Genomic DNA, 122,665 nt, shown 5'->3' on the forward strand with positions numbered 1-122,665 from the left:
GTTAGAGTTAGGAACAAGACAAGACATGGCCCGTGCTTTCATAGAGACTTAAACCCTTGAGATGGAGAGAGACAGTAAACAACTAAGAAAACGAACACGGTAATTTCAAATAGTGACTAGTGCTCTTAAGAAAGCAAATCAGGGTATTGTCATAAAGAGGGTGAAGGAAGAGGTGCTCCTTTAGAGTGGGTGGTGAGAGACGTAAGCCTTGTCCTCCCTGCCCAGTGAGGAAGAGAGGCATTTTTTCAACTGTTTCAATTGTTTGTGTAGGGTGCCAGAGACGGCCTCTTTGAAGAGACGACACAGGACCCAAGACCTGAAGTGTAGGAAGATGCCAACTCATCGGAAGAGTTTAGAGAACATCAACCTTGGCAGAGGGACTGGCTTGTGCAAAGTGTCCCTAGGCAGTAAGATCTTGGCATTTCCCAGAAACTGAAGGAGAAGCAGTGTGACTGAGGGAGGGCAAATGTGGGTTGAGAGGAGGTTGAAAAGTTGACCATGGAAGTGAGTTAGACTTGATTCTAAACATTCAAAGGTGTTTTATTTTATGGTAGTTTAATTGATTAAAAATAGGATATTAAAAATACACCAAAGAGCATAGAATTAAGTCCTCTTCCCACACCTGCTTTCCAATCCCTAGTTCCCCTCACAGAGGTCATCACTCTTAAGCCCTTTCCTCTGTAGTCTTTCAGAGACGGTCACTGTATTCACAAGCAAATTTATATGTATAAATATTTTTACACAACCAGTCGCTTGCTATAGACACTTCTACATCTTGCTTTTTTTTTGCTGAGCTCTATGTTTATAGTCGGCCTTCATTTTTTAAATTAACACACAACTTTATAAAGATATGCCATAATTTACTTGCCCAATCCCCTATTTGGGAACACTTAGGTAGTTTCCAGTCCTATCTTATTATAAATAAAGCTATAACTTATCCATTTGTTATTTTGCATATGTGGGAGTTTATCTGTTAAGTAAATTCCTGAAAGTGGAATTACCAGTAACTGAGTATATGAATTTGTTTTTTGTTTCGTTTTAATGCATATTGGCAATGTGCTCTACATAGCAGCTGTACCAGTTTGTCCTCCCATCAGTAAAGTATGAGACTGCCTATTTCCTCACATCCTGAGCTACACAGTGTGTTATCAAACCTTTTTATCCTCACCAATCAGATAAAAACTGAGAGACACTCTTATTTTGATTTCTTTTTATTAAGAGTGAAGTTGAGCAATTTTTCATATTTATGAGTCTTTTTGGGGGAGAATGTCTTGTTCTGATGAATTCTCTATGCATTTCATTTGCCCTTTTTTCAGTTGGTCTTTCTGTTGAACTTTTTTCTCATTGATTTGTAGAATGTTTATCTTTTTTTTCCCTACATATAAGTCATAAATAGTTTTCCAGCTTATTATTTATTATTATGGAAAAACTTTTATTTTCTATGGTTTTTTTTTTTTTTTTTTTTGCGGTACGTGGGCTTCTCACTGCCGTGGCCTCTCCCGTTGCGGAGCACAGGCTCCGGACGTGCAGGCTCAGCGGCCATGGCTCACGGGCCCAGCCGCTCTGCGGCATGTGGGATCTTCCCGGACCGGGGCACGAACCCGTGTCTCCTGCATCGGCAGGCAGACTCCCAACCACTGCGCCACCAGGGAAGCCCTTCTATGTATTTTAATGTATGTCTTTTTCCTTTGTGGTTTCCAGGTTCTATGTCATTCTTATGAAGACCTCTGTTTGATATCATAAAAATAATTCTGTTTTCTTCTACTTGGTTTCATATTTTACATTTCAATCTATGTTCCATCATAAATTCCCTTCAGTGTAAGATGTGAGGCAGGAATCCATAAATTTTTTCTAAATAACTACCCAATTATCCCAATATCATCATCTTTTCCAGCTCACTTGAAATGTCTCCATTACCATAATCTATATTCCCAAGTGTATTTGTGTCAATTTCTGAATTTTTTATGTTCCATGGAAAGGTGTTTTTTTTTAATTTATTCTATTTAATTATTTTTATTTTTGGCTGTGTTGGGTCTTCATTGCTGCAGGCAGGCTTTCTCTAGTTGCGGCGAGCAGGAGCTATACTCTTCATTGCCGTGCGTGGGCTTCTCATTGCGGTGGCTTCTCTTGTTGCAGAGCACGGGCTCCAGGTGTGTGGGCTTCAGTAGTTGTGGCACGTGGCCTCAATAGTTGTGGCTCGCGGGCTCTAGAGCTCAGTCTCAGTAGTTGTGGCACACGGGCTTAGTTGCTCCGCAGCATGTGGGATCTTCCCGGGCCAGGGTTCGAACCTGTGTCCCTTGCATTGGCAGGCAGATTCTTAACCACTGCGCCACCAGGGAAGCCCTGGAAATTTTTATTATGGAAGTCTCTGATGTGCTTTGGGAGGCCAGGAGAGAGCAGAGGTGTGAGGGGTATTTAAGGTGGAAGGTGCTGCCTCAGCAAAGGCATGGAGAGTTAACAGGAGAGTCCAGATGGGATGGCTAAGAGGGAATGGTAGCAAAGGAGACTGAATGTAAACATGTATCTGCATGTGCAGGACACTAAATAGGCACTGGAGGAGCCAACCAGGCTTTTTGAACAGAAAGGACATGAAGAGATTTATATTGGGGGAAGATAGAGCCTTTGGGGAAGGGAACTTTGCAATATTTATCAAGAGCCTTAAAAATGGCTCTGGAAAGATCATTGAAAAATAATCTTTGATTGGAATTGAATTTAAGAAAAGAAGTGAAATGCAACCAAATTTTATCCACAGAGATGTTTATACTAGGTTATTTATAACACAGGAAAGAAAAATTAAAACTGAGAATTCAGTAAATAGGGTGATACTTTAAATGGGTTAAATTCACACATATTTAATGATGGGGAAAAATACTCAAAACATAACACTTTGTAAAAAAAAAAGGGTTACAAAGCTATACTGAGAATTATTCTAATTTACTAAAAAATGTACATTACATGCAACATATAGTAGAAAGAATTATGCCAGGATGCAAAAAGGTGGTTATTGCTACATAATCAAATTATGGATGATTTTATTTTCCTTTTTATAATTTCTATATTATCTAAACATGACTATTTTTTTTAATTGGAAAGCATTGTTTAAAAACACATTTGCTGAGATTTAGATGACGAGGAGATGCTTATGGTGTAATATGAAGTGAAAATAAAAGTATACAAAATTAGATGTGTGACATGATCTCAACTCTAAATACCATGTATAGGAAAAAAGGCTGGGAAATCAATATGATAAAGACAAAAGAAAAATGGAGAAAGCCCTTGTGCAGATGCTAAAGAGGAATGGAAATAGAGTGGTCAATAAACCAGAGATTGAGGTAGATGCTCAACCTCACCAGTTATCAGGAAAAATGCAGATTAAAACCTCAGTGAGATATCATTTCACACCCACAAGATTGGCAAAAATGAGAAAATCTGCCTTTTTTTGGTAGATGGTTATTCAGCAGTCAGTTGTGATTTTGGTGTTTTCATGAGAGGAGGTGAGCTCAAGTCCTTCTACTCTGCTGACGGCACTACTGCCTCGCCAGCAACTCCCTCACCTCGGCCAAGAAAATCTGATAAAATCAAGTGTGATTCAAGAATATGGAATAACTTTGGAAAAAATTGTATTGTTACCAAGTAGAATTGAAGATGCCTACAACCTATGACCCAGCAATTCTATTTTTTGATATATGCTCTAAAATAACTCTTAACACGTGTGAGATGCAGGTATAAGGATGTTTATAGCAATACTACTTCTTTTAGCAAAAATATGGAAACTACCCAACTGTTAATTATAGCAAATGATTAACCAAATAGTAGTATGTTTTTACATAGTAATATGACACAGTGAAAAAATAAGCAGATTTAGCTATACACAGCTTGAAAGAATCTTAGAAACACATTGCATGAAAAACATTGCAAAAGAATAATGCAGTATGATTCCATTTATATATAGTTTGAAAACAGGCAAAATTAATTGACACACTGTGTAGGGTTTGTGGTAGCCAGCCACCTCCAAGAAGGCCCCCAAAGATCCCTGCCTCCTGGCATTCACACTTTTGTGTAGTCCCCTCTCACAATGTTCTGTGTGATTGATAACAAATGGCAGAGATGATGGCATGCCTCTCTTTCTCTCTCTCTCTTCTATCTCTCTGTCTCATCACTCACTCTGGAAGTAGCCAGCTGCCATGTTGTGAACAGCCATGGAGAGTAACAGTATGGAGAGGCCCATGTGTAATGAGAAACTAGATCCTCCCGCCCCACCGAGCCTTCAGATGACTCAGCCAACGGTTGACTACAAACCTTATTTGAGACCCTGAGCCAGAACCACTCTCTTAAACTGAATTCCTGACCCTCAGAAACTGTATGAGATAATAACGCTTGTCATGGTAAGCTGCTAAGTTTGGAGGTAATCTGTTCTGCAGCAATAAGTAGATAATTCATACAGGGAAATATACCTATGTGGTAAAATTATAAAGAAGTATAAGGGAATAATCAACACAACATTCAAGACAGCCATTGCACCTTCACAGGGGAGGGTACAGGATGAACCAGGGAACAGGATAAAGTTGGGAGCTTGAAAGAGAATAGAAATGTTCTTCTTGTTAAATTAAATCGTACGTATGTGTACAGAATGTGTTGCCTTACTATTCTTTATGCCTTTCATTCATTTTACATATACATACATTTATATTTGTATCTACTCAATATCTAATAAAATCAGTTTATGAGATTTAAAAAACTAGAAGGAAATACACTTAAATGCGAAGAGTGGAGAGGTTGCTTCTAAAGGCTAGGTTATAGTTATTTTTTTGGTTCTTTATTATTTTCTATATTTGCCAAATATTACAAACAAGTAGGCAATACTTTTGAAATGAAAAATTTTTAAATATATAAACACACACATATGTAAAATACAAAAATGCATGCGTTTATAGATATAGATATATGAGGGTTTGTATTTGCATTAAAAGCCTTTGAAAGATTCACACTCATCTTTTAACACTAATTTTTAAACTGAGGAGTGGGATTGACAATGGGGTAGGGGGGGAGGCTTAGGGCATTTTCACTTTTTACTTCATAAATATTTATAAACTCGTATGGATCTGACTGCAAATCTTAACTCTGCTGTGTGACCTTGAGTAAGTTATGTCACCTCTTTTTTTTTTTTCTTGCAGTACGCGGGCCTCTCACTGTTGTGGCCTCTCCCATTGTGGAGCACAGGCTGCGGACGCGCAGGCTCAGCGGCCATGGCTCACGGGCCCAGCCGCTCCGCGGCATGTGGGATCCTCCCTGACCAGGGCACAAACCCATGTGCCCTGCATCGGCAGGCGCCACCAGGGAAGCCCTATGTCACCTCTTTTGAGCCTCGGCTTTTTTCATCTGGAAATTGAAAATAATAGCACCTACCTGGTAAGGGTGTTGCAATGATTAAATAAAGTAATAAATATACAGCACCTAACATATATTCTCACTCTGTCATAATCGTGTATAATATTTGTAATTTAAAAAAATTTTAACATAGAAAAGTCTCCCATATTAAATCCCACATTAAAGTAGTTTGACCTAGGCCAGGGCCCACTGCAAATGGAGAGGATGGAATTTCAAGTGATTCCCCTCTTCCAACTCCCAGAAGAAGACAAAGGCACCTCTTGAGTCTGGCTACCACTTACCTTACGTGAGCTTATTGAAAAAAACCCCTGCATCAGTAGTTCCTCTCTATCCCCCCAGCCCCCAGCCCCTGGCAACCACTAATCTAATTTCTGTCTCTATGGATTTGCCTATTCTGGAAATTTCATATGAATGGAATCATACAATATTTGTCCTTTTGAGTCTGGCTTCTTTCACTTAGTATAATGTTTCAGGTTCACCTACGTTGTATGTATCGGTATTTTATTCCTTTTATTAAAGAATACTATTCCATTGTATGGATTTACCACATTTTATCTACTCATCAGTTGGTGGATACTTGGGTTGTTTTCTATAATTCATCGCTTTTAATCACTGTGTGCTAAGGTGTCTGTAATCCTTCCTCCAAAATGGATTACACATCAGCTAGGAAGGAAGAGACCAGGACACCCACAGAGATCCCTGTGTTTGGTTGGAGGGGAACTGCAGAAGACAGATCTTTTTGATGACTGTCACCAATGGCTCACACTTGCAACCTTCTCCAGGGGGTGTCCTTAGGTGATCACAGCCACCTTGCCTGGAGGTGTCTGAGGGTTACGTCGCTACCCAGAGCCAGTGACCAGCTGTTGTCTGTTCTCCATGAAGCAGGAGGTCTCCAGTGAGCTGGAAGGCAGGTCCAGATTTCTGGCCTGGTGACCACAGGTTGGATGGTGGAGGGAGTGACAGACACGGAGTGAAGAAGATTTGGAAAGGGCAGGAGTAGATGTTGGGTCTTTCCCTCTCACTTTTTAAATATAGAGCTTGTCTCCCCCTCCTCTCTCCTTTGCAGACTCCTCTCCCCTTCTATAATAAGAAATAATAAATTCAAAGCACACAAGTAACACGTGGATATATTCTTTTAAAAAAATTAAAAATAAAGATCCAATTATCTATCCTTTCTGTCCACGAGTCCTGTTTAGCTCCTTCCCTCTGAAATTCCCACTCTTGTCAGGTTGTTGTGAATTCTTCCATACCTTTCTCTCTATATACACATCCATGTTTAGGAGAGGTAATATAGGGCAGTGGTTAAGGGTTTGGCCTCTAGAGCTGGCCTATTTGGGTTCAAATCTTGGCTCTGTTGCATACAAACTATGTGACCTTGGAGAAGTTTTCTAACCACTCTGAGTCTCAACTTCCTCAATCTATAAAATGGATATATAACATTACCTACCTCACAGGGTTATTGTCAGGATGAAATGAGTTAACTATGTGCACAGTACTCCAAACAGAGCCTGGCCTATGGTAAGTGCCCGGTAAGTGCTAGCTGTTAATACTTAATCACACCCATGGGAAACGTGGTACACTGTTTTGCATATTTTTAGAAAACATTATGATCAACTATACTTCAGTAAGAAAATATAGTTCTTAAAGTTCAGAAAAAAAACCCCATAATGGTTTCATAATGAAAAAAAAACACCCCTAATCAATCAGCACTTTGTGTTTTAACTCCAGAATGTGTCTCAAAGATTATCTCCATATCGGTCCAGATCTATCAAACTCGTTTTTTAAAAAAAATTTATTTATTTATCTTTGGCTGCATTGGGTCTTCGTTGCTGCGTGCAGGCTTTTCTCTAGTTGCGGTGAATGGGGGCTACTCTTCGTTGCGGTGTGCGGGCTTCTCATTGTGGTGGCTTCTCTTGTTGTGGATCATGGGCTCTAGGCGTGCAGGCTTTGGTAGTTGTGGTGCACAGGCTTAGTTGCTCATGGCATGTGGGATCTTCCCGGACCAGGGCTCGAACACGTGTCCCCTGTATTGGCAGGCGGATTCTTAACCACCGCGCCACCAGGGAAGCCCCCAAACTCTTTTTGAACTGATGCTTAGTATTCCATCCTATAGACAGTTTATTGAACAACCCCCCTCTACTAATGGACCATTAGGTGGTTTCCAATTTTTCACAACTACAATGCAGCAGCCTACTAATTGATTTCCCTATTTCCACTCTTGTTCCCCTTCCCTCTGTTTTCAGCACAGCAGCCAGAGTTATCCCATTATAAGTAGAGAGTAAATCAATGCTCAAAACCCTCCCAGGACTCCCACCTTATTCAGAGTAAAAATCAGCTTCCTTACTAAGGCCCAGTTGGTCTGCATCCTGCCCCAGAATATCTCTGGCCTCATCTTCTGATACTCTCCTCCTTGTCCATTTGATCCAGTCACCCTGACTTCCTAGCTATTTCTAAAACATGCCTCTCTGCTCCTGCCTTTGCACTTGCTGTTCCCTCTGCCTGGAACATTCTTCCTTCAGATATCTGCATGGCTTACTCCTTCACCTCCTTCAGGTCTTTGTTCAAACGTCCCTGAGCTACCCTATTTATAATTGCAAACCCCTTTCACATGGATAAGGCCAAAAGAGTAATGACTGAGGGACTTCCTTCGTGGTCCAGTGGTAAAGAATCCACCTTCCAATGCAGGGGACGTGGGTTCGATCCCTGATCCGGAAACTAGGATCCCACATGCCACGGGGCAACTAAGCCCATCCGCCACAAGTACCGAGCTCGCGCTCCTCAACGAGAGGGCCTGCATGCCACAAACTACAGAGCCCACGCGCTCTGGAGCTGGCTCGCCACAACTAAAGAGAGAAAGGCCCGCACGCCACAACTAGAGAGAAGTCCGCACGCAGCAACGAAAGATCCTGCATGCTGCAATTGAGACCCGACACAGCCAAAAAAACAATAAAGAAAATAAATAAATAAATATATAAAATAAATCAACAAAAGAGTAATGACTGAAATTGTGGATAGGGTCTACCAGATATGTCTGCGCTTCCTTCAGGTCTAAAATTCTGCTTTGGTGATTTCAGACCTTGAAGTCTCCCATTTGTAAATAATGGGAACTTGAGACCCAGCCTACACTACAATGGATGCAGAAGGAATGACAAGAGAGGAATCTTTTGGGCCAGGCTTATTACCTCTTGTTAATCTGGAAGGACTTGGGAAGTTCTTGCACACATCCTGGCCTCCTGGCATTGCCTCATACACTCATTCACTCACTGAGCACTTTCTGCCTAGCAGGCCCAGGACACAGCACAGCTTTGATACCCCTTCCCTCCTAATATAAAGCAAGTACCTTTACCTCCACCCCTACCAGTGGCCCTGCACGTACCTTGAGGTCGGTGGGCAGCCACAGCCTAGGCAGACCCTGCCCTCCCTTTGTCCCTGTCCAGCCCTCCCTTCCTCCGCTTCTTGTCATGGCTTTGCATTTATCATCTCTTATTATGAGATATTATTTACTTATTTATTTATTCACCTTGTTTAGTGTCTGTCTTCTCCACTAGAATGTCAGCTCCCTGAAGACAGAGATTTTGTCTGTCTTTTCACTGCTATATCCCCACATTTAGCACAGCCACTGGCACATTGTAGGTGCTCAGTAAATGCTGCAGTGACTGTGCCTCTGTTTCTCTGTGTGAAAGTTGATGTGTGTCTCTTGGAACTAAACCTAGAAATAGAAGTGCTAGGTTACAGGGCACACATGTTTGACATTTTAAATACGTGTTGCCAAGTTGCCCTTTAAAGCAGCTGAACCCATCCTTTTCCCCAACCTTCTGAGTTACCTTGTAAATCTTTGATACCATCAAACTTTTAATTTTGGTCAGTTTGATAGGTGAAAAATGGTACTTCTTTGTTTAAATTAAGTTTAAAATTTAATTTCAGTATTACTACTGAGGCCAAGCACCTTTTCATGTCTTTAATGGCCAGTTTTGTTTCTTCTTCTAAGAATTGCCTATTTTCCCCATTTTTTTCCCCCTATTGAGCTTTTGTCCTTTTCTCACTGATTCTTAGGAGTTTTTGTTTTTGTTGTTGTTGTTTACATTTTAGGTTCTAATACTTTGTTACATGTGTTGGAAATATTTTATCCTTCAGTTTTGTTTGTTTTTCTTTTGTCAAACAGAATTTTAAAATTTTGGTTTGGTCAGTCTTTTTCTTTATGTCTTAGTTTTCCCCTTATGTCTTACTTAAAAATTTCCTACACGATGTCATAAACATATATTTTAACTTAAAATTTTTAATTTAAAAAAGTCTATTTACTTTGGCTGCACCGGGTCTTAGTTGCGGCACGCGGGAACTTCATTGTGGCATGCAGAATCCTCAATTGTGGCATGTGGGATCTCCCGGTTGCGGCATGTGGGCTCATAGTTGTGGCATGCAGGTTCCTTAGTCGCAGCATGCATTTGGGATCTAGTTCCCTGACCAGGGATGAAACCCTGGCCCCCTGCATTGGGAGCGTGGAGTCCTACCCACTGGACCACCAGGGAAGTCCCTAAAATTTTTAATTTTTAAATATCTTTAGGGTTTTAATTCATCGGAAATTTGTTTTTGTAAACAGTGTTGGATAAAAATCTAACATAATATTTTCCCCAAATGAAAAGCAAATGTCCTAACTCCATTATTTGTTGCCATCTGATTTGAAATTCTACTCAGCATTTACTAAATTCTGATATACATGCGCCTGTGTCTGAACCCTTAAATTCTTCTACTGATCTTTTGTTGTTAAAAAAATTTTCTATGCCAATACCCTGCTTAAAAAAATTGTGGAAAATTTCAAATGCATATATGTATGTGTATGTATATATGTATATTGAACCTGTCACTCAGTTTTAGCAATTATCAATTTGTGGTGAATCTTGTTTCATCTATACTCCCATCTCCTTCCCTTCCTGGCATATTCCAGATTATTTTGAAGCAAATTCTAGAGTCATTTCATCCTCATCATTTCCATGTGTATCTCTAAAAATAAGGAATATTGAAAAACAAAGACAAAAAGACCCAACTCTTGTTGTTTTTTTTTGTTTGTTTGTTTTTGTTTTTTCTATTTATTTTTTGAAGATACTAGATCTTTTGTCCTGTAGAGTTTTCTCGTCTGGATTTTGCTGATTGTATCCCCATAGACTCAACTGACGATACTTTTTAAATTACTATAATTTCGTAGTATGTTAATATTTGTGAGATCTGTTATGGCGATTGCCCCCTATTATTTTTCAAAATTCAGATGCCACTTCTTGTGCTTTTTTCCTTCCATGTGAATTTTAAAATCAACTTGGCAAATTCCATGACAAAACCTATTGCGATTTTCATCGGAATTGCCTTGAACTTTTAATATGGAGAATTTACAATATTAGATCTCCCCATCCATTAATAAGGTCTATAGCTTATTTAATTATTTTTATAGTTATTCAACGAAGTTTTAAAATTTCCCGTAAAGGTCTTAGGCTTATTTTTAAAAACTTTGTTGCCTTTTTCGTTATTATGAACGTTGATCTTTTTGTTCTTGTTGTTGCTATTATCTTCTAATTGACTATTGATGATATATAGGATCAGACGTTCTTAACTCAAATCCCATCTCCTCTACTTAAAAAATGTGATCTTAGATAAGTTTACTCAACTTCTGTGAGCATTTGTTTTCTCTTCTACAATACGAGGGTAATAGAGCCAAGGATGCAGACGGCATTAAAAGTGAAAGACCAAACCTCCAAAAAGCCGCCGGCTTTAGCCAGTAATATTGGGGCGTGGACTGGATAAAGAGTTTGAGAGACTCCTTCACGATTGGCAGAGAATCTGAGGGCGAGACTATGTTGCTTGCAGGGGACTCGATGTTAAAACGAAGTGAATTCCTAAGAAAAATCAAAGGCACGATGCACAACTACAGGGAGAATTATAAACTAATGAAGAATTTCCTTCCGTGAAAGTTTTGGGGAAGTTCAGGACGCGCGCCTGTTACCTAAATAGACTCCCTCTCTCTCCGGTGGGTAGTACCACCTTTCCCAAACAGTGTGTAGCCGACCGTTCTGGGCCTTGTGGTAATTTCCTCTTTCGAGTTGTTGCAGCCGGCTCACGCAGTCGCACTACATTTCCCAGGAGTCTCCGGGGCCGGTTGTTTTCTTGTCCCTCATCCTGACTTCCGGCCTCCCTACGATCTCTAGGGCCAATCGGAAGGCTGGGATAGCTGGTTCCCGGCACTCTGATTGGTGCGTTTGACTGGAGAATCTGGGTTCAAATTTTCAACGGTACTGAATGAGTCCCGCGGCGGGTCTTCCTGGCGGTCGGTTGTCAGCTCTGAGGCGAGGTGAGCCGAGGGGAGAAAAGGGGAGCAGCTGGGGCGCCGGGCAGCCTGCTCCCTGATTTCCAAGTGGCTGGAGGTCTCCTCCTCCTCGAGGGCTCAGTTTCTGGGACGGTGTGCTGCTGGGGCGCCGACCTGACCCGCAGAGCAGGAGCCGGGCTTCCGGCCACCCTTCCCTTCATGACAGGATTTCCCCGGCCGGACCGGGACTAGCGGGCTGTGTCTACAGGTAGAGGCGGAGGCCGGCGTGGGAAATAGGTGGAAGGAGGAGTTGGGGGAGGCTGTGGGCTAAGGATAACGGTAACGACAATTATATTATTACCCAGCACACAGGAAATAAGCGTTTACCGGACCAAGCACTCTGCATTTTCTCATTTAATTTTCGCCCCAATCCAGTGAAGTCGGTGCTAGTCTTAGCCCTCCTTTATAGGAGGGAAATCGAAGCCCGTAATCTAGATACATTTCTCGAAATGGGTGATACAGTAGCCCCACCCGCCCTCAAGACGTGTGACATTTGGTGGAGGAAAAAGATGTGGCCACAAACAACTACATTTCAAAACTGTTGTGCAAGATAGAAAGGTAAATGAGGTGAGAACATAATTGAGGACAAGTTTAATTCCACTTGGAGTTGTCTTTCTATTTGGGGATTTAAAATTCATTCTGTTTTATCCCTATCTGCCCAGCCCTCTCCCTTTGTGTGTTATCAGTAGGTATTACTGCTTTTCTAATTTCCTGTCCTAAAACACTTATAGATCGGAGAGGGAAGGAAAAGTGAACCAGGCTGTAAAATTGTAGGATTGTTTTTCTGGTTTCTTGATACATGGTTTCTTTTTCTCACCTACAGTTTCCTAGTACTTAGGTACCAAGGACTTCCTCCCTATCAGTCCTGCTTAGGACAAGACAGCATCTGAGTGCTCTGCTGATTTTGCTTTAAGACCATCACTTGGCGTTCTCCCTGGTTCAGCCTTACCTTGTTGACATTCTATGGCCTTTCAATTTGTCTCACTCATCAGATGTCAAAATTCAAACTGTTTGCTGCAATACTAAGGATATTTTTGTGTTGTGGCCTCGGTGCATCACCCCCTGTCAAGCCACCTCTAAATCAAACTTACATTGTTTTGGAGTTGTACTGTGGGTGTGTCAATTCAGTATTAAGTTGGCACTCTTGGGATCAAAATTATTGTGGCTCCCAGCTTACTTAGCTAATTAATTGACCTTTGAGGTTGTACTGTGTGCTCACTATTAGATACTGTGTGTATACAGATGAATGGTTTCTGGTATGCTTGAGGCCAAAAGTCTGATTCAAATTGACAAGTGACAATTAGAACAAGACAAGAAAGCATCTGAGTGCTCTATTGTTTTGTATTGTAAGCACCCTGGCAGTTTAGAGGTGAGGGAGATCAGTGAGGCTTAAAACAGGCAAGGGTGGCTTTGTGAAGCAGGTGGGACAGAAACCGTTCTTGATAAGGAGAGTTTAGTTAGACAGGAACCCGAACAGTCTTGGTGCCTGTTAATCACCCATTCAATATCTGTTGAATTGGAAAGACAAGAAGGCATTATCTAAATTGACTACAAAATTTCAGGTATGAAAAACTGGATATATTGAATTAGATTGGTAAATTTGTTTAAACTTTCAAATCATTTAAAGAAAATAGTTATTTTGGCCCACCTTATGCTTAAGTCTGTGTATTCCAACCTTAATAAAGTTAGTTTATCCCGCAGCTGCAATTAAGCTTCAACAGGAGACAGGATTATGTGGGAAGATCCTTCATTTCTTGTTCAGGTATCAGGAGAGGTTCAGAATCCACCTATATTTCCTATATGTATTTTTTCCTCAACCTTTCCTGGGTCTCTTCCCTAATTCTTTTTTTTTTTTTTTTTTAATATTTGGTTGGGTTTATTTTTGGGTGTGTTGGGTCTTCGTTTCTGTGCGAGGGCTTCCTCTACTTGCGGCGAGCGGGGGCCACTCTTCATCGCGGTGCGCGGGCCTCTCACTGTCACGGCATCTCTTGTTGTGGAGCACAGGCTCCAGACGCACAGGCTCAGTAGTTGTGGCTCACGGGCCTAGTTGCTCCGTGGCATGTGGGATCTTCCCAGACCAGGGCTCGAACCCGTGTCTCCTGCATTAGCAGGCAGATTCTCAACCACTGCACCACCAAGGAAGCCCCCTAATTCTTTTTGAATTGCTTGGGAAGAAAGGAGGAGGAGAGATTTAAATGTCCTTTGGCAAACTGAATTTTCTTTGCCATATGGGTAAAGGTAGGAAGCAGAATTTACTACAGGGAGATTGAACAGGCCAATCAATTCTTTTTTTTATAAATTTATTTGTTTATTTTTGTCTGCGTTGGGTCTTTGTTGCTGCGCACAGGCTTTTCTCTAGTTGCGGAAAGCGGGGGATGACTCTTCGTTGCGGTGCGCTGGCTTCTCATTGCGGTGGCTTCTCTTGTTGCAGAGCACGGGCTCTAGGCGCACGGGCTTCCATAGTTGTGGCTTCTGGGCTCTAGAGTGCAGGCTCAGTAGTTGTGGCGCTCGGGCTTAGTTGCTCCACGGCATGAGGGATCTTCCTGGAACAGGGCTCGAACCCGTGTCCCCTGCATTGGCAGGCAGATCCTTAACGACCGCGCCACCAGGGAACAGGCCAATCAATTCTGTGAATAGATCTGTGTCTGAGACAGATCAGCAGCTAGGGTACTTTGTGAAAAAAGTACAGATAATTGGGAGGGGTTCTGTTTTTGTTTGTTTGCATAGAGAAACTTGATTATAGGGGGAAATTAAAGATTAGTGAGAAAGGTATAAAATTGTATTATCATTATTGTATTATAAATTGTATTATACATTATTATCATTGTATTAGTGAGAAAGGTATAAAATTGTATGTAGGAGCATAATTTAGAAAATTTATAAAATGCTATTTCTACTTTTTAATTAATTTTTTTTAAAGCTAAGTTATTTTTTTTAATATTTATTATTTATTTATTTTGGCTGTGCTGGGTCTTAGTTGTGGCATGTGGACTTCTTAGGTGTGGCACACACGCGGGATTTAGTTCCAAACCCCAGCGCCCTGCATTGGGAGCGTGGAGTCTTACACACTGGACCACCAGGGAAGTCCCTATTTCTACTTTATTAAATTTAAAAAGGTAGTAGAAGTTTTTTCATATTTTGAGTGTGCCTACTCTTTGTCCTGATGTTTGAATAGGATAGAAGTGTGCACTGCAACCCCTTGATGTCAGTGTTCCTAAGTTGCAGGTTTCAGAAAGGTTGCTTTAAAGTGGGAGTATGTAACCACAAAGATACTGGGAAACAGCACATGTACACTAAAAAACTTGAAGAACATTTTTACACTAATGAAACAACAATCTTTTAAGAAGTCTGGCATTTGGGGGGATCCATGCTCTTTAGACCTTAGCTCTCAGAGCACTCTTTGGTTTTAAGAGTGGGTATCCTTGGTATTTTATAGCAGCGGTCCCCAACCTTTTTGGCACCAGGGCCTGGTTTTGTGGAAGACAGTTTTTCCACGGATGGGTTTGGACGGGGGTGGGGGGTGGGGGGCATGGTTCAGTTGGTAATGCAGGCGACAGGGAGCGGCAAATGAAGTTTCAATTGCTCGCCTGCCGCTCACCTCCTGCTGTGCGGACTGGTACTGGTACGTGGCCCGGGGGTTGGGGACCCCGGGTTGGGGGGTTGGGGTTTTATAGCTCCTTCTGTTCTCTGTTAACCTTTTTTACTACAAAGAACTTGAACCTGTTTCATCACCTTTCTGCTTCTTCCAGGTTCTTGATAAGAAGTACTTTTTAGACTTCAAGATTTCAGAAGAGAGGTGAAAGAGTATATTGCAACTTTGAGTCAAGCCTGTAGACAGGTGGACTGACAGACGGATTAAACCACAGGTAAAGCTGTATCCACAGTATTATATTAAAAAGGAATAAGGGGGACATTAATATATTAGCTTCAAAATTCTTTAAATAACTAGCTTATCTTTAGAAAGTAACACTTATTTTGGAAGAAAATTTATTTAATATGTAAAAGCAAAAGAAAATAATGTCACCCAATGTCCTACCTCTCAGATAAACTATGGCTAGCATTTTGATAGATTTCTTTCCAAATTTTGGAGGGTATCTGTATTTGGTTTTAAGAAACCATACTCTAATAACCTTCATTTTTTTTCATTTAATGATTAGGTTATGAAAATTTTTTCATTTCATTAAAATTTTGTGTAACATAATTTTAATGGCTATATATTATTCCATTATATCGTTCTACCATAGTATTTTACCCAGTGGAACCATTGGTCAAAAAGAATGCATATATATATATATATATATATATATATATGTTTTTTAGAATGCATATTTTTATTTTCTTAATTTTTAAAATTTATTTATTTATGGCCGTGTGACATGTGGGATCTTAGTTCCCCAACCAGGGATTGAACCCGTGCCCCCTGCATTGGAAGCGCGGAGTCTTAACCGCTGGACTGCCAGGGAAGTCCCAAAGAATGTGTATTTTTAAGACTTTGGTACGTAGCACCAAATTGCTTTATAGGAAAATTGTGCTGATTTACACATCCACCAGCAGTGTATGTTCACACAGGCACAATTTTTTATTTTTAAAATATAGATTCAAATGGTGCAAAAATCAAAATAATATAAAAAGGTTTATAGTTAAAAACCTTCCAACCCTCTCATTGTCTACCTCACTCCCTGCCACCCCATTGATTATCACTTTTTTAGGGTGTATGTGTATGTGGGTGTGTCTCTGTCTGTCTGCTTTCCAAATCAGATACCTTTTGAGGGATATAAATCTCTACAAGACTGAATGATTGAGATTTGACTAGGATTGTAACCTCCTGTAGCCCCACTGTCAACCCTTACAAACTCTTTCAGCTTCTTACTTTTGGAACATCAGCAAACTTTGGTATTAAAAAGATCTGTGTTGTTATTTGGCCTAGAGGTAAATGGCATCTTTGATTTCTATCCAGGTCCTGTTAGTCATGTAAGAGTGGATTATGGTTTATAGAGTTCTGTGGATGAATAAAAAAAGCGGAACTGAATTTGTAATCCTTCAAAAACAGTGATAAGAAACTCACAAGTTTGGGAGGAAAATGGTAGAAAAATGTATTTGCTTGAGATTTCTGGACAGTGATGAATTAGAACAAGTGTCCATGTGTCCTGTGCTGACTTCTAAGTGCTTGGACAGTGAGAGATTGTCACTGGATTTTAAAATGACCCAATTTTGGAAGCTTCATAGATCTGTTTCTGTAAATAGATCCGATTTCATCATAGAAGTTAGCAAACAAATGTGGAAACACAAAGTCCATTAACTTCCTTCAGACTTAGTTTGTGACTTTGATGAACATTTAAAATTGCTGTCTGTATTATGTTGCCATTTACTGTCTCCTGCTAATCCTTATGTACAAGAAAAAGAAATGTAGGTGTTTTCTCCCTGGTTAAGATGACAATAACTCAACTCTAACTTGTGGTAGTGTAACAGGATCTCTTATCCCTTGTGAAAATAGGAGAGGATGTCCCTGGGGAAATGGCACTGCCTGGGATGGGACCATTTTAACTAACTACACTTCTAATGAGATCTTGCCTTACTCTGTTTATTCTATTACATTACCATTTATTTAACTCATGATTTTTCCTCCAATAGAATTAGGCAATACACAGTTCACAAGCTTGTATAGTGAGGTACTTGAGATCATTTATCACACCAAAGTCTTCGTTTAGCTCAGGAGCTGCTAGTCTCTTTCAACCTTACTTAGACTGCAGCCTTTTACAGCTTTCCTCCACCCGCTCTGAACCTGCACCTTTTGATTTACAGAGCTTGTCATGGCTGGTTATTTTTGGTTTGATAGTGAAGAGAGACAGGGACCCTTGGAGGTTAATTTCAGATGAATGTGGAAATAGGTTACTTTGCTTCTTTTGCAGTCTTCCTCAATTGTGTACTTCCCCCTATTTGTTTTCCCTTTCCATTTATTTCTTCCCCTAGAAAAAGTCAATATTCATCTTTAGCCTGTAGAACTCTGCAGGTCTATCTGTATCTTTTATGTATCACTTCCACCAGGAAGCCTTCTCTGACCCTCCTTCATCTATTCCCCTTCTCTGCACTTCCACAGCAAAGATCACCCTGTGTCAAAATTACTGTGAGTTCCTTAAGGGAAAGGATTATATATATCTTTTCAATCTTTGTTTTTTGGAAACAAAAATTAGCCATGTGATGTGATGGATGGCACTTGATAAGCAGTTTTAAAAGGAACCTAACTAGTTCATAACATATGGGAGAAACCTTTACCTGTCTATCATAGGATTATTGGTCAGGAAGAGCTATTTCTTCACTCAGAATGGTTCTAGTTTTGCAAGAGTCTGAAGTTGTGGTGGATTCAGATAATTTTGAAATGTGAAGCCGATTCTCTTGCTTGGCAGCTTGATTTGTGTGGGGGAATGTGGTTGACGCCTGTGCCTTTTTTTTTTTTTTTTTCAGTGAAACCTGTTGACAGAAATTCAGTCTTGATTAAGCGGTGCAGGAAGGCATCCAGTTCCACCTTGCTTGGGGCTCTCATTTAAACAGTTAGCTTTGGCCTTGGCCTGTTCCATTTCCCACTAGTCCTTTAATTTTTTTTTTTTTTTTTTTTTTTTGGCCGTATGCGGGCCTCTCACGGTTGTGGCCTCTCCCGTTGCGGAGCACAGGCTGTGGACACGCAGGCTCAGCGGCCATGGCTCACGGGCCCAGCCACTCCGCGGCATGTGGGATCTTCCCGGACCGGGGCACAAACCCATGTGCCCTGCATCGGCAGGCGGACTCAACCACTGCGCCACCAGGGAAGCCCAGTCCTTTAATTTTTGAAGGTTTCACATCCTAATATTTATTATTTGTGGGAGAGGCAGCGTAGTGACACTAGCATAACCCAGTAGTTACTTTTGGTTTTGTTCATGTACTTGTGCCATTACTCTTTATTGAGGAGAATCAGACTTCTCAATGGATATATATTTATCTGTTTGTTCCCCTCTTTTGGTTGGGGGGTGGGGGCAAGGGGCTGTATTAGACCAAAAGATAGCTCAAAAGAAGCTTTTTGAAAAAGAGGTCGTTTATTTTTTAATATCTTTATTGGAGTATAATTGCTTTACAATATTATGTTAGTTTCTTGTACAACAAAGTGAATCAGCTCTAAGTATACATATATCCCCTTATCCCCTCCCTCTTGAGCCTCCCTCCCACCCTCCCTATCCCACCCCTCTAGGTCGTCACAGAGCACCGAGCTGATCTCCCTGTGCTATGGAGCAGCTTCCCACTAGCCATCCATTTTACATTTTGGTAGTGTGTATATGTCAGTGCTGCTCTTTCACTTCGTCCCAGCTTCCCCTTCCCAGCCTGTGTCCTCAAGTCCGTTCTCTACGTCTGCATCTTTATTCCTGCCCTGCCACTAGGTTCATCCATAGTGTTTTTTTTAGATTCCATATAAGGGCGCTAGCGTGCGGTATTTGTTTTTCTCTTTCTGACTTACTTCACTCTGTATGATAGACTCTAGGTACATCCACCTCACTACAAATAACTCAATTTCATTTCTTTTTATGGCTGAGTAATATTCCATTGTATATATGTGCCCCATCTTTTTTATCCATTCATCTGTTGATGGACACTTTCATGTCCTGGCTATTGTAAATAGTGCTGCAATGAACATTGTGGTACATGACTCTTTTTTTTGTTGTTGTTTGTTTTTTTGCGGTACATGGGCCTCTCACTGTTGTGGCCTCTCCCGTTGCGGAGCACAGGCTCCGGACGCGCAGGCTCAGCGGCCATGGCTTACAGGCCCAGCCGCTCCGCGGCATGTGGGATCTTCCCAGACCGGGGCACGAACCCGTGTCCCCTGCATCGGCAGGCGGACTCTCAAACACTGCGCCACCAGGGAAGCCCCATGACTCTTTTTGAATTATGGTTTTCTCAGGGTATATGCCCAGCAATGGGATTGCTGGGTCATATGGTAGTTCTATTTTTCGTTTTTTAAGGAACCTCCATACTGTTCTCCATAGTGGCTGTATCAATTTACATTCCCACCAACAGTGCAGGAGGGTTCCCTTTCCTCACACCCTCTCCAGCAAGAGGTTGTTTTAAAAAATAGTATTTTGGTTTTAAAATTTCATCTAAATAAAGATAAGGTATATTTAGGTTTCAGCCCCCTTCGCCTTTTAACCCCCACCGATCAAATGCAGTCCTAGACCTCAGAGGACGTCCCTCCTTCAGATGCGTGAATAGTCTACTCTGGAATATCCACTGAGAGGTTCAAACTAACCTCCATCTTGTTTACAGCAAAAATTTATATGCAAGAGTACAAACTTAGAAAAAGAGAAATTAAGGGGTGATATTTTAGTTTATGAGAAGATTCAGCTCAGAGTTTTCCTGGTATACTTAGAATAGGGTTTTTAATTTACCAAAGTGTTCTTTTTGCACAACTTGTCAGGAATACTTAATTTTTCTATAGAGCAGAGTTTATTTCTGTATTTGTCTAACAGGTTAGTAAGATTTGGTTACGTACCTCATTTTTTTTTTTTGGCTGCACTGTGCAGCATATGGGATCTTAGTTCCCCGACTAGGGATTGAACCCGTGCCACCTGCAGTGGAAGCACAGAGTCTTAACCACTGGACTGCCAGGGAAGTCCCTACTTGCCTCATTTTTGAAGGAATATTTATAGGAAAACCCTGTATATTATAGTGACCCCAGATTTTGGAATCCTATTAACCTGGTCTTAAAACTCAATATTGCTACATACTAGTTGGTGATCCTGGATCACCAGGATCCTGGAGTAGTTGAGCCAGTTCCTTATTTGTAAGATGGTGATGACTATATCTACCTTATACATTGTTAATGCAGTTTAAATGAGATGATTTATGTGAAGTGCCTCGTAAAGTGCTTGGCCTGAGGTAGACAATCAGTATTTGGAAGTTATTATTATCTGTAAATGGTTTTGTCTCTCGCTCCTTGACATTTGATATTGATCTACATAAATATCTGTTTTTAAATAAATATGAGAGGCAGTGGATAAGGACACTCCCTTTAGGGCCTGTCTGGGTTTGAATCCTGGCTCTGCTACTTCTTAGCTTCATGACCATGAACAAATAGTAAATCTTTCTGTGCCTCATTTTCCTCATCTGTAAAATTAAGATAATAACAGTACCTACTTTACAGGATTATTGCGAGGATTTAGTGAGTTAATATATGAAAACACTGTTTGGCTTGTCATAAGGACTCAGTAATTAATAGCTATTATTTTTTTAGGTCAATACACAGGAACATTTTATTTTATTTTTATTTATTTATTTATTTATATTTATTTATTTATGGCTGTGTTGGGTCTTTGTTTCTGTGCGAGGGCTTTCTCCAGTTGTGGCAAGCGGGGGCCACTCTTCATCGCGGTGCGTGGGCCTCTCACTATTGCGGCCTCTCTTGTTGCGGAGCACAGGCTCCAGACGCGCAGGCTCAGTAGTTGTGGCACATGGGCTTAGTTGCTCCGCGGCATGTGGGATCTTCTCGGACCAGGGATCGAACCCCTGTCCCCTGCATTGGCAGGTGGATTCTTAACCACTGTGCCACCAGGGAAACCCTGCCCCTTTCCCTCTTTTATAACCTGAATGGGAGCACACACTTGTGCATTTTGCTTTTCTCACTTAGTAGCTCTTGGAGCTCATTTTGTACAAATCACATCTGTAAAGTTATCTAATATTAAAGTTACTTAATATTTCAATATATGGTTGTGCCATAATTTATTCAACTAATCTATTGGTGGAATTGGGGTTTTCAGTTTTTTGGCTTTTATGAACACTGCTATGTGAATTTTCTTATATTTACATATGTATAAATACATATCTGTAAGATAAATTTCTACATTTGGCAAGATGTATCAGAAAGAAAAATGTAAATTGCCCTCCACAGGGGCTAGCAGTGTAGCTCCGTAATTAAAAAAAGGAAAAAAGGATGTGAGGGTTTAAATTTGATTACTTTCCAGGTGGTTTTCAGCAGCATGCTTTGGTGGAATCATAGTTTTTAGGAGGCTAAGTGGGGTTGCTGCATATTACATTCCTGCCTCTTCCCTCCCCCAGCTTTGGTTGTCTTCATTACATTCCTGCCTGGGAAGTCTTCCCAGTGACCTGGGTTAGGCATTAAGATCATGGGAATCCAAGATTTTCCCATGTCTTCCAGCATGTTTGTTCACAAGAACTGGAAAACTTCCTCCTTGCAGCAGGGGAATTTTAACCACTGTCAATTGCTGGAGAATCTTTCAACAATGTCCTTTGAATAGATGTGGTCAAGGAGAGGAAAGGTATCAGTAGGTGAAAAGGCAGTGATAATATCATACGGTAGTGTATTTCATAGCACTCAAAATACCTTCTCACTTGTTTACGGGAAGTAGGTAGGCAGAAAGGTGGAGTGACTTGCCCATTATCATATACATCAAGTAATGCCAGGGAGAGGGCTAGAATTCTGGATTTCTATGTTGGGATTGTTTTTGGCTTTAAGTGAAAGAAAATGTGACTTTAACAGCCTATATGAAAAGAGTTTTATTGTCTAGAGGTAGGTGGTTGCTGATATTTGATCATCAGTGATCAATAGCTCAGTGATATCAGGGCCATTGTATGTTATTCTCTTGATCATTTACTCCTGTGTATATGATGGCTGCTATAGCTCTAGCCATTACATCTGCCTTCAAGGCAAGAAGAAAGCTGAAGGAAGAGGGCAGGAGCAAGGGCTGTAGCTGTATCAGGTAAGTACGAGTTTTCCTATGAATCCCTCAGCAGATTCTCATCATTCTCATTGGCCAGAACTGTCCCATGGCTACTCCAAGCTTGGAAGCTTGGCAATCAAGGAGGTGACTTCTGTTACAGTGCACTTCTTACTGTTTTGATGCTGTTCAATGAAAAGTATTTAATCATAACTTGACTTAAGCCACGTCATCTCTAATTTTCATCCTTTTTTCTTTTTAACTAATTTATTTATTTTTGGCTGCGTTGGGTCTTCATTGCTGCACATGGGTTTTCTCTAGTTGCAGTGAGAGGGGGCTACTCTTCGTTGCGGTGCACAGGCTTCTCATTGCTGTAGCTTCTCTTGTTGTGGAGCACTGGCTCTAGGCGCGTAGGCTTCAGTAGTTGCGGCACCCAGGCTCAGTAGTTGTGGCGCGTGGGCTTAGTTGCTCCACGGCAGTGGGATCTTCCCGGACCAGGGCTAGAACCCGTGTCCCCTGCATTGGCAGGCAGATTCTTAACCACGGCACCATCAGAGAAGTCCCTCTAATTTTCTTTATACTTATGGTTTATACTGTATAATTTAAATATTTATACTGTCTTATTTATTGAGTCTAATAGGACTCCTGTCTAGGTTTTAATTCCTTTGTGTCTGAGACTAGATCTACCTTTTGTATGAGACATATTGTCTCATCCTTGAATATTAGTGAGAAAGGAGCTCCGATATTATCAAGCCCACATTTATGACCTCTAGCAAGTGTGTAATATGAGTGGACTGCTAATAAATAGCTTATTGAGTTAAACTGAATAATGAAAGTAGAAATAGGGGAGAATGAAAACTTAGAAGGAGGATAATAAAGAATCCTCTATTCAGGGCAAAAGACTATGAAGAATGGATCTACTTGGAAAGAAATACCGTACTATTTTCTATGCAAACAGAGACTATAACTACATTAACATGCTTCTCTAATTCATAGGGTGAGAGGGCAGAACAATATAGGAAAAACACTGTGCTGAAGTCAGGGGCCTCAGTTCTAGATCTAATTCTGCTTTTATATAACTGTATGATATTGGGAAGTCTTCTCCCTTACCTTCAGCTTCCTCTTCTAGGATGGAAATAATAATTGATGCTTTAGAGGATTGTTGAGGGTTATTAAAATAGTACAATTTAGTACCTCATGGTGTCTGGCATGTATAATCACCTTTGGGAACTGTTTTTACCATAATCATTAGTAGTGTTGTGTGATCTTGGAGGACCCCGTTTCGCTTTAATTAATCTTTATCTATAAACTTAAAAAGTTAGGTGTTATTTAAAATTCCTCCCAATTCCAAAATGTCATATTTCTACATTAAGTTCCTCAGTCGGCACATTGTTATAAAGGTATCTGTGGAGTTGTGGCTTCAGTGAGTTCATAAGAGAGACCATGGGAGAATGAGGTTCTCTGGTGTATAGGTTGATGTCACTATATAAACTAAATATCTGTCAGAAAAAATTCCTTCTGAATTACCCAAGTCCACTGAGAGAAGCTAATGAAATGATGGCTAAACCACTGAGCAGCAATGAGGTTGGGTGGAATTAATCTCACGATTTATCTCACAGCCTAGGTATAGTGGTATAAAATAGAGAAAATGAGCACTGAGGGCTGTTAGTGCCCAGAAGAGAACGGGCACACCTCTCTGGTAATGCTAGTGGGTATTACTCTTCTGAGGAATGTTTTCACAGTATGTGTCAAGAGCCAGCAATTCCATCTTTAAGAATTTGTCTTGGGACTTCCCTTGGTGGTGCAGTGGTTAAGAACCCACCTACCAATGCAAGGGGACATGGGTTTGATCCCTGGTCTGGGAAGATCCCACATGCCAAGGAGCAACTAAGCCCGTGCACCACAACTACTGAGCCTGCGTGCCACAACTACTGAAGCCCGTGTGCCCTAGAGCCTGTGTGCCACAGCTACTGAGCCCATGCGCCGCAACCACTGAAGCCCACGCGCTCTGGGGCCTGCGTGCTGCAACTACTGAAGCCCGTGCACCTAGAGCCCGTGCTCTGCAACTAGAGAAGCCACCGCAAGGAGAAGCCCGCGCACCGCAATGAAGAGTAGCCCCCACTCGCCGCAACTAGAGAAAACCCACCCACAGCAACAAAGACCAAATGCAGCCAAAAACCCCCACATGGGCTTCCCTGGTGGCGCAGTGGTTGAGAGTCCGCCTGCCAATGCAGGGGACACGGGTTCATGCTCTGGTCCAGGAGGATCCCACATGCCACGGAGTGGCTGGGCCTGTGGGCCGTGGCCGCTGGGCCTGTGCGTCCGGAACCTGTGCTCCGCAGCGGGAGAGGCCACAACGGTGAGAGGCCCGCGTACCGCAAAAACAAAACAAAAAAACCCACAAAAACACAAAACATAAATAAATAATAAAAAAAAGAATTTGTCTTAAGGGAAGAATTAAGAATATGTACAGAAATTTAGCTACATGGTTATTCTTCTAGTAGTATCTTTAAAGTGAAAATATTGGGAAAATCCTAAAATAAGGGATAAGTAAATTGTGGTTGCTGATATATCTATATTTATTGACAAGGAATATGCTCACGATATGTGAAGCAAATTCAAAATGTCAATGATCCCATTTGAAAAAACAAAATGTGTGCGTGTGTGTGTGTGGAGAGGGAGAGAGAGAGATTGAGAGAGGTATCGTGTGTGTGTCTGGAGCAGTGTGGCACTGTAGATTTTTATGAAACCTATTTTTGTGATCTAATTTTTTAAAATGGTCCATCCTATTTCTAAAATAAGGGCTTACAGAAAGGTACTTAGTTTAATAAATGTGTATGCAAGTTGTTACTGATATCTACTTCTCTTCCAAGATACAGAATACTTTGAAGTACATGTCATTTCATGGATGAAGACAAATGGCTCATTGGGTTTCATAGGGAAATTATTTACCAGTGAGTGTGGCCTTTCGGCTATTTTCCAGATTACTTCCAGCTACTTTCTTAACCATACAAGGCTGGAGTGGGGGCTGACTTTAAACCTACACAGGTTTCCACAGACAGAGGACACAGTACAGTACTTCTGTACAAAGTATGCTGAAGTAAGGATGGACCCATATCTTTGACATGTTTCTTTTACCTAATCTGCATGTTGTGCCGTTTATATACTTTTTTTTTCTTTTATGTGTTTTTTGAAGTCTTTCTCTTCATGCCCAGGAATAGTATTTTTATGAAAGTATTTCTAAAGAAAAAACCTGTACTTGGCAAAACTATATTGAGCTTTTACTATGTATGAGATACTGTTCTAAGCTCCTTGATGGATGAGGTATACACAAGTGAGTAAAATTCATCCTTATCTACAGGAACTTAGCGTCTACTAGGAGAGACATTTGCATAGTTAACTAATATAAAATTAGATGGTATAAAAGCACTATGGCTTTGGAGAGGCAACAATTAGGTATGATAGGTGGAAACTGGGAAAGATTTTACAGAGAATTGGACTGGATTTGAATGATGAGTAAGATTTTGGTCGGTAGGTATAAAATTTAATGGTGTGTTTCAGAAATTGGGTTATTCAGGGCAGAGAGAAAGCACACTGGATGTGGAGGAGACTGGAAATGAGAAAACGGTAGATTGAGGAAAATAAGATAATGAATGTAAAACACCTAGCACAGTACATGGCATGTTGTAGGTATTCATCAAATTTGACCTCTTTCTAATTCCAATATATTTACCTCAAGGAGTGTCTTCAAGTTACTGAAAAAGCGAAGTTAACTATTAGTGTGATTTGAAAAGTAAGGCATACTGCCCAGGTGATTTTCAGAATTGCAAAATGTGATCATAAAAGCAAAGTAATTGTTAGGCAATCAGTACCTTAGATAAATGTGCCACCAAGTTTCTGAACTATTTCTTTCCTTAGGAGGTGACCTATTGAGAAACAAACACTGGGCAAACCTGCTGTTCTGCACCAAGGGTGGGAAAAATGTCACAAGTTACAACCTCCTATTCCTATGATGCTCCAACAGACTTCATCAATTTTACATCTTTGAATGATGAGGAAGATACCCAAAACATAGATTCCTGGTTTGGTAAGTATCTGCTTTCTCTTGCTGTTTTAAGGGTTAGTGACTTGCTTTGTGCTGGAGACCTTTCAAAAATAGAAGGGATTGTAGATAACCAAAATATAAATTCCTGCGCTTCCCTGGTGGTGCAGTGGTTAAGAATCCGCCTGCCAATGCAGGGGACATGGGTTTTAGCCCTGGTCCGGGAAGATCCCACATGCTGTGGAGCAACTAAGCCTGTGCGCCACAACTACTGAGCCTGCGTGCCACAGTTACTGAAGCCTGTGTGCCTAGAGCCCATGCTCCGCAACAAGAGAAGCCACTGCATTGAGAAGCCTGCACACTGCAACGAAGAGTAGCCCCTGGTCGCCGCAACTAGAGAAAGCCTGCGCGGAACAACGAAGAACCAACGCAGCCAAAAATAAATAAATTTATAAAAATAAATAAATTAAAAAAATATAAATTCTTTTCTGCACCAAGATACTTTGTCATCCACCATATGATAGAAATAATCGAGACGCCCAGTATTTTGGGAATAGACTCTCAGTAGAAATCAGTGTTTTCCAGTTAAGAATGACAAATATTTAAGCTTTAGGGACATATGGTAAAATCTAGATGAAACAAAGTTGAGTGAAGTTCTAGGACATGTCTGTAGTGATGGCAGTCACATAAAAACTTGCTCTACTGTCACTGGGCATAGAGTATAATATTACAACTGAAATGGGATGTTGACAGTCTTACTCAGATTTCCTCAGTTTGATTTGTATTTATTTTTATTTATGTGTATTAAATTCTGTGCAATTTTATCACCTGTGTAGGTTTGTTGATCTGCCACAGTCAAGATATCAAACAGTTCTAACATCACAAGGATCCTGTGTTGCCCTTTTATAACTATACTCATCTCCCTCTTGCTGCTTCTCCCCAGTTCTTTTTTTTTTAGTTTTTGGCCCCACCACACAACTTGAGGGATCTTAGTTCCCTGACCAGGGATCGAACCTGTGCCCCCTGCAGTGGAAGCAGGGAGTCCTAACCACGGGACCTCTAGGAAATTCCCCCCAGTTCATTTTTAAATGGAGGGATTATGCTACTCAGAACCCAATCTCCAAATAGAGATAGGATTGCCTGATGTTGGGGCAGGTGATATGACACAAACTTTGATACCAGGTCAACAAATAAGGATGTGGTTTTGTTTTTATATTACATTGGAGTAATATCTGAGCCCAGTGATATGTGAGGCTAGTATTTGCTGGGGCTCCTTCATTTTCTTCTATCTCATGTCCTTATCCTCCTCATTAAGAGAAATCAGTATGTGATGGGGGATAGAAATTAGTCCATTGCAGCTGTACTTAACACTTATAATGCAGTGTCCAAATGTGATGGCATATGCCATTCTCTTGGAAAAGGATTCTAATAAAATCCAGTGGGTATCCTGAGAGGTGGGGTCTTTTGGGCGTGGTGTAGGAGGAAGGGTGGATAAGACGGCCAGCTGCCATACAGAAGTCTTCCCCATGCCCTTGGCCCACAGAAACCCTGAGGAAATAGCTGGGCTGTCTATCTCTTTCTCCAAGTTTTTCTTGAAAACAAGAAAGGAAATATTAATATAACAATACTATTAGATACAGTTTAGAAGAAAAAATGAATCCCACTATTTTTTTCAAAATCACCTTAGTTCTAATATATTACTTTCTAATTTTCTTCCAAATAATCAAATCTTTTTACACAGTTTTGCAATCAGAGTGTACATTCACAGAGTTATTGCTGAGGCTCGCTACATTCCTAAAATTTCTATCAGTAGGCTGTTGGTAGAACACACTTTTCACTGTTTTGCACTGGCTTTTGGGCACAGCAGAACCTAAGATAAAATTCCTTAAGAGAGCCTAACTCTGTTCCATACTCATACACCCCACACTCTCCTAGTTGAGGAAGAACCTCAACACAATTAGACTATCAGATGTCCCTTGTAAGCCTTGCAGGTCTTGCTGGATACAGTTTTCTTTAAGAGGAACATGCTGTATTTAGGTGGTAGATAAGACCAGTTTATGCTTGTGTGGTCCTGAATGTGTATCAAGCAAAGATAAGGAGCTATTCACAATACAGAGTCTGCACTTCTTTTCTATAATACATTGTTCAGTGTTGCCAGTGTTTTAGTGATAGTTTTTGCAGTCGCTATCTCTGACATATAATATGTACTTATTCCTTTTTGATCACTAGGACTTTGCTGGTACTTGCAAATGAGTTAGAAGTATACTGGTAGGAGACTTTATTTAGGCCCCATATTAGGTGTATGGCACTAATTTATTTTGCATTCTTTGCTGATTGTTTACACGATGGTGATTTTACCTTTTCACAGAAGAGAAGGCCAATTTGGAGAATAAGTTTCCTGGGAAGAATGGTACAGGAGGGCTTTTTCAGAGCAAAACTCCTCTGAGAACAGCTAATCTTCAGCAAGATGTCACACCTTTGAGACCAGGTAAGAAAGAACATCTTAGAAAAAAGCTGCTTGGCAGAATGGTCAAACAGTATACTAGGAACCTGAGGGATCTGGGGAAATTACCTAAATGATGTATCCCTTGGATTTTAATTGGTGAAATGTGTTAATTCATTTATTCATTTCATGGTGAACGTGAAACTAATGATGTGCTGCATTCTTCTTTTTTTTTTTTCCAGTCTTTTGGAAATTAAGCTAACATAGAATTTTATTGCCAGATATAAAACTATTTTGTTTTTATGACTAGATTTAATGTAACCTAACCTCGGTCTGGTTGGGAAACAAAACAGCAGGAGGGAAGAATGTACTGCTTGCTAACTGTACAAGAATTCTTTGAGTCATGTATCTGATTTTAAAAGATGATTGACACTTAAACTAATAGTTACTAAATCTGCAAGATACTGTCTATTTGATTAAAACAAAAAAGTATTCTTTAAATCCTCAAAAATGATTCTTATTTTGAAATAGTAGCTATATTTAGATATAATTCACATATCATACAATTCACCTGCTTAAAATGTACATTTCAATGTTTTTTCATATATTCACAGCATAGTTGTGCAGTCATCACCACAATCAATTTAGAACATTTGAAAATTAATCTTATGGGTAAATCTGAAACTAGCCTCAGTCATACCAATAACTAGAGGGCCATATCAGGAAATAGCTGTTTTCAGTGAACTTGTGTAGTTTGCAGAGTCTGAGTTGCTAGGCTGACTTTTTTATTTTTAATAGAACCTCCTCATAAGTAAACTCTGGAATTCACATGTACTCTTTTTGTTGTTGTTGTTGGGGGTAGGAGTTTATTAATTAATTAATTTATTTTTGCTATGTTGGGTCTTCGTTTCTGTGTGAGGGCTTTCTCTAGTTGTGGCAAGCGGGGACCACTCTTCATTGCAGGTGCGCGGGCCTCTCACCGTTGCGGCCTCTCTTGTTGCGGAGCACAGGCTCCAGACGCGCAGGCTCAGTAGTTGTGGCTCACGGACCTAGTTGCTCCATGGCATGTGGGATCCTCCCAGACCAGGGCTCGAACCCGTGTCCCCTGCATTAGCAGGCAGATTCTCAACCACTGCGCCACCAGGGAAGCCCCCAGGCCGACTTTTAAATAGTTCATTCATGAGTACAAGTGATATCTATTGAATTTGGGATCTGGACAAGTATCCTGAACTTTTACATCCATCTTTCTTGCATAAGAGGTTAGAACTATGTGCACGTTTCACTTGAGGTGCTTAGAAGTGTGGCAGATTTTCTGTTGCTTTGATGGTCTTTGTGCTCTTCTTGAATTGAAAGAGGATGTGATGTACCTAGTTTGTCTGGACCACTTTCAGTTTAAGACTGTTATATCAGCAGTAAGCCCCAGAGCAAGAGACCTCTGCATGACCCATCATGTGGCAAAGACCATGTACACTGCTTCCATGCATGTATACCCCTTGGGCCCCACAGTCTTTTTGTTCTTTGTTAGCACACATTCTTACCTGTCTCCGTGCTATTCCCTCTGCCTTGAATACCTTTAATCTAACTGAGAAGTCCTTACTTGTCATTCAAGTTCCAGCTCAAATATCTTTTTTTCTCTAATTTGATTCCCCTTATCTGTGTTCTCAAAGCACTTTTCAGACCTCTGTTTTGATTTCAGCTTTCTATTGTGTTGCTAGTACAAACAAATACAATTAATTTTTCTATGTCGATATTATATCCTACAATCTTCTAAACTCAGTAGTGTTTGTATCTTTTTTGTAGATTCCATCAGATTTCTACAAAGGTGATTATGTTATCTGCCTTTTGTTTTTTTCTTTCTTGCATACTGCACCTTTAGTAGGATGCTGAATAGGAGTAGAGAAGTAGACATGCTTGTTTTATTCCTGATCTTACGGCAAAAACATTCAGGCTTTCACCATTAAGTATGATGTTAACTGTAGTTTTTTCATAGATGCCCTTTATCAGGTTGAGGAATTTCCCTTCTATTCCTATTTTGCTGATAATTTTTATAGTAATGGAAGCTAGATTTTCTCATATGCTTTTTCTGCATTTATTAAGAAGTTTACATGAATTTTTTTCTTTTTTCTTTTATTCTTTAACTATGCTCAGTTATGCTGTTTTTCCAATTTTAAGCCAACCTTTCATTTCTGGGATGAACCCCCAGTTGGTCAGGATGGTATTTTTCTTTTTATATATATTTTAGGTTCAGTTTGCTACATTTTTTTGTTAAAAATTTTTCATCTATGTTCATGAGGAATAATGATCTGTAGTTTTCCTTATGATGCCTTTGTTTGATTTGATAGAGTAATGTTGGCCTTACTCTATAAATATTCCCTTCTCTTCATTTCTCTGGAAGAATTTGTGTAAAATAGATATTACATCTTTCTTAAATGTTTGGTAGAATTCACCAGTGAAGCCATCTGGGTCTGGAGTTTTCTTTGCAGGAAGGTTTTTAACTAAAAATTCAATTTCTTTAACAGATATCGATTATCTGTTTCTTCTTGAATAAGCTTTGGTAGTTTGTTTTTCAAGTAATTTGTCTGTGTCATCCAAGTTGTTGAATTTATAGGCAAAAAGTTGTTCATAATGTTTCCTTATTATCCTTTTGATACTTATAAATTCTGTAGTGATATCACCTCTTTCATTTCTGATATTGGTAATTTGTGTCATCTCTCTCTATTTTCCTAATCAGTCTGGCTAAAGATTTATCAGTGTTAATAATCTTCTCAAAGAACCAGCTTTTGGCTTCATTGGTTTTGTTTTTGTTTATTCCTATTGTTTTTCTGGTTTTTATTTCATTGATTTCCATTCTGTTCTTTATTATTTCCCTTCTATTTACTTTGGGGTTCAATATATGTATAAAGTTTCTTAAGGTGGCAGCTGAAGCCATTGATTTGAAATCTTTCTTCTTTGTTAATGTGTTTACTGCTGTAAATATCCCCTAAGTACCTCTTTAGCCACATCCCATAAATTTGAAATGCTATGTTTTTATTTTCATTCCATTCAAAATACTTTTAATTTCCCTTTTGAGATCTTTGACCTGTGTGGTTTTTTTGTTTGTTTTTTTATTTTGGCTGCACGGGCTTCTCTAGTTGTGGTGCACAGGCTCTCTAGTTGTGCTGCATGGGCACCAGAGCACGTGGGCTCAGTAGTTGCGGCGTGTGGGCTTAGTTGCCCAGCGGCACGTGGGATCTTAGTTCCCAGACCAGGGATCAAACCCACGTCCACTGCATTGGAAGGCGGATTCTTAACCACTGGACCACCAGGGAAGTCCCGACCTATGTGTTTTTTTTAATTGCAATATAATTGACTTATAACATCGTGTAAGTTTAAGATGTACAGAGTGTTGATTTGATGCATTTATATAGTGCAATGTAATTAATACCTCTATCATATCACATAATTATCATTTCTTTTGTGATGAGAACAATTAAGATCTAGTCTCATCAACTTTGAAGTTCATAATACAGTATTGTTGATTATAACATTTATGCTATGCATTTAGATCTCCAGGACTTAATTTATCTACTAGTTGCTAGTTACCTGTGTGTTATTTAATTTCCAAATATTTGGGGTGGGGGTGGTTCAAAAATCTTATCTGTTATTGATTTCTTGGGGGATTTCTACTGTGGTGAAAGGACATACTTGTATGACTTGAACTCTTTTAAATGTATTGAGACTTGTTTCATGGCCCAGAATATGGTCTGTCTTGGTAAATGTACTTGGGTGTACTTAAAAAAAAAATGTGTATTCTGCCGTCATTGGGTGGAGAGTTACATAAATGTCAGTTGGGTCAAGTTGGTTGATAGTGTTGCTCAAGTCTTCTGTTTCCTTATTGATCATCTATCTGATGGCTCTGTCCATTATTGAAAGTAGGGATATTGAAGTCTTCAACTATTATTGCCAAATTGGCTATTTCTCCCTTGAGTTTCGTCAGTTTTTGCTTCGGGTATCTGGGTCTCTGTTGTTAGGTATGTATATGTTTGTAATTGTTACATCTTCATGATAATTTGACCACAACGTATTTTTGTAAATGAAGTCTTATTGGAATACAGCCATGCTCATTTGCTTATATATTATTTGTGGCTGTTATAATCTTACTGATTTTTCTGTCAACTTGTTCTATCAATTAGAGAGAGAGGTATTGAAATTTTAGACTATAATTGTGGATTTGTTTATTTCTCCTTATAGTGGTATGTGGTATGGATAAAGAAGATATGGTATCCCACTTGATCATGGTGTATGATCCTTTTAATATATTGTTAGATTTGGTTTGCTAACATTTTGTTGAGGATTTTTGCATCTATGTTCATCAGTGATATTGGCCTTTTTTATGATACCTTTGTCTGGTTTTGGTACCAGGGTGATGCTGGCCTCATAGAATGAGTTTGGAAGCATTCCTTCCTCTGCAGTTTTTTGGACTAGCTTGAGAAGGATAGGTGTTACCTCTTCTAAATGTTTGGCAGAATTCACCTGTAAAGCCATCTGGTTCTGGACTTTTGTTTGTTGGGAGTTTTTTTAAAATTATGGATTCAATTTCATTGCTAGTAATTGGTTTCTTCGTATTTTCTATTTCTTCCTTGTTCAGTCTTAGGAGATTTTACATTTCTAGGAATTTGTCCATTTCTTCTAGGTTGTCCATTTTATTGGCATATAGATGGTTGTAGTAATCGCCTATGATCCTTTGTATTTCTGTGGTGTGAGTTGTAACTTCTCCTTTTTCATTTCTGATTTTATTGATTTTGGCCCTCTCTCTTTTTTCTTGAAGAGTCTGGCTAAAGGTTTATCACTTTTATTTATCTTCTCAAAGAACCAACGCTTAGTTTCATTGATCTTTTCTATTTTTTTAGTCTCTATTTCACTTATTTCCGCTTATTCATTTCTTTCTGCTCTGATCTTTATGATTTCTTTCCTTCTACTAACTTTGTGTTTTGTTTGTTCTTCTTTTTCTAGTTTCTTTAGGTGTAAGCTTAGGTTGTTTGAGATTTTTCTTGTTTCCTGAGGTAAGCGTCTATTGCAATAAACTTCCCTCTTAGAACGCTTTTCCTGCATCCCATAGATTTTTGGATTATTGTGTTTTTGTTTTCATTTGTTTCCAGGTATATTTTGATTTCTTCTTTGATTTCCTCAGTGATCCATTGGTTGTTTAGTAGCATATTGTTTAGACTCCATGTGTTTTTGTTTCTTGCAATTTTTTTCTTATAGTTGACTTCTAGTCTCATAGTGTTATGGTCAGAAAAGATGCTTAATATGATTTCAGTTTTCTTAAAGTTACCGAGGCTTGTTTTGTGGCCTAGCATGTAATCTATCCTGGAGAATGTTCCATGTGCACTTGGAAAGAATATGTATTTTGCTGCTTTTGGATAGAATGTTTTCTCTCTCTCTATATGGTCTAATATGTCATTTAAGGCCAGTGTTTCCTTACTGGTTTTCTGTTTGGATGATCTGTTCATTGATATAAGTGGGGTGTTAAAAGTCCCCTACTGTTATTGTGTTACTGTCAATTTCTCCCTTTCTGTCTGTAAATATTTGCTTTCTGTATCTAGGTGGTTCTCTGTTGGGTGCATATATATTTATAATTGCTATATCTTCTTCTTGGATTGATTCCTTGATCATTATGTAGTGTACTTCTTTGTCTCTTGTAACATTCTTTGTTTTAAAGTCTATTTTGTCTGATATCATTATTGACACCCCATTTTCTTTTGATTTCTATTTGCATGGAATACTCTTTTCCATCCCCTCACCTTCAGTCTGAGTGTGTCTTTAGATCTGAAGTGAGTCTCTTGTAGGCAGCATATATATGGGTCTTGTTTTTGTATCCATTCAGCCACTTTGTGTCTTTTGATTGGAACATTTAGTCCATCTGCATGTAAAGTAATTATTGATATGTATCTACTTATCGCCATTTTGTTAATTGTTTTGGGGTTGTTTTTGTATGTCAGGTTTTGTTCCTTTGTTCTTTTTTTGTTCTCTTCCCTTGTGGTTTGATGACTGTCTTTAGTGTTATATTTGGATTCCTTCTCTTTTTGTGTGTGTGTGTATCTATTATAGATTTTTGGTTTGTGATTACTGTGAGGTTTATAGTTATCAATCTGTATGTCTCTATTTTAAGTTGCTGATCTCATAATTTCAAATGCATTTTAACAACCCTGCATTTGTACTCTCCTCCCTGTATGATTACTGTTTTGACATCATATTTTACATCTAATTGTTTTGTGTATCCCTTAACTGCTTATTGTAGATACAGATGATTTTACTACTTTTGTCTTTTAACCTTCCTATTAGCTTTGTATGTGGTTGATTTACTACTTTTACTGTATATTTGCCTTTACCAATGAGATATTTCCTTTTGTAATGTTCATGTTTCTAGTTGTGGTCTTTTCTTTTTCACTTAGTGAAGTCCCTTTAACATTTCTTATAAAGCTGCTTTTGGCAGTGCTGAATTCTTTTAGCTTTTGCTTGTCTGTGAAACTTTTGATGTGTCCATCAAATCTGAATGAGAGCCTTGCTGGGTAAAGTATTCTTGGTTGTAGGTTTTTCCCTTTCATCACTTTAAATATATCGTGCCACTTCCTTCTGGCCTGCAGTTTCTGCTGAAAAGTCAGCTGATAGCCTTATGGGAATTTCCTTGTATGTAACTTGTTGCTTTTTCCTTGCTACTTTTAATATAGAATTGCAGATTAAAAGATTTTTTCTTGACTTTTCTGAAGGCATTATTCTGTTATCTTTTATCGTCCTGTGTTACTGATGAGGAATTCAGCTTATCCTATTTTCCTTCCTTAGGTGATTTCTTTTTCTCTGTGGAAGCTTTCAGAATTTTATCTTTTTAAAATGTCATGAGAAGATGTTAAAAAAAAATGTCATAAGAATGTGTTTGGGATACTTTTTTCTGAGGTGATGCCTTAGGCTGGCAAATAGGCAGGGCCCTGGATACTTCATTTCTGCTTCAACCAAAGTAGCTTTTATAAATTGCTCTTCTGCATAAGATTTCACTGCTTAGGAGGGATACACACACACATACACACACAATTTGCAATCTAGAATTCTGTATTAAGTCATATATATACACATGTATCTCTCATCTCCAACTCATTTCCTTGGGATTTGAGTACTGACTAGTTTTTGCTCTCTTGCAGTTGACAACACTTATAACAAAGAGGCAGAAAAAGAAAACCTGGTGGAAGAGTCCATTCCAACAAATGCTTGTTCTTCTCTGAAAGTCAAAGGAACCACATCAAGAAATATTCTAGCTCAGCCTCAGAGGTAAGACTGTTTTGGTGTTCGAAGTGGTGGTTATATTAATAACGTTCAACGAAGAGTTACTGGAGCACCTACTATGTGTTCCATACTACATTAGACTCTTCATGTTACCTTATTTAATCTTCATAACATTTATGAGTTGTAGGTAACATGCTTAATTTATAGATAAGGGCTCAGATGTACTAAGTTGCTTGCCCAAGGCAGATTTATTTCAGAGACAGGATTCCGACTGATCACTTTGGTTCCAAAGTCCTTGCTATTTGCGCTGTCAACATGGGTTGCCATTTACATTTATTTGTATGGATATGTGGCAGGTTTTTTTTTTTTTTTCCTGTGTATAGGTTGTAAATAAACTTCATAAGGGCAAGTGTCATGTATCCCTAGTACCTAACAGTGTCTTGCAGGAGCAAAGCTGAATAAAGTCTTGAGTGAAGGGGTGGATGGATGGGTGGGGTAAGCTGTACTCTTGGCACTAGGAACCTCTGAAAATCCAATGTCTTTGAATGTTGTATCAGTATCCTCTTTTTAACCAAAACAAAGCTGTTAGTCTTAATATTAGTTGCCTTCAGATGGCACTAATCAAAAGATTATTTGAATTAGATTTTTAAAAACTTTCACTTGGGAGTTCCTGGTGGTCCAGTGGTTAGGACTCAGCACTTTCACTGCTATGGCCTGGGTTCAATCCCTGGTCGGGGAACTTAGATTCCACAAGCCGCACAACATGGCCAAAAAAACTTTCACCATCTAATAATTACCACTCACCCACAGAGTTTAAATTCGAGGACTGGGGACTTCCTTGGTGGTCCAGTGGCTAAGATTCCACGCTCTCTATGCAGGGGTCCCGGGTTGGTTTCCTGGCCAGGGCACTAGATCCCACATGCTGCAACTAAGAGTTCGTATGCCACAACTAAAGATTCCATATACCACAACTAAAAGAACCGTATGCTGCAATGAAGATCCCAAGTGCCGCAACCAAGAGCCGGTGCAGCCAAATAAACAAATAAATATTTAAAAATAAATAAATAAATTCCAGAACTATTTAATGCTTTATACTTTGATGTCAACAATATTGAGGAATGGCAGAGTATTTATAATACAATTGCTCAGAAGTAATGAAATTACCCTTTACAAACCCTCATGCTGGTGTAAGGGGATCACCTTTTGAAGATGGTATCATACATGCTTATTTTAATCTTTTCTGGTGAAGAAGCCCCTTTTAATTGAAAAATTCTGTGAGATTCAACCAGCTATCACAGGAAATTTAAGAGATTGCTACAGGTTGATTCTGTGGTTTCTGTTCCATGTTTAGATTGTTAAGTCCCTATGGAAAAGGGACCCAGTATCCTATAGATTCCTTCAGAGTCCAAGATAGTGCTAGTGTCTTGGCTTCTGCATTTTGAATATGTATATTACTAAAATTGCCCCACATTCTGAATGAATTTTTGAATGCTTTTGGGAAATGATGGTATGACAGAAAGCCAGCTGTTCACAGAATCAGAAGATCTGAATTGTTTTTGTTTCATTTGTTTTAAAGGCAGGTATCTCTACTACTCAAAACCTTAGTTTACTGAGAATAACCGTCTCTCTCAGGCTTATTGCAAGAAATGGCCAAATAGGATAACATGTGGTAGTAGTTTGTAAATGAGACTGCATTATGAAAATGCATAAAGAGGTAAAACATTAGTGCCATTTATCTTAGATCTCAGATTTATCTTAGTCTAGGGATGCCTAATCTAGAAAAGAAGAACAGATGGAATAGGAAGGTATAGATAATCATACAAATTTCCTACTATTTTCTTCTCACATGATTTTGATGGATAAGCTAAAAGATGGCTAAAACTCCTTTGACTCAGAATAGTTAAAAGTCAATAAGGCCTTAGTCTATAATAATAATTTTTCCATGCAGGTGTTGCTTTACCACATATATTTTTAAAATAAATTTATTTATTTATTTATTTTTGGCTGTGTTGGGTCTTTGTTGCTGTGCATGGGCTTTCTCTAGTTGTGGCGAGCGGGGCTACTCTTTTTTGCAGTGCATGGGCTTCTCATTGCGGTGGCTTCTCTTGTTGCGGAGCACGGGCTCTAGGCATGTGGGCTTCAGTAGCTGTGGCTCGAAGGCTCTAGAGTGCAGGCTTAGTAGTTGTGGTGCACGGGCTTAGTTGCTCCGCAGCATGTGGGATCTTCCCGGACCAGGGCTTGAACCCGTGTCTCCTGCATTGGCAGGCAGATTCTTAACCACTGCGCCACCAGGGAAGCCCCACATATATGTTTTAATTTTTATAGTCTCATCCCTTAGCAACTTCTCCCTAAAGACATTCAGCAGTTCTTCTCTTGACTTTATAATATCATTGTATATTGAATTTAAGTAGTGGTCCAAAATGGCCATGTCTTCATGTACGTTGCCTTCTTTCCTTCTAATTTTTAATGAAACTCTGTCCATTTTAAAAAAATTAACTAATTTTATTGGGGTATAATTTACATATAGTAAAATGTACAGCTCTTGAGGGCACAGTCTGATTAGTTTTGACAAGTCTATAATGCAACCACGATACCAACATAGAACAAATTCCATCACCTCAGAACATTCCCTTATTCCTCTCCCTTTAAATTCAACTTTTACTGTTCTTTCTGCCTTCTCACTTTCCCACCTCCCACCCAGAGGCAGCCACTGTTCTGATTTCTGTCACCATAGATTAACTTTGCCTGTTCTAGATATTTTTATAAATGGAATTGTATAGTATGTACTCTTTTATATCTGAGTTCTTTCACTTAGCATGTGCTTTTGAGATTCATTCATGTCATTGCATATATTAATATTTTGTTCCTTTTTATTGCTGATAATAAATTCTGTTGGATGGATATACCACAGTTTATCCATTAACCAGTTGAGGACATATGAATTGTTTCCAGTTTGGGGTTATTATAAATAAAGGTGCTATGAGTAGTTTGCCTATAGATTTTTGTGAGGACATGTTTCTCTTGGGTGAATACCTAGGAGTGAAATTGCTGGACCGTACTGCTAAGTGTATGTTTATAAGAAACAGAATTTTTCCAAAGTGACTGTACCATTTTACATTCCCATTAGCAGTATATGAGAGTATCAGTTGCTCCATATCCTGGCCAACACTTGGTATTGTCAGTCTCTTTAATGATATTTCATTGTATTTTTTTAAAAATAAATTTATTTATTTTTTGGGTCTTTGTTGCTGTGCTCAGGCTTTCTGTAGTTGCAGTGAGCAGGGGCTACTCTCCGTTGTGGTGTGCGGGCTTCTCATTGCGGTGGCTTCTCTTGTTGTGGAGCATGGGCTCTAGGCGCGTGGGCTCAGTAGTTGTGGAATGCAGGCTCAGTAGTTGTGGCTCGTAGGCTCTAGAGCACAGGCTCAGTAGTTGTGGCACATGGGCTTAGTTGCTCCGCGGCATGTGGGATCTTCCTGGACCAAGGCTGGAACCCGTGTCCCCTGCATTGGCAGGCAGATTCTTAACCACTGAACCACCAGGGAAGTCCCTCATTGTGTTTTTAATTTGTATTTTTCTGATGACTGATGATGTTGATCACATTTTCATTTGATTACTGGCCAATCATATATCTGCATATACAGTTGTTTTTTTAGTCTGGCTCCCTGGAGTCTCCCCTGTGCCTGAAAATGTTAGTGGTCAGCCAAGACCGAGTAGAGTTTATACTGAGGCTTAAGTGTTCATCCTCTCTGGTTCTCTTGCTTCTCATTTTGCCTCTAAATTTCCAGTTGTTTTGCCAGCCCTAATGTTTGTCTTCTGATACCTAAAGCTAGTAAGACTTTAGCTGTGTGCCATTCTACTATATACACATTGGGGAATGCACTGAATCAAATAAAAACCAGTGAACTCACCAGTGTCTTACCTAGTGCATTTATGTCTTTTAAGGATGGACACCTTACCAGTTTCTGCTTTTTCACTGGGCCCCCCAGTCTCCTCTAAACATGCATAGTTAGCATATATAGTAATACATAGGAATTTGTGCAGAGTTTTGGCTCAGACTTTGGGTGATACCTTTTCTGTAGCTCTTTCACTACCGGGACTTTCCTCCTATTTCCAGCTGCTGTACTGGCCTGAATTCTATCTTCCGTTATCTACGGCCAATGAGATTAGAGTTTTCTGCTGCTGGAGCTGCTGCATTTGGGGTGTGCCCTCAGGCAAAAAAGCTACTAACTCATAACTCTTAACCTTTGTAGTTGCTTTTCATGGATAAATGTTTCTCTTCTTTCTGCCTGCTTTTGGTCACTTTTCAATGCCTTCAAGTAGTCATATTTTTATATATTGTGTACATTTTGTAATAATATGCAAGAAGATTTGCATGATAAATGCACTCTGTATTACTCCATGTAATTGTTTTTATGAGTACTTTTAGAGATTGATATGAAAATATTTGCAGGTGAAAGATCTGAAATTTGGGATTTGCTTCAAAAGCTAGGCAGGCGTGGATGGAGGGAAAATTGACAGTGTGATTGGCTATAAGTTGAAATTTTTAAATCTGAATGATGAGTAGTACCTGGTGGTTCATTATATTATTCTCTTCACTTTTTACTAAGTTTTAAATTCTTTATGATAAAGATTTAAAAATTAGTTACTCTACGCAATCTAATAACAATTTGAATATATACTAATACATCTTAAGACTTGAGAGAAATTAAACAAGATCTAAATAAGTGGCAGGACATAACCATGTTCATGGTTTGAGAGACTCAGTAATGTAAATATGTCAAATCTCCTTATCTGATGTATAGATTCAACGCAATCTCTACAAAAATCCCAAAGGTTTTCAGTTTGGACATTGATAAATTGATGCTAAAATTTATACAGAAATGCAAAGGTCCAAGAATAGTCAAAATATTTTTGAAGTGTCTAGTAGATAGCAATATTATAAAGACTTTGTGGTATTACCCAAGGATAAATGAGACCAATGGAATCAAATAAAAGCTTACTCTCTCATATATGGACACAATATATGACAAATGTGGTACTGCAGACCTTTGGGGAGAGGGTGTTTTTATTTTTCCCCCTTCAATAAACAATGATTGGACAATGGATAGCCACATAAAACAAAATGGGAATTAGCCCCTACCTCACTCCATAGAAAACAGAAAGTACAAGGTGGCTTGTAGATCTAAATGTGAAAGCTGAAGCTCATGTAAGGAAATATAGGAGAATATCTTCATGACCTTGGAATAGGGAAAGATTTCTTAAATAGAATCCACACAGAAAAACACTGACATGCTTTTAGGGAAGGAGGTTGTTGTATTTGAGCATATTTGTCTAATCAGATGATACCATAAGGAGAGTGAAAAGCCAAGCCTCAGATTGGGAGGAGATATTTGTAACACTAAAAACCTACAAAGGACCTCATATTCACAGAATATAAAGAATTCCAACTAATCAATTAGAAAAGGATTGACAATGCAGTAGAAAACAACCAGGAGGCTTAACTAGCACTTTATGAAAGAGGATGGCCAAATGGCCAGTTAACATGTGAAAAGGTGCTCAGTCTCACGGGGAAAAGCAAATTAAAACCACAATGAGTTTCTACTCTATACCAATTTATATGATTAAAATTAAGTCATCCGACAATACTAACTGTTTTGGAGAATGTAGAGCAGTGTAGACTTTGTAAATTAGTCAGTGTAAGCATAAATTGGTACAAGCACCTTGGAAAATAACTTTAGTTGATAAACCAATGTCTATCGGTGACCTAGCAATCTTACAACTTAACATACCCAACAACAATGTGTACATCAAGAGACATTATGTGAGAATCAACAGTAAGCTGGGTAAATAATGGTATGTTCCTACAATGAATGTTACACAGCACTGAAAGTCAGTGAATTCGAACTACGTGAGTCAGTGTGGTTGAACCTCACAAACATAATGTTGAGTAAAATAAACCAAGACAGAAAAAATGCTTGCAGTAGTCTGATTATTACATAACGTTTTTTGTTTCCTTTCCAAACTAACAGACCATGTTTATGGAATGCATGTTTGTATGGTAAAATGATAAAGAAAAAGTAATCATTACTGTAAAAGTCAAGATAGCATCTGCTGCCAGTGTTTTGTTTCTTAGTCTATGTGGTGATTTCATGAGTCTTCACTTTGTAATCACTTAACTTAATTTTTGTTTTGTGTACTTTTTGTTATGTGTTATATATTTTAACAAAAATAGGAGGCCATGGCTAAAAGAAAGTGGAGAAAATAAACACTTGGTAGTAAATTTCCAGGAGATCTGATTTCTAATTTTAAGTCTGACAGCAATTAGCTGTGTAACAGGGTCAAGTCACCTCATCTTCTTTTACTTTTACTCATACTTCCAAAAGGAGGGAGTTGTACTAGGTGATTGCCAGTGCTCTTTTACAAAATTAAATCAGCTCTATTGAGGTCTAATTTACAAACACCAATGCACTTAAGTACCAACATTTTATGGTGAATTTTCAAAAACGATTAGTAAGACGAGAAGGTATTAGATTTTTAGAGCAGAAATAATGCCACTTTTTTTTTTAGAGCAGAAATAATACCACTTTTTATAGCCCTTTGTAGTTTGACATATTTTCACATTTCTGAGGAGTATTTGCACATATAGTAGATGTATTCATTACAAATAAGTTTTGTCAATTCTTCTACCATAGAAGATCTCTTAGACTCTCTGCTCAGAAGAATTTGGAACAGAAAGAAAAACACCATGTACAAATGAAAGCCAAGAGATGTGCTACTCCTGTAATCGTCAATGAAATTCCACCCTCCAAAAAAATGAGAGTGTAAGTAGCCACAGCTTCTGTCTGCTGACATAGATTTTTACTCCGTTTGCCCCTATGGTAATGGCAAGCAGAATACGTGGTGCTTGTTCTTATTTTTATCAGTTAGGAATGTATTTTGCTGAAGGTAATAAGACCTCTCTATTTAACTAGAGAGGTTTAAAGAATAGTGATTTATTTGCTTCACAGAAGTCTGAAAGTAGTTTGCTTTGGTTCAATGACATCTCTTTGAGTCTTAGGGGTTTTTTTCATACTTGTTGCTCAAGATGGCTGCTCTGTGTTTCTTAGCTTCTTCTTAGTGCTTGTTGCCTCATTATCTGAAGATAGCTACTATATCTCTAGGTATCATATCCATGTTTGAGAGAAGAAGAAGGGTCTGGCAAAGAAAGAGGGGCAGCACCCATATCAGGAAAGTGAAGTATTTTCCAGAAACGCTTATGTTATGCCTCAGTTGACTGAACTGTAAATTAGATCCCCTCTAGTTGCAGTAGAGACTGTTGAAGCAAGTACAATACTTTTGCCTTCATACATTGCTGCCCCAAGCAAAATTGGGGTTCTGTTAATAAGAAAGAAAGTAGAATAAATATTGAGGAGACAACTAGCTGTCTGGCATTTGTTCATTTGATGATGAGCAGTTGGAATCTCTTCCTACCCTCCTGAACCATCACCAGACAGCTCTTACCCTGACTTCTATTGGCATTCTCAAAGTTTACCCATTGTAGCCATTGGAATATATGATCTGATGATACTATTGGAAGAATCTTGCTGTTGAAACATGGTTTTTGTCCTAAAGAATGAGAAAATTTAAGTCATGTGTGGTAGATCTGGGGAGGAGGGTAGAGCAGGATATGCTGTAGGGAATTGAGAGGATATTTTTTGTTCTTTTCAACTCAAGTTCTCACAATAAAAAGAAGCCAGAGGAAGAGGAAGAAGGCAGCGCTCATCAAGATACTTCTGAAAAGAATGAGTCTTCCCCAGAGAAAGCCAAGGGCAGACATACTGTGCCTTGTATCCCACCTGTAAGGTATGATTCTATCCTGAATTTCAGCTTTAGAGTCAGTAGAGTAAAATTACAAATGGGGGGGCTTCCCTGGTGCCGCAGTGGTTGAGAGTCTGCCTGCCAATGCAGGGGACACGGGTTCATGCCCCGGTCCAGGAAGATCCCACATACCGCGGAGCGGCTGGGCCCATGAGCCGTGGCTGCTGAGCCTGCGCGTCCAGAGCCTGTGCTCTGCAACGGGAGAGGCCACAACAGTGAGAGGCCTGCGTACCACAAAAAAAAAAAAAATTACAAATGGGTACATCTACAGTCTGTTTGATGCACATGGAGCTTGGGAAACTCTGAAAGCCGTAACCATGGTAAGGTAAATTGTTTTATGTCCTTGTGGGTGCTTGAGTGTTACAGATTGAAAAAAATTAACTATTAAAACAAACGTAAAAGAAATATAGAAGGAAAAAGTTAGTGAAGGTTCTTACTACCTAAATTGAACAGTTTTTATTTTGCCAAGCTCCCTTCTGGACTTTACTCAAGTAAAATACATATTTTTACAATCAGTGTATAAGCAATCTTTGGGCTCTGCTTTATTCACTTGCTATGAGACTATTTTATTTTCTGTACTGCTACAAAATCTTCACATTTACCCTTTTTAGCATTCTATCAGATTATATTTAACTATTTCCTGTTGAAAATGCTGTTTCCGATTTTTCACTATTATAAGGAATCAATGAACATCTTTACAGGCAGATCCTTTTCTTTGACTAGTCTCCTCAGGATAAGGAAAGAGAAATTCCTTGATCTAAGATTATGGTCAGTTTTCTGGCTATTGATATTTATTGCTAATTTTATTTCCAAAATGAATGTGTGAATTTACAGTGCCATCAACTTTGAATGAATATTTTTATTTCCTTGTAGTCTCATCTGCATTGAATTTTTTTTACTTTAAAAATTGTTTCAAATTTAACTGATATGTTGATGGCATCAGATTATTTTAATTTTTATGTGTTTGCTGACAAGATTGTATAACTATTATTGTAAGCATCTTTTCCAAAGTTCCTCTTGGGTGAATCATCTGTTTTCCTTTTCTGTTTATCTATAAGTGGTCTTAGTGATGTTCTCATTACTAAGAATGGCTACTTTATTTTATTGTTATTGTTTTTTTAAGAATGGCTACTTTAAATTGAACTTTTGCTATGTGTCCAGTATTTCAGAAACATTATCTGATTTAATAGTCACAAGTATCCTGTGAGAACAAGTATTCATATTACCCATTTTACATTGGAGAAAACTGAGGCTCACAGAGGTTAAATAGTTTTCTCAAGATCACATAGGCAGAAAATGAAACAACAGGGTTGGGATTTGCATTCTGGATGGCTTTACTCCTAAGTCTGTTCTCTCTATCACAGTATATATTTTATGTATATTAACCTCTTGCCATGTTTGTTGAAAATATTACTACTGGTATTTTAGTTTTTCTTGTGGCATAAAAGTTAATCATTATATAGTCAAATTTGTGGATATTTTATAATATCTTCTATAGTCTATTTTAGCTGTTTTTTCAGAAACTTTTTCAATATTTTGGAATAAATTTTGTATCTTTTTTTCATAGTGTTATCTAAGTTAATATCAATTTATTAGGTAATACTTTTTGGTTTTGATGGTTATTTTATCACAGGTTAAAAATCTAATCTATATAATGCCTTTAGATTTTTTTAACCACTGAGTCACTTTCTCCTCTCCTCTCTTCTCTCATCTCCTTTACTGATTTGCCTTTTAGGCAGAAGATTCTAAAAAGTACTGAGGAGCAAGAGTTGGAGAAGAGAATGAAAATGCAGCAAGAGGTGGTAGAGATGCGGAAAAAGAATGAAGAATTCAAAAAATTTGCTCTTGCAGGAGCAGGTCAGCTTGGTTCTGATTGAGTCTGATGTATGAGGGGGTGCTTCTCATAATCTTGGTAGGGTTTTTGAAGTCTCTAAAGCACAAAAGTCTTTCTTGGTCAGTAGTCAGCATTAAAAGATGTGTTTATTTAGAAACCTGGACATGGGTACCATTCATATCCCAGTGATCATTCCCTAGAACATTTTACATATGTTGGTCCTTTCTTAGAGCATGCTGTTCCTCTCCATCTCTAACTGAAGAAGTCACACCCATCTTTTGAGGCCTTTTTCCATGAGTCCTTACCTCATTTCTCTAAGTGGAGTTAATTCCTCCCTCCTTTTTTCTCCTAATTCTTTTTCTTTGTATTAGAATAAGAAGGAACTAGGATTGAGACAGAAGATAGAGCAATTGGGCAGACCAGCTTTTTGTTGTCTTCCCATTTTATCCTAGTCAGAGGAAAAGACAGCTGAGTGAATCCAGTTGTAGTTATGGAGGAAAGTATACCTGAGAGAGCTGAAGGGATCAGAGTTCTGCTTTGCTTTAGCATAATTATCATTGGTGGAGTCAAAGCTGTGAAGCTCTGCTTACTGGGTTGAAAAGCATCTCTGGAGTTTATAGGGTATCCCTCTTAGAGATGCTTAGTTAAGTGCTTTTAAAGTCAATTCATAGCTTTTCCTATCAAAAGTATTCCGGTTTCTCTGTCTCCAGAGCTATGACCACAACTGGGAGGTGGGATTCTTCTCCCCTGTGCTACCTTATAACAGTTTGCCTCTGACCGAAAGGCCTCAAACCCAATAGTACTAAATGAATAAGGCACATATATTGGTGTCCCTGAGGACTGTTTCAAGTGTTGGCTTATATGTAGAGAGTGAACAAAGTTAGATCCATGGTAATAGAAATACCAAAAGGACTGGATAAAAGGGGACTTACTTTATGTTCTCTATTCTTAGTGTTATCTGTGTGTTTTACTCTGCTCCTCACTCAGGGCTCCCTGTGAAGAAATCAGTGAGCCAGGTAACCAAATCAGTTGACTTCCACTTCCTCACAGATGAGCGAATCAAACAACATCCTAAGAACCAGGAGGAGTATAAGGAAGTGAACTTTACATCTGAACTGCGAAAGCATCCTCCGTCTCCTGTAAGTTGATAGACTAAATTAATATTCTTGTTAATAATTCAGTGAGGATTCTGGTGTAATATTTGTGGTCACTTAGTTACAATAATATAATTGAGAGGAGCATATGTTTTTGAGTTAAGATAGGTCTGAATCCTCACTTTGCCCCTGTTAGCTGTGTAATCTTGGACAAATCACTCTATGTCTCTGGGAAGCATCTTATCAAGTTGCTGTGAAAACTGAATTGAGAATGTACACAAAACACATAGAATTATGTGTGGCAAATTGTAGGTACAGGCTTGTTACAGCTTGTGCTATAACAAAATTTTTGAAAAAATCTTGTGTCTGCAAAATTGTGTGCAAAATATAACAGGGTTTATGGGGAAAATGGGATTGGGGCAGACCACTCAAATCCAGTTTTGTTACCAGAGCGCTAACAAAAACAGTAACAATCCTAAATAAAAATCCTAGCACTAAGAATTTCTCCTTGCATTTGCAGTCACCATCATGACTTGCTGAAGTCAGTCCTTTGCAATCTTAAATCCTGGGGTTGTGCTTCTTCCTTTGGGACGTAAGTCCTTGAAGAGTTTTGTTTCCAATCAGAGACCAATTTTATCAAAATTAATGACCCAAAGAGTAGGCTTCTTCATCAGTCAGTTTTTGGTAGGATGTGTGGAGAGAATTTGATTCAGGCAGCTGCCTGACCTGATTCAGGTCCAGAAGCCCAATTAAAAATTTTTAAATGGGACTGGGGATGGGATACCTTTGCAGCTTTTTTCACTTCTAAGAAAACTTGCTCTTGATTGCTTCAAAACATTAACATGCTTGGGAAAAATCACCTTATGTACTCTTACAGAACAGATAATTTGTTAAGTTCTAGATGCTTTCTCCCCCTTTTCATTTTATTGTTATTTTTTAATTTTTTTGGCCACGCTGTGTGGCTTGTGGGATCTTAGTTCCCCAACCAGGTATTGAACCTGCGCCTCCTGCAGTGGAAGCACAGAGTCCTAACCACTGGGCCGTCAGGGAATTCCCCTCTTCCCCTTTTTAAAAGATGGGAATAGACTGTTTATAACCCTTGCTCAAGGACTGACAACTTAAGAAGAATAATAATCTTGGCTTTACACAGGCCCTTTTTCTTTCTTTCTTTTTTTGTTTTTTTTGCGGTACACGGGCCTCTCACTGTTGTGGCCTCTCCCGTTGTGGAGCACAGGCTCTGGATGTGCAGGCTCAGCGGCCATGGCTCACGGACCTAGCCGCTCCGCGGCATGTGGGATCTTCCCAGACCGGGGCATGAACCCGTGTCCCCTGCATCGGCAGGCGGACTCTCAACGACTGCGCCACCAGGGGAAGCCCTGACCCTTTTTCTTTTGATCCTCTGTACTGAGTCTGTGGCTTGTGGTAGATCTGAGCTCTTCCATAACACTTCATTTGGGGAACAACTTCTTTCTTTTCAGGCCCGAGTGACTAAGGGATGCACCATTGTTATGCCTTTCAACCTGTCCCAGGGAAAGAAAAGAACATTTGGTGAGACGGCTTCTACGTATGTGCCCCTTGCACAGCAGGTCGAAGCCTTCCATAAACGAACCCCTAACAGATATCACTTGAGGAGCAAGAAGGATGATATTAGTAAGTTTCTTTCCAATATCATACCTGGCTGGAGCCTCCCCTAGAATTCCCTTTCCTTACATCTTAGGTGCAAATTTGCCTTTAGTTGAAATCCTCACTTTTGAACTAAAGCATGGCATGTGCCTGTATGCAGACAACAAATGTATACATAGTTGAGCATTTCTCAAACCACCCAGCTATCTGTCCACTTATACCCATCAACCACCTCGATCCTCCTGATCAATAATTGGCCAAGGGGAATTGAGTTAACCTGAGATGTCATTACACATCAAGGCTATCTTTACCATGTGTCAGTGTGCATTTACTCACCTACAGAAAATGAAAGCATTCCATTCACTTAAGGTTGTGTGCTTTTTGTTCAGCAATTCAATAAATGTTTTACCACTACAAAGCAGACACTCTGTGTGGTGTAGGGAGTATAGAAGTGAGCAAAACGGACTTGGTGCTACTCAATATCAAGTTTCTAATTCAGTGAGACAGATAAACAAATAGGTCATTACAAATTATGGTAAGTGCTGTGCATGTGGAGGGAGATGTAAGAATCAAGGGAGGTGCGAGATAGGGAGAGCAGGTCTGTATGCTGAGAAGTCCTTAGCAGGGAAAGAAGATGAAGATAGAGGAGAGAAAAGAGATAACCGATGATTAAGTCCCTGTGCAGGCAGGTAGGAGAGGGATACTTAACACAAGTGGAGTGATTGTTCTTTGAAAGGAGGGTGGAAGAGAGCAGTGGGTGCAGGTGCTGCTGAGTTTGATCTATATTTCTGTTTTTGTGCCAGTACCATGAAGAGGCTGTCTTTTCTCCATTGTATATTTTTGTGCTGTTGAGTTTGTAGATTTGGTGGTGAACAGATAAGAGTAATCTAATCTAATAGCATCTATCTTTATGAAAATAATTCCTACGAAAAGAAGCTAAAGAAGTTTCAGGAGTGGAGGTGTGGTATACAATAGTTGTCAAGAGTGTAGGGTAGTATTCTGGATAAAGCAGAATCCGTTTGTTTTGATTTTGAAGGTTTCTAAATTTTTTCTGCCTTTGCATAGGCACTGTTTAGTGCTATGTTAGGTAGCCAGATGAATTCCTTTAAGGACAGCATTTCCTAATATTGTTATTATGTTCTAGTAACCATTTGTCAGATTTTATATTATGAAAATAATGAAATGTCTTTCTTTATTCTAATGGAAATGTAAATATTAACCATGACTTTCCAAATAATACATGACTGTTAGAGTCTTATATACATTGCTCTTAGAATCTTGGTCCTGGCAAATAGAAAAATTATTTTTTGCAATTTTTATTTAAAACTTTGTACCGTTATAGCTCAAAAATAGTTATATGTATACTTGAAGGCTGGCTTATTTCTAAAATAAGTAGATTTGGTTTCCATCTCCCACTGTTAGGTAATAAGGTCTAAATTAGAGGATTCATTCTGTGTAATTATGAAAATTGACAAGGTTGCTCCTGGCCAGATAAATCATTATTTTCTATGAGTGGTGATGATGATCTTAATATTGATGCTTTGACATAGTTTTTTCTTACTTTTTCCATTTGACTTTCTGTGAGAGGTGGTCTTGATGTTTTGATGTAGACACTTTTAGGGAATACATAATATTGGGAGTTATTACTTGGTCTTTAGAAAGGCCTTATTTTAAAGCTGGAATAAGTGAAAATCTTATTTGTCAATAACAAGCAAAATAGTTAGCACTGTCAATAGAAAGTCAGTACAGGCCTGTGCAGTGAAAAGGAATCCATCAGACATAAATGGATTTCAGATTCAGAAGACGATAGCAGAGTTTACCCAAGGGCTGCCTTCATCATACCCTTCAGTAAAGAGTGACAGGGGAGAAAGGACTGAATGTTTATCAGATTGACTGACATGAGCTGAGCTGAGTGTAGAGGGCCAGCCACTCTGGTTTGGCATCTCTGGGCTGCCTAGCTGAGTCAGCACCTACAGGTATACGGGGTCTTGGAGAGCTAAGTGAATGTCTGTGATCTTGGTTTACAGCTCTGTTACCCTCCAAATCTGTGGCCAAGATATGCAGAGACCCACAGACTCCTGTGCTGCAAACCAAACAGCGTGCAAGACCTGTGACCTACAAAAGTGCAGCAGAACAGGAGGCTGAGGAGCTCGAGAAACTGCAGCAGTAAGTTTCACTCAGTGTTTGAGGAGGAGTTCCAAGAACGTGCCTACTTTCTTTTCAGTTCTGTAAGGGGGACAGTTAACTATTTTTCTTGCCTTGGGAATTATGGCATTTGAGCTACAGGCTCTGCCTTGCCACTGTGATGAAAGGATTGAAAGTGGGAATATGGAGCTGTCCTGAAGTGTAAACTGGTAAAACACTATTGTGGAGGTTGCAGTGGGAGAACTTACTTATGATTCCAATAAGGAGTGTCCTCTGAGGTTAATTTAGGTAGATCTCATCTTTTTATGGCTACCCGAGGGAACTGGAACTTCATGTGATTAGTGCTAGAGTTTGTCTCCTGTATTCTTCTTTCTTCCTTCTTGTACTTTCTTTTTCTAAAAAAATTATTTATTTATTTATTTGGCTGCGCCACGTCTTAGTTGCAGCATGAGGGCTCTTTTAGTTGTGGCATGCGGGATCTAGTTCCCTGATCAGGGATTGAACCTGGACCCCCTGCATTGGGACCCCCTGCATTAACCACTGGACCACCAGGGAAGTCCCCTTCTTTTACTTCTTTTTAGAAGGGGGAGTTTCCTCTTGCAGAGAAACCGCAATCTTTAAAGTGGTGGGAATATTAGACTGTCTCATTTATTCTTTGCTCTAGAGGTAGAGACAGTGGCTATGAAGAGAGTTGAAATTTTGTTGTGCATTATGGGTAATCTTAATGAGTATTATTTTTCTGGTTTTGGCTTACTTTGTTGTTTATGTAGTTTTCATTTTATTAAAATATTTTTTGTGGTTGTCACTTAAACTCTCACCTTACAGATACAAATTCAAAGCACAGGAACTTGATCACAGAATTCTTGAAGGTGGACCCATCTTGCCTAAGAAACCGCCTGTGAAGCCATCCACTCAGCCTATTGGCTTTGATTTGGAAACTGAGAAGAGGATCCAGGAGCGAGAGTCAAAGAAGAAATTGGAGGATGAACACTTTGAATTTCATTCTAGGCCCTGCCCTACTAAGATCTTGGAAGATGTTGTGGTAAGAGTGGGGAGGCTCGGCGAGCTGGCAGAAGTGCCCTGCTCATGACCACAGATCCACCCATTCACAAATGTTTGAGTAGATACATGATCAGGGCATCATAATAGGAGCTGTGGGTGATAAAGAGACATGTCAGAGGTGGATTTTGCTCTCAGGAAACTTAAAGTCCAGTAAGGGATACAGTATAGGTATAAATAATATAAAGAGTGACAGAAGTGCTCTAAGAGAGGTGACAGTTAAAAGTGCTATAAGTATTCAAAGGAGTTAATGATTTCTTCCAGATAGAAGGTTCAGGGAATGCTTTGTGGAGGAGGAAGCATTTGATCTGAGCCTTGGCAATGTATAGTAGTCGTCCTCATCATCGTCATCTTCCTGTCGTTACTGTCATAATAGCTGACACTTTCACTATGTGCCAGGCACTATGTGCTCCAAGCCCTTTTTGTATATTAACCCATTCATTTTGATCAGAACCCCTTCAGGTTGTGTACTCTAATTCTCACCAGTTTCAGATGAGGCACTTGAGTGACAGAGAGTTTAAGTAGCATTCCTAGGGTACTCAGCTGGTAAGTAGTGGAACAAGTATAAGAATTCAGGCACTCTGGGTCCAGAGTTTGTGACCTTACACTTCATTATATTGCCTCTCCACTCTATGGTGGAATTTGGACTTGTAGAAATGCAAATGAAATGGACTGACCAAGCATTCCAGGCAGTGGGAGTAACATAAAAAAAGTCCAAAGGTGGAAAGCATGGGGTGGCTACTGGGAACTGTAAATGGGTCATTTAAGCTGGAGAAAAGAAGTATATCCAGAGGAGCACCTGGAACCTAGATTAGAGAAGTGGGTTGTAGTTTGATGATGGGCTCACAGTCATGATTTGAGAGAAAATATACAATCAAGAAGAGATGCCACAGTCAGAGAAGAAGTAATGGAGTTCAGCACCTGCATAAGTGCAAAGATGGTTTTCAGGTATATTTCCAGGCAGATGGGGAATCATCCTCCTTCCAGTTTGAATCACCTTATGTCCAGGTACTAAGAACTGTTTTCCCGTCCTCTTTCTTTTTGCTTATCCTTTAGGGTCCCCACAGTTTTAAGTGAAAGTGTGCACCAATATACAGTTGGCCCTCCTTATCCATAGGTTATGTATCTGCAGATTTAACTAACCATGGATTGAAAATATTCAGGAAAAAAACTAGAAAGTTCCAAAAAGCAAAACTTGAATTTGCTGCACTCAGGCAGCTATTTACATAACATTTACATTGTATTAGGTGTTATAAGTAATCTAGAGATGACTTAACGTATACAGGAGGATGTGCATAGGTTATATGTAAATACTACACCAATGTAAAGGACTTGAGCATCTTCGAATTTTGGTATCTTTGGGGGTCCTGGAACCAATTCCCTCAGGATACTGAGGGACAACTGTATTACCTTTGACTGGCTATTTAGTTTTGTTTATTTTCTTAGCACTAAGTCAGAAGCAATCCGAAGTTATATTTTCCAGGCTTTAAAAAAAGCATGGTGATGCTTACAAATGATTCTTCCTCTCTTCCCTCGCCAATATCTTCTTTCAGTTTGAGAGCTTTCTGCACATGGGACCTCTTTTCTATTCACAACGCTTTTCTTTTTCTCTTTTTCTTTCTTTTTTCTTTTTTTCTGTGATGCATACGTATGATAGGCCAGACTCTGTTACAGAAACTTTTTTTTTTTTTTTTGGCGGTACACGGGCCTCTCACTGCTGTGGCCTCTCCCGCTGCGGAGCACAGGCTCTGGACGCGCAGGCTCAGAGGCCATGGCTCATGGGCCCAGCCACTCCGCAACATGTGGGATCCTCCCAGACCGAGGCACGAACCTGCGTCCCCTGCATCAGCAGGCGGACCCCCAACCACCGCGCCACCAGGGAAGCCCTGTTACGCAAACTTTTAAGAAACCTCTGCCCACTCAAGTGATTAGTCTCCAAGAGTTGTGCCTTCTTTGTCATTACCTGGTGAGGAAATTGTTCTGAATACAACAAGGGAACTGTAGTTTGTATGCAGACCTCAGAATCCTAGACCCAGAAGGGCTCAGAGTTTTCACTTTACACATCAGAAACCCAAGGCCCAGAAAAGAGAAATGACCTCCATGAGGCTTCTGTAACGTGCATTTGGCACCTTACTTTTAATAACATCTTTTTCTCCAAGCTCCTGGCTTTTCCCCCTGCTACAAGTTTTTTTTGTTTTTTATTTAATTTACCTATCACCCTCTCGATTTTTACTGTATTCTTTGTATCTCCTATACCAATATTGACTTTAATTGACTTTATATATTCTTAAAATCATCAGCTCATTTTAAAAGTAATTTTAAGGGGAACATATAAATCATTATGTAAATGGAAAATCAGTACTTTTGGCCATGAATAACAACAATAATAGCTAATACTTCTATAAAACTTATGTGCCAAGTTTTATTCTAAGCTCTTTATATGATAACTTACTTAATTCTCATAACAACCCTATGAAGTAAACACTGTAGATACTATTATCAGTCTGTTTTGTAGAGGTCAGATAACTTGCCCAAGATCACAAACTAGCCAGTGGCAGAGCTGGTATCTGAATATGGTTCCAGGGTCCATGCTCTTGTGTTAAAATAGAAGGTACCTTTTAAACTAAAAGGTTCTTAGGAAAATATGTGATTATTTTTTAAAAAAACATGGTCTACATCCTTTTCCATACCACCAGTATTACCTGAACTCCATTTTTAGAAACACTGATTTAGGAAATTGGTTTGGCAGTTTGTTGTACTTTGGAAATGTTGGGGTGAAGTGGTAAGTGGGGAAGGGTGACTAGAGTTCATTAGGAGTTAAGTGAGATCTTAGAGTAGCATTGTACCAGGTAAGGCCTTGTTGAGAATTCTGGATAAACAGATGAGCAAAACACTAGGTAAGTATGTTAGATGCTACTGAATGGTAGGGAAGTGATTGCCAAATCCAACTGGTTCTCAGAATCCTCTGGGATTTTATTATATAAACAGATTCCTGGGCTCCACCCCTGGAGTTTTGCTTTGTTAGGTGCAGCATAGATTAGAGAGAGCCCTGATGAAGACCTTAGTGTCTGACACACAGTAAGCAGTCATGTTGTTAATAGTAATAACTATTGCATGCTTATGTTGTACTGAGTGTTTTGTGCAGATTATCTTATTTATTTCTCATAACAACTCTTAAAAAAAATGTTCTTTTTTTTAACATCTTTATTGGAGTATAATTGCTTTACAATGGTGTGTTAGTTTCTGCTTTATAACAAAGTGAATCAGTTATACAATGTTCTATTTTTAACCCTACTTTTCAGATGAGGAAAGAGATGCTGAGAGGTGTCTAGTATGCAGAACCAGGATTTGAACCTGTCATCTCCTTAAACACTTATTCTACCCCACAATGCTGTTATCACTGTTTATTTTGGCAAATGGCAGTATCTGAGTTTGATGCTGGCTCTTTGCAGCTCTCTCCCTACTGAAATTTCCAGTGACATCACTTCAACTTTTGGATTCTAGAGAAGCAAACCAGAAAAGGAGGCAAAGATGTATTTATTCCCTTCCACTCTTCTTCATTTTTTAGAAAGAGAGGCTTTGAAAGAAGAATGTGGCTTGCCCATAGAAACGTTTTTAAAAGTTGGTGGCAGAACTGAGGTTAGGTGTCTTAACTTCTAGTGTTGGACCCTCAGGCAGCAGAAGAGCCTGCCTCCCAGAGTCAGAATGCAGCTATCTGTCTGACACTGTTGTCCCCATTCATGTCCCCTGGTGCTGAAGCTCTCTTTCCATGCGTCCTTGTGGTGTTTCTTGTGCTCTCCAGTGAGTAATTTTAGCAGCAACATTTTAGGGACTTGGGGAGACCAGCAGGCTTTAAAAAAAATTTTTTTTTTCATACTCCTTGAGATATAACATTGCTTCATGGTAATCTCCTAATTGCTCTGGGACAGGCCTGAGAACTTGTCCCAGGGCACTTGGGGGCATATCCTGCCTTAGGGAGAAGTGCTCACCCCTAACATCCCATCCCCCATCCTGGGCTGCGTTTCCAAAATGTGTCATCTGTCCACCCACAATGCCCACTTCTAACCATGTATCACCTCTTTAGAGATACTTTCCCTCAGCTTCCTTTCAGAGTTTCCCCCATTATCCTTCAGCTCCACATTCTGTTGGGTTTCTTCAGAGCACTTGTGAAAATCAGGAAATACTTGATTTGTTACTTTTTCATTGTCTCTTTCCTCCACTAGAATGTGAACTCACTGATAGCAGGGACCATGTATATCTGTACTGTTCACTCCTGTTTCCCCAGCACCTAAGCATCACAGCATGGGCATTGCTATATTGGATAACTGCATGAGCAGCAGTACAAGCTGAAGTGCACCAGCCTGTGTTAGACACTGGGAAATGGAATGGAATTAGGCACAGCCTCTGTCCTCAAAGCTTTCACAGTCTGGGAGAACAGATTGACATGTAAACAAATAAGGACAGTAATGCTAATCAACATATGTTCATTGAACAATTACTACTTCTTGTAGGTGCTGTGGAGAATGCAAAGGAATGCAATTGGCAATGTCGCTGCCCTCAAGGAGCTTATAACTAAAAAACCTTAAAATAATAAAACAAGAAGCCTTCTCTGTCTCTAGAAACCCAATGTCTTTTTCTTTATTTCCGATTGAGCCCCCTATTGGCTTTGATTGCAGTGGAGATGGGGTGTGGATAAATAGTTGCTGCAAGGTTGATTTTCATAAATCACCTTTCCTTCTCCCCCAAGTAATTATGAGGATTGATCCTACTCGTAAATATCTCTTTCATGGCTTACTTATTAGAGATTTCTTTTAAAATGCACATCTCTCTGTTGGGAGGATGCAGAGAGAGGGGAAAAATAGGAAAAGTGGCATTATTTTAAAACTGAGTCCTCAGATATTTATTTCAATTACTATATTTTATGAAAGGAAAAAAACCAAGGACTAAAAGGCTATCTCATGTTATACAGGTTGTACAGACTGGAATCAGAGCCGGGCTAAAACAGACCTCTTGACTCCTTGCTCAGTGTACTTCCTATTACCGCGTATCCTTGACTGTGTTCGAGCTACAGGCTGGTGTCCACAGGTGTCCAGGATGTTGTAGAACAACAGATTTTTGTTGTCGTTTTCTGGCAAGCATTATTTGGAAACCCATTTCATAGACTTTTGTCATTCTGATTACAAGTTCTGCTGTATTAAATTTTACTATACTAGTGATTCTGGTTTTCTTTAGAAAATGTATGAGAACTTTCACAGCAGAATGAGCATTCCCTTTACAGTGGTCACCTTGAGAGTTTATTAATTCTTTCCAAAGATTGATATCATAGAAAGCATTTTGGAAAAGCCACTGGTCTTGGATCCTGTGGCACAGTGTTTTGGATCTCTTCAACGATGGCAAGTCTTCATATTTTAAAGATTAATTTGCTCTTAGGGGCTGGTCTAAAGTCATTGGGAACTAAAACTTCTGAGTAGTCTAAAATAATAGAGCTGGAAACAGTTTTGCTTAATTAAAAGTAAAGATTGAGCAATTGCCTTGCATGGCCCTAAAACTGGCTTTGAAGGCCACTCCAAGAAAGATACTCCAAACATGTTTGGAGCAGTTGCAGCATTGTTGGGATTAAGAAGTCTCCCAGGGTATAAATTAGAGTCCAAGAGTCTTCAAGTCCAAGGTATAAATTCTGTTATTCATGCTTACTGTATTCATTCAACAAACATTTCCTGAATGCCTTATGCTTGCCAAGGTCTGTGTTAGGTATTAGGGGTTGATGGAATAACAGTCCCCACTCTCAAAGCACTCATAGGTTAGCAGGAGGAGATGAATACCTAAATAAACAAGTGCAATGAAGTTTCATATGTACCATGATAGACTATATACAGGGGAGAGTGGGGTCAGTAGGTCTGGAGGAGTGGAGTGATCTATTGAAGGGTTTTATCAGAGAGGCGATGCTTTAGTGGAGGCTTGAGAAGAAGGGTTAGATGCTTCCAAGCAGCCAGAGCATTTCTGAGAGAGCATAAGCAAAGGTATTGCATTGTGATGAGAACTTGTGTTAAATTTTGGTAGCTGTTAGTAGTTCATTGTGGATGGAGGGTGATGCCTAAAGAGGGGCAAGAGATATGCCTGGAAAGTCAGGCAGGGTTCCAAATTATGAAACACCTTGTACTTCATGCCAAGGAATATGTTATACTTTTGTAGGTAGGCAGTAGGAGCCATTAAAGAATTTTAAGTTAGGAAGTAACATCAAATCTTCTGACTGTATAAGAAGATGGACTGGTGGAATGAGAGAAGCTGAAGGACTGTTAGAAGGCTAGTGGAATGGTACAGGCAATAGATGATGTGGCCTGTGTCATGACAGTGAAGAGTTAGAGAGGAAGCAGAATAGAGAGCTGATGGGGCCAGCATATGGATGTGGGTATAAGAAATAAGGAGTTACTGAGGATGTCTCAAGGTTGTTTTGATTTTTTTTTCTTTGCGGTACGCGGGCCTCTCACTGTTGGGGCCTCTCCCTGTGCGGAGCACAGGCTCCAGACACGCAGGCTCAGCAGCCATGGCTCACGGGCCCAGCCGCTCCGCAGCATGTGGGATCCTCCCGGACCGGGGCACGAACCCACGTACCCCGCATCGGCAGGCAGACCCCCAACTACTGCGCCACCAGGAAAGCCCGATTTTTTAAAACTGATCTGGTCATACACTTCGTGCAGGACGGTAGCCCTAGAGATACCATTTTGCAGTTAGGGTTAATTGCCAGATTCATGATAGTGTAAACTCTATGAGAGTTAGAATTATGTTAGTTTTGAATGATGTGCATAGTATGGTATACATAATTCAGTCTGAAAAGATTTGAGATGTTGGCAGTGTTTTGGAATCACAAAGGGGGAAAAAATCTTTGGAGAAGTTGAATGTATTAGAATTAAGGAATATAGAAATTAAATTCCTCTTTTAATCTACCCTCAAAGATATGTGAGAGTTAACAGCTTGGTGTTCTTTCCATATTTTATTTTCTATGCTTAGATTAATTATATATACATTTTATTTTATTTTTTTAGTATATGCGCAAGTATCTTTTAAAAATTTAATTCAATTCAGTTAATTTATTTAAATAAATTTTTTTGGAGTATAGTTGATTTACAGTGTTGTGTTAGTTTCAGGTGTACAGCAAAGTGATTCTGTTATACATATACATAGATTCATTCTTTTTCAGATTCTTTTCCTATATAGGTTATTAACAGAATATTTAGAGTTCTCTGTGCTATACAGTAGGTCCTTGTTGATTATTGATGTTATATATAGTAGTGTGTGTGTGTTAATCCCCAGCTCCTAATTTATCCCTGTCCCCACCACCCTTTGATAATCATAAGTTTGTTTTCAAGATCTGTGAGTCTGTTTTGTAAATAAGTTCGTTTATATCATTTAAAAAAAATTAGATCCCACATATAAGTGATATCATATATTTGTTTTTCTTAAAAGACATCTTAAAAACACACAGAAATAATATTTAATAATAGTATTTTTTGTTTCAGCAACTTGTCCCTCCCCCCTCAACATTATGAATACTGTTCTGTCAGTAATAAAGATTTATTTTCTTCTTTTTGATGACTATAGTATTCTATTGTGTGGATGTACCACAATTTTTTAAAATTATTTTTTATTGGAGTATAGTTGATTTACAGTGTTGTGTTAGTTTCTGCTATACAGCAAAGAGAATCAGTTATACATATAGCCACTCTTTTTTTAGATTCTTTTCCCATATAGGTCATTACAGAGTATTGAGTAGAGTTCCCTGTGCTATACAGTAGATTCTTATTAGTCATGTACCACAATTAGTTATGTACCACAATTTAAGAAAGGATTTAGCCAGTTCTTTTTTGATAGGTAATAGGGTTATTTGCAATTTTTTTATTCATTTAAATTTAAAAATGCTGTATTGAAATATACCTAAAAACTAAACTAGAGATCAAATACTAGAGATGTAATATTGGGTGAAAGAGTATGACCATTTAAAGATTTAGTAGCTAATTCCTAAAGTTTGTACCAATTTGTGCTATGTACCTTACCCAACTGTATAGGAGTGCCCATTTCTCTTCACCTGTCAACACTGGTATTAACCAGTCTTTTAATTATTACTCAGTCTTGTAGGTGAAAAATACTTTATTTTACTTTATATTTTTAAAAATTATTGCGATTGAGCCTCTTGTATATCTTTGTAAACTGCTTGTTCTTTGTCCAGTTATTTGGCAAAAGGAAATTAAGCTAACCCTTGCCCCGTACTTTTTTCCATTTGCCTTTTGAGGTTAATATTTTAAAATATAAGTTCTTATTTTAGAGATGTATGTGGAATAGGTTTAAGAGAATGGACAGTATCTATTCTTTTCCTAGATAACATTTGGAAGTCCTTTTTGATTTTGTTTTTAAGGGATTGGGGTATAAAATGGGAGAGAAACAATAAAATATTGACAGTTTATTTTGTAGTGTTTTTCATAAATACCAAAAAAGATTTTGATGAATCCTATTTTTGTTGAATATGCAACTCAAACTATGTTTTTGTTATTTGCTGTTCTTCTGTCATGTTAATCCACCTTTGGAGCATTAATACATACCAGTCTTAGTTGGATAAGTTAACAACATACTGAAATAACTAGCTTTTTTTGATTCCTGATATGTGAACTTCTAAGAAAGGGATTGATCTCATCACACAGCCTAGTAGAGATTGTTCTAGGATATCTAATTGAGTTGCTTACTCCTTCCAGGGTGTTCCTGAAAAGAAAGTACTTCCAATCACTGTCCCCAAGTCACCGGCCTTTGCTCTGAAGAACAGAATCAGAATGCCCACCAGAGAAGATGAGGTGATTCCCTGGGATGGGGGTTTCTACTCCTTCTACATAATCAATCTAAGCATTATTCTTTCTTAAACTTAGTGGAATACAAAGGCCATCACTCTTGTCTGGAGTTGTCTTAACAATGGGTATGAATGATCATCTGTTTTTGCTCTTCCAAGAACAAAGTAGTTAGTAAGGGTATGAATCTTTTGGCTTTCAGTGGTAACTGGTTGTAACTTATTGGAGCTATGTTTGTTTCTGTTGCATTGGAAATCACCCTGTTGTAATGTGGATCAAAAGTTCCCAAGACCTATACTCTATTTTGCCCCAACTATTGTCACCATTCAGTGAGGGACTTTTAAAATTCATACTAAGCAGTTACATCCACCCTGTCCTTAACTATCTCCATTAATCCAAGGGTTGCAAAGGTGACTGTGTGGTGATGGTTCATGAAGTTGGAATATATAAACTGTCATTGATCAGGCTAGTTTCTTGTTACATCCCCCATTTTATCTATAAATATCCAGAGTTAGGATAATTTTACAGCAGATCTCAGGCATAAGCCTTTTTATAGGTTCATTTGAAACTAAAATACACAGTAATCTTATGTTACCAGCTTGAATCCAATCAACTTACTTGGTCCTATTCTGGGTTTGGCAACTGGGAATACTCCCAGTCACATGTTTTAGTGGAGTCTGAAGTCTGGGTCAAAGAAGAGGCCAAGGTATATGCTTGGTTAGTACTTTTCTTCTGTTCTTCATTTTATTCAAACTGATCTCATTTAGTTTTTACAACCTTCCTGTGAAAAATTTTAGATCCTTTAAGAGTAATTATGTTAGTTTATCAAATGCTTTCACACTGGTTTCACCCCTGAGAGTTGGTAGATACTCCTCTTTGATAGAAAAGGAAGCTAAGACACCTGAGAGGTTGAGTGACTTGCCTTAATTAATGACTTCTCTCATATAATGTCTTCTGACTCCACATTCAGAGGAGGTGAGAGAGAGCGAGGAATCTTGTTTCTAAACTGCATTTTTTTTCTTTAGGAAGAGGAGGAGCCAGTAGTGATAAGAGCTCAACCTGTGCCATATTTTGGAATGCCTTTTAAGCCCCAAATCCCAGTGGGGAGAACTGTGGAAATATGCCCTTTCTCTTTTGATTCTCGAGACAAAGAACGTCAGTTACAGAAGGAGAAGAAAATAAAAGAACTGCAGAAAGGGGAGGTAGGTGTTTCCATTTCTCCAAGTAGCATAGTACTATTCTTTGATCCCTCAAAGGTAATCTTTTATGTTGCACTTTTAACTATAAATCACTGACTTCCTTTGATCCCTCTAAGAGCCTTATGAAGTATAAATAGGGCAAGTAATTTAAAGTGCCATTAAATTACTTGCCCTATTTATACTTCATAAGGCTATTTAAGTGCCATTCTGGCACAGGGAGCTTAAGTGACTTGCCCATGATCATGCTGCTGGTCATTGGCAATATTGGGAGGAAAACCTTGATTTCCTTTTGAACCCAATGCTCTTTCTGCTACACCAAGCTGCTTTGAAAACTGGCCTTTCCTATTTTTTAGATTCATCCAAATATTCTGGAGTAGTTGTTGCTTTCTGGCTAGAAAGACCTTATTTTAAATCTTACATTTTCTTTTCTATTAGGTGCCCAAATTCAAGGCGCTTCCTTTGCCTCATTTTGACACCATTAACCTGCCGGAGAAGAAGGTGAAGAATACAACCCAGGTTGAGCCTTTCTGCTTTGAGACTGACAGAAGAGGTGCTCTGAAGGCACAGACTTGGAAGCACCAGGTGGGGCTGGGGAGAGCAGCTAAAATGTGAATTGTTTGATTGTTGATTTGTTACAATAGGTAGACCCACTACACTGAACTTCTGGGAACTAACATACTGGATTATTTTAGGGGCTGTCACTGTAATCAGGGGTCAGCAAACTTTTTCTATAAAAAAGTTTGCTATGTGTTATTTTAGGCTGTGCAGGTGGTCTCTGTCACATGTTCTCTCTGTATGTGTGTTTCAACCCTTTAAAAATATAAAAACCATTTTTAGCTCAAGGGCTATACAAAACGAGGTTGCAAACTGGATTTGGCTTGCGGCGTAAGTTTGCTGATCTCTGCTGTAAGTGATCACCTGGGGAATGTGAGAACTGTTAGGCTTTTTTTGTGTCAGGAGATTCTTAAAGATCTCATCTATTCCATTTATTAGACTTGTTCATTAAATGTTCACTCCTTTCTGCTGGTGCTTTGATAAGAAACTGAGAGGTGAGAATAGATTCTTAATATGGTATGTTGTTTTTGCAACATAGTGTGCTATTTGCTCTTTATAGATGACAGGTGATTTAAAACAGTCAATTGGTTGTTGGCTGGTTTAATTGGATCTAATTCTGCCCTGTCTGGAAAATAATCTCCTGAATCCCTAAATTTGTCAGTATTGATATTGTCTCTTATTCTGGACTCTGTCCAAAAGGGGCTCTGGCCTAATCTTTGTTTGTAGAAAGTCATCCCTCTTGAAGCTCAAGAGATATGATTGCTTAAGTAACTAAATGTAGGCTCCCTGTTGGTACTGTTCTCTAGGAGAACTTAGGACAGTTGCTTTGGAAGCAGTAGTGAATCTCTCGTTCAAGGACCATGACATAGAATGTCTGTATATTTTCCATCACAAAAAGATTTTTTAAAGTTTTTCAGTCATACATAAAAGTAGAATAGTATAATGAACTTCCATGAACTGTCACCTGGTTTTCTAGGGATCAAAACATGGAAAATCTTATTTCATCTCACTTCTACCTACTCATGTCTATACTGGATACTTCTGCCTATACAAGATTACTTTGAAGCAAATCCTAGGTGTCATCTCATTTCATCCAAAACTACTTCAGTGTGTAACTTTAAAATATAAGGATTAAAAGAATTTCATAACCACAATACTATTATCACACTTAAAAAGATTAACAGTAATTCCTTAATAGTGACAAATAGTCAGCATTCATATATCCCCTAATCTCTCATTTTTTAAACAGTTAAATTGTTCAAATCAGGATCCAGAAAAGGTCCACATTTTATATTTGTTTGATAAATCTCTAAATCTCTTTTAATCTAAAGGCTGCTCTACTTGCATTTTATATGTTGAATAAACTGGTTTGATTTTCCTATAGGTTTTTTTATATGAATAATATGACCATTTATTTTAAAAGTATATGTGTTTACATGTATATGATATGAAAGGGGTTATACACTAAAATGTTAATAATAGTTATTTATGGTGGGGTTATAGGTGACCTTATAGAATTTCATTTTTAATTTTCATCCATTTTTTTTTGAATTTTATTTTTTTATACAGCAGGTGCTTATTAGTTATACATTTTGTACATATTAGTGTATACATGTCAGTCTCAATCTCCCAGTGCATCACACCACCACCACCACCACCCCCCGCCACCACTTTCCCCCCTTGGTGTCCATACGTTTGTTTTCTATATCTGTGTCTCTCTTTCTGCCCTGCAAACCGGTTCATCTGTACCATTTTTCTAGGTTGCACATATATGTGTTAATATACGATATTTGTTTTTCTCTTTCTGACTTAGTTCACTCTGTATGGCAGTCTCTAGATCCATCCATGTCTCTACAAATGACCCAGTTTTGTTCCTTTTTATGGCTGAGTAATATTCCATCGTAAACATGTACCACATCTTCTTTATCCATTCGTCTGTTGATGGGCATTTAGGTTGCTTCCTTGACCTGGCTATTGTAAACAGGGCTGCAATGAACATTGGGGTGCATGTGTCTTTTTGAATTGTGGTTTTCTTTGGGTATATGCCCAGGAGTGGGATTGCTGGGTCATATGGTAATTCTATTTTTAGTTTTTTAAGGAACCTCCATACTGTTCTCCATAGTGGCTGTATCAATTTACATCCCCACCAGCAGTGCAAGAGGGTTCCCTCTTCAAAAAAAAAAAAAAAAAAAAGAGGGTTCCCTTTTCTCCACACCCTCTCCAGCATTTGTTGTTTGTAGATTTTCTTTTGATGTCCATTCTAACTGGTGTGAGGTGATACCTCATTGTAGTTTTGATTTGCATTTCTCTAATAATTAGTAATGTTGGGCAGCTTTTCATGTGCTTCTTGGCCACCTGTATGTCTTCTTTGGAGAAATGTCTATTTAGGTCTTCTGGCCATTTTTGGATTGGGTTGTTTGTTTTTTTAATATTGAGCTGCATGAGCTGTTTATATATTTTGGAGATTAATCCTTTCTCCATTTGCAAATATTTTCTCCCATTCTGAGGGTTGTCTTTTCGTCTTGTTTGTAGTTTCCTTTGCTTTGCAAAAGCTTTTAAGTTTCATCAGATCCCATTTGTTTATTTTTGTTTTTATTTCCATTATTCTAGGAGGTGGATCAAAAAAGATCTTGCTGTGATTTATGTCAAAGAGTGTTCTTCCTATGTTTTCCTCTAAGAGTTTTATAGTGTCCGGTCTTACAGTTAGGTCCCTAATCCATTATGAGTTTATTTTTGTGTATGGTATTAGGGAGTGTTCTAATTCCATTCTTTTACATGTAGCTGTCCAGTTTTCCTAGCACCACTTATTGAAGAGACTGTCTTTTCTCCATTGTATATCCTTGCCTCCTTTGTCATAGATTAGTTGACCATAGGTGCGTGGGTTTATCTCTGGGCTTTCTATCCTGTTCCATTGATCTATATTTCTGTTTTGGTGCCAGTACCATATTGTCTTTTTTTTTTTTTTTTTGCGGTACGCGGGCCTCTCACTGTTTTGGCCTCTCCCATTGCGGAGCACAGGCTCCGGACACACAGGCTCAGTGGCCATGGCTCATGGGCCCATTCGCTCTGCGGCATGTGGGATCTTCCCGGACCAGGGCACGAACCCGCATCCCCTGCGTCGGCAGGCGGACTCTCAACCACTGCGCTACCAGGGAAGCCCCACATTGTCTTGATTACTGTAGCTTTGTAGTATAGTGTGAAGTCAGGGAGTCTGATTCCTCCAGCTCTGTTTTTTTTTTTTTTTTTTTTTTTTGTGCAGTACACAAGCCTCTCACTGTTGTGGAGCACAGGCTCCGGACACGCAGGCTCAGCGGCCATGGCTCATGGGCCCAGCCGCTCCGCGGCATGTGGGATCTTCCCAGACCGGGGCATGAACCCACGTCCCCTGCATTGGCAGGCGGACTCTCAACCACTGCGCCACCAGGGAAGCCCTCCAGCTCTGTTTTTTTTCCCTCAAGAATGCTTTGGCTGTTCGGTGTCTTTTGTGTCTCCATACAAATTTTAAGATTTTTTGTTCTAGTTCTGTACAAAATGCCATTGGTAATTTGATAGAGATTGCATTGAATCTGTAGATTGCTTTGGGTAGTAGAGTCATTTTCACAATGTTGATTCTTCCAATCCAAGAACATGGTGTATCTCTCCATCTGTTTGTATCATCTTTACATCAGTGTCTTATAGTTTCTGCATACAGGTCTTTTGTCTCCCTAGGTAGATTTATTCGTAGGTATTTTATTCTTTTTGTTGCAGTGGTAAATGGGAGTGTTTCCTTAATTTCTCTTTCAGATTTTTCATCATTAGTGTATAGGAATGCAAGAGATTTCTGTGCATCAATTTTGTATCCTGCAACTTTACCAAATTTATTGATTAGCTCTAGTAGTTTTCTGGTGGCATCTTTAGGATTCTCTATGTATAGTATCATGTTACCTGCAAACAGTGACAGTTTTACTTCTTCTTTTCCAGTCTGTATTCCTTTTATTATTTTTTTCTTCTCTGATTGCCTTGGCTAGGACTTCCAAAACTATGTTGAGTAATAGTGGCGAGAGTTTTCCTATAGGTATTACAATCTGGGTTTTGCTCATTGTATTCCCAACATGTTGATTAATATGTTCCTCTATCTCCTGTATTTCCTATAAATGAATAGTCAGATCCAGAGGCTTGACTAAATTCTGGTTAGATTCTTTTGGGGGTTGGGAGGGAGAATACTTTACCAGGTGATCACATCCAGGGGTATATTAATGTCTACTTGTTTACTTTTTGTGATGTTAAGTAGGCCTTAAAAGTATCTTCAAGGTATTTTCTAGTTCTCAGTGGGTTCAGATGTTGTTAGTCTGATCTACTTAATGTAAAAGGGATTTTAATTGAGTTTAGATTAAATCACCTGCTGTCTTTGTAGATGAAACTGTTCAGAAACATTCGAACTTGAGTCATTGAGATGGTAGTTATGGAAAGTAGTGTGGCTGCTTATCTGACAGATTTTCTTTCTCATAGCTGGAGGAAGAACTAAAACAGCAGAAAGAAGCAGCTTGCTTCAAGGCTCGTCCAAACACCGTCATCTCCCAGGAGCCCTTTGTTCCTAAGAGAGAGAAAAAATCCCTTACTGGTAGTATTTTATGTATTCTTGGGGGATTGGGGCAGAATGGTTAGACTTCCTGGGACTCAGTTGTGTCAGTACAATGCTGTGTCAACCAGAAGCATCTGCCTGTAGGCGATCTAATTTTTTCTCCCCTAGCTCTTCATTGAATCCAGCAGCTATGTTGATTTGTAGAGTGTGTTGGGGTCAGATTCATAGAACAAGCACCTGGCATTTCAACAACAATTTTACTTTCCCCACCCAGAGAGTAGCAAGTAAGTGAGGGAGAGCCAGGACTTCTTTCTGGAGTTCACCCTAAAGCAAGCCTTGGATAGAAAACATTTGATTCCTTAAGCACTGGGCAGTGTTTCAGAAAAGTGGGATTCTTTTCCTAAATCTGTCTCACAATCACTATGTAGTTTTGAGCAAGCTACTTCACCTGTGTAGGTCATGCTTTTCTCCTAATTAGATGATTTATAGGGGCCCTTCCAATGATTTATAGGGGTCCTTAAAATTTTAGGACTTTTTGTATGTGGTTTACTCCACCTTTCTCCCAACTAGGCTTCCTTAGAGGTCCACCTTTCTGTTGCCATGCATATCTATCACTTGCTGGATCTGTGGGGCTAGGTTTATGCAAGTCTTGCTTGTGCACCAATATTCTCTCTGTTTCTGTACTCAGAGGGCCTTTCTGGTTCTCTAGTTCAAGAAACTTTTCAGCTGGCCACTGAGAAGAGAGCCAAGGAGCGGCAGGAGCTGGAGAAGAGAATGGCTGAGGTGGAAGCCCAGAAAGCCCAGCAGTTGGAGGAGGCCAGGCAACAGGAGGAAGAGCAACAGAAGGAGGAGCTGGCCAGACTACGGAAAGAACTGGTAACTGGGCAGCATGAGCACTGACTAACCCATGGTTGCGTCTGTTTTGTTTTATCTGTACCTTGCCTTGTTCCAGAAAGGATCTAAGGTGGCCTCCAAGGATACATCAAAGTTGAGTGAAAATGAGAAGTCAGACAAACCAGGGGTGGTGACAAAGTTGAGGAGTGAACGAGGCTAAGGATGTATACATTGTGATCCATGGATCTGCTAAGTGATATAAACAAGCTAGTTATTTAACAAATACATTTATCTTTGATCCTGAATTCAGTCAGAATTTCTTCCAGGGGTCTAAATAAGGAGGACATCAGGTGCTATACCAGCGCACAGTGATATATTTGTAGGACTCTTTATTTAACTTTTTATTATTGCCTTAAGGCTTAAGGAAACCAATGTGTTTTACAATTAGAATACATAGGTAGGGAAGGACGTGGGAATTGTGTGACAACTATATTTTCATTTTCCTCTTAATACTTGACTCAAATTCCTTGGAGTTATAGTGCATATCAGTCCAGGTGACCTTCCATGTTAACACTAGATAATGATTTAAATATTAGTTATCCAAAAAGAAAACTTAATTCACGTTAAGGACCCTTTCACTAGGAGGGCAGCAAGCCACATTAACTGCATTAATAAGGAAGAACACAGTTTTAGATAGAATTTCATATGCTTAGTAAAAGGATGAATATAACAATATGTAAGTTGTTGAGGTTTTGTCTAAAAGTGCTAAGCCAGCAGCTGATACAGCTGTTGGTAGAGATGACTGGCCACAGGAGGGCTCTAGGGACAAACTATTAAAGGGACTAGTTTCCTGACAAAATCCAAGCTACCGTATGCTGATTGGATGTACTCACAAAACCAGCCTCAAGTGTTTTGACTTTTCTTCAGCACTTGAATCCTGCCTCTTGTGATTGTCTGTATCATAGAACTCTCTACTAATCTGGCTTGATTCAGGGTTGATTTTAGACTGTAAGAAGGATGGATGGGACCATGCCTTCTCCTGGCAACCTTTCTTGGTTATTTTATTTTATTTATTTATTTTTGTCCATGCTTTTGGTGAATATTAAGACTCAATAATCTTAAGATTGTACTCTGGCAAATTCTTAACATGTATCTTCTTTCTGCTGCAATTGAGTACAGCCCCGTCATACCCTAGTACTGAACAGTCAAACTGGAGATAGGTGCAAGCTGAGGGATCCAGCAAGACCTGAATAGAAACCTACTTGAGCTCCAGAGCTCTTGTGCTTTGCTGCTAGACTGTGTTGCCTCCCACCAACCCCCAAATTAGTGACTGGGATTTGCAAAACTATACAAAAATGTTCTCAAGAAGAGGAGCAAAAACACCCATAATTGTAGTTCTCTAACATCCTTATCAATGGTAACTTTATTTTTCTCACTCTGCAGGTACACAAGGCAAATCCAGTACGCAGGTACCAGGGTGTGGAAGTCAAGTCAAGTGACCAGCCCTTGACCGTGCCTGTATCGCCTAAGTTCTCCACTCGATTCCACTGCTAAACTCGGCTTTGAGCTGTGGACACCGTCTGGGAACTGGAGCTACTCTTCCCATTAAACCAGGAGCCTTCTTTGTCACAGGGGCATGGAGAGAACTCATTTCTCCAGGCTTTTTCCTACCCATGCCTGACAAGTGTGGACTCCAATTTCATTGAGAGCTGTTTTCCTACATTATTGTGGCTAATAATGAGACTCAACTCATGTATGTCTCAACCAGACTCCATGTAGTTATTTCCTTGGAACCATCAGTTGACCTTTAATATGGGTCTTAACTCTGACTAGAATTTAAAGTCTCTGTATCAGTACAGTGTAATTTCTGTTGCCCTTACCCCCCACCCCCCTTTTTTTCCTATTTTAATCAGAAAATAAAGATAGTTAAATACTGAGATAGGATTTAAGTCATGAATTAAATGAGGAACCATCAGTAGTATGTCAGATTCTTTCCTCTTCTCTGTGCAAAATGAATTTAGAGTTAAGGAGCCCTTCGCTACGAGGGGGGAAGCCTCATTAACTGCATGACGAGGAAGAGACTTGACTGACGGGAACCTCACAGCAGTCATCGGCTGGCCTCGGGTAGAGCTTGCTGTTCAGGCACGTTCTTCCCTTGTTGGTGCAGATGATAATAGGGGGCGCTGAGTAGTACACGTTTTAAGTCCTCCAGTGACCTAGACTGGAATAAATATGTTTGTCTTCCCTCCCTGATTTTGTTATTTGATGTTTTTAAATCTTTCCCCCTTTGGAGGTCACATCTTATTGGGGAAGTGGGTACTTTGAGAGGAGGGTCTAGGAACTTTTAAAAGCATAGGCTCTGTCCTTAAAGGAAAGAGCTTTGTGACTTTTCTGTCTTATGACAGAATATCCTTCCATATTTTGTTAACTCCCTCCTAGGAACCACTCTGGAAGCCTGTTATGCCTTCAAAACAGACTGTGCCTTCTTCTCTAAATGTGTTTTTTCTCATCTGGTAAACTCTTCTTTATAAGACTCAGCTCTAGTAAAATCTTTTTCATAAATCTTTCCTTGACCATTTGACCTCCTCAGGTAAGGTAAGATTTCCTTCTTTGTGCCTCCCAAATGTTTCTTATGTATATCTCTAGTAGAACAGTTATACCACTGAGTTACTTGTACTTGTTTACAAGCTAGTAGAGATGAAGATAACTAAAATTATGTTAGTCCTTGAAGATAAAAATTATGTTAATCATATCTGTATTTTTCATAGTTGGCACAGAATTTGCTAGGTCCATGTTATCAATAGTGTATTTTCTTTTAGACTTGATATTGTTTATGAACTCTACTCTGTACCAGTCATCTATTCCTGTACCACGAGATATAAAAGCATCCATCTTTTGCCCAGGCTAGGCCTAGGCACTATATATGATATTAGACCTATGTTATATTCCTTTTGTTTATTCATTCAGTGACCATTATGTACAAGCCATTGTAGATTTAGTGACAGGCAACAAAGCAAGATGTGATTTGCAGATCCCTGGGCCTCCTGAAGGCCCACAGAGTGATACAAAGTGCAGTTCCTTTATTCATTTCCTAGAGATATGTGGTGTACAGTTCCATAACAACTTGTGTAGTTCATTTAACAAATATTGATTCAGTACTAACTATATATACGTTGGCACTATTCTAGTCTCTGGGCATATAGCAATGAACAGAAATAGAAGACCTTGACTTCATGGAGGTTACCTTTTAGAAGGGGAGACAGACAATAAACAAGTAACTGTCCTCTTCTGTCAGGTGATAAATGTTTCTCTGACTGTGTGGAAAATAGAGTAGGATGGGGACTTGGGGGCATGTAAGATTGGAAACAGGAAGGTGAGGAGGTTCTTGATGTTGTCCAGGTAAGAGCTGATAGTGGCCTGGGCTAGGGTGGTAGAGTGGAGGTGATGAGAAATGGTTGGATTCTGAATGGATTTTGAAGCTGTAACTGACAAGACTTGCTAACAGATTGGACGTGGGGAGAGAGAGGGGGGAGGGGTAGATGAGGATGGTATTTAGATATCAGCCTCAAACAGAAATAGAGTTCTCCATCCCTTGTGCTGTGAAAAATCCAGTTCTACCCCAGTCCTCATATCTCTTGTGGATTCTCTGGATGGGGGTGGGACAACTTCCTTTTCTGAACACCTTTTGCTTTGGTTTTTCTCTGTTCATCTCTTAATCCCCTCTCTGTGTCTTTCCTCTGTAGCTTTTCTCTCTCCCATGTATCAGCAGTTCTCTAATAGTTCACTGTCATTCATATATTGCCATCTAGTATCATTTTTTCATATATTTTGTTCATTTTTTGTTTTGTTTGTTTCAGGTAGAAGAATAAATCTGGCCCTCAAGTTGAGGGTTTTAGAAAGAGTGTTACGTATTGAGAATTATGGACCTGTGGGATCCTTCCACCCCATTTGCTCCATTCTGGATTGCCCCCTCTGGACACACCCACATCAGGGTGATATTGTTTGGCAGTCTGTTACGGCAACAGAGAGGGATTATATTATTTCAGAGCAAATAGCTTTTAAAATTAAGATGCCCTTGCTTCCCAGAATTTCCCAGTTTCCTGGTGGTCTCCTCCTCAGCACAACCTGTCTAGTATTGAGCCCTTTCTTTCTGGACCACCTCACATGACCTTCATTTTTCTAGGACAGCCTCCCGTTTCCCCTGAAACTCAAACTCTGCTTTTATTTTACAGAGAAATTCAGGTTCTTTATCCCTCAGGCCTTGTCCAAGAGAGAGCTTCTCTTTCAACACTCAGAGGTCACCCTGGAATTTTCCTAAACAAAGAACATGTCCTCTAATAGGATTTACTGAATTCTACTGAGAAATCTGGCTGCCACAATCTGCTTGGCAGTTTTGCAAAACTCCTAGCACATGTGCACATTCAGATTGTTAGAATTCCCACACTTGCTGGGAAGGACTGTTTTCGGTGTTGTTTTGACTTGGTCATGATTCCCCATTGCTAACAGTTTGTGCTAATTAATACAAGATTACCTTTCACTCTTAATTTGGTTGATCATTTTGTTCTTGTGTAATTGCTTTGTTCCCGTTTTGACTGCTGTTTTATGCTTTAACAGTTCTTTTCCACAGAATTTTGTCCTTGGAAAGTGGAGCTTGAGTGGTGGACACACTGCAGTGGCAGTTGCTCCAGCATTTAATAGATAAGTCTTATACACAAACAATTGTAACACAGGATAAGATGTGACTGAGTAGCATGAGACAGACAGAAAAAGTGCTGCAGGAGGAGTTTAGAGGTTCTTGTTGGAGGTGAGATTGCAGTTCTTAAAGGTGTTTCTTTTTTTATGTAAAAATTATGAAAGTAGTATAGTCATCCCTCAGTATCCACAAGGGATTGGTTCCAGGACCCCCTGTGGATACCAAACTCCACAGATGCTCAAGTCACATTTAAAATGGTGTATTTGCATATAACCTATGCACATCCTCCCATATACCTTAAATCATCTCTAGATTACTTATAATACCTAATACAATGTAAATCGTTGTAAAGACAATGTAAATTATACATAAATAGTTGCACATGTACAGCAAATTCAAGTTTTGTTTTTTGGAACTTTCTGGACTTTTTTTTTTTTCCAAATATTTTTGATCCATGGTTGGTTGAATCTATAGATATGGAACCTGTAGATACAGAGGGCTGTACTGCCTTTTGGAAACAAAACAATACAGACTGTATAAAACAAAACACGAAAGTCTCTTACTTCCCCTACTCCCATTCCCCAGGAGTAACCCAGTATTACCAGTTGTGTATTCTTCCAGAATGTTTTTTATGTACACACACAGATTTATAGAGCATTTTTTATAACAATAAGATTATAGCATTACGCATTTGCCTTTAATTTTAATTTGTTCTTTGAAGGTTATATATCATGGCTTTCAAAATTCGAAAGCTACAAAGGGGTTTAGAGATAGTTGGTGCTGCCAGGTGTGTTCCCTTGCAGAGATGGCGTCAGCCTATATGTATTCATACCTGCTCCCTCTTATTTTTCAACAAATAGTGTCATAATTTACACTCTGTAGCTTGCTCTTTTCATATGTGTTCTCCATTGAATAATGTGGTTCAGGCACTACCTTAGGCATGTACTAGCTTTCTCCCTGGCTGAAGTATGAAGCCTCTTATGAGAATCTAGTGACATGGAGGCAGACCTGGTATGGGGTCTAGATGTCCTGGCCTAGTGACCTCAGGTCCCAAAGGCTCGAGGTCAGGTCAGCAAAGCCTGCTCTTTTAATTCCTCCTGGCTTAGCTGAGCCTTGGGGGTTCATTGGCTTGAGTATCTGGTTAAACCTGTGTATCCCCTTAGGTCACTCTTGATATGCTTCCTTTTCAGTTCCCTTCTGAATCTTGTCTGCTGGGGAAGTTCCTTATTGCTGAGAGTAGCAGTTAAAAAAGCTGTCAGCCACGAGGCTGAGCTCCTATTTCTGCACAGGCAGGCTGAGTACAGCTTGGTGGTGTGGATCCAGGTAGGAATTGGTCAACATTCTGAATCCTGAGCTGCCATCTGCCTTGCAGCCTGCTGGGGTGCTCAGTTTAGACAACATATAAAGTTTCCTGGATACGGAACAAACCCAGGCCTATGGAAAGAGCAGGAGGGTTAAAGTGTGTGGTACTTTGAGCAGTGACGAAGGCATAACCAGGGAGCTGACATGTTTGCTCCAATGCCAAGAATTCGAGGACAATTTGTTATCTAGCTTAAGCCATTGTAGTTGCTACAGAAAAGCCTGGGGACAAAAACATGCTTTTTCCTTGTTTTTGTCTTCCTGCATACCCACTCTATTTTCTAGTGCTGTAGTGAAGGTTCCTGACCTCAAAAACAGAAATGTCTGATGGTGTTTGCTCTTCTCCTCCTTACAAGAGAATATGAGGCTGGGCTGCGGTCAAAGCATGGCTCTTATGTGCTGAAGGTATCAGCTTCCTGAAAGGGCTTCACAAATGCTAACATTGTACTTGGAGAAACCATAGTTGGAGGGGCTTAGGGAAATACTAGGTTTTATCAGGAATTATTTCACCAGACTAAGCCTAACCTGAAGGCATCAACTGCCTTCTCTCTTTTTCTTAAAATTTTATTAAACAGAAGGGAAGTAAAAACCTGGCCTGCGTGATCTGCCAAAACCCATGGGACTGGTATCCCAGAACCTCACAGGCAGGTGTGTGAACGGGTTAAGAATTGTTGCCTAGCTTATTTCGGCACTGATGGTATTCTCAGGGCTTCTTTCAGGAGCATGGGTGGGAGAGGTATTTTTCAGTGGGTCAAATACTAAATAGTCAGTGGTTGTAAATTGTAATTTGAAAAGCAGTTTAGGGCAGCATTGTCAAGCTTGTGGTAAGGAACGATGAAAAATCTCTGGCCTGGCACTGACATCCTCTACTCACGGCGTACAGGCACACTCTCTTACACAGACTAAGGGACTAGAAAGTGACTTTGAATTTGCTCTATACAAAAATCTCAACAGGGTTTTGCAGTGTTTTTGTTTATAAAATTGGGATTTATTGTTAATCATATATAATTCAGAAAATACCTGGTAATAGGAGGAAGGAGAAAAAAATCTGTGGTCCCCTCACCCACCTTGAACACTGGTGTTTCTCTGTATAATATTTTCTTATATAGAACTTTAGTCTGTTTTTCTACATTGTAGGGGTTTTCTGTTTATGTATATATATTTTTTGTATTCTGCTTTTTTTTTTAACTTAGCAGAGTAGTAGCTCAAATATTTTTCCTATATTGCTGCATACTCTAAATACCAATTTTAATAGCAGCATACTGTTCCATCGTCCAGAGTTTGTTTCTCCCCATTGAAAATATTTGTTTTGCAAAGGATTTTCCTAGGCTATTTATAAGACAGATTTCTTTGTCCCCCTAATGTATTATGTCTGTCTCTAAACTTTAAGTGGTTGTTTCAAACCACTTAGTCAATATTTGTAATTAAAGTATTAAAAGAAAATATAATTCCCTCCCAAAAGCGTAGTTAATGACATCATCCTGGCATACGCATTTGCAAATTGGAAACCTCCTTTTGGCTGACATAATGTCAATGTTACTAGGATTGGTGCCCAGCGAAAAGTTTATTGGCATTTAGCAAAGCCTTTCTGGAGAGAATTCTAGTTATGTTAAAGTCTTGGAATTCTACATCTTAAGACAGGCTTACACAGTAGATTGATGTCTCAAAGCCTTCAGACCACATTTGAAAGGGAATGCCCTTTGTCTTTCTTAACTGTAGCTGAGCTGTGATGTGTCTTTTGGGCAGAGTAGAGGCAGGAAATATAATCTCCTTCCTGGCACTGGCACACGGGGTGACCTTTAGCAAGGCACTCCCCTTTTCTGGACCTCAGTTTCCACATCGTCAAAGAGGAGATTGAATTAGAAAGATAAATAAGGCTCTTTCCAGCTTGAATATTTTCAGATTCTTTTTCTAGGCAATTTGTTCTAACCACATTAGCCCTACTTTAAACAGTTATATTTTTCTATAGTCAGCTGCTCAGTCACTGCAAGAGGGTACCTCTAGTAAGCTCCCTGCTCCTAGATTTCTATTTGAACGTCAGTGAAGTATGTTGGAGACCAGTGTGCTAGCTCGTTGAGGAGGACTCTCCAAGGGTTGTTCTGGAAGCGGAAATCTAGCCCAGATCACTCCAGGGGACTAATCTCTGAATAATGTCCTCTGACACACGCACATATTTTCTGATGTTTCTCTTGACCTTGGAACTGGTTAAAAGCAGCACAGAATGCTCAATGAATTCTAACAAACTACAGCAAGGAAGTCTCTCCCATCCTTGGCTTTTCCAAGATGCAAGGTTGCTAGTATCCGTTCTTTAATTGTTGGCATTTTAAGGATGCCACCTTACCTTGCAGCTCTTCTGTTTCTCTCTGCTGCAGTTCAGTTTTTATAATGTTTGTGGTCAAAAGGACTTGGGTTGATTTGAGATAATTGTCACAGGGTTCTGAGGGGCACAAAATTATTTAGTGGAATGAACCCTAGATTGGGGATTGGGAGAGTAGCTTGAGCATGTCATTTGCATTTTGTGAGTCTCAATTTCTTTATCTTAGAAGTTTAAAATGATGTTTCTAGAAAGGATCTTTCCTCTGGCTCCATGGATGAGAATTTGCTCCTAGCTTTAAAATGACCCAAAAGCAAGTCTTGGCAGCCATGGTGACTGTCACATTGGGCAGTTATTCATCCTTGTTGGCCAGCGTGACTCAGTGTGATCCTGCTTGAGTCGTATATTCACTATATTAATTGTCAGTGGGTATGTGTCATCAGGGGTTGCCAGAAGCCCCTGCTGTTTATCCAAAGCTAACAAACTGACAAGACAGGGCCAGCAGCTGCTAGTCAGCCATCAGCGAGATGGAGGAAGGAGGCTCGTGGGAGTTGGTGCAAGCAAGAGGCGAGGGATTTGAGTTGAGCTTGTAGAAATCTCATTCTTACTGGGCTGGAGGTTGATGTCTACACTGTAGCCTCCCTGATTCTTATTTGCCCATTAGCCGTTTTCTCTCTCTTGTGGTAATTTGTTACCACTTCGCATAATAGAAAACTAATATGCGAAGCAACACGGCAGACAGGTAGGAGTTGGGAGGGGCTGTCACTATCTGCCCACCTTCACTAAACAACTTTTTGAGCCTCTCCCTCTCCTTGAAACATTAGCTGTACTGACCACTGCTGGGTCTGAGTGTTTGTGTTTTCCTCACATACATACCAAAACACTCCTCCTACCCAGAGGACCCAGGAAAATGGGTAGGAATTGGCAGGCTAGGAAGCTCAGCAACTTGGGCTGGGGGACTTTTCTCTAGGGCGGTGGTCCTCAGAGTGTCCTGCAGACCAGAAGATCAGCATCACTGGGACTAGAATGCAAATTCTCCAGACCTCTTGAATCAGACACCATGGACCTGGGGCCCAGCAATGTGTTTTAACAAGCCCTGCAGGGGTCTGTGATGCACCCCCAAGTGTGAGGACCACTGTGTCAGGAGATGTCCTGGTGGAGAACAGGTCTCTCAACTCAAAGGTCCCTATCTATGGACCAGGGAGCCTGCAGCTGTTCTCTCCTGTGAGCCTCAGCACACAGGCCAAACTAGAGCCCTGTGGAGGGCAAGAGCATGCCTCTCCTCTGAGCTCCCTGGGGAGTCACATTTATGCAGCCTGTTCGTGTTACCCAGGAGAGCTGCTGAATTTGTTGAGTAAGTGTTTATCTCCTCAGCCAAGACTCTATTACCAAAATAAAGATGGAAGGAAGAATGCTTTTCCATATGTCCTTCCAACAAGTCATATGACAGATGAGGAAACTGAGGCTCAGAGTTTAAGTTACTTTCCCAAAGTCACACTGCTGGTAAGTGGCAGAGTCAGAATTTGGACCCAAGTCTGTGCCCTCAAGTGCCCTTTCCACCACGCCAGTTGCATCCCTTGAGGGGATGGATGGACATTCTTAGGAGCTCCTGGAGGATAGGGCCTAGCTCTTTTGGGAATTGAGTGACACTTGATCAAAGACCCCCATGGGTGAAGAAGAGATTGTTTCCATCACCCACCAGGGCCAGCAACTCAGGACTTTGGAGCAAGTTTGGGCTGTAGCCCTCATTGAACTCTTGACGTTTCTGTGGGAACCTCCAGCTACGCTTCCCAGAGGCTGGGAGCAGGTTCTCTCTCCTCAGTTTCACCCAGCAGCCGTCTGGGTCCTTGCCGGATGCTTGCGTTCCTCTCAGGGATGTGGCAGCTGTCAGTCAATTATTAAGTCACAAGCCTCGGCAGGCCTGAATGATAGCCGAGGTGGTCACAGTGCCAAGTGACTGCAGCCAGAAGTGCTTTGCCCTGGCCCATTCCTCATCCTTTGTTTGGACCCCCCTCACCATCCCAGACAGGGCCCTCTTCTCCCAGCAGCCTCTCAGAGCTTGCCATACACCCCCTGGCTTATATGGTAACCCAGTTCTGCAGACGAGCCTGAAGTGTTATAAATAGCACAGTGGAGGCCAGGAAGCCTACCAGGATAGAACATGCTTTCCCCCCTTTTTGAGCCATTTCCTAGGATCGTGTGCTGGGAGTGACTTCTAGTGCAGATAAACTCCAGTTACTCTGCTCTCCAGGGTCTGCACTCTGCACTTGGGTTTTGCTTCTTTCTGCGTTTGCGTTTGTCCCCCGCCCCCACGGGCCCTGCCTTCATGAGGTGGTGCTTCCAAGTCTGCTCCTGGGACGTTTCCTGTTCTTGGAACAGCTGCACCATCCTGGGGTACCCTCCTGCTACTTGATCCTATAGGGAGGTGTCCAGTGTCCATGGGCAATTTTCAGATGACCTTGTTCCTCTGACGTTATTAGATGGCTATTTTTGGCTTCCCTGTTTATGCTGCAGAGAAGTTGGGCTGCGATGGGGGAGAGGGAGAAAGAGTGAAGGAGGGGCCGGTCTTGGTTTCTCATTGTCCCAGGACCCTACCAAAGTAGGAACGTTTATTCTTCAACATTTACAGAGCACCTACTGAATGTCAGGCCCTGGGGCTACCAAGTTGTGACATAATCTAAGTATTCTTCACTCACCCATGAATTCATTTTTCAGCAGGCATTTACTTTGTGGTATGGAATAGTAATCAAGAGTGAGAGCTCTGAGCTTGATGGGTTGGGTGTAAATTCTGGTCCCACTGGAATCCTACCTTTGAAACTTTGGGCAAGTTACTCCTCTGTGCCTCACTTTCCTTTTGGAAATGGGACTGATAATAGTGTCTACCTCATAATGTTGCTATAAAGATTAAAGGAGTTAATATCTTTGCCTGGCACATGGTAAATGCACAATAAATATTAGCAGCTGTTATTATTAACATCAGAAGCACCACTTTTTGTACGAGGTCCTTGGGATATGAGGTCTACTGACTTGGTCCCTGTCTGTTCTGAGCCGGCACCTGATCCCCAGGGCCCCAGGTACTGGGACAATACACACAGTCAGTACAAGTCAGAAGGGAACACCTGCCATGTGTACCGCTTTACCTTAACTTGCAGGTGCATTCCAGGGAAACAGGTGAAGCTCCTGCCCTGGGAGAACCTCAGAGCAGTGGCTCTCAACGCTGACTGCACATCAGAGTCTTCTGGGCAGGTTTGAAAAATAACTTTCTGGACCCCACTCCAAATGCGCTGACTTCAGGAGCGGCTCAGACTTCAGAAGTTGTGAAAACTCTCTAGACATTTCCCACGTGCATCAGGGTTGAGAACACAGCCCAGGCTAGAAGGATATGTGTCCTGGAAGTACCCTGCCAGCTGCCTCAGGACTGCCTCAAAGCTGGCCCTCTGACTCGTAGGTTCTCAGATTTGGGGTGTGCATGAAAACCACCTGAAATGCTGGTTATAAAGACAGATTCCTGGGGCCCTACTTGCAGGAGGCTTCATTTTAAACTCGGGGGCCTAGGCACTGAGAAAGCCTGCTGCAGCCATGCCTTCAGCTGAGAAGTCAGCCCTGATCATCGGTCCCAAAAACTCTGCCTGTGAGACCCTGCAGTGTTTCATATCTCATGTGTAGCTCTTATTTTCTGTCTTGAATTGTAGAAAGCTGTATCCATATTATTATGTTTTGAATTAATATTTATCTCCTAACAGTTGCAAATAGTCATTTCAAAAAAATTTGCAAAATCCAGACAAAGCATAAAAATCATCTCTACTCCCACACCTGTATGTGTGTGTGTGTGTATACATATATATGCCTCCAGATATTTTCTCTACAAATATTTTTAGCAACAAAAAAGGACCCATGCATGAATGATCTTACAGTCTTTTTTCACCTAAAATGCACTGCATGGTGATTCTATAGCTTTTCCCCAGTTTCATCTCTGTGTCCCCAAAGTGACCAGTTTATTCCTTGCCACAGAGTAGAGCACTGAGTAATAATCTTAGCGATAAAACTCTACAAATTCTGGGCTGGAACAGTGTCATTCGAACTTCCAGAGAAATCTACATCCAATTGGCCACACAGAATGTCCATACATCTGTGCTTACCAGCCTTGGAGGGAAGGACAGGGTATGCAGTAAGGACAGCAGCCTTACCAGGGCTTCCCCGGGAGCTGGTACTGCCAAAGCCCAAGGCTCAGGGGCCCAAGGTAGGAGAGAGCAGGAGAAAGCAGCCCCGAGTGGCTCCCATATCAGGACTGGGGGGAAAGTCGTGAGGGGAGTTGGCTGCTTTCTTTGGAGTCAGAAAGGTCATTGCTCAACTCCTTGGATTTTCCATCACAGCCGAGCAGGGAGAGGGTCAGGCCAGGAAATGTCTCCTCTGAGCCGGTCCTTTTAAAGCCTCTTGGCTGGGTCTGTTTCCTCCAGGAGCCAGGGAAGCAGTGCCCGAGTGGAGTTAACCCCTCCACGCCCCAGGAATTCTCCCAGGGATGGGTGAGCCTGGGAGCCCAGGCTTCTGGAATGCAGAGCCTTCCAGGGCAAGAGGCCTAAGGAGCCGTGAACCCTGGCTGGAGAAACCTTCCCTCTTGCCTTGTTAAATCCAACAGGCATAATTGCATCCTGCTGACCTTAATTCCCCTGGCGGGTTTAATTGGTCCTGGCACTGTCCCACTTCCTGCCCTGCCCCTGTAGAGGCAAGGAGGGTGGCTGCACAGCTGGTGCAGGGCGGGAAAGCCCCTTCTTAAGGGTGGGCAGGGGCTCTGGCAGCCCCCAGCTGGGTGGAGGAGGTTTCCCTGTGCCACCCTCCCCCCACCCCGCGCCTCCAAGGGAGCTCTGAGAAGAAGCTTGGGGACTCCCAGGGAGCAGCTGGCTGAGCTGAGCTCAGCCCCAGCGGGCGGGCGAGTAAGCTGCAGGTAATCCTGTGGATCCGGAACCAGGCCAGGCTCTCATCTCAGCGTGAGGGACTGTGGAGTAGCCTGCAGGGACAGCTGAGCCCTCTGGGTGTCCACATTATGGAGACCTCACACACAGTGCTGCAGGTACCATGCCAAGCACTCTACATACATGTTCTCACTAAATGCTCCCAGCCATTCCGGGAGAGAGCAGTGGGGCAGAGTAGTTATGAGCTGAGCATTGTGTCAGATGGTTCAAACCCAACTCTGTGACTTTGCCCTGTGACTCAGTTTTCCTTTCATATCTGTGAAATGGGGATGATGTAGCTGACATTTATACAGCACTCACTGAGTACCCATGCACTGTTCTAAATGCTTTACATATCTCTCCCTGTGAAGGAGGTGCTCGTCCTACAGATGAGGAGACTAGAGAAAGCATTTGCCCAAGCCTCACGGTCATTAGTCTGAGAGCTTCACTGTCAGAGTTCCTCAACCACTGCTCAGCAGGACTGTGGTAAGCATGGAGTGTGAGGACGGGGCCTGGTCCATTTAATGAGAGTTCAAGAAATGCTAGTTATTATTTGGGAATCATAACAGTAACAAGTGCAGCAATTAAAACCCCTTATATTGTCCCAGCCTGGATTTTGGTCTCATTGGGAGGTGGCTCTGGATATGAATCCGGGTAGTTTGAAGTTATTCAATAGCTGTGTGACTCTAGGGACAAGCCTCTTACCCTCTCTCAGCATCGAGCTTTTCCGAATCTTTAACATGGTCTAGAACTTGGCCCCTAGAGTCCTTTGTGAAGATCCAATGAGCTGGGCAAAACCCTTGGCAGAGCCCTTAGTGGCCCTTCATGGGCACTCACTCAATAAGTGATCAGTACTGATAGCCACAGTCATAGCGAGAGGACATCAGCAAGGGCCATCACGGTAGAACCCGGTCCAGAGCCTTGCTAGTCAGCTGGATACTCATCGGACACTGATTGGCAAGGACACTTTGTGCTGGGGACACGTGAGCATCATAACAGCCCCTGCCCTCGAAGGGCTCCCGGACAGTGGCAACGGTGAGATCAGCCTGGAGCTGAAGGAGCTCAGAAGAGGGGGTCTGACATTTCAAGCTAAACCAGAATGTCCTGTGGGGACAACCAAATAGAAGACTGGGGTTCCAGATCATAGGCACAGGCAGGAAGCATTTCAACCTTCAGAATGCTATGAGACCCATAAAGCCAGTACCCAGCAGGGAGATGGGGTGAGACACAGGCTGGGAACTTTTAGGCAAGAAAGACGACTTTGGGGCTGTAAAGAAGCACATTTCTGGCCCAACTCTCCTCCTTGTGGAGTGACTTTTGGCAAGTTACTCTTGATCCTCCCGTCTTCATCTAGAAAATGGGATGAAATCTCCTCACAGAGTTATTATCAAGATGATGTTTTAAGACAATATGGATAAAGCTAATAATAGGAGGCACTCAAAAAATGGGAGCTCCCCTCCTTTCAGAGAGCCTGGGTTCAGATCCCCGCTCAGTCCCTTACAAGCCCGATGGCCCTGGGTCAGTTACTTAACCTCTCTGAGCTTCAGTTTCCCCATCTGTAATCGCATCTACCTCATCCGGTTGTTCTGAAGATCACGTGAGTGAACCTACACAGGAGCACTTAGAGGCCCTGCACGTGTGATGAGTACTGTATAGGCATTAGTATTTTTGCTTCCTATAAGAGGCAGGCTGTCAACTAGATGCTGAAGGAGAGAAATGGAAGAGAGGAGGGCCAGGTCAGAAGAGGAGGACAGGCAGACACAAGGCAGCAAGACTGCGGAAGGGGCTCCCACTCTGGTTTTTGCTAGCCTTGGACAGACAATCCCAGCATTTGCTCACTTAAGAAAACATCATTCATTTTGAACAGTAATCTGTTCACATAGTTTTGGGTTCAAATAAAAAAGTAAAAAGGTATGCAGCGATATCTTTCTCCCATCTCTGGTCCCCAGTTTCTTATTCTGCCAAAGAAATCCTTATGTGTGTAAAGGGAAATTTTATATATTAGATATATTATGTTCTCTATTATAAATCTTAACCCCTTTTGCACAAATGGTAGCATCATCTACATGCTATTCTGCACCTTGCTTTTTCTCCTCCCACTTTGTAGGTTGCTTCATGTCAGTTCATTCACGGCTTCCTCCATATTTTTTACAGTTACACAATTTCACACTGTTCAGACGTGCTGCATTCTCAAGCCATTTCCCCACTCCTCTCAACAGGGGGCAGGAGTTGATTTCTCCATTTGATAATTAGAGGAGCTGGACCGTGGAGTGGGGTTGGAGTGACTGGACGGGTCACCACAGTCAGGACCTGAACCCAGACATCCACGCCAGATCTATTTCCAATGCACTCAGCTTGGGGCTAGTTCTCAAGCACCCCACGGAGAAAGGCTCTGGGCAGATAGCCCCCGGGTAATGGAAGGCCCTTTGGATCATACCTCTCTGCATCCTATCTCCACTTGAACACCTCGGGCTGGAGTGGCCCCTGGGTCACCACTGTGGTGGAGGATCCTAGGATCCTTCCAGGTGGGCCATTGAAAAGACCTGGATCAGCTCAGGGGAGGGGCGTGAGAGCACTGACCATCTCTCACAGCCGCTTGGGGCAGCCTCCGTCTCCCCAGGGGCCCAGGAAGAAGACATTTTCAAAAGAAAACACTTTCAGGCCCATGGGTGTGTTGAGCAAGTGCCCCTGAGACCATTTTTTACCCAAAGATGCTCCAAGCAGATCCAGAGGCAGGGGCAGGGCTTGTGGACACCAAGCTGGGCGCTGGGGTCAGGGTGATTACCTGTGGGCCTGTGTGGTTCTAACCAGGCTCCGGGGAACCCCAGGAGATGCAGGCAGAGCCAGAGCCTGGCCTGGGCGTAGTCTTGCCCTTCAGTCCTGCCTGAGAGCCCCTCTTCTTCAAGCCCCCCCACATCTTATCTAAGCCAGAGATACCAGGCAAAGCCTGGGAGAAGGCTGCTCCCCCAGGGCCCCAGGTGCCCCCTCCCTCTTTCTCTTCCTGCTTGTTCCAACACCACTCTCCCCCCAGTCAGTTCATGGGAAGAATGCCGTGTCCTCTGAATGGGGGCCAAGAGTGACAGGTGGTGGCAGTCTGAGCTGCATGGCCCCTGGTGTAAGAGATCCTCTCCTCCGCCCCCACCTCCCTGCCTGTGCCCCTGCCTCCGCCTCTGCCCACCCGGCCCAATCCCTTACAACTGCCCCAGGACTGCTCCTGGGCAGCCGCTGCGAGACAGACAGACACCAGATTGCCTCTCTCTGCTCCAGGTGCCTCTCTCCCTTCAGTCAGCTGGCCCTGGCCTCCTTTCAGCCAGACAGGAGGAGGAATCCTGCAGTCCGACACACCTTTCTCTTCTTTCTGCAGCTAGAAAGACTTGAGTTAGACAAGCAGAAGCACACGCCTCCCTGCCTCATGGCGACAGAAAACGGAGCAGTGGAACTGGGAATCCAGAGCCCATCAACAGGTGCCAAGCTGGGGCAGGAGATGGAGGGAGGAGCTTGGGAAGGGGTGTTTGTTTTAATCCAGAGCTGGGCCTGTTCCTCAGGGGGAATTCTGTGCCTGAGGCCTCCTTTATGGTGCATGGAGGACCAAGAAATCAGGGTTATCTCTGGTACAGTGGGGCTGGATCAAGGGCCAACATGAAGCCTTCCCCAGAGAGACTGGGAAAACATGAAGTCCCCATTGTTGGCGCCTGAACACTCAGGGCGAGGGATGGCAGGGGCGTCAAGGCCCACCAGGAGACCAGAGCCTCCTACACAGGGCCGCCGAGGTCTTGGCAGCCCACCTCTAGAGCCCATGGAGTGGCCCCAGAGGCTCAGTGGGACAAGCCCTTGCCAATTGTGGCCTGGGTGGGGACCTGGGCCTGGAGCTGGTCTCCGGCCAGCCTAGCTGGGGAAGGAGTTGTAGGAGGGTGGATCCTGACTGGTGTTTCACCTCCTTTGCAGACAAGGCACCTAAAGGTGCAGCAGGTGAAGGACCCCCAGCTGCAGAGAAAGACCCTGATCCCCCAAACCCAGAGAAAGAACTTGGTCCCCCAGACCCAGAGAAAGAAATTGGTCCCCCAGACCCAAAGGAAGAACCTCATCCACCCACCATGAAGAAAGATGCTGAAGCCCCAGCCCCAGAGAAAGGGGATAGTGCATTGGCCCAACCCTCAACCAGCAGCCAGGACCCCAAGGGAGAAGGACACCGGGGTGGGGGGCCTGCGGAGGGCAGTGCTGGGCAGCCGGCCGCCCTGCCCCAGGAGACCGCGACAGCCGAGGTCAGTGTCAAGAAGCCCGAGACCAAGCAGGGGACCCCAGGCAGCCAGGACCTCGGAGAACCCAAGCTGCACAAGAAGGCAGCAGAGGGCCAAGCAGCAGCCAGGAGGGGCTCACCCGCCTTTCTGCACAGCCCCAGCTGCCCTGCCGCCATCTCGAGGTGAATGGCCCCTGGCCGGGAGCGGGGAGGGGCCCTGCAGTTCCTCTGTCTTGGGCACCGTCATCACACTCAGTGCTAGACGGGGTAGTTCTGATGTTCACCTCCCTCTGTCCTGTGCATCGGCCTGACCACTTTGTCTCCCTGCAGAAACCAGGATTTTGTGATAGTTCACAGAAGCCTGGAATGTCAGGCAGGAGAGGTCCTCAAAGACCTCTTCGCCAGGCATCTGGAGTCCAGAGTTCCCCTTACCCCATGAACTTGGGTCTCACCAAGGGCAGGACTGAGATGTCAGGAGGAAAAGATAACCTGTCTGCTTAATAGAATTATTGGTATAATATGGAAAAATGACTAATAACCAGACTGATAGATCATTACCAATACTCTTAGAACCATAATATAGCACCAGTCTCATGGTGCAATCCGTTATCCTTACCTGAATGCCAGTCATATTAATGAGGTTATTAATGATGTATTTATCGTAAGCCACAATAATAACACTTACCATATCAGTTTGAATTATGTGGTAATATAAATTAATATCATTGATACATTATCAATTGCATCACCACAGTTTTATGAATCAAGAGCTACATAACCTTCCTCATTGTTGCCACATAATGATTAACCAAATCAACAATCCTGTTAACAGTTATTAATGATCTATTAGTGCATTGATACTCAAGATAGCAACCACAGACATGGGAATTCCCTGTTGGTCCAGTGGTTAGGGCTCCGCGCGTACACTGCAGGGGGCACAGATTAATCCCTGGTCGGGGAACTAAGATCTCGCATGCCATGTGGCGTGGCCAGGAAAAAAAAAACCATAGACGTTTATGGTATTATTAACATCCCTTGATTTTGTATGAAGTGAATTCAGATGCATCACCCCACGCGTGTGGGGTGGGGGCGGGGTCTTATTACCTCCAGATTGCAGATGGGGCTCTGGGAGACCTGCCTGCTGGCGGGGCTGTGGCTGCTGAGGGCGTCACCTCTGTGTTCTCACTTCTAGCCCTGAGAAGCCGCTGGCTGAGAAGCCCCCAGATGAGGCATCAGAACTCATCTTTGAAGGGTTGCCCGTGACCCCAGGCCCCACGGATCCTGAGCCAGCCAAGGTAGCAGAAGGAGAGAAGAACCTCCCGGAAGGCAGCCAGAAGGAAACAGAAGAGAAGGTTCCAGGCCAGGCTGGCCAGGCTGAGGTGCAAGGGGACACCTCGAGGGGGATCGAGTTCCAGGCTGTTCCCTCGGAGAGATCGGAGGTGGGACAGGCCCTCAGTCCCACAGCCAGGGAGGAGGACTGCTTCCAGATTTTGGGTAGGCCGGGGCTGCCCTGGGGCTAGGTAAGAGGGAGCGGGCTCCCCATGTCTCCCCACTTAGAGGACTCAACCCTTCTGAGCTGCCTCATCCAGCCTGATCCATCTGTCACCCAACCCCAGGAAGTACGAGTTCCTGGTCCCCTTTGAGAGATGGGGAAACGAGGGTTAAAAAAAGGGAAGTGGGGCACCCCAAACCCATAGCTAGAACAGGATATGAACCTGTCAGGACAGCCTGACTCCAGAGCTCACTTTTTACTTTCTTCTACTTTGACTAAAATGGGACTTTAAAAAAAAAATCAGGCACGTTATTGGACAAACACCAATTCTCTGGACAGTGGGATTTGAAGTCAATCTGTAGAAAGGCTCAAGTGCTAGGCTTTGGTAGTTAAACTGCATCCTGGGTGGGTGAGGAGGCTCCTGGGAGCCATAGAGGGTTCTTGAGCTGAAGAGCACAGGTGTGTGTGTGGTGGGGGGAGGGTGACCAAGGTAGCTGGGCACGTGAGATGGGGCAGGACTGTGGAATGGCCTTAAGTGAGGACGGTTTATTCAGCGGGCAGCAGGGAGCCACTGAGCATGAGTGAGCTTGGCGAGCAGGTGAATAGGAAAAGGGCCTGGGCAGGAGTGTGGCAGGGCTGGGGGTGGGTTGAGATGGGGTCAGGAGAGCCCAGAGTGTCCTGAAAACCCCCCTTCTCCAGGCTGAGGTGCCCTGGGAGACCCGCCAACCTGCCTGGTGAGCGGCACAGTGCCACCCAGACAGGGTGGGAGGGCCTAGGCGGCTGGGCGGCAGCCAGGAGCCCTGCCTCCTCCCCTGAGCAGTGGCCCAGACCTCCGGGCCCACTCCACCCTGCGATCACATCCTCGAGTGACGGACCTGAACAACCTCCAAGGGCCGCCTGATTTATCACCGGCTTCCCTGCGGCCTCTTGCTATTTATAAAGAGGTTTCCACTCCCCATGACTCAGCCTGTCTGTCCCCATGCTGTTCCCCATGCTGTTCCCCATGCTGTCACTAGGTGGCAGCCTCTCCCTACCAACATCTCCATCCCTGGCCCACCCCCACCCCACCCCCACCCCACCCCACCCCCAACTCTGCCTCTGGGCCAGGTCCAGGTAGGACACCCATTCCACAACTGGTGAGAGCTTGCAGTGTTATTAGAGGGGATGGTAGGCAGGTCCCATCTCCCACCGCAACAGACACAGTAACCCCTATCGGGCACTCCACCATTATAGATGCCTTTTTTTTTTTTTTTCTTTAATGGAAATGCAGATAGCTTGGGATGGAGTCTTCATACCTTATAATGTGGGAGTGTCCGAGAAGTCCAATCAGCCGTCCCCACTGTTGTGCCGGGAGAAGCTGAGCCCCACTCTGACAGAGGCAGAGGCCTCCCAAGGAGGGGGTGTGTTGGTAGCAGAGCTGAAATTGGAAACTAGGCCCCTAGCCCCTATCCTGGAGCCAGCTGTCCCCCAGGTATCACTTGCTGAACTTCCCTGGATGGGGCTCAGGCCAGGCAGGAGGGTGTGGTGGCAGGGTGGGTCCTCAGCAGCCGCGGCACTGACTGTGATGGCTTTGCTCTGCTCTACAGATGACTGCCCACCACCCCCGGCCCCGTTCCCCCACCGCATCGTGGAGCTGAGGACTGGGAACATCAACAGTCAGTTCAGCCTGAACTCCAAGGAGGCACTGGGCGGGTGAGAGCCGGGGCCTCAAGCCCCTGGCCCACCAGCAGGAAAGCATCGAGCCCCAGGCCTTACATCTTCCCCATGAGAGGCCCAGACACTCCGACTGGACATGAGCCAAGTGGACAAAATTGGTTCCACATGGTCACACTTGTGTGCAGCCTGTCACATGGCTGGTGTGTCACTGTCACTCACACAAACACACCACTGGTCATTCAGTGTCTCCCATAGGAAGCATATAGTATTTTCCTGTCTGTCTCAGTTGCAGGCACCACTGACCGCTCAAGGCGACTCCTGCTTTGTCAAAAGTCCTGAAGGTGCCCTCCCCCAGGGCCCAGGGCCCAGGGCCCCTCCCTGCCACAGTCTGCGAGCTGCACATCAGCGGCCATCCTTTGATGAGCCTACCCTTCCTGGGCCTGAGGTCTATGTGGTTCAGCCATTGTCCCTGCAGTAGAGCTCACAGTTTCTGGAGGGAATCGGAGCTGGCTGGGATGTGCGCCCCCATCTCAGAGGGAACAGAGCACAGCCCCTCACCCCATGGCCCTTAGAACTCCCTCATTCCCAGCCTCTTCTCTCTCCAGTGGCAAGTTTGGAGCAGTCTGTACCTGCACAGAGAAAGCCACAGGCCTCAAGTTAGCAGCCAAGGTCATCAAGAAACAGACACCCAAAGACAAGGTAGTGGGGGTCTGGCTGTGTGGGAGGGGGAGGGGATCCTTGGAGTGGGTGCCTCTCACCTCCCTCCACCCACCCATCTGCACCAGGGGCCTGGTGTACGAAGCTTAATGCACTGAAGATATCACACAGATAGACAGACAGACAGACAGGTAGCCCTGCCACAGGGGCCTGATGCCCCTGGCCATAAACTTGACCCCGCGGTTAGTGAATTTATCCTGGGGACTTACCCCCTTCACGCCCTCTGTTCGGTTCAAGTCAATAAGTGCCGATAAGCGCAGGCTCTGGGCCAGGCCCTGTGCTGGTGCTGGAAGTCTCAGAGGGAAGTCAGTTGGTCCCTGCCCTCAGAGAGCACCAGGGTAAACAGGCCTCGAGGACTCTGCCTCTAACACCCAGCCCAGGCCCACTTCAGAGCAGTGTTTGTTCAAGGAGTGAATGAATGGCTGAATGAATGAGGCAGAGGCTCATGTGGAGTGAGGGAGTCGGGTGTGTGAGGAGGTGATGGTGACCTAGCAGGCTGGCATGGTGGGAGCTGTAACTCAGGAAAGCTAGGGTGGGGGGTCACAAAGGAGGCTCCTGACTCACGGGGGAGAGAGTTTCAAACAGAGACGACTGTGGAAAGAAAGGCCTGAGGGCCAGAAACGGCAGGTACCTGCTGGGAACGCTTGAGTCAAGGTCAAGGCCAGGGGAGCAGAGACAGCAGAAGCCTGGAGAAGCAGGAGAAGCAGGTCCGGAGGAAGTGCTGCAGCCCTGAATTCCTCACCGTGGCTCTGAGCTCATATGAACAGCATGGATTTTCTATGTGACTCTGTCTTTCTCTGTCACTTCCACTTGACGGGGCCTGGATCCATGTTATTGACTGCTGGGTCCAAGGCCTCTATCATGGACTTGGCTCAGCATAGATGCTCAAGACACATGTACTGTGTAAATTAATTGGAGTCAGCTGTTGATTAATTAATTATTGGGCACTTTTTCTGTGCTGTTCAATTTGCCAGGTGCTAGGAAAATGGTAGTAAACAAGTCCTGACGTGCTAGAGAGCAGGGACAGAGGCTAAAACCAAACTAAAACAAAAAGCATGGTGTCAGGACCTGAGAAGTGTTAGGAAGAAAAGTAAAGCCAAGTAGGAACAGGGTCGATGGGGGCCGTTCAGATGGATCAAGTGAGGTTAGGCCTCTCTGAGGAAGTGGCCTGGAAGGTGAGATATCAACCAAGGAATGGAATAACGGGAAAAACGGAGCAGTCCAGGTAGTGATCCAATGCTCTGGGGGCATAGTTCCGGGGAGAGACCTGATCTGTAGCATTTGCCAATTTCCCTGGTGTAAATATTCCTACCATTGTTGATTTCACAGATGTGACCACTGGTTTGCAAACTTTCTGAAAGTGACAAATAATGGCAGCTGAGACTAGGAAGGCAGTGATGGGGGAGGTGAGAAATTATTGGATTTGTAATCTAGCTTAAGGGTAGCGTCAAAGGATTTACTGATGGGTTGGATGAAGGGTGTGAGGAAGTGAGAATAAGACAGGAATCTAGGAAAGCTCCTAACTTTTTGTCCTGCACACCCAGGTGAAGAGTGATGGTCTTTTGCTGATGGGCAAGCTGGGGGCAACTCAATTGTGGGGAAGGGGTGGTATCAAGAGTTTAATTTTGGACATGAGAGATTTGAGATGCCTGTTAGTCAGACATTCAAGGGGAGGGAAGGTAGGCAGTTGGAGAGATTGGTGTCTGGAGTTTAAAGGAGCACTCAGGGGTGGAGATATGGATTTGGAAATCAATCACATTTGGATGGAATTTCAAGTCCTGGTACTTGAGGAGAACGCCCGGGGGTAGAGTATAGAGCGGGTAGTGCTGAGCAGGGAGGATGGAGCCCACTGTTCAGCCAGGGGGAAGAGAAGAACCAGCAAAGGAAAGGTGTCCCAGCAGGAGTGACTGTGTGGTGAGGACACAGGCTTGAGGGTGGGGAGAGGTGGGAGGTGAGGAGACCAGCGAGGAGGAGGTGGGCAGTGGTCCAGGCAAGGCCCAACAGGTCTGGTCAAGGGCGAAGGTGTGGAGGGTGGAGGGCAGGGAGTAATGATGCTCGGATGGTACCCCTGACTTCCCTGGTCCCCAGGAAATGGTGATGCTTGAGATCGAGGTTATGAACCAGCTGAATCACCGCAACCTGATCCAGCTCTATGCAGCTATTGAGACCTCGCACGAGATCGTCCTCTTCATGGAGTAGTGAGTGCCATCAGTGGGGTGGGGCCTGGGGAGGGGGCAGCGGGCCCTGAAGCAAGCCTGCAGAGGGGTCTGTGCACACAGCATCGAGGGCGGCGAGCTCTTCGAGAGGATTGTGGACGAGGACTACCATCTGACTGAGGTGGACACCATGGTGTTTGTCCGGCAGATCTGCGACGGGATCCTCTTTATGCACAAGATGAGGGTTCTGCACCTGGACCTCAAGGTACTGGGGTGGGGGCTCCCGGGAGGGGTCGGGAGCGGCCTCCAACCACCTGAGACCAGCGTCGCAGCCAGCCATCCCTCCATCCCCCAACCCCTCCTCCTCCTCCATCCAGCCTTCCATCTGTAGATTCAAAAAGGGTGTATTGAGGGCTTCCCTGGTGGCGCAGTGGTTAAGAGTCCACCTGCCGATGCAGGGGACGCGGGTTCGTGCCCCGGTCCAGGAAGATCCCACATGCCGCGGAGCAGCTGGGCCCGTGAGCCACGGCCGCTGAGCCTGCGCGTCCGGAGCCTGGGCTCCGCAACGGGAGAGGCCACAACAGTGAGAGGCCCGCGTAACGCAAAAAAAAAAAAAAAAAAAGGGTTTATCGAGCATTTAGTAAGTACCAGGAGTCAGGGGACACATCAGAGAGCAAAAAAGACTTGGTCCCAGCTCTCAGGAGCTCCTAGTCTGGTACTAAGTACTTGCTGAAAGGGTCTCTTGCCCCACACTCAGTGTCTCACACGTGAAACTTGCTGATAAGCGTTGCAAAAGCGCCTGCCTCAGTGCAGGCCTCTGACAGGCACTGCGAATGTTTGTTCATTTATTCCACAAATATCTGTTGAGGGCCTACTAGATGCCAGGCAGTGTTCTAGGTGGTGGAGATCCAGTGGTGAACAAAATAGATAAAAACGCCTGCCCTCATGGAGCTTACATTCTAGAAGGGGAGTCAGAAAAACACATCAGCAAGTATAGTGTCGGTGCAGCAATACACGCGTGGCAGGTGCTAACGAAATGTGTAGTGAAAGATGATGTCTCTCTTCTGACCCTGCTCATCAGTACCCTGCATGTAGCAGTTCAGGGAGAGCAAACAGATTTCACGCATCCCACCAACTCTGATCAGCGGGCAGTGGCTGTCTGGAGCTGAGACATGGCCGTGGCGTGGAGTGGGCAGGAGCCCCATGAGTAGCGGGTAGCTCCATCCTTATGGCAGGTGTTAATGTTTGTGGGATCAGTGGCAAGGCTAGTGGAGAAGATGAATTCTGAACACTGATGTGGGTTAGCAAAGTGGATGGTCCTTTCATTCATTCACTTGGTAGATACGTACCAAGTACCTGCTCCTGTGCTACTGTGCACAGTGCTGGGCATGGGCATTACCATCAAGATCATGAGGACACGCCCCTGTCCCACGGAGCCTACAGGTCATAGGGGAAACAGACATTCATACAGTAATAACCCAATGAATAGATCATTTTAAACCATTAAAAGTGTTACGAAAAAGTACGTGAGAGTAATGGGGAAACATACAAGGTGTAACTGGAGAAGCAGGCAAGGGCTGGAGCATTCGAGGTCCAAAGCAGGAGATGCTCCCGCTGCTGTGGGCTAACACCTCCACCATGCTTACTAGGGGTCAGAGCTGCTCAGGGTGTGTTCAGAGTGTGTGACAGCCCATTGGGTCAGGTGTGCTGTTATCATCCCCACTGACAAGCGAGGAAGCGAGGAGGGTAAAGAGATGAGTTTCAGTGGGGCCACCGTGGCAGCAGGGCATTTAGGAGGCGGTCATAATAAGCCAGGAGAGAGATGATGGGTCTGGAACCAGTGGCAGTGGGGGAGGGATGGGAAGTGGTCAGATGATGGATGCATTCTGAAAATAGAGCCAGCTGGGTTTCTGATGGTTTGGATGGGGGAGGGCGGAGGGAAAGGAAGGAGTGTGGGTGACTCCTGAGTTTCTGGACAGAGTGGGTGCCTGCGTGGTGGCATCGGAGCCTGCCCTTCTCCCACGAAAGCCATTTTCTTTGGGGTAGGGCAGGGTCTCCAATTAAAATGCAGTGTCCTGGGAAGAAGGTCAACCTTAAGTTTCTGTATCCTAAAGTGTGTTTTTTTTCAGGAAAGCAGTAAGTTTTTCATCAATAAAGGGTTTCACGTCAAGTCACTTGGGTGAACCATAGCCTGAAGGCACTTCCCAGGGCTCTGGCTGCAGGGCTTTTCAGGAAGTCCCCTGTCCTCCAAAAGGAGGTCTGAATCTGTCTCATTTCCCCTACCAATTGTGTCCTGGGGCCTTTCTTTCCTTTCCCTGTTTCGGGGAGCACTGGGTTGGGCTGCTGAAGTCACTAGCATCCTGCTCTGAATGAATGCAGCAGTGTGAAAGGACCTTCAGAAAACCTATCAGTTGGGGCCTCAGATCAGATGCACACAAAGCCCAGACGAAGAACAGAACCCCATTAAACGAGGCGGAGGCCCCGGGGAAGTGGAGGACTTCTGCCCATCACAGGGGTCAGGGGCAACTCCCTCCCAGCCGTGTGTGGCCATGTGGCTGGGGCTTCCAGTGTTTCAGGAGGTGCTGAAAATCAGGGCTTTTGTACAAAATCTGCCTTTTAACCATTGTTAACTACTTACGATGTTTCTGCCCTGCAACCTCAGATTAGTCCTCTGTCCTTGTGTTAACATGAGGAGGAAATGGAGGCCCAGAGTGGGAGGGACTAGCCTTGCATGTGACTCACATATTCACCTGTGCTTGGGGCACAGGATTTCTGGGAGCCTTGGTTGAGTGTCTGCTGGGCGCTTTGTTAGACGCTGAGGGTGGGGAGCAAGGAGGCCTGGAGGAGGTGGTTCCTGCCCTGGAAGAGCTCCTCTCGGGCGTCAGGATCCTCCTCTTTGCCTGGAGCAGGCAGGTCTGAGGGTCTCTGATGGGCTGTCCACTCTGGCAGCCTGGGCCTCTAGTCCCGGGAGCCTGGGACTTGGATGGACCTGGGCGGGGAGGGAGGGTGAGCCAGGTCAGAGGTCAATCCAGGCCACCCCCTTCTCCTCAGCCAGAGAACATCCTGTGTGTCAACACCACGGGCCATTTGGTGAAGATCATTGACTTCGGCCTGGCACGGAGGTACCACCTGGGTGGGTGGCATGGCAGGGCCAGCCTCCAGGTGGGCAGGGCTGGGGGAAGGTTGGAGGGTATCTGGGAATGGCCTGGGAGTTGTGCTCTGAGCTCTTGGCCTCACCTCCAGGTATAACCCCAACGAGAAGCTGAAAGTGAATTTTGGGACCCCAGAATTCCTGTCACCTGAAGTGGTGAATTATGACCAAATCTCTGATAAGACAGACATGTGGAGCCTGGGGGTCATCACCTACATGCTGTGAGTCCTGAGGGTGCCTGTTGTTTATGGGGTTGGGGCACATGGGTGGGCAGCTGAGGCCTAGATTGCTTCCACCTCCCCACTCCCTCAGTCAGGGGTTTGTGGGGCGTTGGGCGTGCTAGGGCGAACCAGGAAAGGGAACTCTGTACCCATTTTATAGATGGAGAAACCAAGGCCCCCAAAGGCATAGTGTCCCAGCCCAGGGCTCTGGGCAGCAGAGCTTTGATGACCCAGTGCACTCATCATTCCTCTTCTTCACTCTAACCCTGGGAAGCTGGGATGATTATGCCCATTTTACAGATGAGAAGAGTGAGGGTCAGAGAGGGGAAGTGACTTGCCCAAGGTCACCCAGCCAGATTCAAACCCAGGTCTGTCCCATATGAGAGGCTGGGGGTCTTTTCAGTGCATGGTGCTGCTTCCTAGGCTCTGTCCCCATCCCTGACCCAATCTCACCTCCCTGCTCCCTGCCAACACCTCCCTCTAGGCTGAGTGGCCTCTCCCCCTTCCTGGGAGACGATGACACCGAGACCCTGAACAACGTTCTATCGGGCAACTGGTACTTTGATGAGGAGACCTTTGAGGCCGTGTCAGACGAGGCCAAAGACTTTGTCTCCAACCTCATCGTCAAGAACCAGAGGTGAGGCTCACCCCAGGACACGAACCCCGTGTGTGCAAGCCCAGTGTGTGTGTGTGTGTGTGTGCCCGCTGGGCGGGAACTGGGCCAGGAGGCCAGTGGGGTGGTGCCTCCCTGGCCTGCCACCTACCCTCACCGCACTGCCCCCTCCCCACAGAGCCCGGATGAACGCTGCCCAGTGCCTCGCCCACCCCTGGCTCAACAATCTGGCAGAGAAAGCCAAGCGCTGTAACCGACGCCTCAAGTCCCAGATCTTGCTTAAGAAATACCTCATGAAGAGGCGCTGGAAGGTACCACAGAACTGAGGGTGGGGCGGAGCGGGGGATACAGGGCAGGAAGAGTCCTGGCCCCACTAGCCCTGTGTCAGCCGGTTCGGTCTGGAAAACAGAATTGGTTTTTCTCTTCTTGTCCTGGGCTGGCTACTGCCCTGGGTAGTGGCCCTCCACCCACCCATCTCCACCGTAGGGAGGGGTGTCCATTTGTGGCTCGGGCTCAGGAAAAGTTCTCTGACCCCATCACAGGCTTCCTCCCCTCATTTCACAAATATTTCTTGAGCATACACTACCTCTAGGCACTGGGGATACAGCAGTGGACAAAGAGACAAAGATTTCAGGCTTTGTGGACTTGCTTTTGGTAGAGGATGGAGAGTTGCTAAAAGGAGTTAAGGAAGGGCTCTAGGAAAAAATAAGGATGGTCGGGAGTTCTGGGGAGAGGCTGCACTTCTTAGTAGGGTGGCCAGGGAGGGCACACTGAGAAGGAACATGTGAACAAAAACCTGAAGGAGGTGAGGGCTGAGCCAGGCTGGTATGGGGGGAGGAGTGTGCCAGGCAGAGGGAACAGCTGGTGCAAAGGCCCTGAGGCAGAAGCATGGTGATCAAGTGTGAGGAACAGGTAGGAAGCCAGCACGGCTGGAGTGGAAGAAGCAAGGGGTAAGGGAGATGTCCAAGAGGATTGGGAGGCAGGGCGTGGAGGGACTCGGCCATGATGAGGGGTTTTTACTTGGAGTGAAATAGGAACCACTGTACTGCCTTGAGCAGAGGGGTACTCAGGTTGAATGAGGGAGGGAGTCCTGGAGGCTGCAGTGTCATGGAGCCCCCTGCGGCCATTTTGGGCACTGCGCCCTCCCTGGCATGGAGCCCTCCTGGAATGAAGGTGACCTTGGGAGACACTCAGCTGTCCTCCAGCTTTCCCCCTGCCCTGCTGCTGACTGGGACCCCTCTCCCTCATCTCTCAGAAAAACTTCATTGCTGTCAGTGCTGCCAACCGCTTCAAGAAGATCAGCAGCTCAGGGTCACTGATGGCTCTGGGGGTCTGAGCCCCAGGAGCAGCTGAGGCCTGGACGCAGCCGCACAGTGGCCGGGGCTGAGGCCACACAGCCCAGAAGGCTGGAGCAGACGGGCCAGATTGCCGGGGCTGACTGGCCAGGACAAGGCTGCACCAGGCTGGGAGGCTCGGGGCTCCCGTGCCCCCGCGCAGTGACTGCTTCCCCGACGTGCGCTGCCTCGGATATGGCCTGACTCCATCCTGCTACTGCCTCCCCAGACAGGGCTCCGGCCCGTCAGCCACAGCCCAGATGCCACGGGCCCTGCCGAGACGCCGCCCGGCTCACCTTCTCGGAACTGCTGCTCTGGTGACCCCTGCTTGGCCTCACCTGGGGCATCCCTGGCCTGGGCTTGCTCCTAGCTAGAGCAGGAGGGCTGGGGCTCCTGGCATATGGGGTTTCTGCAGTTGGGGGTGGGAGGTCCTTGGTGGGGCAGGAAGGCAGACGGCGATTCCTAAGGCGCAGCTGCCAGGGGAGACAGAGCAGGCTTTGTGAAGGAGGACCTCCATGCCCCCACCCGCCTCCCCACTCCCAGCAGATAAGGCCTGACACACCATCTGGTCTGGCCCGGCCCCCGCCCACCTTCCTTGCGACCACCAACACACAGGAACTCTGTGTGAGAGAGGACACCCAGCCCGGGCCTGGTGGAGGGGGAGGGGAGAGGCCTGGAGGACAGGGGAGACCACCCCCGAGCTTTCCTGAAGGCCAAGCCGGCCCAACCCAGCCACTCTGGCCCCCATTCCAAGGGTCACCCACGGCCTCGGATGATGGCGTCAGCAGGCCCAGGAGGCGTGGGAAGGCCGTCGGCAGCCCCCAACCCGCTCTCAGCTTGTGCCTTGTAAATAAATGTACAGGTTGGAAGTGGCCTCCTTTCACGGTGTGCGCGCCCGGGCGGGGCCTCAGCGGGCCACCGTTCACGGATCACTGCTGTGGGCCAGGCGCCTTAGCAGCCTCAGGAGCCAGGCTACCCAGTGTGTGATCTAGGCAAGTGGCAGCCCGCTTTGTGCCTCGGTTGCTCATCTGTGAGAGGGAGGGCACAGCACCAGCCAACATTTAGGGGTGACCTTACTGTGTGTCAGGCTCCATTTAAGTGCTTGTATGTCTATTAACTCATTTATGAGGTCATGAGGTAGATATTATTATTATTCCTCTTTTTCAGAGGATGGAAACTGAGGCTTAGAGAGGGGAAGGAACTTGAAGGCCTTTCAACAAGTCAGAAGCCGGGCCTTGAACTGGACTCTTCTACCTCCCATAGCAAGGCTCTGCCCGCAAGCCCACTCCGCTTCTCACCGAACAAGGTGTAAGCAGAAAGCAGAGTCTCCAGGTGGAGCCAGAGGTTTGGGCCTGCAGTGGTGGGTGTCCTCCAGGAGGCCTGGGGGAGACAGCTGTTCTCCGGTCCCTCCTATGGGCCCCAGCCCGCCTCACCCCAGGCCTGCAAGGCAGGGGAGGGGCCCCATCTGCTGGAGGGGGCAGCCCAGAGGGCAAGAGAGCTTAACCCCAATAGGGTGCAGCCTTTCTGGCTGTGAGGACAGCTGACTCAGAAGTGGGACTGGCTTAAGTGGGGCAGCTGGTCTGCCTGCTGGGGGCTTATTGGTTCCAGCAGGAATGGCAGTAACAACAGCTCACGTGCACTGAGTGCTTGCAGGGTGCAGCCCTGGCCCAGCTCTGCGTGTTCACGTGACTCTGCTTCCAGTGATCCTGCACGGTGGGCAGTGTTATGTCCATTTCTCCGATGGGGCAGCCAAGCCTCAGGAAAGCTAAGCCATTTGCTCAGGGTCACACAGCTAGTCAATGGCAGAGCCAGGATTTGTACCCAGACAGTCTGGGCCCAGAGCCCCTGCTCTTCACCACCACATTATCTGCCTCTGAGAAATCTTGGACGGAGACCTTGACCATTCATCCTTCCACCCCCTGCTTCCATGAATATTGGCCTGGAGGGCAAGGCCAGGTCGTCACCCCTACCCCTGCCCTGTTCCAGCAGATGGCTGCGGAGTCCCCCTACAGCAGGTGCCACATGAGGCAGGGTATGGGGGACTTTGGAATCTGAGCCTGCTGGGGCTTGCACTTGGGGCTTGGGGGGCCTGGGGAGCCTGGCTTAGGCTCTTGGTGGGAGATGTGCTTATGGGCAAGGCCTCTAGGGCTGTTGATCCCTGCCTGCCTGTCCGCCCGCCACCTGCTAGCTGGGCCAGGCCTGTGGTTTCCTCTGAGTTCTCTCAGCCTTGCTGGCCCCCGCCCAGGCTGAGCCTTGGCCACACAGCGTGATGATGAGGGATGAGTCACCGCCGTAGCGGAGGGGTAAGGAAATGAGGTCCAGCCAGCACAGAGATCCAGAGCCTGGATCCAGCTAGGGAAACCGAGGCCAAAATGAGAAGGCTCCTCAGCAGAGACAGCAACAGCTGGGACTAGAACCCAGGACTCGTGACTCCCAGCGCAGGCCTCAATTTCCTCCTCTATAAAATGCAAATGACAACCTCAGCTCCACTGTCCTCTATAAAATGCAAATGACAGCCTCAGCTCCACTGTCCTCTGCCACTCTGAGGGCCATTGTAACAATCCAGAGATGGGATAGGGTGCTCATTCACCCTATTTCACAGGTGAGGAAACAGGTTCAGAGAGGGAAAGTGAGCTGCCCAAGGCCACACAGCAAATTAACATGTCCTGGGAAGGAAGCCCACCCAGAACCATGGAACAGGGCTGACCACTGCCTCTATCCCTATCTGGTCCTGGGAGCACATCTTAGAAAGCTCTTTTTGATTCATCAGGTGCCTCCTTTGGGCCTCCCCTAGTCCCTGGAAGTAAAGGATATGAACTCAACAATATGGTTGGGAAATGATGGGAATTCAGGGAAAATTTGCTCCCCCAGGGCCACAGAGCACACCCAGGAGAAAGCTGGTGTGGCAGCCCCTGGGGTGGGACTGAGTCTCAGTCTTTCTGTAGGCTGGGGCCCAGCCCCATGACCTGCACTAGCACTTCCATTCCCAGCAGCCTCTGAGCCACCCAAGAGAGGGAGTGGATCCATGCTCGTTTGGGCCTGCCAGCTGGAGCCAGAGCCAGGACCAAAGCTCCAGGTCTGGGTCTGGGGTTCTGCCAGTCCCGGGCAGCCGGCGGCAAGAATCCCCTGCCCCTTCCTTGGTGTGCCCTGCCCACCCCATGCCTGTGTTGTGGGCTCCCCCTGACCGGCGCCCATCACAATGCCGATGCTGTAACCTTCCCTGCAAGGGGCTCTGTGCCTCACGGGGCCAGGACCACGAGCTGCTCCTGCACACTGTCCTGGGCCCCGCTTGTGGGCTCAGAAGGGTTAACACCCTCAACAGGACAGCTCCTCCCGACGGGTCCCAGCCCAGAGAGCGTTCCTCCAAGACTATTTCCTGCCTCTGGGCCTTGGCCAGGCCCACAGTGACCACCCCCATGGGTCTGAGGCCGCATCTGGTTTGGATTACACGAGGGCTGGTGACGTTGCCTTTTCCTGTCGGCGTCCAGTGGCCTCGAATTCCACTGGCCACCTTGGACCCAGCAGGGCAGCTGTGGGAAAAGATTCAGCCAGTGACAGGGCTGCCCCGAGGGTGTGAAGCAGCCAGGGCTGTCCTGAAGGATGTGCCCACCTGGACCAAGCGCCCGCTCGTGCAGCTGCCCACACACCTGTTCCTTCCTTCACTCTAATGGGTGTTATTTACCGAGCACCAGGCACAGTGCCAAGTGATTCCCATGTACGCAGTCATTTCATTTCCCCCCATGAGTGGGTATTTCCTTATCAGCGGTTCACAGATGAGGAAACTGAGGCACAGGGAGGTGATGGACAAGTCCATGGGGTCCCAGCTAGTAAATAGTGGGGTCAGGATGCAAAGCAGGTGGCCTGACTTCAGACTCATCCAATTACTTCACAGCTATTTCTTGAGGCCCTTTTCTGGGCCTGGCCCTAACCCAGAGCCTGGAGATGAATTAGTCATGGTCTCGGTCTTCAGGGAGTTCACAGCATCTGGAACCCCAGGGTTGGGAGGTTGGGGATCATGGTGAAGCTGGAAGGGTGTGGAAGAAGACACTAGCTTCTATTCTCTCCTCTCCAGTGGGAGTGACAGTCAAGCTGAGAGCAAAGAAGGAGCAGGCCTCTTCCAAATAGAGCGTGTGCTGCGGGGAGGGGGTATTCCAGGCAGCTCCAAAGACTTGGAGCTGAGAACAACCTTGTCCTGGAGCATCCCAGGGGGCTTTTGCACATGAGGAAGCAAGAAGTAATCTGGAGAATTTGGTGGGAGTCTCAAATGCCAGGCTGAATTGGGGCCATAGGGGGCCATGGAAGGGTTCTGAACGAAGGAGGAACATGATCAGATCTGTGGTTTAGAAGGATCCCTGCAGCCAGGGATGTCAGTGAGGGAGAGACTGGAGGCAGGGAGGCCAGAGGGAGGTTGGGCCGTGTCTGCTTGAGGGGCTGTGAGGATTGTGGGGACAGGAGGTGGGAGCTGCAGACCTCATACACCGCCAGGGAGACAGGCTGATAACAGAGAGACTGGGTGCAGGTCAGGCAGAATGGGGTTCACATCTACTTATTTGCCCTCTCTGAGCCTCAGTTTCCTGTCTGTAAAATGGGATAATAGTACTTGCCTCCCAGGGTCAATGCAAAAGCGACATGAGCTGTGCAGATCTAGCACCTGGCCAGGCTGCTCAGCTTATGCTTGTTCCACAACTATTTCTCCAGCCCCTACTTTGTTCCAGACACTGTTCTAAGTGCTGGGGACAAGCAACCAATAGACAAAAACCCCTGGCCCGGCGGAGCCTCCTTCTGTTGGGAGACAGACCCTGGACAGCAATAATGAACTTAGAGCGCGTTGGTGGGGTGGATGGGGGATGCGGTGGTCAGCGAGTCTCAGAACAGAGACTGAAAGGCTTGAGGGAGTGAAGATCAGTCCAGGCAGAAGGACTAGCAAATGCAAAGGCTGCTTGGAGTGGGGGCGGAGAGGGCAAGAGCAGCTGAAACCAGATCACACAGGCCTGTAAGGACTTGGCCTTTGGCTCTGAGTGAGCCAGGAAGCCCCTGGGCGGGTTCTCTGAGATTTAATCCATGGCAAATGGATTTATCCATTTATCCACTCAGCAAATCTTTATTGAGGGCCTGCTATATGCCAGCCAGTGGGTTAGGGAAGTGGATAAAGTGAGTAAGGCAGACCCAGCCCCTGCCCCCAGAGGCTTATGACACAAAGGCAGAGACAAGCAGAAGGGAATGCACACAGAGATGCAGAATTCCACATTGCAACAGGTGCCAAGTGGAGGAAACAAATAGGATGCAGAGGTGGAGAAAAATCTAGAGGCATCCAATCAGATAAGGAGGTGAGGGTTGTCTTCTCGGAGGAGGTGATGTTTAACTTGGGCTCTGGAGGCTGAGAAGTCAGCTAGTGGGGGTGAGCATTCCAGGCCGAGGGAACAGCCAGTGCAAAGGCCTAGAGGTGGAAACACTCACAGAGGAGTCAGCTGCCTTAACTCAGCTCGCGAGGGTGAGCCTCCTGTCTGTCTCCCGGAGAGATCAGGGCACCAGAGGACTGTGGTCTGGCGGAGGCAGCCCTGGCCTTTCCAGGGGCCACAGGCAGGGTTCTGGCGGACTGTGGGACTAAATGGGACTCTGGTCTGTTTTTAGCCTGGAACCACTTCCTTCAGCCCCACCAGCTGCCTCCCTGAGTCACCACCCAATTACCAGCAGGGCAGGAACAGGGGATTAGACACCTGGGGGTCTGGACCTGTGGGGAAGGAGGTTTTGCCGTGTGCAACAAATGGGCAGAGAGGACTGGGCTGAGGGTACAAGGCCCTCCAGTGGGGCTGTTTCACGTTCCAGTAGTTGATGTACACTATTATATTAATTTCAGATGTCCCATTGCATTCGTGTTGACTGAATTGTACACATATCGTGCAAGGTGAGGTTTCCCGCATGCCAGTCCTGGGGGCTGAAATCATTGCCCCATTTTACAGATGAAGAAACTAGTACTCAGAGAAGTGAATCTACTTGCTCGAGGTCACACAGCAAGGAAGTAAAGATGCCAGGAATTGAATCCAAAGCTTTGTGTATATAACAACCTTCCCTCCCCCTGCATCTTCCCACCTCTACAGCAGCTAGACCTTCCTGGTGGGTAAATCAGGTTAAGAAGACAAGCCCCCAGGGCCGAAATATTTATTTTACTTAAACACTTAAATTGCTGTTTCCATGTGTCAGACCCTGTTCGAAGCACTTTGCAAGTATTAATTCATATAATCCTGACAACAATCCCATGGATATAGTACTGTTAGTGTCCACATGTTTTAGATGAGGGAAACCCAGAGAGGGGAAGCAACTTGCTCAAGGTCACACAGCTAGGAAGTGACAGCTGGGATCTGAAGCCAGCCAGTTGGAGTCCAGAGCCCCTGCTCTTAGCTGCTGTACCTACTGCCTCTGGGAGCCTGGCCTTTCAGGGGTGACGGGAGGCGACATTCTGGCTGAGGCCTGGATTCCTGGGTTTGTACACTCCCAGTAGGCAGACATGCCAGGCCGGCCGACACAACCTCCCCCCACCGTCTTCCTCATTTCTGTGGTGGCCTCAGAGTGCCCGCCCCGCCAAGGGAGAGCGTCTCCCCACCCTGGCCCAGGCGCTGTCTGGGGTGTGGGAAGGAGCTTGGAACTCAGGGCAGTGGAATGCCATAAACCAGGGAAGGAAGCTGGTGGGCGGAGAGGCGCAGGGAGATAAGATGTGGAGGGTGGAGGAGAGGCTGAGGAAGGCCCAGCCCTGTGGGTGGGGGTAGCCTCCCTGGAGGCAGAGAGAGCAGAGACCAAAGGACCAGCAGGTGAAGAACTTCCTGACTGCCCTTCAGAGCTGCCAAACTTGGTCGGGAAGGGGCCGGCTCTGAAAGCAGCAGGCTCCCCTTTCCTGGAACCCGCCCCCCCCACCTGATATGAACTGCTTGGTGTAGAGGGGATTCAGAAATCAGGCAGGAGACGCCCTTTTAATTCTGATATTCCAAGAATCTGAGCTGCTGTGATTAAAAACTCTGGAATATTCTGAAACACCACTGATCCTGCAATTTTAGATTTCGATTTAGTCTAACTCTACAAGGCCCCTCGGCACCCTCTTTTGCTCCGACCTGCTGAGGAGGAGTGGGGGCTGGGATCGCCTGCTGGAGACAGACCAGCCTCCAGGGAGGAGAGTCAGATGGGGTGGCCCCTGTCCCCTAGAGCTCTACAGTTAAGGCAGCAGAGGGGTACTCCTGCCCTGCTGTGTGACCTTGGGCATGTCACTTACCTTCTCTGGCCTTGGTCTCTCCATCTGTGCCAAGGAGCTTTCTCTGGGTCGGCCCAGCTTAGGCATTCGGAATCTCTGCTAAGCACTGTCCACCCCTGGGTGGCCAGGCCAGAGGCAGGGGGTGTCTGTTGGTCATGGAAAGAATGTGAGGGCAGGAGGCCCAGTGGGTGGGGTCCCCAGGCTGGGCAGCAAGCAGAGGGCAACATGAGATCATGGTGTCTGGGCCTCCTGGTCCAGTATTTCTGGGGATGGGATCCCTTCCAGGCTGTCCCCCAGGTTAGACCCTCCCTGGGATCCGGATTCAAAGAGTCAGGCTGCCCTTTTCCCCTCACCCTGCAACCTCCTCACTGGACAAAGGGAGTGAAATCAGGGCCCAGAGAGATGGGCACTGGTCCAGGCTCACACAGCAAGTCCAAGGCAGGCTCTGAGCCCAGGGCCCTGCTTAGGGGCTGAGGGGACTGTCTTCACTTCTTGACTCTCTGGAGGGACCAGAGAGGGACATGGAGGGGGTTCATGCCCAGAGCTAAGTCTGTGCCTCTGTGTGCACTTGATCCCTCTGCACGTTCCCCTACCTCAGAGCATGGGCAGTTTTCTTCCCCCCAGGCTCCCACCCCAGTTAGATGCTCAACCTCATCGGGGGGGGGTGGGTGGGTGGGGCAGGATGCAGAAGCCTGGGATCCCCGAGTCGGGCCAGCCTCCCCATCCTCCTACAAGCTCAGGACACAGGCTGGGAAGGGACTGGGGTCACCAGGTCTCCACAGGAATGCACCACAGGGAACAGTGCCCGGCAGAGGCCTCTTTCCCTGACCCAGCTGAGAAAGAACCCCCGCCCCCCCCGAATCTGTCCTTGTCTCCGTAACTGTCTCTGCGCATCACACACACACACACTCATGTACACACGGAGACGTACTGACCCACTCAGGCACACACGGTGGTGCGAACCTCTCCTCACCCGTGCCCTGCTCTCGCAGGCCTCTGTCCCCTCCCCTTTCAGCCACGAGGCCGCCTGAATGCGACAGGACAGACCCTCTTTCCCTCCCCCCATTGCTCCATGGGTTCCAGGCTGGGGTCCGGCACACACGCTAGGGAGGGTCCGCACAGCTGGCCGGGCATTCTTCCACCCCCTTCTGGCCGCACTGAGCCCGCACCCTGCAGGTGCCCCCTCCACCCCGGCTCTGGAGTCTGTGGGAACCAGACAGTTGGGGCTGTCCAGCCGGGCTCACTTCCTCCCAGGCCCCAGGGGACCTGCGGAGGGAGGAGGGAGCCACAGAGACTGAAGCCAGCGTGGCCGCCTGCCCGAGGGGGATGTTTTGGAGGGGACAGGGCTGCCTGCCCAGCAAAGGGGTCTCCAGCCACCTGAGCATCACCTCATGGGACATAAGACCCTCCAGCAAAGACCAGAAAGTATCCTTGGCCCCTCTTCTCTCCCTATACCCATGATCCAGGTGGGGGGACTGAAGTTCCGGAAGAAAGCCATCTGCCTCAGCAAGTCTGGTGTTGGAGGGTATGGGGACAGTGAGGTTTCAGGTCCCTAAGTTGTTCCTCTGATGGGGACCACGACTATACCCACTTCTCCTGCTTCTACCCAAGGGGGCAGCTACAGAAGGCCAAAGGTCAAGGCTCAGTCTCTTCTAATCTGTACCCAGGGTAGCCACCGCCTCCCCCCATGAGGGAAATTCTTTCTCAGCGTCACCAGGAGACCTCAGAGAGCTGGGGGCTCGGAGAGTTCTCCCAGTCACGCCGGAAATCCAGACAAGGGAAGTGTGCCTGCCTTTTGAACCTTGGGTTCCCTGTCTGTGCAAGGGGTGAGGGGTGGCTTTTGAACCCTGGCATGCCAGGATTCAAAAAAAGCCCGCCTCCCTCTGGCGGGGGTCACCCTGTGGGCCACGCTGCATCCTCACGCAAACTGCAGGTAGGGGCAGGGGGGCAGAGCCACACAGACCTGGTTTTGATTTCCTCTCTGCCACTCATTGGTCATTTGGAGCCGGAGCTAGTGAGCCCCAACTTCTTTGAGTCTCAGTTTCCACCACTGTTAAATGGAGGTAACATTCCGTACCACCCAGGATTCGTTGAAAGGATATACACGAGCCCAGGACAGGATAACTGCCACAGATGGTCACAGGTATTGTGGCTGCTCGCAATGTGAGGTGCTGTCACAGAGTTTGGGGCTGGAGAATCAGCCCCTTGGTCCAGCCCAGCCTCACTCCTGCCTGGTGTCTCTCCTGGTTGCATCCCTCCTCTCTCTCTCCCACTCCCTGCTCCCACTTCCTCGGCCTTCCTGGGAAACTCCCTGAGAAGGTCCCCAGCAGGAGAAAGCCTCATGTGGGACATTCCTATCTGGGGTCCCCCGTCCCTGCCATACCACCCCACAACCATACGCCCCCCACGGAGCCAGGTGTCCTGGCCCTCAGTCCCCAACCATCCAGCAAACTGACCCTCATCATCACACTGGCTTTATTGGCCCTGAGAGCCATAGAGTAAATCCCAAGGGAGCCCTGCTTCCCCTCACCCCCAAGTCTGTCCAGAGACCCTGGGCGCTGGCTGAGTGTTCACCACGCCAGTCTTGGCTTCCTGTCCCGGCTGTTGTGGGCTTGCCAGGCCCGCGTCCTTTGAGAGCTCCCCAGATCCTAGAGTCAGGCTCAACCTGGAGGGCGTAGCTGGCAGAGTCTCTGCAGGGACTGCCTGAGGCCGGCTGGCTTCACTCAAAGAAGAACATTCCTGGCGTCCGGTATAGGCAGGAGGTCAGCCCCAGTGGGTAGCCGGAGCTTCCCTGGACAGGGAAGCTGCCTGCAACCCAGGGTTCCTTGGGGTCTGCTGGCAGGGGCAGCGGGGCCCGGAGAGAGGCTGGAGGGGTGGGTGGTGCAGGGGAGGGGGCTGCTGAGGCCAAGAGGTGCTCAAGGCCAGGATCAGTCCCCATGCAGAAATTCAGCGCCTGCAGCCGGCACTGGTAGCTGCCCCCGATGGTGGCCTCGGAGGTCAAGATGGGGGCAGGGGCCTTGCTAAACCCCTCAGCCTCAGAGAAGCTGGCAGGAAAGCCAAATGCGGGGCTCGGGGAAGATGAGGTGGCTACGGGGAGCTCCCCTGGACCTGCAGGCTTGGGCGTGGGCATCTCCTTGGGCTCCGAGGGTGGCCGAGGCCTGGCATTGGTGGTGGCCGGGCACACACTGGCTGGCAAGGCCCCCACCAGACCCCCAAAGCTTAGGCCCTTGGGCTCTGGCGGCTCCAGTGGGAACGGGCATTGCATGCCAGTCGCAGCGTCGGGGGCTCCTAGGTCCTGGCTGGTGGCTCGGAGGGGTCTGCGGCGCACCTTGGCGGGGCCCTTGGCTCCCTCGGCGCCTGCCCGTCGGGTGAAGCGCCGGCGTCGGCGCAGGAAGCTGCCGTGCTCGAACATGTCATGGCAGTCGGGGTCCAGCGTCCAGTAGCTGCCCTTGCCCGGTTTGCGATCATCACGGGGCACCTTGACAAAGCACTCGTTGAGGGACAGGTTGTGGCGGATGCTGTTCTGCCAGCCGGGCCGGTTGTGGCGGTAGAAGGCGAAGCGGCCCATGATGTAGCGGTAGATGCCACTGAGCGTGGCCCGCTGCCCCGGTGAGCTCTGGATGGCCATGGCAATCAGGGCGATGTAGCTGTAGGGGGGCTTGGTCGGCTCGGCCGCAGGGGCCAGGGGCCCGGGTGGGGGCTGCTGCTGCATGCTGACCGGGCTGGCCAGGCTGGCGGCTGCCGGAACCACGGGGGCCAGGCACGGTGTCCAGGGCTGGTGTCCGGCACAGCCTGCCCAGGCTGGTTAAAAGGCCCACTGGCCCAGCCTCCCAGCCTGGAAAGGCAAAAAGGGGTGGGCCCGCCAGGCTGCCCTCCCTTCTTCCCTCGCCCCCCTCCCACAAGGCCCAAGAGGGGCGGGCAGGAGAGGCCAGGATTGGGAAGCCGTGAGCAGCTGCCAGGGGTGAGGAGACAGGAGGGAAGGGACTGAGACCCTTAGCCCACATGTGCTGGCTGGTGGTGGCTGAGGAGGGACAGGATGTGAAACTGAGCGAGACAGAGACGAAACAAAGAGAGATAGAGGCCGAGATGGAAAGAGAGAGTGAAAAGAGACAGAGAGACAGAGACAAAGAGAGGTAAGGGCATAATAAGAGGAAGACAGGAACATACAGAGAAGATAGAGGCAGAGACTTAAAGAGAGACAAAGAGCAGAAAGAGACAGAAAACAGGGAGACACACAGAGAGCCAGCCCCACGCACATGCACACGTGCACACAGAGTACAGAAAAAGAATCACTGAATGAGAGAGAGAAAGGAATCCACAGAGAGGAAGAGGAATACACACACACACACACACACACACACACACACACACACACACACACATTAATGAGAGAGGAGAGAGGTAGCATCTGTGTTTGAACTGGAGAACAGGGAGTTCCTGTGAGAAAAGCCTCAGGGGCCTCTCGAGTCCCCACCTCTGGTTCCCCCTTTCTTTTCTCTTCCTCCTCCCAGGCCTGGGGTCTACTTTCTTCTCCCCACAGTGCAGAGCGCTCGAGGTCACACTATTCCCTGCCCTCCTAGCTCTGGGGTCCACGAGGGGTGGGGCACCTAGGGTGGGGACGAGGGCCGGCCCAACCCCGTTTGCTGAGCCCTGGCGCCCTCTAGTGACTAGTGTGGGGAGGACAGACATCTGGACAGAGCCATCCACCCTCCCAAGAGGCTCTCAACCAAGACCCTGGCTGAGCCTTCATTTCCCATCTCTAAAATGGAGCTGAAGACTCTGCAGCTGTCCGGGCTGTGGTGGAGAGGCAACGGGCTCCCTTACACTGAATCCAGTGCCCTTTGAGAGCCTGGTACAGAGTAGGGGCTTGGGCATGACGAGGACTGTCACCCTGAGCTGAGGCTCCCCGATAGCTGCAGCCTTGGGCCGAGGGTACAGCGAAGCCCAGAACAGTCAAGCCTTCTGAAGGATGGGGCAACCTCCTCCACACTCTCCCACCCACAAGTAACCAAGTCATCGGTACCCAACTGTGTGCCACTCTCCATGCCAGGCCAGCTCCCCTCCCCTCTCGACATTTACTTCTCAGACCAACTCTGCTCCAGAGGCCTTAATAGCTTCTCTTGAGTAGATGAGGAATGTGAGGTTCAGAGAAGTTAAGTGACTTGCCTGAGGTGGCACAGCTAGTCAGTGACAAAGCTGTGATTTCAACCCAGAATTCCGTAACTCCTTAACACTACTCCTTCCGTGAGGGGCAGGGGTAGAGGACTGTCACTGGGCCCCCACTGGAAAACTGGCTGTGACCCCCAAGGGAATAGGGAACCATGCTTTGTTCTATCCCAAGTGTCCAGTATCTGCCTGGAACAGAGTAGGTGCTCAATAAACATTCGTTGAATGAATTTTAAGACTGATTCTGCCCTTTATTGAATCATACAGGTTTCCCCCATAAAAGTGGCTTATTAATGTATCACTAAAAGATTTATTATGCTGCCATCTGTAAGAGAATTCCTATAAATAAAGTCAGAAATCAGAAAAGGTAAAAGGTCTGATATCTGGGGTAGAAAACAGTGACTTTACTGACAAGGCAGGGTCACTGCTTTCATGGTGGAGAGGGCTCCCTCCCAATTCTCAAGGACTCCCTACAACTTACAGTTTGCAAAGATTGGGGGGGCTTGGGCAGGGGCTGGACTCCTGGCTCCCACTTTGGCTTCTGTCCTAGGCCTGCCTCAGTTTCTCCAAAGACAGTATCTACTGGCGGTGGTTCAGTGGTTAGCATTTAAAGCCCCAGGTTCAGGCTAAGTCCTCTGTTTTGGGACCCCCTCCCCTCACAATCCCCACCCACCCCAAAAGAAGAGAGACTTGTGGCAGGTGAAAGGAGGGTCTGGAAACTCACAGCCCCTCAGAGGTGGGGCAATTCTGTTACTGGTTGGGCTTCAGTCTAATCTATGCGGAGGATCTTATTGGTAAACTCAGCCCCTTTTCTTTTTGGCTGCACCTGGTGGCTTGTGGGATCTTAGTTCCCCCACGAGGGATCCCTCAAACCTGGGCCCCCAGCAGTGGAAGCACAGAGTCCTAACCACCAGGGAACTCCCAGTAAACTCAGCTTTAAGCAAACCTTATAATGGATCAATTGCAGGTAAGGTCTGCTTTAGGTAAACCGCTATGGGCATGTCCGGCTCTTCACAAAAAGATGAAGTCTTGTTTCTGACCTAATTGCTATTTCTGGAACCTCAAGGTCGAGTTTAGTTCCCAAGCCTGATGCCCCAGGCCCAGCTGCCCGGCTGTCCGCTTACACGCCTCCTTCCTGGGTTCCGGGGGCTCCATCTCATTGGCTGAGAGGTTGAAGGCCGTGACTGGCTTCCGCTGTCTCAACCTACCTGGGCGATAAGTGAGGCGAGACCTAAAGTCCCCTGGCTCAGCTAGGGCAGGGCTGAGGTGGGATCTGCACCCTGTGGGGACTGCTGTAGAGGGTACGGGAGGGGGAAACAACCGCTCAGGGCTGACTCAGCTGTGTCAGCAGGTGAGTGACGCTGTCGGGGATGCGGGGCTGGGAACGCGCCACCGAGGCACCTGGCCGTGGAGCTTCGAGTGTAGGAGGAGCTCCCGCGCGAAGACTGGCTCCACCTGCGGGGTGGGGGTGGGGGTGGGGCAATGAGCCAACCTTCCCCTTTACCCACACCCTTTGTTGGGGTCGGGGGGGGGGGCGGAAGTGACAGCTCCTCTCCACATGCATTTTACACGCAAGGTGTTCTAGATCAGATAAGGCAGGTCCGGAGCGGAGCTGGGACTGGAGGGAGCAGTGAGAGGCCGTTCGGGGAGGCTGGAGGGTGCGGTTCTCCGCTGGAGTGGGAGGTGACTCACATGGGCCATAATGAGACGCTCCTCAGGCTGGTCTGGGGGCCCCGGGTACTCCTCGCCAAAGCACAGCCGGATCTGGTACTCGGGCTCCTGGCGACCATGATGCAGGTGGGCTCTCAGTTCTACGGGCACCGAGACTGTGGGGTCTGGGCCAAGATGGGGCGTCCCACCTGGTGCCCACCTTGTGCTCACATCCTATGCACACGTCCCGTAAGCCCACATCCCCATTGTGTGCCCATGCCCTATGCCCACTTCCACGTCCCCACACCTGCCTCAAGTCCCACATCTGCTCCCACTTCTAGGTTTCATGCCCCGTGCCTCGTGCCCTATGCTCACTATCATGCCTTTATGCCCACCCCATGCCCACTGCCACTCACCTATATCTATCTTGTGTTCAGTGCCCCCGATGCCCACCCTATGCATAACGCCCTATGACAACACGTGCCCAAGTCCTATGCTTATGTCCCACACCCAGTGCCCCAGCCTGCCTCGTGCCTACACCTCCCATACGCCTATGTCTAATCTGTGCCCAGCCCTCCCGATGCCCATATTCGTTCTCACCCCCGGTGCTTCTGCGTCATGTCCTTTGTTTCCATTCCTACTCCAGCCCAGCATCGTCAAGTCCATCGCCCCGCGCGCACATCTCGTGTGCCCACTCTCCTCTGTCCGAGTTCCTTTGCCGACCCCAGTGCCCGGCCACTCCGCCCCGCGCCGCCAGCGGCCCCGCTGTCGCGCTCTTACCCGCGAGGAAGCTGCGCGTGTCGAGGAGCTGGCAGGTGCGCTCTCGCTCCAGTTTGTTGGGCCGCGCGCGGTGCGGGGCGAGCGGGCCGCGCCAGTACACACGGCCCTGGCACAGGCGCTTGGCGAAGACGCCCTCGGGAGCCACCCAGAGCAGCACTCCGCGCTCCAGGTGGGGCAGCAGGCGCCGCAGGACGCGGGCGCCGGGCGGCGGCTCCGGGAAACGAACCTGCGCGACGCGCGGCGGCGACCCCAGCAGGAGCTCGGCGGCAGCGGCGGCTGCGCGCGGACTCAGGCTGCAGCCCTCGGCCGCGCGCGCTGTGGCTTCGCGCACCAGCTCCGCGCCATAGAAGAGTCGCACGTGCAGCCAAAAATCTGCGGGAGAGGGAGGGGACGCGCGCCCGGCGTTGGCGGCGCCGGCTCCCCCTCCCCTCACAACAGGGCAGGGAACCCAGAGGTCACCCGGCCGCCACCTTGGGAATTTTTGACACTCCCTCCCGATAAGTAATAATAGTAATTCTAGTAGTAGTGGTGGTAGTAAATAATAGCAGCTTCCAGTATAAACAAACTGGTAGTTGAGCTTCAAAAGCATAGGGTCTGGGGCCATCAGTACAATGGGGGCATGACACCGACGCCCTCCCAGCCCAAATTTCTGGGATTCTAGGAGTTTCTTCCCGGTAAATATTTTTAATGCCGGTAGAAATAATAATCATCATAATAATAGCAACAACAACAACAAAACAGCAGCCTCCCATATGAAGAGCTAGCAGTATGCTCAGTGGTTAGGGCTGTGGCTCTACAGCCAGGCCCTTGGGTTCTAATCTCTCACTGCCCCTTAGGAGCTGTGATCTGATAGTAACTTTCCCAGGGTTACTAACTGTGTGACCTTGGGCAGGGTTCTTAACCTCTGTGTCTGGTTTCTGCATCTGTAAAATGGGGAGAATGGCAGTATCTATCTCACAGGGCTGTGGGGAGACTTAGAAGGATGCCTGGTATAAGCTAAGCCCTCAACAAATGTTAGCTGTTGTTATCTGGAGTCTGGGCTGGGTGCTTTGGGTGGGAGACAGAGGCTATTCGGCACCAACCCTAGGTCCTCCCCAGTTCTGCACAGCGGTCAGGGGAGAGGGCCTTCGGATTCCTTACCAGGGTTGCTGAAGTCCTCAGAAGGCAAGGGGCCCCAGGGGTGAGCAGGATCCTGAGCCTGGTACCCTGGAGAAGGAGGGGAAGCAGTAAGGCATCGCCTCACCCTGGGTCCCTCGACCCCTAGATCAAGGTCCTGGAAGAGGCCGGGGAGGAGGCAGGGGTGGGTGAGGAGACCCAGTCCTTACTGTGGCCAGCCAAAGGGCCTGAGGGCAGGGAGGCCAGCCTGGGGGGCTGCTTCTTGTCTTTATCCTCTGTGACTAATCTGGAGCCAACCTGAGCATCGGGAGAAAGGGTCGTGAGGGTGGAAGAGGAGACCTGTGGGCCACAGGAGCTCCCAGACAGTCTAAACTGGGGCAGGGGGAGGTCTGGACAGACTGAAAGCCAGCCGGGCTTGATAGGGACTTTGAAGTTTACCCCGTAGAGTTAAAGAGAGAGAGTTGATGGGGTTTTTGGAGGTGAAGCTCATTGTGATAGGGAGAGAAAAGTGCTAGCAGTGAATGAGGAGATGGGGTGATAGAAATGGGGTGATAGAGCAATGGAATGGGGACACTTGGGACAGTGGAATGAACCAGGCTAATGGGGAGATGATGGGAACAGAGGAATGAACCGCAGATGACGGGGGAGAGGTGATGGGGTGGAGTAAGAGTGATACAGACAGTGATGGAGATAGAGATGATAGGGGTGATGGCAACAATGAGAGCTAGAAGTGATGCAGGTGAAGGGAATACAGTGATGGAACTGGATCTGATGGGATGAGTGGGGACAGAGTGATTGATCCCATGATGACAGGGAAGAGGGGCTGAAATGGGAGAAAATAGGGCTGGCGCAGACAGAGAGATGGAGGTGAAGATGGTGGAGACGATGGGACAAATGATGGAGTCAAGGAGAATAGAATGAAGGAGATGAAAATGATGGCAGAGATAGAGTAGAGGCAGGAAGTAGAGCTGATGGATGGGAACAGAGATGGGCAGGAGCTGATGGAGAGGATGAGATGAATGCGCTGGAGATTATACAGGGGGTGGTATGGGTGCGAGGTGCCTGGGCTAGCAAGGCTGTAGGGGCTGGAAGGACTCACTGACCTGCTCTTCTGTCTTGCAGGCCGGCTCTGTCACTTCTCCAGGGGGCACCTGCTGGCTATGAAGAATGCCCTCCTCTTTACAGGGGGCACAAGCCCTGGTAACTGGATGAAGGAAGAAATAGTCTGTGGTTTCCTGGGCCCCAAGGGGAACCCCCCAACCTTGTCTGAGGTGAGCCCAGACCAGAGTAACCCAGCTCACTGCATGATCTCAGGCAAGGCCCACCTCTCTCTGGGCTCAGTTTCCTCCTTTTCGAATGGGGAGATAAACTGTAAGGTCCTTCTAGGTTTACCAGCCCATGAGCTTATTTAAGCTCAATAAGCCCACCATTTCCCATTTTACAGATGGGCAATGTGAGGTCCTTATTGCCCAGAGAGCCATCCTCAGCTGCTACCTCCAGGGACAGGATGGTACCTGGGTTGTGGGCACCGGCAGACAGGAGCCGATAGACCTTGTAGGGGTTGGAGATGTCCAGCTGGTTGAGCGAGCGCACCTCACAGAAGTCAGCGCTGTTGTTGAGGGCACAGCGGAGCCGCGTCTTCCAGGTGGAGGGGTCCTCCTTGTCAACGCCCTCTAGGTGCTTGCCCTTGTATATGGCCCAGGCCTGGGGGTGAGCAGGGGCATTGGGGGAGGAATAGCGTGGGAGATGGGGATGGTGCCGTGGAAAGGGATGAGGGCTGCCTTGCCTCCCACCCTTCTCTCTCTCTCCCTCTGTCCCTCGGCCCCTCCCTCCTTCCTTCTCTTCCTCCCTCCCTCCATCCAACACATATTCCTTGAGCTCCTGCTGTGTGCCAGGCCCAAGTTAAGGACTAAATGGGGAACAACAAGACATACATGGTCCCTGTTCTCAAGGAACTCAAGTCTCATGGGAGAAGGCAGCCGCAAACAGCTGAAAGGAAATAACTATATTCCAAATTATGGATTGTGATAAATAAAAAAAATAATACGATGGGATATAAAATGCTGGCAGTGACTTGCTATCTGGAGAGCCATAAAACTGAATCCTTACCTATTGCCACAAACAAAGTGGTCTCCAGATGATTAAAAAACCAAAAGTAGGAGGTAAGACTATAAACTTAATAGGAAAGAATGTAGAAGAAAATCTTCTGGGGCAGAGAATCCTTCTTAACCAAAATTTTAAAGGCATGAACCATAAGGCAAAAACATTGCAATGTCTGAAATCAGCAAGGGGCTAAGATCTAGAACATACAGGAACTTCTGCAAATCAGTAAGAAACAGAAAGCATCCCCTAAAGAAATATTCTTATCAAAGGACAAGGATGGGTGGTTTACAGAAGAGGAAACCAGAATCCCATGAGCATAGGAGAAGGTACTGAAACTCATTAGTGCCAGAGAAATGCAAATAAAAGTATGAGATATCACCTGTAAGCTTACAAAATTTAGCCAGTTGGATAAGCCAGTAGTTGGTTGGGATGTGGACACAGTTGGTGGGCATGGAATGGGAGCAGAGTCTCTGGAGGGCAATCAGGCATGCCTAGTCCAATTAAGTATAAGCATACCCTGTGAGCAGAAATGCCAATTCCAAAGGAATTCTCACAGAGGCTCACGAGGGGACCAGGGCAAGGATCCACTGCAGCGTTATTTGTGGTCTGGAAAGCAAACTTGTGTCCATCCCTGGGAAAGTAGGTGGGGGAGTGCATGTAATAGATGCCCACTGGAGAGTTCTAGGCAGCATCTAGAAACAAATTAGATGGACAGAGAACAAGAATAGATCTTCAGAGCATGACCTTGAGTGAAATAAAAGTAAGACACAGAATGAGATCTATGACACAATTATGATGTATATAAGGTAAGAATACACACGAAACAGCAATGCCCACTTTGCAAGAAAACATACAAACCAAAGATACTCATTAAACACATTAGAATGACTGTTGTGGTAGAGGGACTAAATAAATAAATAAATATGAGGGGCCGCTTTAGAGAGGGTGATCAGAAAAGGCCTCGCAGAGGAAGTGGCATTTGGGCTGAAGCCTGATTGAAAAGAAGGATGGAGTCGGACAAAGATCTGGGGGAAGGCCGTACTAGGTAGAAGGAACAGCAAGTGCAGAGGTCCTGGGGAGAGATTCAAGGAAGGCTAGTGAGGCTGGAGCACAGTAGTCAAAGAGGAGGACAGTAGGAGATGTCTTGTTCGCATTGCTCACTTTCAGGGATGGGGGGCGGGGGATTTAATGGATAAATCACACTCAGTCATTGCTCTTGGAGGAGATCCCAGGCTTAGTGGGACACCAGACTGAAAAGCCACAGTTCCTTTGTTGGTGTCTCTTGCCAGTGGTGAGACCTTTAAGGCTTGATTTTGCTGTCTGTAAACTGTGCCAATAATACCTGACCTCACCTGGTTGTCGCACGTGTAAGATGAGCGGTCTATGTAATGTGCTTAGCACAGCACCTGGCACACGCTGCTTATTTATTGCAGTACTTATTCATTACGTTAAGGATGCTCTAACTCAAAGGTAACCTAGGCTCAAGGCACAGGGTGTTGTCACCATGATGAGAGAGGGATCTTTGGGGACACTGCTGTGCCCCTAAGCATTTAAAGTGGTGCCTGGCACACAGGAGATGCTCAATAAGTATTTGTTGAATGAATCAAATTGGGCCTCGAAGGATAAATAGGACGTTGCCAGGTGGCGTGACGTTCCTGGCAGGGGGAACAGCTCGAGCAAAGGCACGGAAGCGCGTGACGCGCAGGGGACAGTGGGCAGCCTGGTGTGACTGGAGCTGGTGTGCGTGTCTGAGGGTATGTGTACTGTTGATTCTTGTTATTCCTGGTAGTTGTGTTCTATAAAATTTACACAACCACTGAGTTAGCAAACACTGAACCATCACTCCTAAGGGAAATACAAGGCTAGGTTCCTGCGCGCCTCTGGTCACCCCATTTTCATCAGCGGGTCAATACATAACCTTGTTCTATGAGCGTTTCTGTTGAAGGACACCTTATTTAATATAAACTGTTCATTCATTAACAGTGAACTCATGGCCAACAACCCTGTAACTCACGTCTGAAAGAAACTTACAGACGTCACAGCCTTCCTGTGCTCAGGAATACTGACAGCGCTTCAAAACTGTGTAAGCTTGGGGGTCATTTTAAACAGTGAAATCACCAACAAAAAGCACAAAAATATTAAAAACGTGGACTAAATATTGTCTGCGAAAGGACACCTGTTTACAGTAGAAGAGCTGAAACTAGAGTTGTCACCTTGCTCAACCTCAGCTGGGAACATGCATGTTGGTGACAATTTTTTTTTTTGCCATCCTGTGCATGTCTGTGAATGGCTGCAAAAGTGCCTTGAATATCAATTTTGAGATTACATATAATTTTAGCGAGTCAGAGAATTTGTAAATATGGAATCTGTGAATAATGAGGACCAACTGTATGTGGTGGGGGGAAGGGGAAGAGGAATTAAGGAAGAAGACAGGTTGAAGCTGGATCATGAATGTCCTCGAAGGCCAAGCTTTATCCCGTGGACTTTGAGGCACCAGGAGGGCCTGAAGCCAGGGAGTCACGTGTGTGTGTCAGTGGTGGGTTGAGGGATGGGTTAAAGCAGTGCCAAAGAGGGACAGGGAGGGCCCGTCCCCAGAATCTCCCGCTTCTGAACGGCACATAGCCTTAAGGGGCAGGCCAGGTAACCACCTGTTCAACACTTCCTGAACCAGTCCTCTGTGGGCCAGGCACTGCGCTCAAGGTCACCACCCACGGGCAGCTGGAGGAGGCAGACTCATACAAGGCACTTATAATTCATAGGGAAAGCGGTTCCATGGAGGAAGCAGAAGGAATCAGGGACGACTTGGGAGAAGCACTGAGAGCTTCATAAATGCATTAAGCAAATGAATGCATCAGGGAAGGCTTGTCTTTAGTAAGAGATGTTTAACCTGAGCATGATGGGAGTTGGCCAGTGAAAGTGAAGAAGAAAGGGTGTTCCAGGCAGGGGGAACAGAATGTACAAAGTTCTCACGGTGAGAGAGACAGGAAGCATTTGGAGACTGAAGGGAACTGTCTGGCTGGGTCTAAGGTTGGGGAAGGAGTGGAGAGAGACGGACAGAGGCCAGGGAGGAGCAGTTCATGCAGGGCTTTGAGGTCTTGGTAAGGAGTTGGGACTTTATCACAAGAGCAATGGGGAGCCACGGAAGGACTCTGAGTAGGAGAGTGCCAAGGCAAGATTTACATTTAGAAATATACCTCTGGAGGACTGAGGGGAGAGCTGAGGGATGGGAAAGCAGGGCATTCAGTTATCCTGGTGAGAGATGGTGGGAACAGGTCCACGTAGACGGATGAAAGAGCAGTTCTGCAGTAAGAGCCGAAGGCCTTGGAAATGGATTAGAATGAGATTGCAGGAGAGGGGAGCGGCCAGGGTTCAGGTGCCCAGCTCTGGGGTCTAGGTGGCGATCCGTGCCATCTTCCATTTTGGGAAATACAGACGTTTGTAGGAGGGAGCTGATGAGTGTGCTATTAAGGAGGTGCTGAGTCTGAGAGGTCTGGGCTGTCAGACCAGCAGGCTTGGGGCTTGGCTGGGAGGCTGGGAAATGCTGGGCTCCACACTGAGGCCGTGGAAGGGGAGAGTGGGACGTGAGGAGAGAGGTCCAGGAGAGAGTGCTGAGAGCCCCAAAAGAGGAGAAGAAGGGATGGAGGCTGAGAAGCGGGGTCCAGGAAGGTAGGAGGAAAACAGGTCAGGGTTGGAGTGGGGAGGGGACACAGATCCTGGAAACCAAGTGAGACTGTTTCAAGAAGGGAGGGTCCACTAGATACAAACCCACCCAGGGGTCCAAGAAGATGATAGTAATGGCATCCTTGGATTTGGCAAAATTAGAGACGTTAGCAGGAGGGAGAGGAATCACACTGTGGGCTGGGGGGGGGGAGGGGTTTATGAGTGAGGGCGTTGATGTCCAGAAGACCCTTTCTAGGTGCTTCACCCTGTGAAAGGAGAGGGGAGGCCAGAGAAGCAGGAGCTGGAGACGTGGTGTTTGGGATGGTGGCGGTGGCCTGGGATGCGGTTGGTTGCTTTTTGCTCACAGGAGAGATTCCAGTTTCAATCTTGGTGGGAAAGAGCCAGTTTGGAGGAAGTTAATGGTGTCTAAGGAAAGGGAGGGCATCCCTGGAGGAGGTCCCTGAGAAGGGCTGGTGTTGGAAAGCACAGAAAATGTCCCCGAAGCTGCTGGGGTTAACAGTTTACGGGTGGGAAGTGGAGGGAATTTCCATGGTGGCGGTGGCATCTAATTTCCTCAAGGAGAGGGAGGAGAGGTCCCCTGAGGCGTGGGGATGGTGCAGGTTATGCAGCCCTTGTCTGATTCTCTTTTAAGAGGGTGTGGGAGGGTCTCCCATGTATACAGAACACTACCCTCAACCTAGAGACAACTGAAGTTAAGGGGTGAACCTGTGGCCCGAGGTGACAGCGTGTCGGGTCGGTTCCGGACTCTGCGACAGTGTGAGCGCAGAGCCCTCCCGGGCCGGGCTGGCGGCCCCCGGCCCGCGCATCCTTACCCTGAAGAGCGCCGCGTCCTGCTGCGCCTGGTAGCCCTGCTTGGCTGCGTGCTTCCAGGGGATGCGGAAGAGGGTCTTGCCCGCGTCCTCCCAGCGCAGCCCAGCGTAGCGCCCGCTCTCGATCTGCGCCACCAGCCAGTCGCGGAGACGCAGGGGACCCCCGGCCCCCGCCATGAGTCGCCTGCTGTCGGGAACCCTCCCTTCGTCCCTCCGCCATTGGTCGCCGGCCATCGGGGACACAGTGCTCCGGGGACCAGGTCTGGGGAGCGCGGCGGCCAGACCCCAGCGCGACAGGGGATCGCGGGGGCCACCTGGACGGCGAGTGGAGGCGGCGAAAGCGAAAGGCTGGGCAGGAGGTTTCACTTTCCTTTCTGCTCCCCAGAGGCCCTGTCGCCCCTCCCCATGTCGCCTGGCCTGGAGGGCGTCGGTCCTCACATCGGGGGCAGCTAGAGGCACCACCAAGACCCACTGAAGGGTACGGGGTGGGGTAGCCCGGGTTCTGCTCATCCCTGGAGGGGGGCCCCCGAAGGACGCTCAGAGGCGTCCCTTGCACCATCCCTGCACCTGTTTTCTGCTCTTCCCAGCCTACCGGAAACTTAGTCTCTTTCCAGGACCTGGACTGTAGAGGTGGGAAAAGCACAGTGCTTCTCAGACTAACTCCCAGTAGAATTGGGAGGCAGAGACTGGTTTAAAATGCATACTCCTAGCCGCCATCCCAGACCTGAAGAATCAGATTTTCTGGGCAAGAAGTCCAGGAACGTGCATTTTAAACAAGTCCCGCCATGGGATTCTGATCCAGGTGGTCCATGGGTCACCCTTGGAGAAATATTTCCTTAAATATTGGGAGTCCCTTTCTGATTGCTCACCATGGTGCTGGGCCTGGCTGAAGCCTTTTCTGCAGTGTCTCAGTTGGTTCTCACAACAGCACGTGAGATGAGTGTAATTACCTACTTTGTTAAGAGGACTGAGGTCACAGAGCTAGTGCCTGGGGGAGTCAGAATCTGAACCCAGGACTCTCTGCCCCCAGAGCCCAGGGGCCTGAACAGTGCCCCACACTGCCTCCCAACAGCTGCACCTGGAGTTTATGGGTTCTGGGTGGGGTCCGTGACCCGCCCAAAGTGTATGCAATTTTTTCATCTCTACGCATTTTTCTAGGGTTTGTATCTCTCATTAAATTGTCAAAGCGGGGTTGTGATATGAAAGAGGTCAAGTAGCTCAGACTGCTCCACCCTGGCTGTGTACCTGGGAAAACTGAGGTTCTGAGAGGGAGAAACCACCCCTCACTGCAGGGAGCACCAAGCTGGATGGCCAGCCAGTGTTGACCAGAGGCTGGGAGCCCTGTCCCTCATGTGTACCTGTCAGGGGCCTTGCTTCATGATCCCCACCTTCTGTCCTCATATGGCAGCAGCCACCCAGTTCTGACATTTCTACAGTCACAGCCAGGATTCAAAATCAGAGCTGTAGGACTCTGATGGAGCACAAAAAATTTCATATGATTAAATACAAGAGTGTGGGACTTCCCTGGTGGTGCAATGGTTAAGGATCCACCTGCCAATGCAGGGGACATGGGTTCGATCCCTGGTCCAGGAAGATCCCACATGTCACGGAGCAACTAAGCCCATGTGCCACAACTACTGAGCCTGTGCTCTAGAGCCCGCAAGCCACAACTACTGAGCCCACATGCCACAACTATTGAAGCCTGTGCGCTTAGAGCCTGTGCTCCGCAACAAGAGAAGCCACTGCAATGAGAAACCCGCGCACCACAACGAAGAGTAGCCTCCGCTCGCCACAACTAGAGAAACCCTGAGTGCAGCAGCGAAGATCGAACGCAACCAAAAATAAAATAAAAAATTAAAAACTAAAATAAAATAATAAATACAAGAGTAATAATTACATCTAAGCAGGAGTATTGATTGTGTCAGGCAATCTCTTCATTTTTTTCTGGGGGGGGGTGGGCAGAGTCATAGTAATGACAAGGATGGGGTCCACAGCCAGACTGCCTGGATTCAAATCCCAGCCCCACCACTTGCTAGCTGACCAGCCACTTCACAGGGCTGCTTGAGATGCAGGTAAAGTGTTTGGCACATTGCCTGGCCCACAGTAAGTGCTCAATAAATGAGTGGTATTATTGCTGTTATTGAGCCACAGTGTGGTAAAAGCAGCAATGGAAGGGGGCGGGGAGCATTATGAAGGACCTGGAACATCAGATCAAGGGGTTTTGTTTGTCCTAGAGATGATAGGAATGGAGTTTTATTTTTTTTGGCTGAGTTGGGTCTTCGTTGCCACACATGGGCTTTCTCTACTTGCTGCGAGCGGGGGCTACTCTTCGTTAAGGTGTGCGGGCTTCTCACTGAGGTGGATTCTCTTGTTGCAGAGCACGGGCTCTACGCGCGGGGACTTCAGTAGTTTTGGCGTGCCGCTTAGCTGCTCCGCAGCATGTGGGATCTTCCCAGACCAGGGATCAAACCTGTGTCCACTGGCAGATGGATTCTTAACCACTGTGCCACCAGGGAAGCCCCCCATTTTTAAAAAAAATATTTATTTATTTGGTTTCACTGGGTCTTAGTTGCGGCAGGCTGGCTCCTTAGTTGAGGCATTAGAACTCTTAGTTGCGGCATGCATGTGGGTTCTAGTTCCCTGACCAGGGATGGAACCCGGGCCCCTTGCATTGGGAGCGCAGTGTCTTAACTACTGCGCCACCAGGGAAGTCCCCCGGACATATTTTTTCTTTTGTTTATCTGTTTATCTAGTGTCTTTCCCACCAGAATGTCAGCAACACCAGGGCACAGGTTTGCTCATTGCTGTGTCTTCAGTGCCCAGTACAATGCCTGGCATACAGTAGGTACTCAATGAACTCATGTTGCATGAATGCAGAGGAGGAGGTTGGGTAGCAGGTGAAGGTTATTTCATCCATCCTCCCACCCCGAATACTGGAATCTGGGCCTCCCCCACAGCCCTGGACACACTGCTTGGTGCATAATAAGAACCCCCATACAGGTGTTTATTAGATTATAGAGATTTCAGATCTCTCTTAATTCTAAGTTAATTTTAGTTTAGGAAAAATCAGCTCGGGTGACCCCTGTTCATCCTCAGAGTCAGTTTGCTGCTTTATGGGCTGCCCTGAGACCCTCCCTCTACAGTGGCTCCCCTGGCCTTTAAACTCTAGGTGGGGAGGGCCATTCCCACTAGCTGGGGGTGGATCCTCCTTGCCAATAACCTTCAAGACCAGAAGGAGCTGCTTCTTAACAACCATCATGGGACACAGAGTGTCTAGCTTCAAACCCAGCCTCCCCTACTCTAGCTGTGTGTCCTTGGGCAAGCTGCCTGACCACTCTGAGCCTCAGTTTCCTCCCCGAGGAGTAAGTGAACTCATTCAAGTAAAAAGTCAGGCATGAGGCAGGTACTACTACTATAACTTTACTAGCTAAGATTTGTGGATAGGGAAAGGAAAGGAGCTGGG

General features: G+C 45.1%; 4 protein-coding genes across 10 annotated transcripts; 2 read left to right on the forward strand and 2 right to left on the reverse strand.

Moving 5' to 3' along the window:
- Nucleotides 1-11,567: 11,567 nt before the first annotated feature.
- TPX2 (TPX2 microtubule nucleation factor) lies at nucleotides 11,568-72,309 on the forward strand. 3 transcript variants are annotated; one of them, XM_067707772.1, is made up of 18 exons: nucleotides 11,568-11,722; nucleotides 15,487-15,603; nucleotides 26,350-26,518; nucleotides 28,842-28,961; nucleotides 36,092-36,218; nucleotides 42,866-42,994; nucleotides 43,887-44,015; nucleotides 45,766-45,887; nucleotides 46,852-47,003; nucleotides 48,437-48,608; nucleotides 50,609-50,747; nucleotides 51,552-51,768; nucleotides 60,530-60,625; nucleotides 61,642-61,818; nucleotides 62,251-62,397; nucleotides 66,859-66,970; nucleotides 67,620-67,807; nucleotides 69,209-72,309. In XM_067707772.1, exons 3-18 carry the CDS (start codon nucleotides 26,413-26,415, stop codon nucleotides 69,317-69,319), a joined length of 2,244 nt encoding a protein of 747 aa, XP_067563873.1. In that variant the 5' UTR covers nucleotides 11,568-11,722; nucleotides 15,487-15,603; nucleotides 26,350-26,412; the 3' UTR covers nucleotides 69,320-72,309. The 3 variants fall into 3 exon arrangements, with proteins under 3 accessions (XP_067563873.1, XP_067563875.1, XP_067563874.1); XM_067707774.1 differs by having other exon boundaries at nucleotides 67,641-67,807; XM_067707773.1 differs by lacking the exon at nucleotides 11,568-11,722 and adding an exon at nucleotides 11,732-11,945.
- An 11,893-nt stretch (nucleotides 72,310-84,202) lies between these two features.
- On the forward strand, nucleotides 84,203-97,526 carry MYLK2 (myosin light chain kinase 2). The gene is made up of 13 exons (XM_067707775.1): nucleotides 84,203-84,347; nucleotides 84,445-84,544; nucleotides 85,026-85,500; nucleotides 86,510-86,811; nucleotides 88,396-88,501; nucleotides 89,071-89,164; nucleotides 91,271-91,380; nucleotides 91,462-91,603; nucleotides 94,390-94,460; nucleotides 94,582-94,710; nucleotides 95,195-95,347; nucleotides 95,502-95,634; nucleotides 96,579-97,526. The coding sequence occupies exons 2-13, from the start codon at nucleotides 84,493-84,495 to the stop codon at nucleotides 96,657-96,659; spliced, it is 1,848 nt and encodes a 615-aa protein (XP_067563876.1). The 5' UTR covers nucleotides 84,203-84,347; nucleotides 84,445-84,492; the 3' UTR covers nucleotides 96,660-97,526.
- Nucleotides 97,527-106,355: 8,829 nt separating this feature from the next.
- FOXS1 (forkhead box S1) lies at nucleotides 106,356-110,390 on the reverse strand. Its single transcript, XM_067707790.1, has one exon. The coding sequence runs from the start codon at nucleotides 107,607-107,609 to the stop codon at nucleotides 106,617-106,619; it is 993 nt and encodes a 330-aa protein (XP_067563891.1). The 5' UTR covers nucleotides 107,610-110,390; the 3' UTR covers nucleotides 106,356-106,616.
- On the reverse strand, nucleotides 109,290-121,021 carry LOC137207680 (interferon regulatory factor 4-like). 5 transcript variants are annotated; one of them, XM_067707779.1, is made up of 8 exons: nucleotides 119,206-121,021; nucleotides 114,124-114,313; nucleotides 113,713-113,813; nucleotides 112,819-112,906; nucleotides 112,634-112,699; nucleotides 111,494-111,865; nucleotides 110,756-110,842; nucleotides 109,290-110,518 (listed from the first exon to the last, which is right to left on the reverse strand). In XM_067707779.1, the coding sequence occupies exons 1-7, from the start codon at nucleotides 119,710-119,712 to the stop codon at nucleotides 110,778-110,780; spliced, it is 1,389 nt and encodes a 462-aa protein (XP_067563880.1). In that variant the 5' UTR covers nucleotides 119,713-121,021; the 3' UTR covers nucleotides 109,290-110,518; nucleotides 110,756-110,777. The 5 variants fall into 5 exon arrangements, 4 of the variants coding, with proteins under 4 accessions (XP_067563880.1, XP_067563877.1, XP_067563879.1 ...); XM_067707776.1 differs by having other exon boundaries at nucleotides 110,756-110,874; nucleotides 119,206-120,798; XR_010935206.1 differs by having other exon boundaries at nucleotides 110,501-110,518; nucleotides 110,756-110,874; nucleotides 111,314-111,865; nucleotides 119,206-121,016.
- Nucleotides 121,022-122,665: the final 1,644 nt, after the last annotated feature.

This window comes from Pseudorca crassidens, chromosome 15, assembly GCF_039906515.1.
Source record: "Pseudorca crassidens isolate mPseCra1 chromosome 15, mPseCra1.hap1, whole genome shotgun sequence".
Lineage (NCBI taxonomy): Eukaryota > Metazoa > Chordata > Mammalia > Artiodactyla > Delphinidae > Pseudorca > Pseudorca crassidens.

Excerpts from the sequence above, each read along its gene's own strand:
- TPX2 (XM_067707772.1), top strand. The coding sequence starts at position 26,413 with ATGTCACAAGTTACAACCTCCTATTCCTATGATGCTCCAACAGACTTC. Across the intron at positions 42,995-43,886 it reads CCCTCCAAAAAAATGAGAGT|TTCTCACAATAAAAAGAAGC; the intron begins GTAAGTAGCCAC and ends TTTCAACTCAAG. Across the intron at positions 60,626-61,641 it reads TGCCCACCAGAGAAGATGAG|GAAGAGGAGGAGCCAGTAGT; the intron begins GTGATTCCCTGG and ends TTTTTTCTTTAG.
- MYLK2 (XM_067707775.1), top strand. The coding sequence starts at position 84,493 with ATGGCGACAGAAAACGGAGCAGTGGAACTGGGAATCCAGAGCCCATCA. Across the intron at positions 86,812-88,395 it reads GGACTGCTTCCAGATTTTGG|ATGACTGCCCACCACCCCCG; the intron begins GTAGGCCGGGGC and ends TCTGCTCTACAG. Across the intron at positions 91,381-91,461 it reads ATCGTCCTCTTCATGGAGTA|CATCGAGGGCGGCGAGCTCT; the intron begins GTGAGTGCCATC and ends CTGTGCACACAG.
- FOXS1 (XM_067707790.1), bottom strand. The coding sequence starts at position 107,609 with ATGCAGCAGCAGCCCCCACCCGGGCCCCTGGCCCCTGCGGCCGAGCCG.
- LOC137207680 (XM_067707776.1), bottom strand. The coding sequence starts at position 119,712 with ATGAGCAGAACCCGGGCTACCCCACCCCGTACCCTTCAGTGGGTCTTG. Across the intron at positions 114,314-119,205 it reads AGGACGCGGCGCTCTTCAGG|GCCTGGGCCATATACAAGGG; the intron begins GTAAGGATGCGC and ends GCTCACCCCCAG. Across the intron at positions 112,907-113,712 it reads CCTGCAAGACAGAAGAGCAG|GTTGGCTCCAGATTAGTCAC; the intron begins GTCAGTGAGTCC and ends CCCGATGCTCAG.